The sequence below is a fragment of the Myxine glutinosa genome, chromosome 14 (genome assembly GCF_964187855.1).
Source record: "Myxine glutinosa chromosome 14, kmMyxGlut1.1, whole genome shotgun sequence".
Taxonomy (NCBI): Eukaryota; Metazoa; Chordata; class Myxini; order Myxiniformes; family Myxinidae; genus Myxine; species Myxine glutinosa.
In genome coordinates, this window is record NC_136274.1 from 25664704 (window position 1) to 25780203 (window position 115500).

The following is a 115500-nucleotide window of genomic DNA, read 5'->3' on the forward strand; positions in this document are numbered from 1 at the left end:
GCCGAGTCTGATCCACCTTCTCCATTCAGCATGTCTCCTAGGTAACAAAATGTTTTCACCTGAAGGGAGAGTTCATAGAACACCTTAAAAGTCTTGAGAACAAGCATTACGCCTAGGTCCCCCGTCATTGAAATGATGTGAGTTGACAAAATGGAAGACGCAAGGTGGCCATCTTGGATTTTGACGTGGCGACCCAATTTTCAATAGCTTTCTCCCTTATGCGTAGTGTTACGGATTTGTCACTTCCGTCGTTGTGGTTTTAATCTACTGTAAGCACTTTTGGTTCCATGTACTATTATTGTTATCGTTTAAGTGAAATGGAGATAACTGTTTTCAAAAGGTGAAAGAATTAGTGTTTTCAAAGAAACCGGAAACCGGATCGGGAGAAAACCGGAAGAAGAGAAGGAGGAAGAAGAAGCGGAGCAAGTGAGGTCGAGAAGAAGCCGAGCTGCTTTGAGGTCTTGAGCAAACGCTGGCGAACGGGGGTCACGAGCGAACTTTGGGTTTCCTGGGAAAGGGATTCCTGTGACAGAGTGGTTATCGCTGTGACAGATAAACCTGCATGACGACTTGATTCCGAAGAGAATCGTTGGAGTGCAGGTACGCCTTCAGTACGGGCCCGTCGGCCATTTTACCTCGCTCCCGATTTCGCATCGCTCCAGGCTTTTCACCTCGCTTCAGCCATTTCACTGCACCCAGTCGTTAACCCGGTTTGCGTGTGTAACGTGGATTTTGAGTGGGAATTTGCGGTTCGCCGTTTGGGAGCCGTTGAACATTCATACCCGAAGGTGTAATTTCCCAGTCGCCTCTTGAGGACACCTTTGCCCATCTTTGGCAGCGTGACTGTCAGCCGAACTGGATTCTGGTCTCGATACGACATCATTCTTACGATCACCGGAGCGTGGATCGACTTTGGCTTGATGCCGGGACAGAGACTTTGGGAATGTTCTTTTCGCTCACTTGGAGCACAGCGAGTTATATTGTACGAAACTGATGGTACCATCATAGGAATGATATATTTGTTGTACAATTGATTAATATTGTTCTTGTGCTGTTATTCTTGTGTGACCTTAATACAATACTTGTTTGTTGGTAACAATTGATGTGGTTTCACCATTGGTCTTTGACACACAGAATAACACATCTTTCTGCCGTGACTCCTTTCAGGGCTCGGAGGTACACCGTGACCAGGGTTTGGGGAGGAGCACGTAACAGTAGATACACCCACACACCAGATTAGAAGTTAGTAGTTCGTTTATTTTTCAAGATATTTCGCTCACAAGGTTCAGACATATATATGGTGGCGGCAATTTGGATTTTGACGTGGCGACCCAATTTTCAATAGCGTTCTTCCTTATGCCTGGATACACCCACACACCAGATTAGAAGTTGGTACTTCGCTTATTTTTCAAGACATTCCGCTCACAAGGTTCAGACATACATGGCATCAGACATACATGGTGGCGGCCATCTTGGATTTTGACGTGGGTTGCACCCACACACCAAATTAGAATTCGGTCCTTCACCCATGCATGCACACACCCTCGGACGCACGCACGGAGGGGAAAACCATAGTCCCCCTTTCACTCCGCGGTGCGACGGGGGACAAAAAGGACATGGGAAGGGTCTTTTAAACTCTACGTTTGTGCTTCTGAGCACGTTCTATAGCAGCTTTATCTCGTGAATTTTGAATAACAGGTGTGACGGTAACCATCCGAAGCCGAGGGGGCAAAAGGGAACTACAGAGCTGAACCTTTTGCACGCGTGACAAATTTGACTTGTGTCCTTCATTAGTCCATAAAAACAGTACGTTTCCTGTTTGGAACAATTTTCAATTTTGTTTCACTGCCGGACAGGTACACAGAGTAAAAGGAATTACCTTATTCCTCTCTGCGCATGCACGATCGGGACGAGATTCCTTACAATTTGCCAAATTCAGAGCCAAAGTACTGTTAAACTGCAGGTTTGTGTTCTGATTCATGTTCCCATTTGTGGTCTCGTGTTCAAAATATAACATTCAATTAAAATCAAGTAGTTCCTCCCAATCATTGATTGACAGAACAAACCAATTTCTTAAACAATTGCCCAATAGAGCTTTGGTCTACACACGCAGGGTAAGACAGTTGTCCATCGAAATAAATCCAAATCAGTTCCTACTTTTATCACTTCTATGGATTATCCTTTGGCTGTATCCATCAATCTTTTTCCTTTTATCCTTTTGTCAAAATTTTGGATCATTAAGTTGTACTATTCTCCCTAAATAAATAAATAAATAAATAAACTTGACAATCCGAGATGATGTTTTATTTATTTATTTTACATCCCTGTGTGCAAACTGTATGCACCATATATCAGCAATTCAAATCTCAGGGAATGTTAGATTTAGTATTTTTTGGACATGCCTTTTTGAAATCTTAAATAAGACATTTATAATTCCTTATGTTAGAAGATTAAACAGCACTCGGGTTGGAGGTGTAAATGTGGAACAGAAATATGGCATATTTTGGGGAAATAATAACCTCCCACAATCAGATGAGAGAAAGAGGGGAAAGGAGGAAGAGGGGGATGTATGAACCCACCATTTGCTGTGTAAACACAGACACCACGTAAACACAATCGGATCAATAAAAAAACATTTCTACTTTGACAATATCAATATATGTATCAATAAATGGTGTGGAATAAAACGAAGGAAAAGCAGAACATGAAAGGACATACAGGAAGTGCAGTGGTTGTGTTATGGAGGAAGTTTCATGCAAATCAGAACAAAAGACGAATAATTACAAGGCAATCACAATACCTGTCATTTAAAGGCTCAAACCGGAGCGTCTGTCCCATTCCATTGGGTAACGAGCATTGAAGATGGCGTTTTTCTGGGCCGTAGAGAGCAATGCAGCGCACACCTGTTGACCCTATCACAAGCACGAACAGAGTCATTACCGCTTTGTGGTTTTACAAGGTAGCTCATCTCCGCCATTACTATTACCCTCACACGACAATTGTTCCGTCCTTCTAACACTTCACTCCTTGAACACAACATCTGTTATACATTTTCATGACAATTTTTAAGTTCCAGGAGCTTATGCGATGGCGCGTCGTATGTCCGTCCGTCTGTCCGTCTGTCCGTCTGTCCGTCCGTCCGTCTGTCTGTCTGTAAACACTTGCAACTTTCTTCTCCGAAATTGCTGAAGGGATTGTGACCAAACTTGGCACAAATGATATTTGTTGTGTTGTGACTAAAGTTTGTTTCCAGCATAAAAAAATAAACTCGGAGTTTAAGGTGTCTACAGGGGGTCAAAGTTGGTTTCGCTCGAAACTAGCCCAGTACCACGAGGTAGGCCTACGAAGAGGGAGGAGCGCGAGGGTCAAGGTGTGGCCGCGTCAAGCAGCGCGTCAAAGGCGGTGACGGTAAGCCACCAGCCAACCAGGGCTCGGAAGGCATGGCATGATAGGGCGTGGCAAGACGCGTCTAGTAAGTTCCAGAGGGTTCGCTGGGCAAGGCTATATAAGCCAGCACACAAAGCCCTTAAAAAGGACTCGTGCGACAGGACTTGCAAGGAGGGCTTACGAAGGACTTGTTGGAGAGAACTGATTCAGAGCACTCGTGTGAGGAGTATTCGGAGGACTCAGAGGACCGGCGTGCACACGACAGTGTCGAGAGCCCTTGATTGAGAAGCGCATATTGAACTATTCGCTTATTACGTACGCGGCCGCAGCCGCCAGTGTAATCGCCAAAGCCAGCCCTACCGTTCGCCCTGTAATAACCCCGTGCGCGAAAACGACACGCGGAGAGCTCCTGCCGTCTGTTTCATCTGCTTCGCGGTGCGAGTTGGGGACCGGAGAGCGAGCTGCCTGGACGCCATCCCTGGACCATCGACCTGTTCGTCTGCAAGCCCCGTGTGAGTGTGTCCGAGTGTGAACGGGCCCGTTTGTCTTGGGATAAGTATAAGACTGTTTAAGGCTGCACTGTGTTTTCTTCTTCTGATTATTGTACAAAGTGTAAATAAATTCTGTTCTTCCTTTCTTCCAAATTCGACCGTTTCTGTGATTTCCTCCATTGGGTAAGCGTGGCACGATTAAGAACCGCTTGGATCGGGTTTAGTCATTGCTAACGGCTCGGGTCACGGGTTCGCTACTGCTCGGCGTATCCACCAACACCCGTGATTCGGGCAGGGCTTATTTTCTCGTTTCTGGGTGGCGCGAGTACTTCGGTATTAGTGATTAATCCTACGACCCTACTTCGCGCTGTCCAGGAAGGACGTCATAGGCTCCGGGTCCCATCGGTCAGTCAAAGACCAGGGGACTAATCCCCCCTTGGTAAGGGGAGAAGGCCGGCGCTGAGATCCGCAACAATTGGTAGTCAGGAGTGGGGATTTGGAACCTGGGACAAAAAAAAATTTTCGACCAAATTTTGGACACCAATTGTGCATATTGGCCGCAACAATTGGTGTCGGGGAGTGGGATTGGACCCGAGGTGCACCTAACGCACTCAAAATTGCGAGCGGCCGAAATTTAGTATAACATCTAAATTAAATTCGTGCCATGGATAACCAAGACGGTCGGATGCCGGTGGGGGTAAATTAGGAGGATGAGGAGTTAGAATCAACCCAGGACCCCCAGGAAGAATTGGGAGAAATGGAGGATGCAATTGATGAGGGTACAGCAGTAGAGGTAGTAGGGGAAGGACATGGCGGCGCCTCGCACATGGTGGCGAGGGCGGAGCCCGCGGTGCCAACGGTTTTGGACCTGTACGCACTCATGACGCAAATGAAAGAAATGATGGGCACCCAACAGAATGAAGTAAATAAAATAAATGGCAAATTGGATACCCAAAGTGATAAATCTACCCGGGCAATAAATAAATTGGACGCCCAAGGCGATAAATCCACCTGGGAAATAAAAGGGTTTGAAAACGAAATAGGTGGCCAAATAAAAAAGATGGGGAAGGACATAAGGCGCAGGTCGAGCGGGAAGGTCGCAAAGGTACGTGACGGGGTAGCGCGATGTGCGAGGCGCGTGGAAAGCGAGTCTGAGCAAGGCGCAGTTAAAATGACCGGGGTAGAAATCGCGACTGGGTATGGAAAAGCCGACGGCCGCCGAATTGGAAAATTTTATTTTATGTGCGCCAGCGGTCGTCGAGCTTAATAAAGAAAAAGATATTATAGTGGAAATTGGGGTTGAAGAGACGGCAGAGTTAGTACATGAATCGGAGATTGAGATGAAATGTACTCAAAGTCTGGATTCACATTGTGATGCCGTGATGCCTAACCAAAATGAAAGTTTGCAGGTGCGGTTGGAGGAGAAGAGAATCCCGAAGGTAAGTAGGAGCGTGTATGGCGCGAAAAGGTTTGGCGCGAAAGTGTGTGGCGGGAAAAGATTTTTCACGCGCTTGGGATCGAGACGCAACCCGGGCGCTCGTGGAAGGTCCGTGGTGCGCTGTGTGAAGGTGAATGGCGCGGGTGTGCGAACGGCGCCGGAGCACGAGTGTAAGATGGAGTGGATGTGGGAAGAGTGTGGTGAAGAAGAGTGTGGAACGGTGTGTGACAGTGTGCGATGGCCGAGGAGAGTGTGCGGGAGTGCACACCAGAGTGCGTGATTGGGTGTGCAGCAAAAGAGTGCACACCCGTGGTTGTTACGGAGTACGTAACGGGAGAGTGTACACGAGGGTGTGTGATAGCCAAGTGTGTAACGGAGTGTGCGAGTGGTATGAGTGCGCCAGGGTGTGCACGAGGATGTGTAATAATGGTGCGTGAGTGGCATGAGTGTGCCTGAGTGGTGTGCACCTGAGTGTGTAAGGGAAGAGAATGCACGGAGAGAAAGTGCGGTAATAGAGTGCAGGGGGTGTATGGGAGGCGCTGGAGTGCCTCGGTGTGAGAATGCGACTCGGGCATTGACGCAGACCGGGGCAGCGTTTAGGCCGACGTATAGCCGACGCGAGCGTCATAGGCTCCGGGTCCCGTGGGTCAGTCAAAGACAAGGGGACTAATCCCCCCCTTGGTAACGGGAGAAGGCCGGCGCTGAGATCCACAACAATATGTTTAAGGGTATGGGGGGGAAAAAAGCTGAAAACCCACAGGTGGGACGAACAGAGAGACGGAGAGCAAACCTATAGTCCCCTCTAGGTAGGGGAATAATAATAATAATCGAAATACTAAATTGTGATCTGCAGAATTTGAATAGGGCACATACCACAATAACCTCAAATGAAACTGCTTCAAAAAGTAAATAAATTCTTCAATAAAAACTAGAGCTTCCAGGGAAGCAGAAATCAACTGACTGGACAACTTTGATGGCAACCTACCTTGTGTGGTAAGAGTCTCACACACCAAGTTTGATCAAAATCCATAAATATTTGTGTATGTTAAAGTCTTAACGTCGTTTCGGAGCTGAAAACAATATGGCGGCCTATGGCGGCTATTTTGTGACGGATCGGGTTGGAATGCAATAGCAACCTACCTTGTGTGGTAAGGGTTAAACATTCTAAGTTTGATCAGAATCGGTTAATATTTGTGGACGCTAGAGTGTTAACGTCGTTTTCATGACCGAAAACAAAATGGTCGCCTAAGTCCGCCATTTTTCAACGGATCGGGCCGAAATGTAATAGCAACCTGGTCCTTGGGGTAAGGATGCTGCATGTCAAGTTTGAGCAGAATCGGTTGATATTTGTGGACGCTGGAGTGTTAACGTCGAAAAGTTAACAGTGTAGCGGTTACCGCTGGGTGTACACAATCACCTTGCACCTACCAGGACGCGACCAGGGCGCAATCGCCATGCCAGGCTCGTCCAGACGGGCCCAGACGCGCCTCTCCCGGGCATGCCCGGACTCGCTGTTCCCGGGCTCGCCCGAACCTCCCGGGCACGCCCGGTCTCATCTTTCCCGGGCATGCCTGCTCTCGCCTTTCCAGGGCTCGCCCAGAACGTCCGGGCATGCCCGCTCTCGCCTTTCCAGGGCTTGCCCAGAACGCCCGGGCACGCCCAGCCTCGCCTTTCCAAGGCTCGCCCAGGATGCCCGGGCAGATCCAGACTCGCCTTTCCAGGACTCGCCCTTGACACCCGGGCATGCCCGGTCTCGCTGTTCCCGGGCAAACGCTCCGGCATAAATGTGTATATATATTGCTGCCCGATAAACGGGCTTTTCAGAGTACCCGAGTTTGATACGTGCAATAAAGCAACTCGGACGAATTTCCGTCTTTGGTCGCGTCAATCCTTTCGACTCGCGTTGGAGCACAGCTCCTTCAACCGACGACAGACGACAGACGACAGACGCCGGAGGGTTCAGTATGTGATGAACTCAACTGGACGTTAGTCCAGTTGAGTTAACAAGAAAAACCACCTCACACACATATTCACCAGATTCTGCAGCATGTAAAGTGAGAAACATCCAAAAGCCCCACAACATGCAGTACGAACACCATGCTCCGAGCCTCTCCTCCTTCGACTCCATCTTCACCACCACCAGCCCCGTGTCTACCTGCCCAATCTGTGAGGGAGAGAACATTCCACCAAACAGAAAATTGTACTTATTAGGAAAACTATTCAGGCCTTTCCCTTCTATAAACACAGATGGTTAATCTGCTAAATATTGTTAAGGCAGAATGAGTGGATAATCACAAGGGAAACATTCCCACCAACTTATTGCTCCTTCATTCAGCACCAGGTGTACTTCACCATCAATCGGGATGCACTTACACATCCTACCGATGTTCTCACCTTTTCTTTAACTGCCCCAAATATTCCCGCATTATTGTGGGGTTGGACGAAGGACGTTTTTGGCCCAAGATTTACTGATATTCTCACTGCCGGGAATAATCACAGGTACCTTGCCTTTTGTGCGCCACATTGCGCTGATTTGCATACGAGTTTTAATGACAACACCTGGCGCATGCTTTCCATTGAAAAAAATAAAATAAAAATACATGAGCTAATAGTTATTGAGAATTTAAAACAACCACCATGACTGATTCACGTCGGGGTAGGGCGTCTCCAATTTCCAGGTTGATAGTGACGAGTTAGTGGGTTCCAATCGAGTCTGAGTCTTTCATTGTAGTTTTATGGCTTCACCTCATATTTATAAAACACAATGACCTTTTTTTGCATACAAAGTCAAGGCTCGTGCAAGAGGTAGAACACAGAACGGATCAGGACACAACAGAACACAAGGAAACTTCAGCAGGAATAGGGTGGGATGACCCACAGCAGGGCCAAGGGACAAAATAGACAGATGGACAAATGAGGGATGCAGGTAAGAATGAGGGGTGGGGGAGAATATGCAGGAAGTGGACAAAGAAACAAGGTCTTTGGAAGAAAAAATAATCCTGCAAATTCGGTGGTGAGAGTGTTATGGGGTTAGAAAAAAAAATCATGGTTTTGGATTGGGGGGAGGAGGGGGTGATCTGAGATGGTGGTGAACTGCTCACTTGAAAAGCTGCACCATGACAGTTGGTGTGTGTGGGCCATTCCTATTAGAGACCCAACATCAGTTTAGACTTTAGATATTCACTTCAAACACAATCAAACGTCATATTCACACATTAAGTGCCTCATATTTGTGAGATATTTACTGCGAGTCCAAACCGAGCTGAGCTAGCGAGTCCAAACCGAGACGAGCTTAGCCGAGCTTGCGAGCCCAAACCGAGACTAGCTTAGCCGAGCTAGCGAGTCCAAACCGAGATTAGCTTAGCCGAGCTAGCGAGTCCAAACCGAGACTAGCTGAGTTGAGCTAGCGAGCCCAAACCGAGACTAGCTTAGCTGAGCTAGCGAGCCCAAACTGAGACTAGCTTAGCCGAGCTAGCGAGTCCAAACCGAGACTAGCTTAGCCGAGCTAGCGAGTCCAAACCGAGACGAGCTGAGCTGAGCTAGCGAGCCCAAACTGAGACTAGCTTAGCCGAGCTTGCGAGCCCAAACCGAGACTAGCTTAGCCGAGCTAGCGAGTCCAAACCGAGACGAGCTGAGCTGAGCTAGCGAGCCCAAACCGAGACTAGCTTAGCCGAGCTAGCGAATCCAAACCGAGACGAGCTGAGCTGAGCTAGCGAGCCCAAACTGAGACTAGCTTAGCCGAGCTTGCGAGCCCAAACCGAGACTAGCTTAGCCGAGCTAGCGAGTCCAAACCGAGACTAGCTGAGTTGAGCTAGCGAGCCCAAACTGAGACTAGCTTCGCTGAGCTAGCGAGCCCAAACCGAGACCAGCTTAGCCGAGCTAGCGAGTCCAAACCGAGACTAGCTTAGCCGAGCTAGCGAGCCCAAACCGAGACTAGCTTAGCCGAGCTAGCGAGTCCAAACCGAGACTAGCTGAGCTGAGCTAGCGAGCCCAAACCGAGACTAGCTTAGCTGAGCTAGCGAGCCCAAACTGAGACTAGCTTAGCTGAGCTAGCGAGCCCAAACTGAGACTAGCTTAGCCGAGCTAGCGAGCCCAAACCGAGACTAGCTTAGCTGAGCTAGCGAGTCCAAACCGAGGCTAGTTGAGCTGAGCTAGCGAGCCCAAACTGAGACTAGCTTAGCTGAGCTAGCGAGCCCAAACCGAGACTAGCTTAGCTGAGCTAGCGAGCCCAAACCGAGACTAGCTTAGCCGAGCTAGCGAGTCCAAACCGAGACTACCTTAGCTGAGCTAGCGAGCCCAAACCGAGACTAGCTTAGCTGAGCTAGCGAGTCCAAACCGAGACGAGCTGAGCAAGCGAGCCCAAACAGAGACGAGCTGAGCTAGCGAGCCCAAACCGAGACGAGCTGAGCTAGCGAGCCCAAACTGGGACGAGCTGAGCTAGCGAGTCCAAACCGAGACGAGCTGAGCAAGCGACCCCAAACTGAGACTAGCTTATCTGAGCTAGCGAGCCCAAACTGAGACTAGCTTAGCTGAGCTAGCGAGCCCAAATTGAGACTAGCTTAGCTGAGCTAGCGAGTCCAAACCGAGACGAGCTGAGCCGAGCGAGCGATCCCAAACCGAGACGAGCTGAGCCGAGCTAGTGAGTCCAAACCGAGAATAGCTGAGCCGGGCTAGGGAGTCCAAACCGAGACGAGCTGAGCCGAGATAGCAAGCCCAAACTGAGACTAGCTGAGCCGGGCTAGGGAGTCCAAACCGAGACGAGCTGAGCCGAGATAGCGAGCCCAAACCGAGACTAGCTGAGCCGAGCTAGTGAGTCCAAACCGAGAATAGCTGAGCCGGGCTAGGGAGTCCAAACCGAGACGAGCTGAGCCGAGATAGCAAGCCCAAACCGAGACTAGCTGAGCCGGGCTAGGGAGTCCAAACAGAGACGAGCTGAGCCGAGCTAGCGAGCCCAAACTGAGACGAGCTTAGCTGAGCTAGCGAGCCCAAACCGAGACTAGCTGAGCCGGGCTAGGGAGTCAAAACCGAGACGAGCTGAGCCGAGCTAGCGAGCCCAAACTGAGACGAGCTTAGCTGAGCTAGCGAGTTCAAACCGAGACGAGCTGAGCCGAGATAGCGAGCCCAAACCGAGACTAGCTGAGCCGGGCTAGGGAGTCCAAACCGAGACGAGCTGAGCCGAGCTAGCGAGCCCAAACTGAGACGAGCTTAGCTGAGCTAGCGAGTCCAAACCGAGACGAGCTGAGCCGGGCTAGGGAGTCCAAACCGAGACGAGCTGAGCCGAGCTAGCGAGCCCAAACCGAGACTAGCTGAGCTGAGCTAGCGAGCCCAAACTGAGACTAGCTTAGCCGAGCTAGCGAGCCCAAACCGAGACTAGCTTAGCCGAGCTAGCGAGCCCAAACCGAGACTAGCTTAGCCGAGCTAGCGAGTCCAAACCGAGACTAGCTTAGCCGAGCTAGCGAGCCCAAACCGAGACTAGCTTAGCCGAGCTAGCGAGTCCAAACCGAGACTAGCTGAGCTGAGCCAGCGAGCCCAAACTGAGACTAGCTTAGCTGAGCTAGCGAGCCCAAACTGAGACTAGCTTAGCCGAGCTAGCGAGCCCAAACTGAGACTAGCTTAGCCGAGCTAGCGAGCCCAAACCGAGACTAGCTTAGCCGAGCTAGCGAGTCCAAACCGAGGCTAGCTGAGCTGTGCTAGCGAGCCCAAACTGAGACTAGCTTAGCTGAGCTAGCGAGCCCAAACCGAGACGAGCTGAGCCGGGCTAGGGAGTCCACACAGAGACTAGCTGAGCTGAGCTAGCGAGTCCAAACCGAGAATAGCTGAGCCGAGCTAGCGAGCCCAAACCGAGACGAGCTGAGCCGAGATAGGGAGCCCAAACCGAGACGAGCTGAGCCGAGCTAGCGAGCCCAAACCGAGACTAGCTGAGCCGGGCTAGGGAGTCCAAACCGAGACGAGCTGAGCCGAGCTAGCGAGCCCAAACTGAGACTAGCTTAGCTGAGCTAGCGAGCCCAAACTGAGACGAGCTTAGCTGAGCTAGTGAGTCCAAACCGAGACTAGCTTAGCTGAGCTAGCGAGCCCAAACCGAGACTAGCTGAGCCGGGCTAGGGAGTCCAAACCGAGACGAGCTGAGCCGAGCTAGCGAGCCCAAACCGAGACGAGCTGAGCTGGGCTAGGGAGTCCAAACCAAGACGAGCTGAGCCGGGCTAGCGAGCCCAAACTGACGAGCTTAGCTGAGCTAGCGAGTCCAAACCGAGACTAGCTGAGCCGTGGAGGCCTTTTTCGGGGCACCGTGGTCCCCTTTTTGAAGCAATGTTTTATGGCCGGGTGCCCTTCCTGCCGCCAACCATGTTAGTCACCTCTTGCGACACACACTTAATTACCAGTGAGCTGGTACTCAATTTGCCGACCTCAGAAGGATGACAGGCTGAGTCAACCCCCCTGGCGTTAATTGACCTTATGCATTGACGTCACAAAGCACCTAACAACCAATCGCGACGCCATCTTAGAGGGCAAACAAAGGCCCTGACGACACGTTCATGTGTGAGTCAACTGCGATCGCAACTAATTGCGTCAACTAATTGCGTCAACTAACTGCGTCAACTAACTGCGTCAACTAATTGCGTCAACTAATTGCGTCAACTAATTGCGTCAACTAATTGCGTAAACTAATTGCGTAAACTAATTCGACATGGTGAATAAATCATAAAAATTATTTGTTGGTGAAGTCACAATGGATATAGTAATGTTTGAAATGTTTCTGTAGAAAATGATACACATAATGTCTCTGAAAGACAGTTCCGTTTGGGTTTCACTCCCTCCAACAGGTGGAATCTGCACATGAATGGGGCACTGCTCAGGATTTGCATTGTGTAGTTCCAGCAGTATTGCTGCAGTAGCAGTATTGCTTGCCCTCTGAGAGGGGGCGCACTTCCATTTCTAAGGGTGTGTGACGTCATATGCATACCGTCCATTCAGCGATCGACCAGGATTCGAACCCAGGATCCTAGGATCCCAAGCCGCACCCTAACCGCTAAGCCAATACCAGGCTAAAAAGAATGATAACAAGTCAGTGAGAAAAATTATTGAGTGCAAAAATGTGGCTTCAAGTTTCTGGCACGTTCAAAATACATTCGTCTCTTTTGACAAGATGTCAAAATGTTCAGGATGTTCAATTTAAACACAGACACATTTGTTTTGGATCCTACACACAATAACTCATATATGGCCTGGTTACAGCTTGTCCATCACCACATTCTCTTCCTGTCAGGTCTAGTTTTACTAGCTCAGTAAATGGGACTGCTTTATCAAGTGAGTGTGTGTGTGTGTGTGTGTGTGTGTGTGTGTGTGTGTGTGTGTGTGTGTGTGTGTGTGTGTGTGTGTGTGTGTGTGTGTGTGTGTGTGTCTAAATCTCTAAGTGTCTATATCTCAAAGTGTCTATATCTCAAAGTGTCTATATCTCAAAGTGTCTATATCTCAAAGTGTCTATATCTCAAAGTGTCTATATCTCAAAGTGTCTATATCTCAAAGTGTCTATATCTCAAAGTGTCTATATCTCAAAGTGTCTATATCTCAAAGTGTCTATATCTCAAAGTGTCTATATCTCAAAGTGTCTATATCTCAAAGTGTCTATATCTCAAAGTGTCTATATCTCAAAGTGTCTATATCTCAAAGTGTCTATATCTCAAAGTGTCTATATCTCAAAGTGTCTATATCTCAAAGTGTCTATATCTCAAAGTGTCTATATCTCAAAGTGTCTATATCTCAAAGTGTCTATATCTCAAAGTGTCTATATCTCAAAGTGTCTATATCTCAAAGTGTCTATATCTCAAAGTGTCTATATCTCAAAGTGTCTATATCTCAAAGTGTCTATATCTCAAAGTGTCTACATCTCAAAGTGTCTACATCTCAAAGTGTCTACATCTCAAAGTGTCTACATCTCAAAGTGTCTACATCTCAAAGTGTCTACATCTCAAAGTGTCTGCATCTCAAAGTGTCTGCATCTCAAAGTGTCTGCATCTCAAAGTGTCTGCATCTCAAAGTGTCTGCATCTCAAAGTGTCTGCATCTCAAAGTGTCTGCATCTCAAAGTGTCTGCATCTCAAAGTGTCTGCATCTCAAAGTGTCTGCATCTCAAAGTGTCTGCATCTCAAAGTGACTGCATCTCAAAGTGTCTGCATCTCAAAGTGTCTGCATCTCAAAGTGTCTGCATCTCAAAGTGTCTGCATCTCAAAGTGTCTGCATCTCAAAGTGTCTGCATCTCAAAGTGTCTGCATCTCAAAGTGTCTGCATCTCAAAGTGTCTGCATCTCAAAGTGTCTGCATCTCAAAGTGTCTGCATCTCAAAGTGTCTGCATCTCAAAGTGTCTGCATCTCAAAGTGTCTGCATCTCAAAGTGTCTGCATCTCAAAGTGTCTACATCTCAAAGTGTCTACATCTCAAAGTGTCTACATCTCAAAGTGTCTACATCTCAAAGTGTCTACATCTCAAAGTGTCTACATCTCAAAGTGTCTACATCTCAAAGTGTCTACATCTCAAAGTGTCTACATCTCAAAGTGTCTACATCTCAAAGTGTCTACATCTCAAAGTGTCTATATCTCAAAGTGTCTATATCTCAAAGTGTCTATATCTCAAAGTGTCTATATCTCAAAGTGTCTATATCTCAAAGTGTCTATATCTCAAAGTGTCTATATCTCTAAGTGTCTATATCTCTAAGTGTCTTTATCTCTATGTGTCTATATCTCTATGTGTCTATATCTCTATGTGTCTATATCTCTATGTGTCTATATCTCTATGTGTCTATATCTCTATGTGTCTATATCTCTATGTGTCCATATGTGCCAGTGTCTATATCTCTAAGTGTCTATATCTCTATGTGTCTATATCTCTATGTGTCTATATCTCTAAGTGTCTATATCTCTAAGTGTCTATATCTCTAAGTGTCTATATCTCTAAGTGTCTATATATCCAAGTGTCTATATATCCAAGTGTCTATATATCCAAGTGTCTATATATCCAAGTGTCTATATATCCAAGTGTCTATATATCCAAGTGTCTATATATCCAAGTGTCTATATATCCAAGTGTCTATATCTCTATATCTCTATGTGTCTGTGTCTGTATCTCGATATCTCTATATCTCTGTGTCTCTATATCTCTGTATCTCTATATCTCTGTGTGTCTGTGTCTGTATCTCGATATCTCTATATGTCTATATCTCTATATCTCTATATCTCTGTGTCTCTGTGTGTGTGTCTGTATCTCCATATCTCTGTGTGTGTGTCTGTATCTCTATATCTCTGTGTGTGTGTCTGTATCTCTATATCTCTATGTGTGTGTCTGTATCTCTATATCTCTGTGTGTGTGTCTGTATCTCCATATCTCTATATCTCTATATCTCTGTGTGTGTGTCTGTATCTCCATATCTCTATATCTCTATATCTGTGTGTGTGTGTCTGTATCTCCATATCTCTATATCTCTATATCTCTATGTGTGTATGTGTGTGTCTGTATCTCTATATCTCTATATCTCTGTGTGTGTGTGTGTGTGTGTGTGTCTGTATCTCTCTATCTGTGTGTGTGTGTGTGTCTGTATCTCTATACCTCTATATCGCTATGTGTGTATGTGTGTGTCTGTATCTCTATATCTCTATATCTCTATGTGTGTGTCTGTATCTCTATATATCTATATCTCTATGTGTGTATGTGTGTGTCTGTATCTCTATATATCTGTATCTCTATGTGTGTATGTGTGTGTCTATATCTCTATATCTCTATATGTCTCTATCTCTATATGTGTGTGTCTGTATCTCTATAACTCTATATCTCTATGTGTGTGTGTGTGTGTCTATCTCTATAACTCTATATCTCTATGTGTGTATGTGTCTCTATCTCTATATCTCTATGTGTGTATGTGTGTGTCTATCTCTATAACTCTATATCTCTATGTGTGTGTCTGTATCTCTATATATCTATATCTCTATGTGTGTATGTGTGTGTCTGTATCTCTATATATCTATATCTCTATGTGTGCATGTGTGTGTCTATATCTCTATATCTCTATATGTCTCTATCTCTATATGTCTCTATCTCTATATGTGTGTGTCTGTATCTCTATAACTCTATATCTCTATGTGTGTGTGTGTCTCTATCTCTATATCTCTATGTGTGTATGTGTGTGTCTGTATCTCTATAACTCTATATCTCTATGTGTGTGTGTGTGTGTCTGTATCTCGATATCTCTATATCTCTATGTGTGTATGTGTGTGTCTGTATCTCTATAACTCTATATCTCTATGTGTGTGTGTGTGTGTCTGTATCTCTATAACTCTATATCTCTATGTGTGTATGTGTCTCTATCTCTATATCTCTATGTGTGTATGTGTGTGTCTGTATCTCTATAACTCTATATCTCTATGTGTGTGTGTGTGTGTCTGTATCTCGATATCTCTATATCTCTAAGTGTCTATATATCCAAGTGTCTATATATCCAAGTGTCTATATATCCAAGTGTCTATATATCCAAGTGTCTATATATCCAAGTGTCTATATATCCAAGTGTCTATATATCCAAGTGTCTATATATCCAAGTGTCTATATATCCAAGTGTCTATATATCCAAGTGTCTATATATCCAAGTGTCTATATATCCAAGTGTCTATATATCCAAGTGTCTATATATCCAAGTGTCTATATCTCTATATCTCTATGTGTCTGTGTCTGTATCTCGATATCTCTATATCTCTGTGTCTCTATATCTCTGTATGTCTGTGTCTGTATCTCGATATCTCTATATCTCTATATCTCTATCTCTATATCTCTGTGTGTCTGTGTCTGTATCTCGATATGTCTATATCTCTATATCTCTATGTGCGTATGTGTGTGTCTGTATCTCTATAACTCTATATCTCTATGTGTGTCTGTGTCTGTATCTCGATATCTCTATGTGTGTGTCTGTATCTCTATAACTCTATATCTCTGTGTGTCTGTGTCTGTATCTCGATATCTCTATATCTCTATATCTCGATATCTCTATATCTCTATATCTCTATATCTCTATCTCTATATCTCGATATGTCTATATCTCTATATCTCTATGTGCGTATGTGTGTGTCTGTATCTCTATAACTCTATATCTCTATGTGTGTGTGTGTGTGTGTCTGTATCTCTATAACTCTATATCTCTATGTGTGTCTGTGTCTGTGTCTGTATCTCGATATCTCTATGTGTGTATGTGTGTGTCTGTATCTCTATAACTCTATATCTCTATGTGTGTGTGTGTGTGTCTGTATCTCTATATCTCTATATCTCTATGTGTGTATGTGTCTCTATCTCTATATCTCTATGTGTGTATGTGTGTGTCTGTATCTCTATATCTCTATATCTCTATGTGTGTGTGTGTCTCTATCTCTATATCTCTGTGTGTGTGTGTGTCTGTATCTCTATATCTCTATGTGTGTGTGTGTCTATATCTCTATATCTCTATGTGTGTGTGTGTGTGTGTCTGCATCTTTATATCTCTATGTGTGTGTGTGTCTCTATCTCTATATCTGTGTGTGTGTGTGTGTGTCTGTATCTCTATATCTCTATGTGTGTGTGTGTCTCTATCTCTATATCTCTGTGTGTGTGTGTGTGTCTGTATCTCTATATCTCTATGTGTGTGTGTGTGTCTATATCTCTATATCTCTATGTGTGTATGTGTGTGTCTGTATCTCTATAACTCTATATCTCTATGTGTGTGTGTGTCTCTATCTCTATATCTCTGTGTGTGTGTGTGTCTGTATCTCTATATGTCTGTGTGTCTGTATCTCTATATGTCTGTGTGTCTGTATCTCTATATGTCTGTGTCTTCGGAGAAACTCGGTGGACAGGTTGGGTGTGTGACAAGGACGAGTTAATTCAATTGTGATGAAGATCCGAATCCGGATCCGAATCAGATATTTTTTATTGATTCTTCACCATGAAGCGATAGGAATAAAACCGAGACATTGCGGGGTATCTTCTCAAAGTTGCCAACGGATTTGGACGAAACTTGGTGGGCATGTTGGGTATGTGACAATGACGAATCTATTCGATTTTGGTTCAGGTCCGAATCCAGATTCGGTCTATCAGTGGGACACAAAACGTAAACTGTTCAGTATTGCGGAGGTATGCGCTGTACCGAGTGCCGGTCTTGTTGGTACCAAGATCATGATCATCCAGGCTCTCAGTACCTTTCACATTGAAGTTGACCTCTCATCATGACCTTTGACCGTGATAATGATCCCCATGCAGAGTGGTGAAAAACACCTCGGTGGAGTCTGTGATAACTTCCGATTCGCTGTTTGTTCCTTCATAAAAGATCTCATTTCCAGATAAGATGGAACCAACCAATTTAATTGGGAACAAAACCGATATTAATCAAAGTGGTTAAACCTTTAAAAGTGGTAAAGTAGGAAGTACATCAACAACAACAAGAGGAATTTTAAGGCCATTTTCCCCGCTAGAGCGGGGGTTGGCCCTGCGGGCCCCATGATTATAATCATGGTTCCCTTTTCGAGGCAATGTTTTTATGGCCGGATGTCCTTCCTTGACGCCAACCCTTCGGTCGCCTCTTCCGAGACGCAGGGATACGGTGTACCTATTCCTGGGTGGGGCACACACATCCCAGCAAGCTGGTACGCAATTTGCCGACCTCGGAAGGATGACAGGCTGAGTCAAGCCCCCTGGTGTTAATTCAGCGATCGACCAGGATTCGAACCCAGGATCCGAGGATCCCAAGCCGGCACCTTAACCGCTAAGCCAACACCAAACTACCAAACGGAGTAACGTGAAGGAAAGGTGAAATTAAAACACCCGATATAAGAAGTAAGGCACTGGCGAGCACGTAGACAAACGCAATGTGCATGGAGGTGAGGATGGTGGTGATATTTGAGGATGGTAAGCATGGTGGTGATGTTTGCGGATGGTGAGGGTGGTGGTGATGTTTGAGGAATGTGAGCGTGGTGTTGATATTTGAGGATGGTGAGCGTGGTGGTGAGGTTTGAGGATGGTGAGCGTGGTGGTGAGGGTGGTGGTAATTTTTGAGGATGGTGAGCGTGGTGGTGATGTTTGAGGATGGCGAGCATGATGGTGAGGTTTGAGGATGGTGAGCGTGGTGGTGAGCGTGGTGGTGGTAATGTTTGAGGATGGTAAGCGTGGTGGTGATGTTTGAGGATGGTGAGCGTAGTAGTGATGTTTGAGGATGGTGAGTGTGGTGGTGATGTTTAAGGATGGTGAGGGTGGTGGTGATGTTTGAGGATGGTGAGCGTGGTGGTGATGTTTGAGGATGGTGAGCGTGGTGGTGATGTTTGAGGATGGTGAGCGTGGTGGTGATGTTTGAGGATGGTGAGCGTGGTGGTGATGTTTGAGGATGGTGAGCGTGGTGGTGATGTTTGAGGATGGTGAGCGTGGTGGTGATGTTTGAGGATGGTGAGCGTGGTGGTGATGTTTGAGGATGGTGAGTGTGGTGGTGATGTTTAAGGATGGTGAGGGTGGTGGTGATGTTTGAGGATGGTGAGCGTGGTGGTGATGTTTGAGGATGGTGAGCGTGGTGGTGATGTTTGAGGATGGTGAGCGTGGTGGTGATGTTTGAGGATGGTGAGCGTGGTGGTGATGTTTGAGGATGGTGAGCGTGGTGGTGATGTTTGAGGATGGTGAGCGTGGTGGTGATGTTTGAGGATGGTGAGCGTGGTGGTGATGTTTGAGGATGGTGAGGGTGGTGGTGATGTTTGAGGGTGGGGAGCGGGGTGGGGAGCGTGGTGGGGAGCGTGGTGGGGAGCATGCAACTCAATAGAGAATGAAAGTGACTTTGACAGTGTTGAAACGAAAATACCTGGGAGATTATAAAGAACTTGTACCAACCATTAGTAGGGAGTGAGGGCCCGCCGGACCGATTTAAGCGAAACAACGACCCAGTTGCAGCCGCGACACGTTTTGCGTTCACGACTTACCGCAAGCCAGTCGGGCACGTCGATCGTGGATGGTGGATCGTCGATCGCAACTACGGAGTTTTAAAAAGGAAATCGATCGAGAGGGACTAGAACACTCATCGAATTCGCTGTCTCTCACTCACTTTGTACATTGAAGGGAATGCGCTGCTAGCGCCACGACTCACTAAACAGCGAGTGCGCATTACATTCTGAGCGACGCGTTTATCGATAAAAGACTTCAGCTTGACCCGCCTCCCGCATAGGCTCCGCCCCACGACTATCCCGCCCCTCCGGCGGCGCTCACTCATGCGTGAATTATTTGTTTTCCGCGAATTTTCACCAGATGATTCAAATTTCATCCCCAGCGCGTCACCTCGACGGTTTCTTCATCGCCCCAGGTGAGCGCCTTGTTTTGTTAATCACTTATATTTCCCGCTGTACTATGTTTACACTTCATTAAGTATTAGGTCATTGTAATTCCCGAAAATAATAATCGCTTGCGTGTGTCCGTCGTTAGGTTGTCTCCACAATCCATGATTCCATGTGCAGGTTTCAGCAAGTGGAGCGGAGTCTTCCCATGCCCCGAGGTATGCACCTTCGTTTCAGCAAAGGGATCGTGATTCGTGGACCAGTTTGGGAAGTTTTCTTGTTCTCAAAGTTTTGTTCCGAGCGCTTTTTTGAAAATCGTCACCGAGCATCGGACAGCTTCCATTTGCAGTTTGTTTGTTGTTATGTTCCCAGGGATGGTTTTTAAAATCTCACTGAGGTTCTTCTTTGTCATTCCCGTTGCTCCAATAAATCACTGGTACAATGTCTGCACTCTTCAGCTTCCAGGGTCTTTTCACTTCATTCTTGAGGACAATTTATAGTTCTCATTTTCTTGATTTCTGACTTGTTTAGACCAAAATCGCTTAGGAACTGAAACCACAATTAGCCTTCTTTTGTTTTCCTCGACCTCATTTTTACCTTCTTTTGAATTATTGCGTTTGGTTCATCTTTCCATGTGTTTTCTGTGACTGGGATAGTGAAATTTCCACAGATGTGGATTAGTCTACAAACCTTGTTGTGCCTTTGTGTGTACAGTTGTTCTAACATGAGTTATTTTACATCCCGATAGGAAACGGCTCCTGCTTTCTGTTTCTACCTTGCGGAACCGACTGAGTGTGTTTTCAGCACCCATTACATCAAAGGACAGTACAGTATTTGTTTTCCATGTTAAATATACACGTAGATATATTACAGTCTGTGTGTGTACATATATTGTTGCGGATCTCCCGAAGCCCGTTCCCATTACAAAGGGGGGATTAAACCCCTTTTTTCCCCCTGGGTCTTCGGGTCCGCGAGACCGAATCGCCACTTCCGGGCAAACGTGAAAAAGGGTATCGGGACAAATTCGCACGTACCTTTAACCCACGCTGTCACGAAAGCGGGGATCGAGCCTCGCACAAGCCACGCTTAATCGAGTACGCCCGGGCGGTATGCGTATCACGTGACTCGTGCTGTTACTTTTAATGGAACCCGATTCGAGCAGTTTTATTCGTACAATGCGAAGCCAATGGATAGAAGGAACAGGAACGGTCAAATCAAACGAATAACACGATTTATTTACAATGTACAATGATTCAGAATGAAGGAAAGGGCGACACAGAGCAGAAGCTTAACCAGTTTAACTAATACCCAGACACGGGCCCAATCACTCACACGGGGAAATGGAAGAAGAGCAGGTTCGCGCGCCAAACGCGCCTTGCTGCCGGTCGCTCCCGGACGCTCCCGGACAGTTCGCTTGTGGTGTAGCCCTCTGGCGGTCACGGCACGTATGTATGAGAAATGCAGGCAGGAGGAGATCGCGCGTCTGTGGCCTGGCATGGCTTCTCAAGCGCGAGATTAATACAGCGGCAGAGCACAGGGTACAGGGCACGGGGCAAGTTCGTGTACAACGAGGCTATTACAACAGTCAATTCAAGCACTTCGACTTGTTCAGGGCTGGGCGACGTTCACTCCTCGTCTCTCGTTCTTGCTCTCACCCGTTCTGCCGCGTTCTCTCTCGAACTCTAACTCCACAAACCCTGCCTGACGAGCTCTCACAGCTCTCTCCTCTCGTGCATTCTCGTGCATTCTGCTTAATGGGCTCGGGGCAGGGCCTTATATAGCACCTCCCCAATCTTACCCGAATGTTCCAAGCCCCGCCTCCTGCCGCAGTGGTAAGCCACTCCCCTCGAGCCCTGATTGGCGGCTCGTTGCTTACCGGCCACTCCCCCTGCAGTTCGTCCCTTCGGCCTTGCCAGACTTTTTGAAGGCCTACCGTGTGCCATTTCAGCGCCAAACCAAAAGCACCAAAGCAAAGCGCCAAAAGAACACCTAAGCTCACTGGCCTACTCAACGCAAAACTAAACACAGGAAATGACTACGCTTACATTCACTAAGAAATAACTGAACTAAGCGAGGCTACATGTTGTGGTGCAACTAATTAAGAGGGGGAATTAACCTTTATTCCAAAACCACAACACTACACCCCTCTCTCGTCAGACTCGTCCCGAGTCAAAACCACCAATGGAACGACCGGTAGCGCCGGACATGCAAAATTCACCTTACTTTTAAATGTGACACATAGGTGTGGTTCCCCCTAGCATTTACTCTGACCCGTGTGTGCGACAGTTTTAGCACTAGATATGTCCCTCCTATTGCGTTGAGCAGCTACCTAACAGTTTCACGCCCACAACTACCCGAGTATTTCCGGAATTTTCAAACTAAACACATAGCCGATGGGCAGCATTCTTATATTTACAAGCACGTATATTTACAATTCTATGACCCAGGACCTGTTCTTTGTGGAAGAGAAGATTGGAGGGGAGAGAAAACACAACAAAAACACACTCATAAATGGCACTTGGTGCTTGCTTCTTGCATCTTGCTTCTTGCTTCTTCTGTGTGCGTCTATCAAACCGGCTGGCCCCCTGACCGGCATACAGGCCATTTGAATCTTCAGGGCCATCTAAACTTGCACATCTTCTTATGCTTAGCACACAAGAATAAAAATGCACCAAAATGCTTTTATTTGGCCAGCAGGGCCGTTCTCACGTGGTCCAACTGCGTGGCATCAGCGCCACTCAAACAAGTGGTCCGAAGTTGCAAGATGATTTTGCAGCAAGATGCTGCAAGATTGCAGCAAGACAAGGCCACAAGGCTTGTGGTCCATGAGTGACAAGGTGCAGCAAAAGGTTTGGCAGCAAAGTGCTGCACATGTGCAGCAAAGGTGCAACAAGGGTGCAGCAAAATGCCTGGCAGCAAGGTGCTGCACAATTCGGCTGCACTGATGAAACAAGGACAGGGCAGCAAGGTGCAGAAGGGATGCTGCACAGGTCGATGGTGCTGCACAGTTCAGCCTCCAAAATGGTCCTGGGGCGGGGGAAGAGACGAGGCACAACAAGCAAGCGGAAAAGATGCAATGGCACATAGAAAACAAGGTGGTGCGGCGCGAGGGACGCGGAAGAGCGAGCAGAGCAGGCGCGTCCCTAACCGTCCGTACCCCCCACCGTTGGCTACTCTACCCTAGCCCCCCTTGTATTTACAATCCGTCTCTATGACTTGTCTCCCATATCCCCCTCCATCTCCAAATTCGTCTCCCAATCCCTCCCAGGAAGGAAGTGATGGAACAAACACAATGTCTCATTACGTCGTGATGCGTCTTACGTCCAAACAGTTCACAGAGCCTTGGTGTGGAGCTCCGTCCTCCTTGGTGATTGGCTGTGGATGGTGCGAAGGGATTTCTCATCCTAACTACACTACTGACATTTACTTTTGAACTACCCGGGGTCGTGCCCTTCCAATCGGCCTCTTTAAACTATGTGGTTCTAAGAACCCGAATTCCCATTGCCCATACTGTGGTGCCCTCCGAATTTGGGTCTCACCCCCACGAATTTTCACACTGTGCCCTTGCACAATTTCGGGGCTGGGTCGTGTGGCCTTACCAGCAGGTCTACTTACCTGCGCACATCTGCCACTGAAGCCGCCTCCCGAGCTTGCCTGCTCCTGCGACTACCTAACTGGGGAAGGCCCTTCCTGGCACTTACCCCCTCTATGCCCACCTTGGCATCGGGCAACCCGGGTCCTCTGCTGGGATCCTCGGGCCCCACTCACAACTAACCTAATCGGCTCCCAGAGTCTACCTGCGGCCTCACCTGGCCGACAAACTACCAGTGGCGGAGTGCCCCAATAACCATACGCACTAACTAAGCCAAACGCCCAGCCATTCCACATACTCATGCACCCAACCAAGCACTTCTTGCTACTTTCTGCACCACAGGTGTCAATATCCAACAATTTACCTAAGCCCTCTACCCGACTTTAAACTACCCACCCCGGGTATTCGTGAAGGGGTCCTTCTCCCCCCATTCACTCCTTCGCACCATGCATTCCACACCTTTTGTCTCCCACCAAGCATTCCACACCAAATATTCTACACACACCAAGTTCTCTTGCACACCTCTTGTGCTCACACACCTGTTCCCCACTTGCACACCATGCAAGTCAATTCACTTCAACACACTCCATTCGTCCTCAATACACCACCTCTGGTTATTCTCACCAATGCCTCATTTGCTCAAGCTCAACACACACAGTGATTCTCATTCAATTCCTCATTTGCTCAAGCTCCTCCACACACAGTGATTCTCATTCAATTCCTCATTTGCTCAAGCTCCTCCACACACACACAGCATCATCTAGCTGACTACTTCCCCTAAAGCTCGTGCTTCCCCGTCTTCCCTTACACTAAGCACAACCTCGTCATTAACATCCATCTAATCTCTCTACGTCCCCTCTACCTGTACAAATGTCCCTACTTAAATCTCATGTCTTCTACTGTCATTTACTAAATCCCTAACAATATCCTAGCCCGCCCTCGGCTAGTTTACACTGCCACCCCATAATCTATTGCTCAGGTGCCCAATAGATGCGTGTGAGGAATGGCGAAACCACCACTCCCCTACGCCGGGTACCATTCGCCAACACTATCGCTAATCGTCCACTCCATTTGAGCCTCTCGGTGCGGAAATACATTTTCGTCACAGCTCGTCTTCGAAAAGCCGAGCGATGCATGCGGGTGGTTGGTCTACTGTTGGTTGGGTCCGTCCGGCATTTTCGATTCAGGGGAGGAGGTTTTGTTGGGCCAAGGTTCAAGGTGCCATCCCTGCGCGATGCCTTGCGGTCCCATGCACGATGGCCCAACCATCCACGGTCGGAGCACCGCACCCGCCAGGGGGTGTCTCTCCTACCCCCCCCCACCCCCCCACACCCTCGAACCGTGCCGATCGCCTTTCCCGCCAAGGCGCAGCACTGACCATACAGGGCGGGGCCCGGCACGAATTGTGCACGCCGCCACGGCTACGATCCCCACCGGTCCCCTCAGCACACAAAACACACCACGCACCGAGGGCTCGCGTCGGCTATACGTCGCGCTAAACGCTGCCCCGGTCTGCGTCGATGCTCGAGCCACGTTTTCACCCCACGGGACCCACTCCACTCTCGCACACTGAGGTGCTCCAGCGCCTCCCATACATTCCATACATTTCGTTACTGCACTCTCCCGTGCATTCTCTTCCCTTACGCACTCAAGTGCACACCAACCAGGTGCACTCATACCTTCCACACACTCCGTTACACACTCCGTTACACACTCTGTAACACCATTGGCCATCGCACACCCTCGCGCACACTCTTTTGTTACACACTCAGTAACAACCACGGGTGTGCACTCTTCTGGTACACACCCAATCCACGCTCTGGTGTGCACTCCCGCACACTCTCTACAACACGCTCTGGTGTGCATTCTCTCTCACTCGTGGCCATCGCACACTCTGTTTCACACGTCTCCGACACACTCTTCCCACATACACTCCATTGTGCATTCTTCCTCGCACTCTGTAACACACTCTCCTGTTACACACTCGCGCTCCGGTGCCGTTCGCACACGCACGCCATTCACCGTTGTACACCTCACAAAGGACCTTCCATGAGCGCCCGGGTTGCGTCTCGATCCCAAGCGCGCCAAAAATGTTTTCCCGCCAAACACTTTCGCGCCATACACACCCCTACTCACCTTAAGGACCTTCCTCTCCGGCAACCGCACCTGCAAACTTTCATTTTTGTTAGGAAGCACGACATTACAATGGAAATCCAGACTTTGAGTGCATTCCATTTCTTCCTCCCGCAATAATTCCTCTATACCTGCCGTCTCTTCGGCCCCAATTTCAACTATGATCTCTTTTTCCTCAACGACCGCCGGCGCTGATAAAATTAATTTTTCCAATTCGGCGGCCGTCGGCTTTTCCACTCCCCGAGTTGCGGTTTCTATACCCTCGGTCCATGTAGCCACGCTCTGCTCTACCCTGCTCTCCACGCATCCCTCACATCGCGTTACCCCGTCGCGTCCCTTTGTGACCTTCCCGCTTGACCTGCGCCTCATGTCCTCCCCCATTTCTTTTATTAACTCCCCTCGGGTGTCCATTTTTGCATTCAGCCCCTTTTTCACCTCTTCCAATTCCCGGGTGGATTTGTCCCCCAATTCTCTCATTTCTGCCCTTGATTTGTCCCCCTTTACTTTCAATCGACCGCCCATTTTTTCTATGTCCCGGGTGGATTTGTCACTCATTTCTTTCATTTGATTAGCCATTTGCCCACTCATTGCATCCATTTTATGATCCGACCTTATCATATAGGCCCATATTTGTGCCATAAATAGGTCCCCATTCATTGGCGCCGCGGGCTCGGCTTCCGCTGCCTCGTGCGAGGCACCGCCATTTTCTACCCCTACTGCCGGCCCCTCATCAATGTCCTCCTCTTCTCCCAATTCTTCCCGGGGGTCCTGGGTCATCGATTCTAACTCCTCATTTATCTCCTCTTCTACCCCCACCGGCATCCGATCACTTTGGCTAGCCATGGCACGAATTAAAATTTTGGGATTTTAAAAACTAAATTTCGGTCGCTCGTAATTTTGGGCCAAATTTGTCCAAAAAAATTTGGTTGGGGTCCAAATCCCACTCCCCGACACCAAATGTTGCGGATCTGTCACCGGCCTTCTCCCCTTATCAAGGGGGGGGGGGGTGAATCCCCTTGTCTTTACTGACCTGGTGCGACCCGAGACCTATTACGTCCCTTCCGGACAGCGCCAAATAGGGTTTCGGGACCAGATTCGCTCGTACCTAAGTACTAGCGCTGCCCTGGAAGCGAGGAAATAAGCCTCACACGAACCACGTGTGATGGTAATACGCCGAGCAGTTTGCGTACTGTTATAACTAATGGACCCCGATTGGAGCGATCTTATTCGTGCCACGCTTAGTCAAGGGAGAAATCACGGGAACGATCGAATTCAGAAGAAAAGGAAGAACAAATAGATTTAATGAGTATTGCACGTATGTACAGTGGCCTTAAAATGGCCTTTAAAATGGCCTTAAATGGCCTTAAATGGCCTTAAAATGCCGGTTGTTGTTGTGTTGCACATATGTACAGTCAGGACGAAGAGACACAGAGCAGCTTAGACAGTCTTATGCTTAATACCCCAGGACAACGGGCCCGACTGACACACTCACATGGGGATTGCAGATGGGCAGGATGATGTTCAGGCCAAACGCGCCGGTTTGGTCATCCAGGAACGGCCCCGTCCGGCTCTCCACGGTCCCCGGCACATCCTGCGAAGATGGAGGTAGGCGAAGGCTGGAAATCGTATCGTGTCGCTCGAACAAACGGGTAATCTCGGGGCGAATGGTAGAGGGCGGACTTAGCGCGGCTGGTGGTTATTCACGTGTGTTTACTCGCTTTGGCTGAACGGCGCTAGTTATAACCGCCCTGGCTGCGCCCACGTATCTCTCGTAACCAAGTTCATACAGCGTGAGTGATGCAGATCCTCTTCAAGCGCGTCCTCCCTCTCCTCTGCCAGTCCTTGGTGGCTCAAATTGTTCTTATGGGCGGATAACTTGTTCAAGCACCTCTCCCCTCAAAACTCTGTTCAAGCGCCTCTCCCTTCTCATAATTGTTCAAGCGCCTCTCCCTTCTCATAACTCAACGAGCGCCTCTCCCTTCTCATAACTCTGTTCAAGCACCTCTCCCTTCTCATAACTTGACGAGCGCCTCTCCCTTCTCATAACTCTGTTCAAGCGCCTCTCCCTTCTCATAACTCTGTTCAAGCGCCTCTCCCTTCTCAAAACTGTTCAAGCGCCTCTCCCTTCTCATAACTCAACGAGCACCTCTCCCTTCTCATAACTTGACGAGCGCCTCTCCCTTCTCATAACTCTGTTCAAGCGCCTCTCCCTTCTCATAACTGAGGTGGGGGGCTTCGCGCAATCGGTTTTATTGCCAACCCTCTTAGCCCGATCGATGTTCCAACCACGCCCTGTGACGCAGTGCTGCAGCCACACGCTGTGAGCCCTGATTGGTAGCTCATGCTTACCGTCCCCACTGCTGCTGCGCCGACCTCAACCCTCCTCCACCTTCCGAGGCCCACCTCGTGTTAACTCGCGCCCAACACAACCAGGGCTTTTTAGCTGCAATGGATCGAGCCTATGGACGTGGAATGGTTTGTAGAATTAGGGCCTATCCTGTCTTTACACAACGCAGGATTAACACTGGAAGGGGCCTACTCTCACATATACTAAGACATAACTATACGACAAATGAGGCTACATGTTGGTTGTGTGACTATCTATGGGGGGGCAAACCTTTAACCTTTATTGACTTTACTGAACACATCTCAAAACCGCAGCAATATATACTGAAACGCAAAAGAAACTTACCACCTTTGAAACCTTTAAATATCAACGATAACACTGCGTGTAGTAAATGTGTGAACTTATTTGTGGACAATAGTGTCCTCACTGTCAGACAAAACGGTCACGGATGGTCACTTGAACCTTCAATGGTCACTTCATAGCACAGCTGTTGAACAGCCATTTTGACTGTCAGTGATTAGCCAAGGGGTAAGGGATGATTTTAATGAGCTGCACGTGATGTCTTGATATTGGCTTTAAAAAGGCCAGTGCAAAATGGGCATTTCAATCAACATGCCACGATTGTCAAGGGATCAACGGCAGCGTGCCCTGGGCATGCTGCAAGGCGGACTGAGCTACTGTGAGGTGGCACGTCGCCTTGGCTGTTCACACCAGACGATATCGGCCCTGGTGGACAGAGACACCCTCCACAACTCTGCAGATGACAGACCTCGATCAGGGAGGCCAAGAGTCACCACTGCAAGGCAGGACAGGCAGATGGTCCGAAGTCACCTGCGGGATCGATTCCGTCCAGCATCCCGCACTGCGGCAGAAACTCCGGGGCGTGCAAACCCACGGATCTCCAATGATACTGCACGAAGACGACTGCATGACTATGGTCTGACTGCCAGAAGACCATACAGAGGCCCCGTGATGACGGCTACCCATCGCCGCAACCGACAGAGATGGTGCCAGCAGCATCAGCGGTGGACCTTGGCGCAGTGGAACGAGGAACTTTGAGTCAAGGTTCTGTGTGGACAGTCCTGATGGGCGTGAGCGTGTCTGGAGAAGAACTGGCGAGCGATATGCCGATTGTTGCATGCGTCAAGCCAACAGGTGGGGTGGCCCAAGTGTGATGGGTGTGGGCCGCCATATCAGCCGTCATCACGGGGCCTCTGTATGGTCTTCTGGCAGTCAGACCATAGTCATGCAGTCGTCTTCGTGCAGTATCATTGGAGATCCGTGGGTTTGCACGCCCCGGAGTTTCTGCCGCAGTGCGGGATGCTGGACGGAATCGATCCCGCAGGTGACTTCGGACCATCTGCCTGTCCTGCCTTGCAGTGGTGACTCTTGGCCTCCCTGATCGAGGTCTGTCACCCTGCAGAGTTGTGGAGGGTGTCTCTGTCCACCAGGGCCGATATCATCTGGTGTGAACAGCCAAGGCGACGTGCCACCTCACGGTAGCTCAGTCCGCCTTGCAGCATGCCCAGGGCACGCTGCCGTTGATCCCTTGACAATCGTGGCATGTTGATTGAAATGCCCATTTTGCACTGGCCTTTTTAAAGCCAATATCAAGACATCACGTGCAGCTCATTAAAATCATCCCGTAGCCCTTGGCTAATCACTGACAGTCAAAATGGCTGTTCAACAGCTGTGCTATGAAGTGACCATTGAAGGTTCAAGTGACCATCCGTGACCGTTTTGTCTGACAGTGAGGACACTATTGTCCACAAATAAGTTCACAAATTTACTACACGCAGTGTTATTGTTGATATTTAAAGGTTTCAAAGGTGGTAAGTTTCTTTTGCGTTTCAGTGTATATATATATATATATATATTATATATATATATATATATATATATATATATTATATATACATATACATATATATATATATATATATTATATATTGTTACGGACACGACTTTGATGTTAGGGTGGGCCGAGCGGAATGGCCGCCGTGTCCGCACAAGTTACCCGATTATACTCGAACGTTGCCGAGTCGCGCTACGCTGAATCAATGAAGGAAAAGGACACAACGGCTGGGACTAAAATGACACGACACCAAGGGTTCAGTTCTCAAGACCTCCGGAGGAGGTTATATTAGGGCGGAAGGTTAGATTACAGGAATGAGAGGGACAGCATAGAAAGACAGGCACTTAGACACACTTATCTTATTCCCTGACAGACGACAGATAAACAGGACAAAACTGACTCACACGGGGATTGATGGCAAGGAAAGGCAGAATCGATGGCTCCAGGTGCACCTGGGCTCAGGGCAGGATCGACCCGGTCCGGTCTAGAGATGCGGGGAGGTCGCAGCGCTCGGATGTGGTGATTGTCTTCTCCAGCTGGGGGCGCATCTGACGTCACGTCCGGTAAGTGGCTGCGTATATCCGGCGGGGAGTGACACGCCCTCGGCTCGTTAGCTCCGCCCCAGATGGAATCGGCCCGTTGCTTCTCATTGGGTGCGTGCGGGGGGGGTTACCTGCTCCGCCCTTGACAAGGGGCTGACAGGGAGCCCCTTCGTGGTAACCCCGTCGGAGCGCATGGTCAATGGCGGCTAACCGAGCCGGTGTGAGGACGCACACTCCCCCCGCGCCGCGCCGTTGTTGTAGTTGTTGTTGTAGTTGTTGTTGTAGTTGTTGTTGTAGTTGTTGTTTGGGGAAGAAGATGGGAGGAGGTATGGGAAGGTCCTAAACTCACTACTGGTGCCATATAATCACATTCTGGTGCAACGAAGAGTCAGAATTAATGGAAACGAGTCCTTAACTGACATAGACTAAGAATAACTAGCAAGAGGTCCTAAAGTTGTCTACGTGAGATGCGGTGGACCTGGGCACGACATTTAATGGGGGAAAAAGGGGAAGGTCGGTTCTACAGAGTGTTGTTTACAGACAATAGGACTAGGGAATGGGGGATTGGGGATAGTTGGGGAGTATTGGGGAAATAGGGGAATATTTACAAGCGGATATGGAGGCCAAATGCCATATTCGCAACAATATATATATATATATATATATATATATATATATATTGTTGCGGTTCTGAGAAAGTGTACATATTTGATTAATAAAGGTTATGCCCCCATAGTTAGTCCACATGCAACACGTAGGTCACCGTAGAACGTTAGTTATTTCATAGTATATGTGAGATAAGGCCATTTCCAATAGTGATACCTGCGTTGTGTAAAGGAAGAAATAAGAGTAGGCCCAGTTCATTTTGCAGCCCACCCTCCAATCGACCTCATTGCGCACCATCCAGTCTGCACCCTATTGCCCCTCGCATTAGGATGCTGAAACCAGGCAAATGCCACGAGGTAAGGCCTAGAAAAGGGGCGGAGCGTGAGGTCAGGGGTGTGGCCACGTCAAGCAGACATCAAGGCCGGAGCCGGTAAGACCCCAACAACCAACCAGGGCTCCGTGGGCATGGCCTAAGGGGCGTGGTGAGAGCGTGTCGGGCAGATTTGAGAGGGTTCGCTGGGCAGCGCTAGATAAGCGGTATTTCTATTACGTACGGGGCCGTGAGCCGTGAAGTAACCGCTAGCCCAGCTTACCGATCCCCCCATATAATTGTCCGATCCGCGCCAACAACATGCGGAGAGCTTGCCTGCCGTCTATCATCTTCTTCGTGGTACGAGTCGGGGACCGGAGCGAGCTGTGGACGCCATCTTTGGACCCTCAACCCGACCATCTACAACCCCCATGTGAGTCTGAGTCTGCGTGCGAACGGGCCCGTGTCCAGGGATAAGTTAAGACCGTATAAGGCTGCCCTGTGTATCTGCTTCTTCTTCTTCTTCACTCTACATTGTCTCTTCCTCTTCACTGTACATTGCTTCTTCTTCTTCATTGTACAAAGTGTAATAAATTGCTTGTTCTTCCTGTTTTCTCTTAATTCGACCGTCTTAGTGATTTCTCCATTGGGTAAACGTGGCACGATTAGAAACCGCTCCAATCGGGTTAGTTCCTGTTAACGGCCCGACTCGCGGATCGCTACCGCTAGGCATTTCCATCTGTATCCGTGATTCGGGCGGGAGTTGTTTCCTTGCTTCCTGGGCGGCGTTAGTAACTAGGTAATAAGAATTCGGCTTACAACCCTAGTTAATGCCGTACGGAAGGAACGTCATAGCCCCGGATCGCGTCGGCTAGATAACAGACAAGGGGATTAATCCCCCCTTGGTAAGGGGAAGGCCGACGTTAGGAGATCCGCAACTATATATATATATATATATATATATATATATATATATATATATATATGTATATATATATATGTATATATATATATATATATATATATGTATATATATATATATATATATATATATATATATATATATATATATATATATATATATATATATGTATATATGTGTATGTGTATATACTGTATATATATACTGTATGGTCACGTGAATAAGTAAGTACACCCCATGTAAAGTTTTGACTTTTTCAACATATTTCAACATACAGCTATTTGATCTTCATTTCAACAATATTGATAGATAAAGGTGATATAATATAACAAATATCATGAAACATTTACATTTTGTAGTCCATTGTATAATTTAAATAAACATAAATGCAAATTTCGTATGTTGAAAAAGTAAGTACACCCCTACATTTATCACTACTTCAAATACCTAAAATTAGAATCAGGTGCACCAGCTCAGGTGCAAATGATTAGAACATCGTTAGAGAGGATTTTGGAGGAACCTGTCTTATTTAAACCTCGGACATTTAGTTTGGTTTGCTCTTTGTTGTTGAAGTGTGCGGCGTCACCATGCCTAGATCAAAAGAGCTCTCCGAGGCCTTCAGAAACAAGGTTATAGATGCCTACGAGTCTGGGAAGGGATTTAAAAAGATCTCCAAACAATTTGAAATCAATAATTCGACTGTCCGGAAGATCATCTACAAGTGGAGAAGATTCCAAGCAACTGCCAACATGTTCAGGCCAGGCCGCCACAGCAAGTTCAGCCCGAGAGCAGACCGCAAGATGCTGAAAGAAGCCTATAAGAACCCCAGAATGTCATCGTGGGACCTACAGGTAGCTCTTGCCACTGTTGATGTCAAAGTGCACGATTCTACCATTAGAAAGAGGCTGCACAAATTTGATCTACATGGGAGGTGTGCCAGGAGGAAACCTTTGCTGTCCAGAAAGAACATCAGCGCAAGACTAAAGTTTGCCAATGTACACCTCGGCAAAGACCGGCACTGCTGGAACAATGTTCTCTGGACAGATGAGTCAAAGGTAGAGCTATTTGGCCACAGTACCAGAAGACATGTTTGGCGAAAACCAAAGACAGCATTTGACAACAAGAACCTGATACCAACTGTAAAGCATGGTGGTGGAAATATTATGGTTTGGGGCAGCTTTGCTGCATCAGGGCCTGGGCAGCTCACCATCATAGAATCCCCTATGAATTCTTCATTGTACCAGAGGGTGCTTGAGGATAATGTGAGGCCATCTGTCGGAGTGTTGAAGCTCAACCGAAGGTGGACCTTGCAACATGACAATGACCCTAAACATACCAGTAAATCCACCAAGGAATGGCTGAAAAGAAAGAAATGGAGGATTCTGGAATGGCCAAGTCAAAGCCCGGATCTAAATCCCATCGAGATGTTGTGGGGGGATTTGAAACGAGCTGTGCATGCAAGAAACCCCTCAAACATCGCACAGCTGAAATAATTCTGCATGGAGGAGTGGGCATAAATTTATCCCAGTCGATGTCAGAGACTGGTAGACAGTTGTAAGAAATGCCTACTTGAGGTTGTTTCTGCCAAAGGGGGCAATACCACCTATTGGAGCCAAGGGTGTACTTACTTTTTCCACATGCGAAATTTGCATTTATGTTTATTTAAATTATACAATGGACTACAAAATGTAAATGTTTCATGATATTTGTTATATTATATCATCTTTATCTGTCAATATTGTTGAAATGAAGATCAAATAGCTGTATGTTGAAATATGTTGAAAAAGTCAAAACTTTACATGGGGTGTACTTACTTTTTCACGTGACTGTTTATGTATATATCTATATGTGTATATAAATATATATATATATATATATATATATATATATATATATATATATATATATATATATATATATATATATGTATGTGGTTTTGGAATAAAGGTTAATTCCACCTCGTAGGTAGACGCACCACAACATGAAGCTTCGCGATAGTTCAGTTATTTCTTAGTGAATGTAAGCGTAGTCCTTTCCTGTGTTTAGTTTTGCGTTGAGCAGGACCGTGCGTAGGGCGGTTCTTTTGGCTATAGCATGCCACGTGGCAGGCCTGAACAAGTCTACCGAGGCCGAAGGGAGGCGCTGCAGGAGGAGTGGCCAGTAAGGAACAAGCCGCCAATTCGGGCTCGAGGGGAGTGGCTAACCACGACGACCAGAGGCGGAGTTTGGAACATTCGAGTGAGACTTTGGGGCGGGACCATAAAACCCATCTCCGAACCCCCCCCCCCCCTCCCCCCACCTCAGAAGAGGTGAGAAGAGTTCTGAGTGAGAGTCGTGTGCATGTCAGTCAGAGCCAGAGAGTATCGTGAGTTCAAGTGCTGAGTTACAGTTCCCTGTGAGAGTGAGTTGAGTTGAGCTTGAGCACGCACGAGAACCACGCCACAGAACGAGTGCGTTGAATTGTGGTGATTGAGATTGTACACGAACTTTCCCCGTGCCCTGCGCTCTGCGCTGTATTAATCGCGCGCTCGAGAGGACGACCCGTGCCGGGCCACAGACGCGTGATCTCCTCCTGCCTGCCTTCACCTGCATACGTGCCGTGAACACCAGAGAGCCACGCCGGGCGAGCTGTTCCGGAGCGACCGACGGCAAAGCGCGTTTGGCGCGCAAACATTCTTCCTCCATCTCCCCGTGTGCGTGAGTGGGCCCTGTTTCTGGGGATAAGTTAAGATCGATTAAGCTTCTGCTCTGTGTCACCTTTCCTTCATCCTGATCATTGTAAATAATAATAAATTGTGTTCTTCCTTTGATTTGACCGTTCTCATCCCTTCCATCCATTGGCTTCGCATGGTACGAATAGAACCGCTCGAATCGGGTTCCATAATACGTAACAGCACGAGTCACGTGATACGCATACCGCTCGGGTGTACTCGATTAAGCGTGGCTTGTGCGAGGTTCGGTCCCCGTTTTCGTGGCAGCATGGGTTAAAGGTACGTGCGAAGTTGTCCCGATACCCTTTTTCACGTTTGCTCCGGAAGTGGCGATTCGGCCACGTGGACCCGAAGACCCAGGGGGAAAAAGGGGTTTAATCCCCCCTTTGGAACGGGCTTCGGGAGATCCGCAACAATATATATATGTGTGTGTGTGTGTATGTATGTATATATATATATATATATATATATATATATACACATACATATATATATACATGTATATGTGTGTTTGGATTCTCTTCTTTAGATTTGGGTCAGTGCTTTGCTTTGCTAATTTTGATGTACATACATTATTTGTACATACCTGTGTTTTACCTCTCTGCACTCCTGAAGTCCTGACTGGTGGTTGTACTCGATGTGTGCACTGGAAGCTTTTCGTGGGTTAAAAAGAAAAAAAAAGTCCATGCTAGCAAGGGTGGAGGGGGGATGGGATGAACACAATTCTCTCTCTGTAAATATGTATGGCATAGCGCTGCTCCTGGTTGGAGAGGGGATTACACGTCATGCTACAAATACGTCCACCAGGGAGAGTTTTACTAAAACTGATAAAATAGGCAAAAAGGACAGACTCTTTGTGTGTTCGCAAAGCATGCTGCAAGCTGAAGATGGATCCCAAGTACGAGAGTACATGACTCGTCATTCCGCCTATTCCCGATCAATGCGGTTCAATGTTCCCAAAGAAAGTCCAAACCAGGTTTCGAGTTACTGAGTGTAACACAAAAGTAAATGTGTTCGGCTTCCATCGTGCTTAGTCACCCATTGTTGAAGTCGAGTACGTGAGAGGCAGTAGCGTACCACCTCATGTCCTGATCACACACACGTACTGATGTACACTCGCACACACACTCTCTCTCTCCTCTACTCACATCTTGATCCCTCTATCTGCTATACCTTCTGTTTCCTCCAGAAGCAATTGCAACATTCTTTTAAAAGCAAATCACACGGAAGTATGCTTGGCTTCACACGGAATCACACGGAAGGAAACAATATCTCTCCACTCTCAAGACCGAACTCTCAAACCTGTCTCCCTCTTCCAAATCATGGTGGCGTCTGGTCAAATCCGTTTCTGGTGTTTGTTCCCCCTCCATCCCATCCCTTACCTCAAAGGGCTACACAGCTGACTCCGCACGTGAAAAAGCTGAATGCCTCAACTCTGTGTTTGCCTCTAAATCTTGTGTCCCAAACCCATCCCTCTCTGTACCCACCGTACCCAGTCATACCCAGCTGCTCCTGGACTCTGTGTCCTTTCCTCCTGACAAGGTGGAAAAGTTTCTGTCAACCCTCAACTCTGATTCTGCAACTGGACCTGACAGCATCAGCCCACAGGTCCTAAAATCCTGTTCTGTCGCTCTCTCACTCCCTCTCTCTGTTCTCTTCACCCTCTCTTTTGCTGAAGGTCATCTGCCATCAGTTTGGAAATCAGCCACATCACCGCTTCACACAAAAAGGTGCAAAAACAGATCCTTGCAACTACAGACCAATCAGCCTTCTCCCAATTATCACCAAAGTCATGGAATCCATCATTGTTTCGGATATCAAATCTTTCCTCTTCTCAAATGGCTTGATCTCTGATCATCAATTTGGTTTCAGATCTGGTCACTCTACTCTGGACATGCTGCTTCTGCTTTCTCAACAATGGATGGAGGTCCTCAATGCCAAACAGGAAATTAGAGCTGTCTCCCTTGACATATCACGTGCCTTCGATACGGTCTGGCACCCCGTTCTGCTCACCAAACTCTCATCCTATGGTATCCATGGAAATCTCCATGCATGGCTTGCGGACTTCCTCTCTATTCGTAGTTAACGTGTGGCTCTGAATGGGTTTCTCTCATCTCCCCTTCCTGTTCAGGCTGGAGTTCCCCAAGGCAGTGTTCTGGGCCCTGTGCTTTTTCTGGTCTTCATCAATGATCTCTCTGACTCTCTTGAAAATCCTCTCTATCTCTTTGCTGATGACTCCACTCTCTGCCGCTCCATTCCTCATCCCTCAGATCGGCAGTCTGCAGCCTCCTCGCTCTCTGCAGACCTGGACAAAATCACAGACTGGGCAAACAAGTGGAACATGTCTTTCAATCCTGACATATCTCACACTCTTACGATGTCTCTCCGAAAAGACCGACTGGACAACCCTCGCATCCACTTTCTGAATAATCCTCTCCAAGAAGTTCTGTCACTCAAGCTTTTGGGTCTCACCATCTGCCATGATCTTTCTTGGGAAAACCACATTTCAAATCTGGCCTCCAAAGCCAGTCGCTGACTAGGCATCCTCCGTCGGGCGAAGTCCTTCCTTGGCACACCTGAGCTCCTCACCACATACAAGGCTTTCATCCGCAGCTCAATGGAATACTATTCTCCCCTCTGGGCAGGTGCTCCTGCTTCACACCTAGCTCGGCTTCACACTGTTGAAACCAAAGCTTTCAGAATCATTGGAATCTCCCACGATGAAGCTAACTCTGAGGGCCTTTCCCTTCCTCACCGCAGGCAGGTTGGTGGTCTTTCTGTCTTCTACCGACTCCTCTCAGGCCTTGCTCCCCCAGCTCTCTCTGGGCTCTGTCCCCCAAATATTCCTAAAGGTCGCACAAGATCTGCCTGCAACCCTCTTATGGTTAAACTGCCAAAATCAAGACTCTCTGTTCACCTTCACTCTTTCGTTCCTCTTTTCTCCCACCTCTGGAATAAACTCCCTCACTCTCTTCAATCCCACTCCTCCCTCCAGGTCTTTAAAACAGCTGCTCACCACCATCTCTTATCTTTCTCCATCCAAAACCTTGATTATTTCTACCCCTGCTAATTTCACCCCAGATTCACTTTTTTGAAATACCAACGTCCTTCCTGGAAGTCCTTGCAGTGTCCTTGTGTTTTATACTTCTCCCACCCCTCCCCCCCCCCTTCCCACACCTCCTCCCCCTTCCCACACCTCCTCCCCCCAAGCCCTCTCCCTCCCACAGATCTCCCGTTGTCCCTGCTCTCAAATGTTGTGTTTGTGTGCTTCCTCTTCTCTCCCCATCTTGTCTACTGCTCCCCTTATTATATACTTTGTGTGTCTGTTTGATTTTTTTTGTGTGATAAATGTTAGCTCTTTCACGTGCCTTGATCCTGCATACAAGAAAGAAAAAAAAAAAAAAAAGTGCAAAACTTAATCCAATCAAGATGCAATTTCTTGAGCACCATGTCGGCATAAACTGGTGGAGAAAAAAAATAATGATGACGTCATCGGTCACATGGTTCGGCCGCCATCTTGGAAAAACGGAAAAACTTTGCACCTCTATATCTCCGAAAGTGCTGAACAGAAAAAATTGAGACATGGCTCATTGTAAAGAACGCTCCATGGGGAATAAAATATGTTAATGATGATGTCATAGGTGCATCCATTATGATGTCATAATTCGACAAGTACAAAACTTCATCTGATTAAGATGAAATTTCTTGAGCATAATCTAGGAATAAATTAGTTTGGAAAACAAATAATGATGACGTCATCGGCCACGTGGTTCGGCCGCCATCTTTGAAAAAACGAAAAACTTGATCCAAAATGGCCGATAAAGTACATTCCGGCAAGTCCTCGGTCTCTGACAGATTTTTCATCTGTTTGCCTGTTTGTCTGTCCGTCTGTGCGCAGTACTACGTCTATCTACATCGTTGCACATAGAATCGCCATATTTTACACACATATTTGTCTTGCCTGGGAATAGACTGTGCCCAATTTTTAACTCTCCAGACCCAAGGCCTCCATTATGACGTCATAATTCGATAATTCGACAAGTACATAACTTCATCCAATCAAGATGAAATTTCTTGAGCATAATCTTGTTGCTCTGGCATAGACTGTGCCCAATTTTTAACTCTCTCGGTCCAAGGCCTCCATTATGACGTCATAATTCGACAAGTACAAAACTTCATCCGATCAAGATGAAATTTCTTGAGCATAATCTTGTTGCCCTGAAAGACTGTGCCCAATTTTTAACTCTCTCGGTCCAAGGCCTCCATTATGACGTCATAATTCGACAAGCACAAAACTTAATCCAATCAAGATGCAATTTCTTGAGTGCCATGTCGGCATAAACTGGTGGAGAAAAAAAAAATGATGACGTCATCGGTCACGTGGTTCGGCCGCCATCTTGGAAAAACCGAAAAACTTTGCACCTCCATATCTCCGAAAGTGCTGAATAGAAAAAATTGAGACATGGCTCATTGTAAAGAACGCTCCATGGGGAATAAAATATGTTAATTATGATGTCATAGGTGCCTCCATTATGGCGTCATAATTTGACAAGTTCAAAATTTCATCCGATCAAGATGAAATTTATTGAGCATAATCTAGGAATAAATTAGTTTAGAAAACAAATAATGATGACGTCATCGGTCACGTGGTTCGGCCGCCATCTTGGAAAAACCGAAAAAAATTGCACCTCTATATCTCTGAAAGTGCTGAATAGAAAAAATTGAGACATGGCTCATTGTAAAGAAATCTCCATTGGGAATAAAATATGTTAATGATGAGGTCATAGGTGCCTCCATTATGACGTCATAATTCGACAAGTACAAAACTTCATCTGATCAAGATGAAATTTCTTGAGCATAATCTAGGAATAAATTTGTTTAGAAAAAAAAATTATGACTATCGGTCAGGTGGTTCGGTCACCATATTTGCTTTAACACAAAAGCCTTAAAAACCACTGAAAATACATCCTGGCGAGGGTTTGCAATCTCTGTTTGCTCTTTTTCTTGTCATATTTGTAACGGGGTAGGAATGGAGGTGGCAAAAGTGCTTAAAAGTCAAAAGTGCAGATGGCGTCTTCTGTCATCGACATGGCAAGCTGGGAGCACCAATTCACATTTATTGCCACATCTGATGCAATCTAAATTCTGTAATGGTGGCGAGGTGCTGCATTTGAAACTGTTCATATTCATCTTTCGATCTCAAATCCACATTTCTTGAGTATAGAGTAATAATAACAAATTTGACTTCACTGTTCCAATACTTATGGAGGGCACTGTATGTAGCTTTTTGATACCTGGGTCCGAAATAAAAAATTGTATCGACGTCAAAGCCAGTGATCAATGGCAAATTCATAGTAGGATTATGTCCGGAATAAAAAATATCCAATATCTTGTTTTTTGTATGCAAAATCGAAGCTCATGGAAGACAGAGGAAACAGTGGGTTAAATAGGAATTACAGTGAGGGAAGTGAGGCCATAGTTGGACACAAGCAAGGAGATGAACAAATGGGAAAGGGGAAGAAAGAGGAGCGGAGGAAATACAGTAACCTGTAAGTAAGAGCGTTGGGTGAAGTAGGGCCAATGGGGTTAAAAAAAAAAGATCAAGGTGTGATTGGCAGATGGCAGGAGGCGATGAAGCACCCCCCTATGTGAAGATCTAGACTCGAGAGAGAAGGGTGGGATTGAACAGGCTCAGGAAGGCAGTTGCATGAATGGACGAAAAGAGGAATAAAAGAGTGCAGATGTGAAGAAACCTTGGATTTTAGAAGTTTAACCAGGACAGATTATTCGAAGAAGGTATGCGTCTTGGACTTTCCAGGCATTGAGTGTCGGAGGACTGAAAGGAGATAGAAAGAACAAACCAAAAAAAAAACCCCACAGAAACTACCAACCTACCTTTGATGCAAGAGCAACAAGCATTGTACTTTGGCCTCATCATGAGAGATCTCAACAATGTTGTGAGGCAAAATATTATGTGGTCTAAAGAGATGAAAAGTGAACTCTTTGGCCTGAATGCAAAACGCTACGTCTGGCAGAAACAGAGCACAATTCATCACCCATTTAACACCATCCCTACCATGGAGTATAATGGTGGCAGCATCATGCTATGGAGATGCTTTTCAGCAGCAGGGACTGGGAGACTTGTAAGGATAGAGGAAACAATGAATGGAGCCAAATACAGCCAAATCCTTGAGGAGAACCTACTTCAGAGTGCAAAAGACCACAGACTGCGGTAAAGATTTACATTCCAAGAGGACAATGACCCCAAGCATACAGCCAAAGAAACACTGGAATGGCTTCAGAACGTGGAAGTCCTTGAGTGGCCCAACCACAGCCCAGGCTTGAATCCCACTGAGAATTTGTGGAAAGATTTTAAGATTGCTGTTCACCGACGCTTCCCATCAAACTTTACTGAGCTTGAGTAAATCTGCAAAGAAGAATGGGAGAAACTCCCCAAAACCAGACATGCAAAGCTGATACAGCACCACTCGTCTCAGGCTCACCTAGCCAAATTGGTTACCGAGACAGTGGTGGTAATTGGCAAGAAGACTTGAAGCTGTAATCGCTGCCAAATGTGCTTTTACGAAGTATTGACTCAGAGAGTTGACTACTCATGTAAATGAGATATTTCAGTATTTCAGTTTTTAAACATTTTGTTAAAATTTCACTTTGACATTTTGGGGTATTATGTGTCGATCAGTGCCCAAAAAATTCAATTTATTCCATTTTAAATTCAAGCTGTAACATAACAAAATATCAGAGTCAAGGCTGGTGAATACTTTCTGAAGGCACTGTAGTTAATTATAATTGTGGGCACTATAAAAGATGAAACGAAAAAAGAAGATCTGCAAAAGCTTTGGAACCTTCGAAAAACTCCAAACCGTCAGACATCGACCGAAAGCACGTCCGGTGTCTGCAGGTGTGAAACAGGCACAGTGACGTCACTGAATCATCTTACTAGAATTCACCAAATGTCTGTCTGTCTGTCTGTTCCCAGGTACCGCAAAAACGGCTGAAGCGATCGCAACTAAATTTTGGGTGGGTAATCCTGGGACCCCCTGGAGTAAAATAGGCTATATTGTTTTTCCAATTTTCCAAACACGATGGAATAATATTTACCGATATGAACAGTGATGTGGCTTTTATTGAAATTCTACAAATACTGTTTAGATTTTGATGATTTGCGTGTGATATGATTCAACGGATGTTTATATAAATCGTTTAAAATAAAATAAAAAGTCTTCAATTTCTGATATTTTGCCTTTTCATTTGGCCCTCCCAATTGAAGTCCCGCCCATAGGGCAGGTACCGTTGCTAGTGTAGGTAATTTCAATTTGGACAAGCGTTTATAATACAGTATGTAGTGAGGTGTGAACGCAACATTGGTTGTCTTATAATTGTCTCTTCATTGTGGGTACTTTTTGCCTTTCAGGTATTAAATGTGGGACGAGAATGTAATCTTTCCAACGGTGCAGGTGTGTTTAGTTCCCAAGCAGGTATAGGTATAGCGTATCGGTATAGCGCTTGCCAAGCCAGCCGTTCCTTATCACCGGTTTCCAACGGTCCAGGTATGTTTATTTTCCAAGCAGGTACAGGTAGCGCTTGCCAAGCCAGCCGTTCCTTATCACCGGTTTCCAACGGTCCAGGTATGTTTATTTTCCAAGCAGGTACAGGTAGCGCTTGCCAAGCCAGCCGTTCCTTATCACCGGTTTCCAACGGTCCAGGTATTTTTTATTTTTCAAGCAGGTACAGGTAGCGCTTGCCAAGCCAGCTGTTCCTTATCACCGGTTTCTGACGAGGTGCTTGCTTGCTCGAGTGCTTGTGCGAACTTGGTAAAAACTGAACACGTGACCCCCCTGGTCACGGCGAGCTCTGCTTCATGGTGATATGAACCGAAATTTCCAGGCAAGATAATTGTAGAAAACAGCATTTCTAGTGGGAGAGGTGGGGGGGACTTTTCCCAAGATTTTATCGCCATTCGTCGAAGCTCAATTCCGAGAGTCTTAGCGTTTTTCTATTAATTAATTATTATTATATCTGTTTTCTCTGTATTATTCGAGTTTCAGGGTTGTTAGTCCAGGTTTCGTGCACAGGTAGGTGTAACGGTAACGGTCACATTTATGGAAAACCCGGGTTAACTGCGCGATCTGCTCATGACGTCAGCACTGTCCCTCGCGCGGCCCACTGAAAGCTCCTGCGCGAGCGTAGTGGGGTACTCCGGTGTGCTGCACCACCCCCCATCGTGCATGGTAGCAATGGCGGTTGAACTTCCTGCCCAGAAGTTGAACGACGGATGATCCAGGGAGTAGTAAGCGCCTAATCAATGGCGGAGGAAATGCAGGTTTCACAATCAATGTAATGTTCATGTTTATGAATGCTGAATAAATAAATAAAGAGGTGCTCTCGATTCGATTGATTTTGGTGACGTCAATGAGGATTGAGGCCGGAGGCCAATGCTTCCGGTGGCCAATGCACGTGACGTCACGCGTTCCGGTGGCCAATGCACGTGACGTCACGCGTTCCGGTGGCCAATTGGTGCAGCGCGTGAGTCGGGAAGCGCCGAGCGGTGTTCGGCGAGAGAGTTGACGACTTGACGTTAAGGGGGAGAAAGTGGGGGAGACGAAGAACTCGAGGTCACGGGTAAAACGAGGTTCAGGTAAAGGTAACGGATGTAAGAGACGAGTATAACTACAATATATAAGGGAATGAGGGATTCGGGTGAAAGGCAGAATCGGTTGGGATTGCATCGAGAAGCGGATGAAACGTTAATTGGTTCCGTCAGGACGAGTAAGGGAAACGGGAGTAATGACTAATGAAGTGGGACCTGCAGGAGCTCGGGATAAATCGTCACGGATTCTGGAAGAATATTTGCGGGAACATTACTATTAGTCGGAGAGCACGGGAGGGCGACGGGGTGTCAGGCTTGGAAGGTGTGTGTGTGTGTGTGTGTGTGTGTGTGTGTGTGTGTGTGTGTGTGTGTGTGTGTGTGTGTGTGTGTGTGTGTGTGTGTGAAAGAGAGGGATAGAATTGTGAGGAACAGAAATGAAAAAACGAGATGTGTGTGTGTGAAAGAGAGGGATAGAATTGTGAGGAACAGAAATGAAAAAACGAGATTGTGTGTGTGTGTGTGTGTGTGTGTGTGTGTGTGTGTGTGTGTGTGTGTGTGTGTGTGTGTGTGTGTGTGTGTCTCTGTCTGTCTGTGAATGAAAGAGAGGGATAGAATTGTGAGGAACAGAAATGAAAAAACGAGGTGTGTGTGTGTGTGTGTGTGTGTGTGTGTGTGTGTGTGTGTGTGTGTGTGTGTGTGTGTGTGTGTGTGTGAAAGAGAGGGATAGAATTGTGAGGAACAGAAATGAAAAAACGAGGTGTGTGTGTGTGTGTGTGTGTGTGTGTGTGTGTGTGTGTGTGTGTGTGTGTGTGTGTGTGTGTGTGTGTGTGTGTGTGTGTGTGTGTGTGTGTGTGTGTATGAAAGAGAGGGATAGAATTGTGAGGAACAGAAATGAAAAAACGAGATTGTGTGTGTGTGTGTGTGTGTGTGTGTGTGTGTGTGTGTGTGTGTGTGTGTGTGTGTGTGTGTGTGTGTGTGTGTGTCTGTGAATGAAAGAGAGGGATAGAATTGTGAAGAACAGAAATGAAAAAACGAGATGTGTGTGTGTGTGTGTGTGTGAAACTGAAAGGTTGGTGTGTGTGTGTGTGTGTGTGTGTGTGTGTGTGTGTGTGTGTGTGTGTGTGTGTGTGTGTGTGTGTGTGTGTGTGTGTGTGTGTACGGTCAGTGTGTGTGGTTGGTGTGGTGTGTGTAGTTGGTGTGTGTGTGTGTGAGGTTGGTGTGTGTGTGTGTGTAAGGTTGGTGTGTGTGTGTGTGTAAGGTTGGTGTGTGTGTGTGTGTGAAAGGTTGGTGTGTGTGAAAGGTTTGTGTGTGTGTGTATGTGTGTGAGAAAGGTTGGTGTGTGTGTGTGTGTGAGTGAGGTTGGTGTGTGTGTGTGTGTGTGAAAGGTTGGTGTGTGTGAAAGGTTGGTGTGTGTATGTGTGTGAGAAAGGTTGGTGTGTGTGTGTGTGTGAGTGTGAAAGGTTGGTGTGTGTGTGTGCGTGCGCGCGTGTGTGTGTGCATGTGTGTTAAAGATTGTGTGTGTGTGTGTGTGTGTGTGTGTGTGTGTGTGTGTGTGTGTGTGTGTGTGTGTGTGTGTGTGTGTGTGTGTGTGTGAAAGGTCTGTTTGGGTGTGTGTATGAAAGGTCAGTGTGGTTGGTGTGTGTGTGTGTGGGGGGGGGGTGTGGTTGGTGTGTGTGTGTGTGTGGGGGGGGGGGGGAGGGTGTGGGGGTGTGGTTGGTGTGTGTGTGTAAGGTCAGTGTGTGTGTGTAAGGTCAGTGTGTGTATGAGGTTGGCGTTGTGTTTGACTATGGTCAGTGTTTGTGTTATTTTAATTGTGTGCTCGTGTCTGTAGCGATGGGCACTCAAACAGATGAACCATTGTACGCAAGAGTGATGCGACGACCGAGGACCTGCAGTGCACTGGAAACTCTGCTCGCGATGGGCTTTCCTCACTCTCGAGCGTGAGATACAGATATTGTCTTCGTCATTATATCTCTGCCATTTTGCCCTTTAAAAAAAAAATTATATTCCCCCCCCCCCCCCCCGCACCCCCCCCCCCCTTTCAGTTTCATTGCCATTCACGCATTCTTTCAATTCAACAAGACTGGCTCCTTTTATCTGCACACTATAATGTAATTATTCATTCAATGAACACGTGGTGTACGTGTGTCTGTGTGTATAAAGTTTGGATGAGTCAGTTTCCATCAGCTGTGATTATTTGCTCATGAGCCAATGGTAGACACAGTTGTCTTTGGCTTGAATGTTCTGACTGTGTGTGTAGAAGGATCCCGTGTTCTGTTGATCCCACATGTTTCAGGTTGAAGGCCTTGGTATCCACGGCCGAGAAGGGGGTGGAAGAGGCATGCGAATGGTACGTCCACTTGTCTGCATTCCCATCATAATTTGACACCATTGTGTGTACATTTGTAATTATTATGATTATCATAGTTACAAAAGCCTAAACTTTTTTATTGCATCTGTTCTAGGCTGTTCTCGCACTTGTCCGACCCCTCCTTGGATGCCCCTCTGCCTCGGGAATTTGTCCTTTACCTGTGTCCGTCCGGACCTTTGGAGGAGAACCTGATGGATTTCTGGAGATCCTGTCCTTCGAATCCCGCTCTTGCAATTCCTCCTCACATCACACTCTGTCAGTTCTTTCCTGTAAGTCACTCGAGTCGAATCTAACTCCAAGCATTACCACAAGTCTTATCGCACCCACTCTGATTATCTCGAAAATGTCCCCACCAAGTGGATCGTCAGCCTAAATAAGCGGTCGTATCTCTCCCATTTTCTTCACCCCAGTGCCCAGATGAAGCAGTCAGTCCTCTACTGTCCAGCTTAGGCAATCTGGCGGAGCGTCTGCAACCGAGCTTCCCACAGGCACTTTCCCTTCACCTGGTGACTGCTGCCGCATTCCTTGGCCTGTTCGTGCGGGATGACCAGGCGGATGTCCTCCGATCCCTCGCCGGAGAGTTCAGCACGACGGCCACTGGAATTGCAGGTTCTTGGCCACTCGTGCATCGATACATTTTTTTATCACCATTTCTCAGTTTCCTGATTACTTATCATCGATTCTCTTTTTAGACGTGCAGGTGGAACCGCACAGGAAACAACTGCACCTCACTCTGGCGTACCAGTTGCAGAGTACGGAGAGGGCACAGGCGGAACGTTTGGCTCGATGTCTCGACCTGTTTCTGCCGGCTGCATGGCACCTACGGTTGTACTCACGTGACCTCAGATACGCCGGGCAGGAGGTCAGGCTCCTGGGGTACATCCGAGCAGGAACACCCCGACGCAAGCACAAAACACAAACCGAGGAACATTCAGCAACCAAACACAAACACCCGGTTGTGAGTGCTTGGCATACACTTGTGAGCACCGTACCCAGCCTTTTGTGTGTCTCTTGCAGACCCTACGGGTACTCTATTCTTACTACCCGCAAAACGATGACGAGTTAGAACTCATACCCGGAGACTTCATCTTCATCTCACCTGGAAACTCCACTGAGGTACGATTGCAACTCTTCACCAGATTTGCACTGACATTATAAAAGGCTTTCGGGCCCAAGGCCAAAATCAATGCTTCATGTGGTCAATGTCAATTTGTATTATTTCTTTATTTTCTCCTTTACTTGGCTCTCAAAGATGCACTAATGCTCGATAAAGTGGAATCATAATTTCTCTTTCTCTCTTTCTCTCTTTCTCTCTTTAGCCTAGTGTTGGCTTAGCGGCTAGGGTGCCAGCTTAGGATCCTAGGATCCTGGGTTTGAATCCCGGTCGATCGCTGAATTAACGCTAGGGGGGTTGACTCAGCCTGTCATCCTTCCGAGGTCGGCTAATTGAGTACCAGTTCACTGGTAATTCCCTGGTTGTCGTAAAAAGGCGACAAACAGGGTTGGCGGCAGGAAGGGCATCCGGCCGTAAAACATTGCTTCAAAAAAAGGGGACCAACAAAAACAACAACAACCACGGTGCCCGAAAAAGGCCAACCCCCACTTTGCGGGGAAAAATGGCCTCTAAAGGTGGTTTCTCTTTCTCTCTTTCTCTCTCGGGATAAATTGGTGGAGGAGGAATGTGGTGTGTGTGTTTGTTCAAACCAAACACACACATTCAGCCACATAAAAGCATTGCCTCAAACAGGGAACCATGATTGTCATGGGGCCCGCAAGGCTAACCCCCGCTATAGCGGGGAAAATGGCCTTTAAAACGATCATTCATTCTCTTTCTCTCTCGCTCTCGCTCTCTCTTCATTAATCTTTACAAACCTCTTGATAATCTCCCTGCCCAGCTGTTTGACCTCCGACCCTCCTGGTATCCTTCTCTTCTTCGAAAGTCTGACACCTCATTTTCATTGGCTTATCTTTTTCACGTTACCATACTCTTCTTTAGCTCACATTATCCTTTTTACCCTGCACTTGCGAAACGAAAAGCAGGGTTGGCATTCGGGTGCGTACATGTCATGTATGTACTTGCACGCGCGTCTGCTTTGAATGAATGAATGAATGATCGTTTTAAGGCCATTTTCCCCGCTAGAGCGGGGGTTAGCCTTGCGGGCCCCATGAGCTCATGGTTCCCTGTTTGAAGAAAAAAAAATTTTTATGGCCGGATGCCCTTCCTGACGCCAACCCTTGGTCGCTTCTTACGATGCGCAAGGATACGGTGTACCTATTCTAAATTGGGGTACACACCGGGATCATTCATCCCAGCAAGCTGGTACTCAATTTGCCGACCTCTGAAGGATGACAGGCTGAGTCAACCCCCCTGGCGTTAATTCAGCGATCGACCGGGATTCAAACCCAGGATCCTAGGATCCCAAGCCGGCACCCTAACCGCTAAGCCAACACCAGGCTAAAAAAGCTTTAAAAAAAAAAAGAAATCATTTTCTTGGCAACCGTTGGTCCGATTGACACAAAATTTTACCATAGGAGCGCCTCTGCCTGTAGAATTTTTTATTTTATGATGACGTCATAGGTCACGTGGTACGGACGCCATCTTGCAAAAACGTTACACCTCTATATCTCCGAAACCGCTCAAAATGGAAAAAAAACGAAATGGAAAAAATGTAAACAAGGCTCATTTTCAAGTACTCCCCATGGGGAATAAGATACACTACATGTCAAAAAGTATGTGGACACCCGATCATCACACCCGTATGTGCTCATCTCATTCTAAAATCATGAGCAATACTATGGAGTTAGTCCCCCCTTTGCTGCTATAACAGCCTCCACTCTTCTGGGAAGGTTTCCACTCGATGTTGGAACATTGCTGCGGGGATTTGCTTCCATTCAGCCACAAGAGCATTATATTATAGTCAGGTTCACTATGTCAATAAATTATATTTCGTTCAAAATCATGGTAGATTAGCAAACCTATACATTTTTGGAAAGGTTATAGCATAAGGAAACTAAAAATCAATGTTTACATTTAGACAGATACCTGTATGGCGGCCATTTTGGATTTTCAAAATGGCCACTGTAAAATACATATTTTGTTCTATTTCTGCCTCTAATTACCCTAAAAACTTTTTAAAATATACTAAACCTATATTTTCAGGGACAAGGAATCCAATGAAAGTATCAAATTAGTGCTATGGGGAATGGTAAGACACGAATCAAAGGTTTTGAATTGCAAAATACTGTCTTTATATTCGCGATAAGTTGCATAATCAAATACATGTTATCATTTTGTACAGGCAGTTAATAACATCAAAATGTGTCACAATAATTCATATCACCAAACATACACAGGCAGTCAGCAAAATCATATATACACATGCAGTCAGTATAACTTCACATCTACACAGGCAGTCAATGACAAAATATACACAGGCAGTCAATGGCATCAAACATACACGATTACAGAATATGCCATTTAGAGTTCGTCATCACTGTCCTGTGTGTCGTATCCGACAATATAGTCCGCATCGTTTTCACAGTCCGTTCCACACAAGCAAAGGTCGGTCAAATTGATTGGCAAATCGAATTGGTCGAAAGGTCGATCGAATCGAATTCGATGAATCGAATCGAATCGAATCGATCGAATTGGTCAAATGGTCGATCGAATCGATTGGTCGAATGGTCGAATTGTTCGAATGGAATTGGTCAATTGGTCGAATTGGTCGAATCGAATTGGTCGGAATTGGCAAATGTAAACATTGATTTTCAGATTTTCCATGTAATAACGTTTCCAAAAATGTATAGGTTTGCTAATCTACCATGATTTTGAACGAAACAACATAGTGAACCTGACTATTAGTGAGGTCGGCCACTGATGTTGGGCGATTAGGCCTGGCCTGCAGTCGGCGTTCCAATTCATCCCAAAGGTGTTCGATGGGGTTGAGGTCAGGGCTCTGTGTAGGCCAGTCAAGTTCTTCCACACCAATCTCGACAAACCATTTCTGTATAGACCTCACTTTGTGCACGGGGGCATTGTCATGCTGAAGCAGGAAAGGGCCTTCGCCAAACTGTTGCCACAAAGTTGGAAGCACACAATCGTCTAGAATGTCATTGTATGCTATAGCGTTAAGATTTCCCTTCACTGGAACTAAGTGGCCGGGCGCTAGACATGAAAAACAGCCCCAGACCATTATTCCTCCTCCACCAAACTTTACAGTTGGCTCTATGCATTCAGGCAGGTAGCGTTCTCTTGGCATCCGCGAAACCCAGATTCGTCCGCCGGACTGCCAGATGGTGAAGTGTGATTCATCACTCCAGAGAACGTGTTTCCACTGCTCCAGAGTCCAATGGCGGCAAGCTTTACGTCATTCCAGCCGACGCTTGGCATTGCGCATGGTGATCTTAGGCTTGTGCGCGGCTGTTCGGCCATGGAAACCCATTTCATGAAGCTCCCGACGAACAGTTGTTGTGCTGCCGTTGCTTCCAGAGGCAGTTTGGAACTCGGTAGTGAGTGTTTCAACCGAGGACAGACGATTTTTACGCACTTCAGCACTCGGCGGTCCCGTTCTGTGAGCTTGTGTGGCCTACCACTTCGCGGCTGAGCTGGTGTTGCTCCAAGACGTTTCCACTTCACAATAGCAGCACTTGCAGTTGACCGGGGCAGCTCTGGCAGGGCAGAAATTTGATGAACTGACTTGTTGGAAAGATGGCACGTGGTATCCTATGACGGTGCCACATTGAAAGTCACCGAGCTCTTCAGTACGGCCCATTCAACTGCCAATGTTTGTCTATGGAGATTGCATGGTTGTGTGCTTGATTATATATACCTGTCAGAAATGGGTGTGGCTGAAACAGCCGGATCCACAAAATAGGAGTGTCTGCATACTTTGGGCCATGTAGTGTATGTTAATGATGATGTCATCGGTGCCTTCATTATTACGTTATATTTCGACAAGTACAGCGAGCACTTGATCTGATCAGAATGAAAAAAAAAACATTTCTCTGCAACTGTAGGATCTACACAACAAAATTTTGACCAAAGGAGCGCCTCATCCGGTAGAATTTTAATGATATTGTCGCGTGACTACCCTTGGTGAACACCGTAGGGTAACACGGATGACCGATTGCGAGACTTTACACTCCCGAGGCGAAAACTCAATGGCGGATTCAAGCTCAACACAAAGTTAAACGCGCGGGAGGCCAGACGCAACGAGCTCCACAGCCTTATCTATTAAAATGAAACACCCAGGAAACTGCGTTCAAATATGTACAGAAAATAATATAAGGATTTATTATTGAAAAGTAATAACAGTGAAAAAAAACACGCGCCGGTAATACTAATAACTAAATCGGGACGTCCCCACACGACTGATATCAAACACAAAACGAGGGAGATTAATTACGAAAAGAACACGTCACGTCGTTCAAAATGTACGCGGATTCGGGCTTATCTGGTCTTTCGTCGTCTTTGTGGCTGCCGTCCAACACCGCTCCTTTCGGCCCGATCGCACACCTCGCTCCAAGTTCCACGGCCCTCTGCGTCCGCCTCCAAGCGCCACCAGGCCTCGTCGGTCCAACGGCCCACACACACCACGAGCTCCTTTGCTCCAACGGTCCACCGCAGGGCTGCACGAAGCAACCAAAACCAAGTGCCAACTGCCAACTGCAACGAGCTGTGGTCACGAATGTTCAACGAACCGTGTCCTGTGCCAACTCCGACGAACTGTGCAACGAACCGTGTCCTGTGCCAACTGCCACGAACTCTGGTACGGAACTGTAACAACGAACTCTGCGACTCAACTCTCTCAACTCTGGACTCCACTCGAACTGCCGAAATGGCGTCCGACCGTCGCCTATATTGGTGGCCGATGACGTCACATTGGCGCGCTCCTCAGCCAATCATAGCCTCCCAACTCGCCCAGGTCACGCCCTCTGCGGCATGCGACTCCTGACATCTCCCGTCCGTGACCCCGCGGTCCTGGTGTAACACGTGCCAGCGAGGTTGGTAGGCCTTTGAGGTGCGCAGGCGAGGTTTGTAGGCCTTGGAGGTGTAAACGGTGGCGGTGTATTGTGGCGGTGTTCTTGGCCTGGTGGTGCCCATTTATTACGAAGTCAATGTCAGGGAAAGGGAATTATTTAATGTTGCACTAAGGACCTAACTAATGTTTATGTGGTTTGCAGTGCCATAAAGGACAAAGGTTTGATTACTAGGTGATACTCACAGGGGCGTTACCTTTAATCCCTCACTATTTAACACTCGAATCTTCAGGTAGATCCACACTCATACATCTTACCCCGACAACCGCCTGAACATCAATAACTTATTACATGTAGAGTCCCTGTCACGACAGCCGAATACCTACCTATTCAGATCTACCTAGCTCTAGATGTTGCATTACCAAATTCATAACACAGCCCCCCCCCTGGAACCGTAGCTCCTGCAAGGTTCACCGCAGGGCTACCATTCCAGCCTTAACACTTACTGTCACACACTTAATTAACCTATGAAATAAATCAGGAAGGGCTGTGGGAAGTGAGTCGGACTACCTACCTACACTTCCTTAACATGCTGAACCCCTTAACCATCATGCAAGTATGTACATCTTCTTCGTTGTTCCTGTGGAGGGAGGAAACAACAACACACAACACTAACTTAACCACAAAACTTAACCATCTTTCCAAAACTCAAAACTCTAACCTTTGTACATACCCCGGTCTACAGACCGCGTCCCCCGGTGGATGCCACAAGACTCAACCTTACCTGCGGGGCCATCCCCAATGCATCCCCCTAAATTTCCTCGGGCCCTGTCCAGATGTTACAGGTGAGTGACACGGCTCGGTGGATTTCGCCCACATTCATGCTACACAGACCCCTTAACCACTCATTCTCATTCCATAGGTCATCAAGGCATTGCAAAAATCAACAAAGCACTTATTCCCAATACACCCCCTGCAGGACCATGGCATTGATGTCATTCACGTGTGTGTGCATTCCTCAACTAGGCAGCGGGGAGGTACCGCACAAAAGATGGTGGGGGCGCATCAGGCTGTGGTGCCCGCAGTCCCAAAAACAAGTCAACCGACTTACAAATTCATTGCCCCCCCCCCCCCCTTTACCTCTTGGCCCCGTGACAGCCCAACAGCCCCTTTCCGCCGTTACCTCGCCGGTGAGGGTCTCCACACACACCAGGCTCCTTTGCCTCCTGCTTTCGCGCAGCAACACGGGTCACCGGGGGACTTCCTCACCCCGCGGCGCCCAACCAGACCCTCCACCGACGAGCTCCAATTTCCAGTTACCACCGGCTGCCAGGGGTAATTGCCGCAGAGGGGGGCCCGCAGGCATCGCTCCTCAGAGCTTGCTCTGTACCTGCGGACACACACACCTTCCCCACCCATGGTCCCCAAAACACACTTCCTCCCCCGCTGCCATTCAATTCTCCACACAACTCAGCACAATTCAGTACAATTCATAGATGGTGTAAAAGGTGTTACAAGGCTTGCCATGGCCTGCCAATGTGAAATCCCATTCACAGTTCGAATCATTAAATCCTTACACCTTTCCATTAGCACATTTCCAAAAAGCACAATTTATCGCCCCTCATTATCTCCAATAATCATCACTCACTCTCCAGGTTCCACTCTCACGACCACATCAAAACACCTAACCACAATACAAAAACATACGCCACCCACAAGACACTGTGGCTCCCATTCCATCCCCTCACCGGCCATGTCATCACTCTCACCCGCCTCCCAACTCCAAATTACATGTCCCCAATTTCCCAAAGCAAATCCTGAAGCCTGGGACAGTACTCCTCAAAACACTCACCTCAAGTGCAGGTAGTTGCAGGTTGGTCAGGTTCAAGAGTGCCATCCACCACACCTAATTTCCCCCTCACCCTTCCAATCCACTCCGGAGCCTCCCGACCCATGTAGGAGCTCAATCTATCCCCGTGAACTATCTGTGGAAGGGCATGCGGGCCCATCTGAATTTTGAACACCACATCAGTCACCTGCCGAAGCACCACCCCAGGGCCCTTCCAAGGTGAAGTGAGTTTTGGGCACACCCCCTTCCTTCTCCGGGGCCAGTAGAGCCAAACAAGGTCTCCAGGAAGGAAACGAGGTGTGTGAGCCCGAGCGTCATACCGCGTTTTCATCTGCGAAGAAGCCAAGCCAATTTGCTTCCTCGCAAACTCATGAGCCTTTTCCATGCTCGCTTTCAAATTGGTTGCATAGCTCTCCACAGTTGGCTCACCCGGTTCCCCTGGTGACGGTCCCATCAACAAATCTGTGGGGACTCGCATCTCCCTACCGAACATCAACAAGGCGGGGGTGCACCGAGTGGTCGCATGCTGGGCGGTCCGGTATGCCATCAATATAAAGGGAAGGTGCTCGTCCCAATCCTGTTGGTTTTCAGATGTAAAGAGGGCCAATTGTGTCAACAGTGTCCGGTTGAACCTCTCTACCATCCCATCCGATTGAGGCCTCAGGGGAGTCGTCCGGGTCTTATGAATTTGGAGGAGCTCGCACACCGACCGCAGGAGGGCAGATTCAAAGTTCCGGCCCTGGTCAGTGTGTAGCTCCCTTGGGACGCCAAATCGGGAGAAGAATCCCTCAACTAGAACTTGAGCTACCAGCCGGGCTTCCTGGTTGGGCAATGGGTAGGCCTCTGGCCACTTGGTGAAGTAATCCATTGCCACCATAATGTACCGATTCCCTCGGCGGGTGGCTGGCAGGGGCCCCACCACATCTACTGCCACCCGCTCGAGCGGTGCCCCGACATTGTACACCTGGAGCGGGGCCTTGCGCGCCCGTGGGGGTCCCTTCTTACCGCGGCAGAGGTCGCAGGATCTCACCCAATTTTGAATGTCTCTACCCGAATTCACCCAGTAGAACCTCTGTCGTAATTTGGACAAAGTCTTGGCCACGCCCAAATGTCCCATTGTCCTAGTCCCATGCACGTGCCCCATAACCACTTCCTTCAATTTGTTAGGTACAATTATCAACCAGGAAGCTACATCACCCATTGGTGTCACCCACTTTCTGAACAAATAGCCCTCTTTCAACCCCAACATCTGCCACTGTGCCCAATAGGCCTTTACCTGGGCTCCGTGTGGAGCAATCTCCTCCCAAGAGGGTCTTTTGTCCTCCTCTAGCCAATGAAAAAGGGGCCCCAAAACGGGATCCTCCCTTTGACTCTCTTGCCAATTCACATCGCCCAATTCCTGTGGGGGTTGTGGCAAAGTTCGCCTGGTCACTCTCGCTGCATATAGGCATGCATCAATTTGGCCCTGCCCAATTGGATCCTTGGCTTCTTGTCTATCACAAAATTTACACTGTGCCTCCCAACAGGGGCGCCGAGAGAGAGCGTCTGCATTGGCATGTGCTTTGCCAGGCCGATGTTGCACAGTGAAATTATACTGCTGCAGCCTCTCAAGCCACCTTGCAATTTGTCCCTCCGGCTCTTTGAACCGAAGGAGCCATTGCAAGGAGGCATGATCCACTCGGATCACAAACTCCCTCCCATAAAGGTAAGGGTGAAAGTGTCCAACTGCAGACAGCAAGGCCAATAGTTCTTTGCGGGTAACGCAATAATTTCGTTCGGGCCTCGAAAGTGCCCGACTGTAATACGCAATAGCCCTCTCGACTCCCTGTTGCATTTGTGACAACACAGCTCCCAATCCCTCCTGGCTCGCATCTGTGTCCAGGATGTAATTGCCATCATCCGTTGGGTATGCCAAAACTGGGGCCTCCACCAGACGTTGTTTTAAGTGACTGAATGCCTCGATGCAGCTCTCTGACCATACAAATTTGGCTCCTTTCTCTGTCAATTTGTGCAAAGGTCTTGCAATTTCCGCGAAATTTGCCACAAATCTCCTGTAGTACGAGCAGAGGCCCAAAAATCCTCGGACCTCCCTTACATTTTTAGGGGCGGGCCACTCTTGTACAGATTTTACCTTTCCTGGGTCCGTGGCCACGCCGCTCTCACTGATCACGTGACCCAGGTAAGTCACTTCCCTCCTGAAAATTTCACACTTGCTCGGATTTAATTTCAACCCGGCACCCCTTAATCTCCCAAATACGTCTGACAAATTCTCGACAGCCTGTTCAAATGTGGGAGCGTGGACCAATACATCATCCAAATAGACGAGGCAAGTCTGCCACGGTAAGCCAATTAAAACACGTTCCATCAGACGCTCAAACGTGGCAGGGGCATTGCACAATCCAAAGGGCATGACGACAAACTGCCAGAGACCCTTTCCTTGTGGTGAACGCCGTTTTCTCCCTCGCCTCTTTATCCATTTCCACCTGCCAATAACCGCTCTTTAAATCCAACGTGGAGAACCACGTTGAGCCTGAAACGGCATCGAGGGTGTCATCGATCCTTGGCAGGGAATACGAGTCCTTGAGTGTCACATGATTGAGCTGGCGGTAGTCCACACAGAACCGAGTGGTCCCGTCCTTCTTCTTCACCAGCACAATGGGTGACACCCAAGGACTCACCGAGGGCTCGATAAATCCGGCTCTTTCCATTTTGCTCACCTGTTCCTCTGCCTCCTCCTTCTTAGCGAAAGGGAGCCGCCTCGGCGGTTGGCGAACAGGCCGAGCCTCGCCAGTGCTAATTTTGTGCCTGACGAGACTCGTACGTCCAACATCCTCGGGGGAGAGAGAAAAAACACCCAAGTTCTTACCAACCAAATTGTGCAACGTCTCTACCTGCTCCGATGTTAGGCCCTCTTCAGAGCGTGCCATCATGTCCCGCACTCCCTCTGACCAATCACATTTCCCCAAATTTTGCCCTCCTTCCGGCTGTACTGGCAAGCATGTGGATCCACCTCCTCCGGTGACCTCTACTACACTACTGCATTTGGCTACGATGGCTCCGCCCCTTATAGTGCGGGGGCTGTCGGACAAGTTGAGCAGCCTGACTGCCAGCATAGGCCCACGGGTGTCTATGAGGGTGCGACCCACCATTAATTCCTCCGTCCCCTGCGAGGACCACGACTCCACTAGCCCCAGCTGGCCAATGGGTTGAGCACCTGCTGCTAACTCTGCCATCACGACTCTCTCGGACCTGGGAGGCACGGTCACAGTGCGCGGCACCTCCAGCCACGTCCCCTGCACCTCCTCGTCATCCCCCAGTCCCATTAACTGCAGCCTCTCGGTGCCCAACCACATATGACCACGCCCAAGGTCTAATTGGCAGTCATGTTCCACCAGGAAACTCAGTCCCAACAGACACTGATCGCACACCCCCGCCACCCACACAACCACGCTGACCTCCAGGCCACCCAACTCCATCCTCACCACTCCGCGTCCCAATATTGGTGCCGTTGCCCCCGTAGCCAGTTGAAGGCTGTGTCCTTCTACCCTATCAATTTTGTCCCAGCCTCCAACACTCTGGTCTAGCACACCCGGATTGATAATGGTGTCACTGGCTCCAGTGTCCACCACAGCCTCACAAAATTCTCCCTCAATTTTGCATCTAACCCTTAGATTACCCGTGCCAATTTGTCCGCAATTCACTACTTCCACCAAAGGAGGGCGCTTCTCCACACACTTGCCAGCCGAGCATGGCCCCGTATGCTCGGCTCGTTCTAGTTTCCCGCACACTCTACCTCTATTGGCCCAGGCGGAGGTGGTGGTCCTCTGTCTGGCATCTGTGGACCTACTGGGGGCCCCCTCCTTTCTGGACTGCGAAGCCTGTCAGGAGGTGGGGGCCCATATGGTTGCCGACAATTCCTCTGACTGTGCCCTCTTCTCCCACATCTAAAACAAGTCCCCAAGAACGGACCCCTCTGGTAGCCAGGTGGAGCCCCCCTTTCTCCCGGCCCAGCCCGATAAAAATCAGGCCGTCCTGATGGCCAACCTGGACCACCCTGTCGTGACTCGCTCCCTGCAATTTGTCCCCCCATCAAATTTGTCAGCTGGCGGCTGATTCCCCTTAACATTCGCCCGATGTCATCCTCTGGCTTTTCCCGATCCCGCACCTCGGTCTGCCGTACCGTCACAGGTGCCCTCTCTGATGCGCGGTTCGACCTTCTCAAAAAGGTCAGTCTCGCCGCGCATTCCGCTGCCCGGTGCACCGTGGGTGGGTCCTGTAACTCCACCAACGTCCGGACCTCAGGATCAGGGAGAGCCGCCATAAATTTTTCTATCGCCAGCTTGTCCCACGCCTGTGCTGGTAGGTCCCTGTATGCTATCCTCACAGACTGGTATATATCCTGGGCCAGCTCCTGCAACGTCTCATTAGGCTTTTGCCTGCGATGCAGCAGCTGTGCCCTGACCAGGTCGCACCTTGCGCCTGTCCCGTACCTGTTATTCAAGGCCTCACAAATGGCCTTGCTGGTCAATATTCCCTCTGGGACTACGTTCAACACGTCGGCGGCTGACCCACGCAGTGTCGCCACCAGATTCCCCATGCGCTCCCGCTCTCCCCAACCATTGAGCTGAGACACGCACTCAAATTGTGTCAGGAAAGCCTCGAGGCTCCCTGATCCGTCAAAATGTACGAGGGGGATTGTTTTTCCAGAGACTCTATTCCCCGATTCCTCTCTGTCCAAATCCAGTCCGGGGCCAAAACACCCCCCCAACTGGGTATTCCGTTTCGGAGCCTCTGGTGTCCAAATGTGGCTCGTGGTGAGGGTCTCCTGGGTCACCTTAATCTGGTCCTGAAAATGTTTAACCGACCTACTCACCTCTTCCTTCAGGCTCTCTTGAACCCGACCAACCTCCTTCTTGATGGTATTGTCCCAGATCTCCAGTCGCTCCTGCATAAAATCACTCACCCTTTCATTATCCATTAGTGGCCCCCACAGGCCTTTCTCAATTAACCCTTGCTCCTGCTCTTTTATGCGGGTTTCCAACCCCCTCACCTCCTCGGCCAATTTGCCCCCCTGCCGGTTGAGCAGTCCCCATTCCTCACTCTGCTGTAGCATTCTGGCATCCACCCGGCCCCGATAGCCTTCCAGGTCCCCATTTGCTTTAGCAATTCGAGCATTTGTGGCACCAATCTGACCCTCCAACTTTTCCCCCATTTGGACAGCCTGCGTCACGCCCTCCTCTATTTTTGACATTAATTCTTCCCGTTTCAATTCAATTTCCACCCCTATGGCTTTTTCCATCTCCCCCATTTGAGTTTCTACTTTACCCTCAAATTTCCCCAGTCTGTCCGTAATTTGGTTTTGCACTCTCCCTTCTATGCCATCAATTCGTTCCCCCAGCTGCTGTGCCATTTCCCCAATTTTTCCTTCCAATTGTTCATTCCTTTCCTTTATTTCATTCCCTTGTTCATTCATTTGTTCATTCATCACCTCCATTTTTCCCTCCAATCCATCGATTTTGCTGTCCATCCCTTCGATTTGTTCTTTCAATCCCTCCTTTAATCCTTCAATTTTATCACTCTGGGCATTCAGTTCCCCTTTTAACCCATCAATTTTATTTCCCATTCCTTCAATGTGTCCCTCCAATCGATCACTCATTCCCTTCATTCCTTCCCTCCATTCCTTCCCCTGTGACTTCATTTGTTCATTCAATTCCCGACTGGCTCGCTCTCTCTGTGCGTACATGTCTCCCATCTGCTTTCCCAATCGCTCACTGTTCTTTTCCATCCCTTCAATTTGTTCCTCCAATCGATCACTCATTCCCTTCATTCCTTCCCTACATTCCTTCCCCTGGGACTCCATTTTTCGAAGCAATTGACCCAACATCTGGTCGGTTGTCGGGGCCGTTCCTACTACTCCCGACTCCCCGGTGGGGGAGGGGGATAAGTTGGTGCTCGGGACGAGGGAGGTTCCAAGGCTCACCTCTGTATCTAATTCCCCTATTTCCGGCTCACTCCCGACGCTGATGGAGGCCTCGCTGCGTACTTCCATCTCATCAATTTCCGACATCCGCTTTCCGGAAGATTGTTTCCCGCGCGCGTATTTATTTTAATAATTCCTGAAACAATTTAAATTTGACGAAGACACGATATCGCGCTCCGTTTGCCCGATTGATTATTAAATTTCTCCGCCTCGACTATAAAAATTTTGCGTTCGAACGTCGGGCGCAATGTACGCCCGACCGTGTCGATGTCTCCCCGCGGACAAAAAAATTTGTCCGACCGTGTCGATGTCTCGCCGCGGACAAAAAAATTTGTCCGACGGGTTCAAATCCCACTCCTGACACCACTTGTCGCGTGACTACCCTTGGTGAACACCGTAGGGTAACACGGATGACCGATTGCGAGACTTTACACTCCCGAGGCGAAAACTCAATGGCGGATTCAAGCTCAACACAAAGTTAAACGCGCGGGAGGCCAGACGCAACGAGCTCCACAGCCTTATCTATTAAAATGAAACACCCAGGAAACTGCGTTCAAATATGTACAGAAAATAATATAAGGATTTATTATTGAAAAGTAATAACAGTGAAAAAAAACACGCGCCGGTAATACTAATAACTAAATCGGGACGTCCCCACACGACTGATATCAAACACAAAACGAGGGAGATTAATTACGAAAAGAACACGTCACATCGTTCAAAATGTACGCGGATTCGGGCTTATCTGGTCTTTCGTCGTCTTTGTGGCTGCCGTCCAACACCGCTCCTTTCGGCCCGATCGCACACCTCGCTCCAAGTTCCACGGCCCTCTGCGTCCGCCTCCAAGCGCCACCAGGCCTCGTCGGTCCAACGGCCCACACACACCACGAGCTCCTTTGCTCCAACGGTCCACCGCAGGGCTGCACGAAGCAACCAAAACCAAGTGCCAACTGCCAACTGCAACGAGCTGTGGTCACGAATGTTCAACGAACCGTGTCCTGTGCCAACTCCGACGAACTGTGCAACGAACCGTGTCCTGTGCCAACTGCCACGAACTCTGGTACGGAACTGTAACAACGAACTCTGCGACTCAACTCTCTCAACTCTGGACTCCACTCGAACTGCCGAAATGGCGTCCGACCGTCGCCTATATTGGTGGCCGATGACGTCACATTGGCGCGCTCCTCAGCCAATCATAGCCTCCCAACTCGCCCAGGTCACGCCCTCTGCGGCATGCGACTCCTGACATCTCCCGTCCGTGACCCCGCGGTCCTGGTGTAACACGTGCCAGCGAGGTTGGTAGGCCTTTGAGGTGCGCAGGCGAGGTTTGTAGGCCTTGGAGGTGTAAACGGTGGCGGTGTATTGTGGCGGTGTTCTTGGCCTGGTGGTGCCCATTTATTACGAAGTCAATGTCAGGGAAAGGGAATTATTTAATGTTGCACTAAGGACCTAACTAATGTTTATGTGGTTTGCAGTGCCATAAAGGACAAAGGTTTGATTACTAGGTGATACTCACAGGGGCGTTACCTTTAATCCCTCACTATTTAACACTCGAATCTTCAGGTAGATCCACACTCATACATCTTACCCCGACAACCGCCTGAACATCAATAACTTATTACATGTAGAGTCCCTGTCACGACAGCCGAATACCTACCTATTCAGATCTACCTAGCTCTAGATGTTGCATTACCAAATTCATAACAATATTTATGATGTCATAGGTCATGTGGTACAGGCACATCTTGGAAAAATCAAACCCTGGCACTTTTATATCTCCAGAATCGCTCCACGGCAAAAATTGAATCGTGGCTCATTGTAAAGAACTCCATATGGGGGAATAAATGTTAATAATTATGTCATTGGTGCCTTAATTATGACGTCATAATTTGACAGGGACAACACTTGGTCTGATCAGTTTGAAATTTCTTGAGCGTGATCTACACAACAATTATATTGGATAATATAAATTTATGACGTCATCACTCACGTGGGCTGGCAGCCATATTGGATCAAAGAAAAAACCCTTCAAAAACTGAAGAGTTGGCTGGCACCAAGTTGACTGCGCAGGGTAAGTATTCTATGAATACCATCTAATTTTCCATAGCCACCCACCACAACCCCATTCTCTTCCTACCCTTCTCTATTGCCGTACCCTCTCGTTTCGGTTGCCCTTCCCCTGCCCTTTTGGTTGCACTTTTTTCCACTGTAGTCAAGAGCTCTGTACACCAAACAAATCTATTAATCAGGAACTCTTAAACCACAGGGTAATGTACACTGTTCATGAAGCAGTGTGAGAATGTGTTCTTTGCGCTGCACAGCCCTTTTGCAATATACGAGGAACCTCAGACACAGGAAAAGGTTGTTTGGCCTATCACACCCGTATTATATTTGCTTGGCTTAAATTATTTAACTTTCCTTAATAGGCTGGGTGTTTTTCCATGTTATTCCAACCAGAAGCTTCATTCTTATGAAGCATATAATCAGACCCATTACGCTCAGAAGGAAATACAGAAAAGACAGCCGTGGTGGTCTTTTCAAAATGATGTCCCTTCTACGATGCAGTGCACTTCCTTACAGGTTGGACATATTTCTACTGCGCAGCCATGGCAATTAAATCCACACCAGTGAGAGCAATATGAGGCCTTGCGCACTCCACCACCAAGCTGCTCATTTAAATTAAGACTGAACAATAGATGACATTAGCAGGACATTGATTAAGGACTTCTAGCCGCCGTGGGAAATAATAAGCCGACTTTTCAGGTGGTCAACACTTTGTCAGAGCAAATGTTGCAAAAAATTCCTGTGGTTTCTCTTGAAAGACAAGATCTCATGTGAAATATTTGTGTAGGTTGAATATGAATGAATGATCGTTTTTAAGGCCATTTTCCCCGCTAGAGCGGGGGTTGGCCTTGCGGGTCCCATGACAATCATGGTTCCCTGCTTGAGGCAATGTTTTTATGGCTGGATGGCCTTCCTGGCGCCAACCCTTGGTCGCCTCTTACAATGCGCAGGGATACGGTGTACCTATTCTAAATCGGGGTACACACCGTGATCATTCATCCCAGCAAGCTGGTACTCAATTTGCCGACCTCGGAAGGATGACAGGCTGAGTCAACCCCCCTGGCGTTAATTTAGCGATCGACCGGGATTCGAACCCAGGATCCTAGGATCCCAAGCCGGCACCCTAACCGCTAAGCCAACACCAGGCAACACCAACAACTGTAGGTTGATGCAACGTTTTCCCTTCGTTTAGGACAGGTTACATTAAGAGCGTGGATTATATAGTTATCAAAAGTATTGGGGCAGTAAGGTGGCAGAAAGTAATCTGTTCATTCAATTCCTCATAGAATGTTGATGGCAGAAAGCACAGCAGCACAGCGTGGGCCCTGTGACAAGCACTGTACCATTCCACATTTTCGTGTGTGTGTGTGTGTGTGTGTGTGTGTGTGTGTGTGTGTGTGTGTGTGTGTGTGTGTGTGTGTGTGTGTGTGTGTGTGTGTGTGTGTGTGTGTGTGTGTGTGTGTGTGTGTGTGTGTGTGTGTGTGTGTGATATATTATACGAGCAAAATATATATTATACTAGCAAAGGCACTTGAAGTGGAGGGGGAGATGGAGGAGTGGGGGAAAACAGAGAGAGAGAGAGACAGAGAGGTGGGAATTGGGGGTAGAATGGGGGGGGGGGGGTGAAGGGGAGGGTGGAAGGGAGGAGGAAAACAAAAAGAGGGAAAGGAGAGGGGGGGGGGTGGGTTAGCAAAGAGAATGATACGTGATGCTTAATGGCCATGCATATACACACACACATTGACGAGTGACGAGCACACACTTAACAGAGCCACTGAGTTTGGGGGAAGTACCGTCACTTCCCAGGATACTCTGGGTACCAGCGATGCCATTGTTAATCACGCCGCTTTTCTCACCGTACTCAGCGGGGCATTTCTTCAAGAGGAATTTCCCCCTCTTCATGGATGCCAACCGATGGGGATTCTCCATGCGCTATCCTTTTCAAGCAAGGAAGCAGCATGTACCATTTTTAAAGTCTTTGGTATGACTTGAACTGGTCCAAAAGGGATGGGTGTATTTTAGGAGACACCATCTCCTTACTGGATGGCCTTTGGCTTCCTATGGGAGCTTATCCGCCCTTTGCCAGGTGTTGTTTTTGGTCCTGGCAGGGTGTCATAGTTACCCTCCCCACTAGCAAAGCCAGTGAGGGGTGTCGGTTTAGTCGCCGACAACCCGACCATGCGGTAGGTAGCACTGGGTTACATGGTACCAGTGACGGTCCCAAAAAGCAATGCAAAGTCTCTCTCCCCCACCCCAAAGCAAATGAATGCAAATGAAAACCTGTTTTAAATGCAAAGAATGATTTACGAAATAAGTTTGCAACTGTAGGATACCATAAGTTATTACTGCAAAGATGGTTAGGCAGGGGGGTGGGGAGGAATAAGTAATTTTTGACCTATCTTTCCTTTGTTGCACCTCCAACCAAAGTTCATTCCAAACGAGACATAATTAATCTATTACAAAATTGGCTTCAAAAAGATGCCTTATGCTCGCTCCACCATATCCCCTCGCTAACGAGCAAAAATAATAATTACAGAACTTGTGCACCATATTCAACCTCAACAATTGTTTCTCGTTGAGGCGCATCTTGTGATAGAATACAATCTTATTATTAATTTGTGTTTTTTTCAAGTTATCATTTGTGTTTTAATGGTCAGAGTGACTGCTCTGAGTCTGTGACGTCGGTGGTTCTAAGTTGAACCCATCTGAGTCATACCAAAGACTTCGGAAATGGTACATGTTGCTTCCTTGCTTGATGCTCAACATTTGAAAGGACAGAGAACGGACAAACAACCATAGGTTGGCAACAGTTGCACAGGCTTTGATGGGCCTTTCATGTTGAAGTTCCTAAGATAACAACTCATTACCATTATTATTATCATTATTATCACCATTATTATTATTATTATCATTATTATCATTATTATTATCATTATTATTGTCATTATTATTATCATTATCTTTATCATTATTATCATTATCATTGTTATTATCATTATTAGTATCATTATTATTATTATTGTCATTATTATTATCATTATCTTTATTATTATCATTATCATTATTATTATTATTATTCATTGTCATTATTATCATTATTATTATTATCATTATTATCATTGTCATTATTATCATTATCATTATTATAATTATTATCATTATTATTGTCATTATTATTATTATCGTTATTATTATCATTATGATCATTATTATTATTATCATTATTATTATTGTCATTATTGTTATTATTCATTATTATTATTATTATCATGATTATCATTATTATCATTATCATTATTATCATTATTATTATTATCATTATTATCATTATTATCATTATCATTATTATAATTATTATTATTATTGTCATTATTATTACTAGGGCATGCCCGTACTATATATATATCTAAAATTATATCCCCCCCCCTCTATTTACATGAAATGGTTTGGTCCATTCGCAAAGCCAAAGCGAACGGCTTGCGAGTACGGTGACAATCCCCCCCCTCTATTTACATGAAATGGTTTGGTCCAAAGCGAACGGCTTGCGAGTACGGTGACAATCCCCCCCCTCTATTTACATGAAATGGTTTGGTCCAAAGCGAACGGCTTGCGAGTACGGTGACAATGCCCCCCCTCTATTTACATGAAATGGTTTGGTCCAAAGCGAACGGCTTGCGGAGTTTGGTAAAGAAATCGCCATAGCGTGCACAAACGCGCAGGAAAGCGAAAGAATCGCAAATTAGTTTTAATTAGTTTTAAAACATAGTTTAACGCCAACATAGCGGCAACATAGTTTGCCAACGTGAAATAAATGAATACGCTCTCAAATGTGCCGTCCGAGGCAGAGTCTGTTCGGCACGTTCGGCACACGTGATAACTCGCTGCTCTCTGATTGGTTGAATCGTTTTTTGGACATAGCTCGGTAACTACTTGTCCGATTAATATGAAACCTTGAAAAGGCACATCCTCGGGTCCCCAGCAATATACCTGGCAAGTTTCAAGTATATCGGACCCGTGGTTGTCGAGAAACAGCGGTCACAGACAAACACACAGACATACACACATACACACACACACACACACACACAGAGATTACTGGAATTATAGATAGATTATTATTATTATCGTTATTATTATCATTATGATCATTATTATTATTATCATTATTATTATTATTATCATTACTAGGGCATGCCCGTACTATATATATATCTAAAATTATATCCCCCCCCTCTATTTACATGAAATGGTTTGGTCCAAAGCGAACGGCTTGCGAGTACGGTGACAATCCCCCCCCTCTATTTACATGGAATGGTTTGGTCCAAAGCGAACGGCTTGCGAGTACGGTGACAATCCCCCCCCCCCCCCTCTATTTACATGAAATGGTTTGGTCCAAAGCGAACGGCTTGCGAGTACGGTGACAATCCCCCCCCCCTCTATTTACATGAAATGGTTTGGTCCAAAGCGAACGGCTTGCGGAGTTTGGTAAAGAAATCGCCATAGCGTGCACAAACGCGCAGGAAAGCGAAAGAATCGCAAATTAGTTTTAATTAGTTTTAAAACATAGTTTAACGCCAACATAGTTTGCCAACGTGAAATAAATGAATACGCTCTCAAATGTGCCGTCCGAGGCAGAGTCTGTTCGCCACGTTCGGCACACGTGATAACTCGCTGCTCTCTGATTGGTTGAATCGTTTTTTGGACATAGCTCGGTAACTACTTGTCCGATTAATATGAAACCTTGAAAAGGCACATCCTCGGGTCCCCAGCAATATACCTGGCAAGTTTCAAGTATATCGGACCCGTGGTTGTCGAGAAACAGCGGTCACAGACAAACACACAGACATACACACATACACACACACACACACACACACAGAGATTACTGGAATTATAGATAGATTATTATTATTATCGTTATTATTATCATTATGATCATTATTATTATTATCATTATTATTATTATTATCATTACTAGGGCATGCCCGTACTATATATATATCTAAAATTATATCCCCCCCCCTCTATTTACATGAAATGGTTTGGTCCAAAGCGAACGGCTTGCGAGTACGGTGACAATCCCCCCCCTCTATTTACATGGAATGGTTTGGTCCAAAGCGAACGGCTTGCGAGTACGGTGACAATCCCCCCCCCCCCCCTCTATTTACATGAAATGGTTTGGTCCAAAGCGAACGGCTTGCGAGTACGGTGACAATCCCCCCCCCCTCTATTTACATGAAATGGTTTGGTCCAAAGCGAACGGCTTGCGGAGTTTGGTAAAGAAATCGCCATAGCGTGCACAAACGCGCAGGAAAGCGAAAGAATCGCAAATTAGTTTTAATTAGTTTTAAAACATAGTTTAACGCCAACATAGTTTGCCAACGTGAAATAAATGAATACGCTCTCAAATGTGCCGTCCGAGGCAGAGTCTGTTCGCCACGTTCGGCACACGTGATAACTCGCTGCTCTCTGATTGGTTGAATCGTTTTTTGGACATAGCTCGGTAACTACTTGTCCGATTAATATGAAACCTTGAAAAGGCACATCCTCGGGTCCCCAGCAATATACCTGGCAAGTTTCAAGTATATCGGACCCGTGGTTGTCGAGAAACAGCGGTCACAGACAAACACACAGACATACACACACACACACACACACACACAGAGATTACTGGAATTATAGATAGATTATCATTATGATCATTATTATTATTCATTATTATTATTATTATTATCATTATGATCATTATTATTATTATCATGATTATCATTATTATCATTATCATTACTAGGGCATGCCCGTACTATATCTATATCTAAAATTATATCCCCCCCCCCTCTATTTACATGAAATGGTTTGGTCCAAAGCGAACGGCTTGCGAGTACGGTGACAATCCCCCCCCTCTATTTACATGAAATGGTTTGGTCCAAAGCGAACGGCTTGCGAGTACGGTGACAATCCCCCCCCTCTATTTACATGAAATGGTTTGGTCCAAAGCGAACGGCTTGCGGAGTTTGGTAAAGAAATCGCCATAGCATGCACAAACGCGCAGGAAAGCGAAAGAATCGCAAATTAGTTTTAATTAGTTTTAAAACATCGTTTAACGCCAACATAGCGGCAACATAGTTTGCCAACGTGAAATAAATGAATACGCTCTCAAATGTGCCGTCCGAGGCAGAGTCTGTTCGCCACGTTCGGCACACGTGATAGCTCGCTGCTCTCTGATTGGTTGAATCGTTTTTTGGACATAGCTCGGTAACTACTTGTCCGATTAATATGAAACGTTGAAAAGGCACATCCTCGGGTCCCCAGCAATATACCTGGCAAGTTTCAAGTATATCGGACCCGTGGTTGTCGAGAAACAGCGGTCACAGACAAACACACAGACACACACACAGACACACAGACACACAGAGATTACTGGAATTATAGATAGATTATCATTATTATTATTCATTATTATTATTATTATTATCATTATCATTACTAGGGCATGCCCGTACTATATATAAGCTAGGACGTGCCCGTACGTGGGTGCCCGTTCCTTGCCAAAAAAAAAAAAAAAATTTGTGTAGGGGTGTGTGTGTGTAAACATCCTAGGGCGTGCCCGTACGTGGGTGCAAAAAAACATGCGTGCAAACAACAACAAAAAAAAACTTTGAAACCACGTGGCAGTAACGACCACAGAACCCCCCCCCCCCTCTATTTACATGAATGGTTTGGTCCATTCGCAACGACCACAGAACCCCCCCCCTCTATTTACATGCAATGGTTTGGTCCATTCGCAACGCCAAAGCGAACGGCGAACGGCTAAATCGCCATAGCTCGGTAAGTACTTGTCCGATTAATTTCAAACCTTGAAAAGGCACATCCTCGGGTCCCCAGCAATATACCTGGCAAGTTTAAAGTATATCGGACCCGTGGTTGTCGAGAAACAGCGGTCACAGACAAACAAACAAACGTACAAACGTACAAACAAACAAACACACAGAGATTACTGGAATTATAGATAGATTATAATTATAATTATTATCATTATTATTGTCATTATTATTATTATTATTATTATCGTTATTATTATCATTATGATCATTATTATTATTATCATTATTATTATTGTCATTATTGTTATTATTCATTATTATTATTATCATTATTATTATTATTATTATGATCATTATTATTATTATCATTATTATTATTATTATCATTATTATCATTATGATCATTATTATTATTATCATGATTATCATTATCATTATTATCATTATTATTATTCATTATTATTATTATCATTATTATTATTATTATTATCATTATTATTATCATTATGATCATTATTATTGTTATTATTATTATCATTATTATTATCATTATTATCTATATTTTTGCACAATTTGACATTGTTCGGTTTGTGTATAATGGTTGGATCCACCGAACGAACACTCTAAAGTTTGATATTGTGCTGAGGTGGGATGCATTTGATAGCTTTTGTTAACAGAAGGCCTGGTTGTTTCGAACAAATGCAGCTGCGTGTTTGTGGAAAGCTGGGCAGACAGGAAACGGAAGCATTTGGCGATTGCATTCTCAGCAGAACTGAAACCAAAATGCCAGCTCGAATGGCCGAGTTGGTATTGTGAGCATGCGGAGGGTAAGAGAAAGACTGTGCAGGCCTCACGCACGGTTGGTTAGACCATTTTCACTCGCAATGGTGCTGTCCCATCAGCTGATATCCGCTCCTGTTAACAGTTCCCAGTGTGTAAGTTGGGCCTTGAATTACCCGACAAGGTGTGACCGTGTGTCTTGTGACTGACTCTCCCAAAATCATTATGACGTTTAACATCTTAAGGCTTAATTATGCTCCAAAGACAAAAAGCAAGTTCTTATGAAACGTCCGCTTTCCCAACTCTACATGCGTATTCTCACACAAGTCATTGCTGTTACTCATAGTTTGTGCAATTGTGTGTGACGTGTATCATCTGACGACAGGATAGCTTTGTTTGCTCCATTTCTTGTTCCGATTTATTCAGGACCGTCATGTGAGTGTTTGCTCACTGTAGATTCCGGAGGAAACCGCCAGCGTTATCAGAATGTCCTTGAAAATCATGTTTGCTGACATTGTGCTTTACGTCATTTTGCACTGTGCCAGATACGCTGCTTTTGACACCAGACTCGTTGGCACGATGGTTAGAGCGTACACTCGAACCATAGACCAAGGATTCCAACCTCGCAGACCTAGCGCACTCCGGCAGACAAACAGCTCGGCACCCAATCCTCCAGATGTGGCTAAACTTCATGAAAGCTCTCTGTATACCTGTCCCATATGTTTCGATCAGTTGGCTTCGTATTATCACAGGTGATTCATGTCTTCGGTTCCTTAAAAACACACGTTCGTTAGCATTTGTTTTTTTGTTTTTTCTTTTTAATCACAGGCTTACCAAAAATGGCCTCGAAAGGTGGTTTTTTAATCACAGGCTTACCAAACGACAGGTGTGGTTTTGTCAGCATTTCGGAGCATTTGGTATGATATTGATAAGATCATTTCGGATGGTAGTTATTGGCTTTGAATTCGGTACTTTTCATGATTATCACATTTGACAAGCACCAAATGTTTAATACTTGCTTGTCCAGTATTTGTCACTATGCTCAGTTATACGGAACATCGTTTTGAAAGGGACAATTTTTTCGACTAGCAACGGTACCAGCCCTACGGGCGGGGCTTCAATTGGGAGGCCCAAATGAAAAGGTAAAATATCAGAAATTGAAGGCTTTTTAAAATTTTTAACGATTCATATAAACACCCGTTGAATCATATCACACGCAAATCATCAAAATCTAAACAGTATCTTACTATAATTCAGCAAATGTCCCACAGTGATCGATACACTATGATTGTGATGATCGTGATTGATAAATCGTGTTCACAAACGCTATGTCGTATGAATGAATGAATGAATGATCGTTTTAAAGCCATTTTCCCCGTTAGAGCGGGGGTTAGCCTTGCGGGCCCCATGGCAATCATGGTTCCCTTTTTGAGGCAATGTTTTTATGGCCGGATGCCCTTCCTGACGCCAACCCTTGGTCACGCTCTTACGATGCGCAGGGATAGCGCAGGGTGTACCTATTCTAAATCGGGGTACACACCGGGATCATTCATCCCAGCAAGCTGGTACTCAAATTTGCCGACCTCGGAAGGATGACCGGCTAAGTCAACCCCCCTGGAGTTAATTCAGTGATCGACTGTGATTCGAACCCAGGATCCTAGGATCACAAGCCGGCACCCTAACCGCTAAGCCAACACCAGGCTATACCAGGCCAACACCAGGCTAGGCCAACACCAGAGTATGTACTCCCAATACGTGTTTCCTTCAGTTGAAATGGGTTAGAATTCTCTCAAGCAGGGATTCAACCCGTGTCCTTGTAAAAGGTCTTTGTCCGAGATCATCGAGTCTGTGCAGCGATCGGTGCAGCAGTGCAGCGATCGGTGCAGCCATTTGTGCGGCACCCGGGAAAACATCGTCACAATGAGAACAATGAACGTTATGCGAACGCGAATGTTATGCGGGAGTCCAACCCTGAGAATGCTGGAGACTAAAGCTGAAATTGGGAAAACGAAATGGCCTATTTTACTCCTGGAGATCCCAGGATTATCCACCCAAAATATCTTTGTGATCGGTTCAGCAGTTTTTACGGTACCTTCAAACAGACAGACGGATGGGAATTTGATCAATTATAGTAAGATAGTTTTGAAAGGGACGACTGTTAAGATAGTTTTGAAAGGGACAATTTTTTAGATAGTTTTGAAAGGGACCACCGAAGGTGCATGGAGGTTACATTTTCACCCTTCTTTGTTGATCTGCTTGTGGAATACAACAGGCATTTTCAGGCCATTTTCCCTGCTAGAGCGGGGGTTAGCCTTGCGGGCCCCATGACAATCGTCTCCATTTGCCCTATTTTCTGCATCTCTCCTTGTTAACCCCCTTGCGCGCATTTCTTCTTCCACCACCTTTAGCCAAGTCTTTCTCAGTCCTCCCCGTCCTCTACTTCCTTCTACATTCATTTCCGTCATTTTTCTCAACCAGTCACTTTCATCCTTCCTCAACACATGACCAAACCATCTCAACCTGTTTCTCTTCACAGCATCCATCACAGGCTCGATTCCCATCATCTTTCACAATTCATCATTTGTCTTCCTCTCTCTCTCAACGATACTCCGCACATCCACCGAACCATTCGCATTTCCACCCTTTCCAACCTTCGTTGCTGCTCTACGTTCATTACCCATGTTATGTTATGCGGGAGTCCAACCCTGAGAATGCTGGAGACTAAAGCTGAAATTGGGAAAACGATGCAATTGGGAAACTTCCATAAATCATAACACTTCTCACACATGCAGCATACACCTTTCCCTTCAGCTTCAACGACACTCCCCTCCTCATCAGCACGCCACTCAGTTCCCGAAACTTCTTCCATGCACATCTCATTTTAGCAACCGTTGCCGAGTCTGATCCACCTTCTCCATTCAGCATGTCTCCTTGGTAGCAAAATATTTTCACACCTTCCAGCTTCATGCCGTCTCCAAGATCCAACTCAACATTTCCTCCATCTGCAGCTCCCTCTGTGCACACCTTACACTTGAATGAAGCTGCCACACTGGTTAATGACCCTCTCAAACCACTACATTTTTGATGAACCCACTCAGCGCACATTGTACATTGAATGGAGTTCACTCTGACCCTTCCTGCACACAGCACACGGCCACTTCCCAGTTCTTTCCACCTCACCACATGCTTTAACACTTGCCATCACCTTCGTTTTTCCGATATTCACCTTCAGACCTTTTGTCTCCATACATTCCTTCCACTTATTCATCTTCTCCTTCAGTCCATCCATACTTTCCGCAATCAACACCAGATCATCTGCATACAACAACCCCCACGGTAAACCCTCCTTTACATTCCGAGCCAGCACCTCCATCACAGCTACAAATCGTAGTGGACTTAGTACCGACTCCCTGATGCACTCCCACCTTCACCTCAAACTCACCACTGTTACCGTCCTTCGTCCTTACAGCTGTGCGAGCTCTCTCGTAGATTGCCATCACTACTCTGATCAACCATTCCTCCACTCCTAACTTCCTCAATGCCCATGTCACTACTTCGCGTGGAACCCGATTGAATGCTTTCTCCAGATCAACAAACCCAAGAAACAACTTCTTCCTCTTCTCTATGTACTTCTCCTGCAACTGCCTTACAATAAAAAGCGCGTCTGTCGTTCCTCTTCCTGGCATAAATCAAACTGCATTTCGTCAATCTTCACTTTCTTCCTTGTCCTCCTCTCCAACACCCTTTCCAATACCTTTATTCCATGCTCCAATAACTTTATCGCTCGACACGAGCCACAGTCCAGAGGGTCACCTTTCCCCTTGTATAGAGGGACGAGGGTACTCAGTTCCCAAGCCACTGGAATGCGGCCTTCTTTCACCACCAGATTACAGATCTCTGTCATTCTCTTCACACCCCAACTTCCTGCTGCCTTCAACATGTCTCCCACAACTCCCGCCGGCCCTCCCGCTTTTCTACTCTTCATTGCTTTTATCGCTTCCTCAACTTCCTTCTCAGTTATCTTCTCTGCCGGTCCTAAAACTGGGTTACTCTCGATGTTGCTGTCCCATTCATTCTCTGCATTCAACAGCATTTCCATATATATCTTCCATCTTATTTTAATTCCATCTGGGTCCACAAAGATTTGTCCCACTTCATGCTTCAAGCAACTCGCCCCACATCACACCTCTTTCGCTATCTGCTTTGCAATCCTGAATACCGCTCTCTGACCCTCTTCCGAATCCAAGCGTTCTCCGAACATTTTCCTACATGCCTCCTGCGCCTTTGCTACCTCTTTCTTTGCAGCCTTCTTGGCTGCCTTATAACTTTCATGCTCTGCCTTTTCTGCCCCCATACCCTTCGCCTTCTGCAATTTTCTGAACTTCTTCCTCTTCTCGTCAATCCTCTTTCCAACTTCATCATCCCACCACCATGTTTCCGAGTGCCTCGGTGGTCCTTTTGTCCATCCACATACCTCACCAACGGCTCCCAACAGACTATCTTTCATTGACTTCCAACCACTTTCAAGCTCAACCACATCATCGTCTACCCGACTCAGCCTCTCTTTTAATGCCTCCCTCACCGTCACCTCTTTCAACCTCCACAACTTCATTCTCGGATGGTACTTCACCCGCCGAGCTTTCCTCGCACCTTTCACTCTTATGTCGCAGACAACCAAGTGATGCTGTGAAACAGCCTCCTCCCCCGGGATCACCTTTGTGTCCCGGAGGTGCCCCCTATCTCGCCTCCGCACCATCAGGTAGTCAACGGTTGTCGTCGACCCATCTGACGTGTATGTAACAAGATTATTATCCTCTTTCTGGAACTGAGTATTACAAATCAACAAATCAGCTCCATCAGCAAACTCCAAAATCCTTTCACCTTCTCCATTTCTCACACAATATCTGTAACCCCTATGAACTCCTTCAAAACCGTCCATACTCCTTCCCACATGTCCATTTAGGTCTCCTCCTACCACAACAACTTCCTCATCTTTCACGTTTTCCGTCAGCTTCTCTATTGCACACCAAAACATTGTGGAATGAATATCTCTAAGTTGTTCTCTAATATCTCTAATTATCTTCTAGGTTGAATCTGGGAATGAAAGCATCCTACTATGCCACAGTCAGTGAACTTGGGAGGCAGAGTAGGATGTCAGACTGTCCATTGCCTGATATATGTCCAGGGAGATGCCCTAACTTCTTGTTTAAGGTTTAGGGTCTCCAACCATCGCCGAGAGAGGAGCAGAAGCATGTGTGACTGGGATGGAATCTAAACTGATGATCAAAGACCAAGCTGTTTGAAAATAGGAAAGCCTTTACATGTTTATAAATGTGGAACAAATAAGTTGTAAAAATTTATTCCATTATTTGGAGTAAGTGCTTACAGGTGTGTAGTTCACACAATCATTTTTTCTTTTTTTTTCACCTATCTCGTGAAAAGCAATGATATTTGCCAACTTCCAGGCAGATAGGAAGTTGCCAAAGGAAGACAGGTTTAAAAGTGTAGACAGAGTAGAAGAAGCAGAACAGATTCGTTCAACATAGCAGGATTTGAGAATGTGGGCACTGATGCCATCTGGGCCTGATGACAATGTAGGTTAGAGAAGAGATGGAACTTTTTTTATTTTTTACCTTATGAGATGAGAACACAAAGTTCAGTTGACCGTGGGTACGAGGTGATGAGATGATGACAAGTAGGGTGGGTTTTGTTTGGTACATGAGATTTTGAGGCAAACATTGGGTTAAGACATTCTCTCTTATCTCGAGCATATTCGGAGATGGAGAGGGAGCATACACTAGATGGATCACAACGTTGAGGAAGGACATGGGTTGCAGAGTTCAGCCTTTTGAATATTAATAAGATGTTTTTATAGCTTGCCTCAGGGTGGACAAACATTTGTTGTGAGCTTTATGGAGTGACCTAAAGTTTTCTCAGTCAGGTTAGGGTTCCATGTTGAGAAACCAAACTATTTGACCGCAACTGCCTCACAGCAAGATTCAATGCACCAGGGCCAAGCGGATGGGCAGAATAGCCTTTTTTTTTATTTTCTTTTTTTTTGTATACAAGATCGAGACTCATGTAAGAGCTAACATTGATCACAAAAAGACAAACTGACACATAAAATATATGATAAAGGGAGCGGGAGAACAAGATGGAAAGCAGGGACATCGGGAGATCTGTGGGAGGGAGAGGGCTTGGGGGGAGTAAGGGAGGGGGTGGGAGAGGTAAAAAAAAACACATGGACACAGCTAGGACTTCCAGGAAAGAAGTCGGTATTTCAAAAAAGTGGATCTGGGGTGAATTAACGGGGGTAGAAAATATCAAGGTTTTGGATGGGGGAAGACCAAGAGATGGTGGTGGACAGCCGTTTTGAAGGATGATAGGATAGGATGAGTCGGTGCATGATAAAGAAAGTGTGCCTTTCTGAAAGTATTCCCAGGTGGGATCAACATCAGATGTTGTGGATATGGCAACCCAGCCCGATACATGTCTATCGCTGATGTAAAATGACGACGTGTTCATCACCCATAGTGCAGCGAGTTATTGTCAATCATTATGGAACATTGGGTACTTGATCATCATTGTAGTGCGATGACTTATCCATTGCTGCGGTATAATGAGTACTTCTCCCTTGTTGTCGTGCAGTGGATAATTGTTGATGACTGTGGTACTTGGTTAACACTTTTTTGGCCTCTCCTTCTCCCTTAGCCAATCAGTTGCAGTGAGGGCTGGTTGGCCGGCATCTCCCACCTCTCCGGTTTGTCCGGATTTTTCCCAGAAAACTACACAGAACGAGCTCATGAAGCGGCGACGTGGCTGCTGCACCGGTCTCTGCACCCCACGCTTAGCTGCACCTTCTCACAAAGCACTTCACTACACTTCAATGTCACAGAATGCATCTTCCAACATCATGGTGTGTTGCGCAGATTGTACAGCAGTCTGCCCGGGTTGGAATTGCAACAATAATAATAATAATAATAATACATTTATTTTATATAGCGCTTTTCAAGAAGCCCAAAGACGCTTTGACAGAGTACAAAAAAACAAGTGCAAAAAGACAAAAATCAACAGGTAAATAATCAAAGCAAAAGGAAGGAGAAGGAGAAGAGATAGTCAGGGGTTAAATGCTGTGGGTTAAATGTTGAATGCAGTGTTGAACAGATGGGTCTTGAGTGATGTTTTGAATGTGGTGAGTGAGGAGGAGTCTCTGATGGTGTGAGGTAGTGAGTTCCAGAGGGTGGGAGCAGCGATGGAGAAGGCCCTGTCCCCCCAGGATCTGAATTTGGTCCGCATGGGGGGGGGGGGGGGGGTCAGGAGGTTGGTACCAGCAGAGCGGAGGTTGCGGGTGGGAGTGTGTCTGGAGAGGAGGTCAGTTAGGTAGGATGGGGCCAGGCTATGGAGGGCTTTGTAGGTCAAGAGGAGGATTTTGTACTGGATTCTCTGGGGGATGGGGAGCCAGTGAAGCTTGTAAAGGACGGGGGTAATGTGGTCACGGGTCCGGGAATGGGTGAGTAGACGGGCAGTTTCATTAACAATTAACTTCATTTTAATCGGATTCAGGAAGATTGAGTAACAGACACAAATAACTTTGCACCCTTATTTTAGAAACCAAATGATCTGAACACAAATCATTGAAAAGATAAATTTCCCAAGTGTCCTTCAAAATCTCTTACAAGTCTTAAAATCCATAAACTACTCCTAACTTTAACATGATTTCATAAACAACAAAATGTCCGCTGTATGACTGCCACGCAGAAATTCCACCTCAGAGGAAACGTTAGAACTAAGATGGCACCCAGTACCTACCGCAAGTGGCTTTGGGAGATGGCGAGAATTTTCAGTTTTTGGCTAAGTGAGGGATTTGCACACCTCATTCGTAAGCAACGTCGAAGGAACGGCAGTGTGGACGATGACCAACATTCTGGTGCTGACCCATACGGGGTTATGGGCACATTTTCAGCAATCGAAGTGGAAACATACCACGTGTTTCCACTTCCACACCACCACCACCTTCAGAGGCCATTTTTCCCGGCAGAGCAGGGGTTGGCCTTTTTGGGGCACATTGGTCCCCTTTTTGAAGCAATGTCGATGGCTGAAAATGAAAGTGGCAGCAAGTGATATCGCAAAGGGGGTGGAATGGCAATGAATTCCGAAATTACTGTGAAACGAAACCATACCTGTTCAAATTTACACATTATTGGATGTGGTGCTGGTGGGGTTCGTGGTTGCCTGTAAAGGTTTCTAAAAAAAACAAAAAACAAAACACCTTTAGATGCCATTTTTCCCCGCAGAGCAGGGGTTGGCCTTTTTTGGGCACCATGGCCCCCTTTTTGAAGCAATGTTTGATGGCCGGATGCCCTTCCTGCCACCAACACTTTTAGACGCCTCTTGCAACACACAGGGAATTACCAGTGAACTGGTACTCAATTTGCTGACATCGGAAGGATAACAGGCTGAGTCAACCCCCTAGGGTGTTAATTCAGCGATCGACCGGGATTCTAACCCAGGATCCGAGGATCCCAAGCCGGCACCCTAACCGCTAAGCCAACACCAGGCTTAGCCTGTAAAGGTTTATACAGGGTTGTAATAAACAAAACCCCAGGCGAAATACTAACTGCCCTTCTTATTTTCTCTTCATTTGTAGCACATGGCTGCGGGTAGCATTATTTGTTGGGTTCCAGCTTTGCCACTGATGTAGTGCCTCCTGTTGGTTAAAGCAGGAACTTGTAATTTGTTCAATATAATTAGTATACTCTTCGTGAAGAACACCGTGAGATCTTTAATGTCAACAAACTAATTCTAGCAGACTGGACACCCGGCTTAATCTCGATCCGAAGGATGGCGTACACATTGATTCCTTGCTCTGCCTATGAAACACCAGGATAACAATTTATAGCCGGGTCGAGAATCAAACCCAGGACCCGGTGTGTACCCCGGTTTAGAATAGGTACACCGTATCCCTGCGACTAAAACTAAGAGGCGACTAAAAGGGTTGGCGTCAGGAAAGGCATCCGGCCATAAAAACATTGCCTCAAAAATCGAACCATGACAATTACGACTACATATGGGCAGGGTACAGCCCGAAGTGGAGATCGGTTTCTGAGGTTTGGGACTTGGAATGTAGGGACAATGACAGGGAGATCAGGAGAAGTGGTGGAAGTATTGATCAGAAGAAGAGTGGACATATGTTGTGTGCAGGAGACAAGATGGAAGGGAAGTGGTGTGAGAATGGTGAAGGGTAGGCACTAGGCAGGGACAGAAATACAAGTTTGTGTGGCAAGGGTGCCCGGAGGGCGTGAATGGTGTTGGTGTCCTGTTTTCTGAAGACTTTGTAGACAGTGTGGTGAGTGTGACGAGAGTGAGTGAAAGGTTGATGATGGTGAAAATGATGATTGGAAAGCTCTTGGTGAACATCATCTCGGGATATGCTCCGCAGGTTGGTCGGAGCGATGAAGAGAAGGACAAGTTCTGGTGTGCTATAGAGAAGCTGATGGAAAACGTGAAAGATGAGGAAGTTGTTGTGGTAGGAGGAGACCTAAATGGACATGTGGGAAGGAGTATGGACGGTTTTGAGGGAGTTCATGGGGGTTACGGACATGGTGTGAGAAATGGAGAAGGTGAAAGGATTTTGGAGTTTGCTGATGAAGCTGATTTGTTGATTTATAATACTCAGTTCCAGAAAGAGGATAATAAGCTTGTTACATACACGTCAGGTGGGTCGACGACAACCGTTGACTACCTGCTGGTGCATAGGCGAGATAGGGGGCACCTCCGGGACACAAAGGTGATCCCGGGGGAGGGGGGAGGAGGCTGTTTTACAGCAGCACTTGGTTGTCTGCGACATGAGTGAAAGGTGCGAGGAGAGCTCGGCGGGTGAAGTACCAACCGAGAATGAAGGTGTGGAGGTTGAAAGAGGTGACGGTGAGGGAGGCATTAAAAGAGAGGCTGAGTAGGGTAGAGGATGATGTGGTTGACCTTGAAAGTGGTTGGAAGTCAATGAAAGATAGTCTGTTGGGAGCCGTTGGTGAGGTATGTGGATGGACCAAAGGACCACCGAGGCACTTGGAAACATGGTGGTGGGATGATTAAGTTGGAAAGAGGATTGACGAGAAGAGGAAGAAGTTCAGAAAGCTGCAGAAGTCGAAGGGTATGGGGGCAGAAAAGGCAGAGCATGAAAGTTATAAGACAGCCAAGAAGGCTGCAAAGAAAGATGTAGCAAAGGCGCAGGAGGCATGGAGGAAAATGTTCGGAGAACGCTTGGATTCGGAAGAGGGTCAGAGAGCGGTATTCAGGATTGCAAAGCAGATAGCGAAAGAGGTGTGATGTGATGGGGGTGAGTTGCTTGAAGCATGAAGTGGGACAAATCGTTGTGGACCCAGATGGAATTAAAGGAAGATGGAAGAGATATATGGAAATGCTGTTGAATACAGAGAATGAATGGGACAGCAACATCGAGAGTAACCCAGTTTTAGGACCGGCAGACAAGATAACCGAGAAGGAAGTTGAGGAAGCGATAAAAGCAATGAAGAGTAGAAAAGCGGGAGGGCCGACGGAAGTTGTGGGAGATATGTTGAGGTCAGCGGGAAATTGGGGTGTGAAGAGAATGACAGAGATCTGCAATCTGGTGGTGAAAGAAGGCCGCATTCCAGTGGATTAGGAACTGAGTACCCTTGTCCCTCTATACAAGGGGAAAGGTGACCCTCTGGACTGTGGCTCGTATCGAGCGATAAAGTTATTGGAGCATGGAATGAAGGTATTGGAGAGGAGGATAAGGAAGAAAGTGAAGATTGACGAAATGCAGTTTGGATTTATGCCAGGAAGAAGAACGACAGACACGCTTTTTATTGTGAGGCAGTTGCAGGAGAAGTATATGGAGAAGAGGAAGAAGTTGTTTCTTGGGTTTGTTGATCTGGAGAAAGCATTCAATAGGGTTCCACGTGAAGTAGTGACATGGGCATTGAGGAAGTTAGGAGTGGAGGAATGGTTGATCAGAGTAGTGATGGCAATGGACAAAAGAGCGCGCACAGCTGGAAGGATGAAGCACGGGAACTGGTGAGTTTGAGGTGAAGGTGGGAGTGCATCAGGGGCCAGTACTAAGTCCACTACTATTTGTAGCTGTGAAGGAGGTGCTGGCTCAGAACGTAAAGGAGGGTTTACCGTGGGAGTTGTTGCATGCAGATGATCTGGTGTTGATTGCAGAAAGTATGGATGGACTGAAGGAGAAGATGAACAAGTGGAAGGAATGTATGGAGACTAAAGGTCTGAAGGTGAATATCGGAAAAACGAAGGTGATGGCAAGTGGTAAAGCATGTGGTGAGGTGGAAAGAACTGGGAAGTGGCCGTGTGCTGTGTGCAGGAAGGGTGTCGGAGTGAACCCCATTCAATGTACAATGTGCGCTGAGTGGGTTCATCAAAAATGTAGTGGTTTGAGAGGGTCATTAACCAGTGTGGCAGCTACATTCAAGTGTAAGGTGTGCACAGAGGGAGCTGCAGATGGAGGAAATGTTGAGTTGGATCTTGGAGATGGCGTGAAGCTGGAAGGTGTGAAAACATTTTGTTGCCTGGGAGACATGCTGAATGGAGAAGCTGGATCAGACTCAGCAACGGTTGCTTGAGTGAGATGTGCATGGAATAAGTTTCGGGAACTGAGTGGCGTGCTGACGAGGAGGGGAGTGTCATTGAATCTGAAGGGAAAGGTGTATGCTGCATGTGTGAGAAGTGTTATGATTTATGGGAGTGAGACATGGGTAATGAACGTAGAGCAGCAACGAAGGCTGGAAAGGGTGGAAATGCGAATGGTTCGGTGGATGTGTGGAGTATCGTTGAGAGAGAGGAAGACAAATGATGAATTGCGAAAGATGATGGGAATAGAGCCTGTAATGGATGCTGTGAAGAGAAACAGGTTGAGATGGTTTGGTCATGTGTTGAGGAAGGATGAAAGTGACTGGTTGAAAAGAGTGATGGAAATGAATGTAGAAGGAAGTAGAGGATGGGGAAGACCGAGAAAGACTTGGTTAAAGATGGTTGAAGAAGAAATGCGGGCAAGGGGGTTAACAAAGGGAGATGCAGAAAATAGGGCAAAATGGAGAACATTGTCATGGGGACCGCAAGGCTAACCCCCACTCTTGCAGGGAAAATGGCCTTAAAATGCCTGTTGTTGTTGTTGTTGTTCAGAATCAAACCTAGGCTAGGCCGTTAAGAGGCGAGTGTGCGTACCTCTAGGACATCCTGCTTATCCTATAACCACCCTTTAAATAGATTAAAGGGTCATATTATTTTCTCTATGGTATATAGATTACAGTAGATCTAGGGCCTCAAGAACGTCATGGGTGTGTTCAGTTACCAACTTCCTTGTACATCCAAGTGGCTTAAGAAAAATCCTATACAAAAACCTCTGCTTAGCCCTCACTCACCCGACAATTGCATTTCATCCCACAGTTCCTACCCGATGTGTGAGGAGATTGAGGGTCGAGAGATGGAAAAGAGAAAGGGAGACATGGCCATCCCACCACCAATTCCACCTCATTCATTCAACGGACAGGTGAGAGAAGGTCCTTCTCTCTCTTTCCCTTTGCATTCTTCCTGTCATTCATTCCTCATTTCTTTAATTGTATTTCATCACTCAATTCCTTCCACACTTCCTGTTCTATTTATTCATGGTAAAGAGTGTTTTGTCGATTGAGAGAGAGGGGGCGAAAATTCCTGTTTTTTGTTTTGTTTTGTTTTTGTATACAAGATCGAGGCTCGTGAAAGAGCTAACATTAATCACACAAAAAGTCAAACCGACACAAACCAACACATAAAACACAAAATAAGGAGAGCGGTAGACAAGATGGGGAGAGAGGGGGAAGGACACAAACACAACATTTGAGAGCAGGGACATCGAGAGAACTGTGGGAGGGAGAGGGATTGGGGGGAGGTAGGAGAGGTATAAAACATATGGACACTGCAAGGACTTCCAGGAAAGAAGTTGGAATTTCAAAAAAGTGGATCTGGGTGAATTAGCGGGGGAAGAAAAGATCAAGGTTTTGGATAGGGGAAGATAAGAGATGGTGGTGAACAGCTGTTTAAAGACCTGGAGGGAGGAGTGGGATTTTTTTTTTTTTTTTTTTTTGTATACTGAATCGAGGCTCGTGAAAGAGCTAACATTTACTTCACATGCCTGTTGTTGTTGTTGCATGCCTTCACATGCCATGCCTTCACATGCCTCCCACCTACCAACCACAAACAAATCAACCAGACAAACAAAATATATAAAAAGAGGGAGCGGAAAACAAGATGGGGAGAGAAGGGGAGGCACATAAACACAACATTTGAGAGCAGGGAGATGTGTGGAAGGGAGAGGGCTTGGGGGGAGGAGGCGTGGGAAGGGGGGGGGGGGGGATAGAGAAGTATAAAACACAAGGACACCAAGGACTTCCAGGACAGAAGTTGGTATTTCAAAAAAGTGGAATTGGGGTGAAATTAGCGGGGGTAGAAAAGATCAAGGCTTTGGATGGGGGAAGATAAGAGATGGTGGTGAACAGCTGTTTTAAAGACCTGGAGGGTGGAGTGGGATTGAAGAGAGTGAGGGAGTTTGTTCCAGAGGTGGGAGAAAAGAGGAATGAATGAGTGAAGGTGAGCAGAGAGTCTTGATTTTGGCAGTTTGACCATAAGAGGGTTGCAGGCAGATCTTGTGCGACCTGTAGGAATATTTGGGGGACAGAGCACAGAGAGAGCTGGGGGAGCAAGGCCGGAGAGGAGTCGGTAGATTTTATTTTTTAGAGATTTTATTCTTCTTCCTCTTTTTAAATTATCCTTAAATGCAAGTTTAATAAAATCTCTTTTGGTGCTGATTGTTTTATTTGACATCATTTTCATCTTGGTCATGTGCATATCTCATTTACTTTTTATTTCTCCATTAAGACATACTGTACAGATCATTAAATTGTAATTGATAGAGTGGATTTAAGGGGATGATACCTCAAAAGTAATTATATCCGCTGCTTATCTATTCACAATGATCGATACGTGGATTTGATGGAGGTCTATCCAAGATGTGGCTGCACACATCAACTGTATATCGGAAGTATTAACAGCATTGGAGTAGAAGGGGAAGTAAATGGTACACTCCTCCCACCTACCAACCCCTTAGACTGGTGATCTACAGCTGCACCTCACCGTCATTCGTCATGGAGAAAGAGTCGATGTGACCTTTGGACGTCACTGGCTGGCTCGCAACCTCGATTCAAATGGTAAGTGCGTGTGTGGGTTCCATTTCCCTGGCTGCTCTGAAATACCACAGACTGAAATACCAGGGATGTGTTCGGCAGGACACAGCCAGTCCCAAGTGGAGATACAGTCACGTGAAAAAGTAAGTACACCCCATGTAACGTTTTGACTTTTTCAACATATTTCAACATACAGCTATTTGATCTTCATTTCAACAATATTGATAGACAAAGGTGATATAATATAACAAATATCATGAAACATTTACATTTTGTAGTCCATTGTATAATTTAAATAAACATAAATGCAAATTTTGCATGTGGAAAAAGTAAGTACACCCCTACATTTATCACTACTTCAAATACCTAAAATTAGAATCAGGTGCACCAGCTCAGGTGCAAATGATTAGAACAACGTTAGAGAGGATCTTGGAGGAACCTGTCTTATTTAAACCTCAGACATTTAGTTTGGTTTGCTCTTTGTTGTTGAAGTGTGCGGCGTCACCATGCCTAGATCAAAAGAGCTCTCTGAGGCCTTCAGAAAAAAGGTTATAGATGCCTACGAGTCTGGGAAGGGATTTAAAAAGATCTCCAAACAATTTGAAATTAATCATTCGACTGTCCGGAAGATCATCTACAAGTGGAGAAGATTCCAAACAACTGCCAACTTGTTCAGGCCAGGCCGCCCCAGCAAGTTCAGCCCAAGAGCAGACCGCAAGATGCTGAAAGAAGTCTCTAAGAACCCCAGAATGTCATCACGTGACCTACAGGCAGCTCTTGCCACTGTTGATGTCAAAGTGCACGAGCCTACCATTAGAAAGAGGCTGCACAAATTTGATCTACATGGGAGGTGTGCCAGGAGGAAACCTTTGCTGTCCAGAAAGAACATCAGGGCAAGACTAAAGTTTGCCAATGAACACTGAGGCAAAGACCAGCACTTCTGGAACAATGTGCTCTGGACAGATAAGTCAACGGTAGAGCTATTTGGCCACAGTACCAGAAGACATGTTTGGCGAAAACCAAAGACAGCATTTGACCACAAGAACCTGATACCAACTGTAAAGCATGGTGGTGGAAATATTATGGTTTGGGGCAGCTTTGCTGCATCAGGGCCTGGGCAGCTCACCATCATGGAATCCACTCTGAATTCTTCATTGTACCAGAGGGTGCTTGAGGATAATGTGAGGCCATCTGTCGGAAAGTTGAAGCTCAACTGAAGGTGGACCTTGTAACATGACAATGACCCTAAACATACCAGTAAATCCACCAAGGAATGGCTGAAAAGACAGAAATGGAGGGGTCTGGAATGACCAAGTCAAAGCCCGGATCTAAATCCCATCGAGATGTTGTGGGGGGATTTGAAACGAGCTGTGCATGCAAGAAACCCCTCAAGCATTGCACAGCTGAAAGAATTCTGCATGGAGGTGTGAGCAAAAATTTCTCCCAGTCGATCTCAGAGACTGGTAGACAGTTATAAGAAATGCCTACTCGAGGTTGTTTCTGCCAAAGGGGGCAATACCACCTATTAGAGCCAAGGGTGTACTTACTTTTTCCACATGCGAAATTTGCATTTATGTTTATTTAAATTATACAATGGACTACAAAATGTAAATCTTTCATGATATTTGTTATATTATATCACCTTTATCTATCAATATTGTTGAAATGAAGATCAAATAGCTGCATGTTGAAATATGTTGAAAAAGTCAAAACTTTACATGGGGTGTACTTACTTTTTCACGTGACTGTATGGCCACATTTTGTGCCACGAGAAGAAACTGGCATAGAGGGGGACGTAGACACGGCTTGCGGTCAAGGCGTGTCCTTAGGTTTAAGAACGATGTGTGCCATACCGCAGAGAGTCTCTGCCCCCACTCTCAGCCGTGACACCACGAGCCCACCTTCTCAGCTGCCATTGGCTGGTGTCCTAATCCATGGGTAGGATAACCAGCCCTGACGTTTTACCCACTTTGATGATGCGCTTTCTGCTGTGATGTCGGGGTTTTCCCATGCAAACTAGTGCTGACGGCCTGTCAGGTCATTTAAGGAACATAAGACAGATTACAAAGGGATGAAATATAAAAGGTGTGAGGGGAAAGCAGTTTTAGACACATACGTGGGGAGGGAAGACGACAGCTCTCTGTACATACAACGACACGTATCCTCTCTCTCAATTAAATTACCTCATGCCTATGCTAATACATGCACGATTGGAAATAATTATCGCTATACTATGCAAATTTGTACCGTAGGAGGCATATTCCACAATAACATCTCTCCTGCTACTATCGAGGACATCACGAATGGACATTATCCTGAAGAATCTCAGGAAATCAAATGATTCTTGACTTTCATCCCACGGTTATAATTTCAGGGTCCACAAATGTCGACTGGTTAGTAATAAAAACATTATAATTGGTTCTAATAATATCTTATTTGCCAGGTACTTACATCCCCACGGATTTGAACCTGCCACCTTCCCTACCTGTGCGGCCAGCCGGTCACCGGGCTCAGCAGTTGGATCCTCCCCTCACACGGATTGGCCAATTACAGGCCCAGCTCACAGGTCAGTACCCAGTGGCATTTTTAATGTGATGATAAAAGCCAAACATTGTCATTTTTACACGAGTTTGGACTTGACTGAGATTGTGATTTCTGTGTGTTCCAGGAGAGGCGATGAGGGATAAAAGAGTACCTGTTGATGCTGTTTTTTGTTCTCCTGCTCTACGCTGTGTGCAGACTGCTCATTACATCATCAAAGGTCTGACATTTTGTCAAATACTTTACCTCATACGTTAAAGCCTTTGAAAGGCCAAACCCTCCACCTTTTAAAAACTCCTATTAAAAAACAACCACATTTTTCTTCTTCTTCCATATGCAGCACAGGGCTGTGGGTAGCATCATTGGCCGAATTGGCCATCATGCCGCTGTAGCAATGCCCTCTGTAGGTTAGGGCAAGAATTTGTAATTTGTTCAGGGTGCCAGCCATAACTCGCCAAATCTTAGCGAAGGACACCGTGGGATCTTTAACTTCCACCAACAAATGCTGGCAGACGGGTCGTGTGTTTAACGTCCATCCGAGGGACACATCCATGAATCACCCTGCCTGTGAAACACTGGGATGATAGTTTATAGCTGGTTCGGGATTCAATCCCAGGCTAGACAGCTTGGAGAAAAGTGTGCATAGCTCTAGTCTAGGCCATTGTGCCAGCCCATGACCATATTAACAACTCTGAATAAAATATTCAAGCAGAGTACAACCACACCATCATAATGTACACAAATTGCCTGAAGCAAGACTGGAAGATATTGTACTTTTTCCAAACATTAACTTCGCTCGTTAGACTTCACCCATTATACTTCACCCTATTGGCCGTTTCTATGCTCATGAAAAGCCTCCGCAACAAAGGAAATATTTCCATTGAAGCAGTTGTGAACAGGTGAATTTTAAATACAAGGATGCCTCGATTTACGTCTAGGATGTGTTCTAGAAAAAGTGTGACTTAAATCGAAATGATTAAATGCTCATCTTACTATAATTATAGTGAATTATAATTCACCAAATGTCCGTCCATCTGTCTGTCTGTCTGTTCGAAGGTACCGTAAAAACTGCTGAACCGATCGCAAAGATATTTTGGGTGGATAATCCTGGGATCTCCAGGAGTAAAATAGGCTATTTAGTTTTCCCAATTTCCTGCTTTAGTCTCCAGCATTCTCAGGTTTGGACTCCCGCATAACATTCGCGTTCGCATAACGTTCATTGTTCTCATTGTGACGATGTTGCTTTCCCGGGTGCCGCACAAACGGCTGCACCGATCGCTGCACAGCTGCACCGATCAGACTCGGTGACCTCGGACAAAGACCTTTTATACGGACACGAGTTGAAATCCCTGCTTGAGAGAATTCCAAACCACTCCCCGCCATCACGGCCATCTCTCCAACTTACAATCCCACGAGATATGCGGAAAGGACGACCCAAAACCAATATGAGCATCATTAAACATCATTCGTATATAAACATCATTAAAAGTAAATAATAACCTCGGCCAAAGTTCAAACGACGTTTAATCTCTACCTGGGAGAATCCCACATAGCTATTTGGGCGGTGAATACGCTAACAGATCGCTGTCTCCATCGATCTTGCCAAGGCCGTAACAACTATCGGCTCAAAATCCTTTTAACAGTTGATTTGGAAGTTTTTACAATGAAGGAAACTAACAATGTTGTTGAAAGTTTATTTTGTGATTAATTTGAGTTATGTTGTTTGGAATTTAAAAAAGAGATATCGAGTTCAAGTGAATGACGACATGCCGTGATGGTTTCTACTTTCTGAACGTGAACTTCGCGGATCGCCATATGCAGATTCGCCACGGACCCACGATCGATGTTTCTATACGTGAACGTACCCGTTTGTTTGCGAACTGGTACGTTTTTCATGGAAGTCCTTCACGAACTTGCTGTCCATGTCTTACGTGCAACTGAAGGTGCTACAGGAATGTGGAATTTATTGGTTTCATGCTTTAGCATTCGCCGTATCTGCATTGCCTGTTTGCTTCTGGCCTCCCATCCGTGCGTAGCGCAAGTATCTCCATAGTTATCCCAAATACCTTGGGGTTACATTTGACCAGGCCCTGACTCACAAAGAATACCTGCAAAGATGCAAGGAGATGGTCATGGCATGGGTAAACCTTGTCTGGAAACTGGCCGGAACATCGTGGGGAGCCTGTGCTAACATCATACACACATCAACTCTCACCTTCATATACTCGATGGCAGAGTATTGTGCGCCAGTTTGGTCAGCGAGTGTCCATTTGAAGACCATCGGTGTTCAGTTAAATGCTGCAATAAGAACAGTGTTTGGAACCCTCAAGTCAACAAAGACCGAGTGGCTTCCTATTCTCTGTAACATTGCTCTGCCAGACATCCGAAGGGATGTGCTGTCATTCCAATACTTCAGTCGCATTTTGGCTACCAAAATTCCAGCCCAATGCCTTCTTGTTGAACATCCGCGCTGTCGCCTCAAATCCCAAAAACCACCATGGAACCACGCCGAGCTTCTTAAAAGGCGAAGCCAACTTGGAGGGCCATCTGGGAGGGTGCCTTACTTCCTAATAAACATATTATACATGATCCAACCACTGCTGCACCTGGTTTCACACTCCCACGCAGGCCCTCAACAGGCTCTGCACTGGACAGGGCCATTGCGGTAGAATCCTCCATCGATGTAGGATGAGGACGGATGTGCTCTGTGACTGTGAAGGAGTCCATACGATGGAGCACATCACGTCACTCTGTCCTTTTATCGGGAGTACTTTTAGCCCTCCACCAACTCACCCCTTGAAGCAGCCACATGGTTGCATGCCACATGGTTGCTACAGTTTTGAGATTGGCACATTGAAGTCATTAAAGGTTAAAGGTTTGCCCCCCATAGTTAGTCACACGAACAACATAAAGGCCCATTTGTAATACAGTTATGTCTTAGTATGTGTAAGAATAGGCCATTTCCCCTCTTAGTGCCTGCGTTGTGTAAATACAGGAAAATAGGCTTTACTTGCCACCGATTTCCCAGCCACCCTAGCCTCGATCCAGTTTGTTAAGCATTGGCTGCCCACTAGTCGAGTAACACGAGGTAGGCCTGAGAAGGAGGAGCGCGGGGTCGGGGTGGGGGCGGCGTTGAGATCGGAGCGGCAGAGGTGATGACGGTAAGAGCCACCAGCCAATCAGGGCTCTAGCGGCATGGCGTGAGGGGGCGTGGTGAGGCGCGTCTGGTGAGTTTGAGAAGGTTCGCGGGGCGTGCCTATATAACGCGCTGCGCAAAGCCCTCAAAAGGACTCGCAGAGGAGAGAGAGAGATAAAAGGACTTGAGGGGGTTTGCTCGTTGTGAAAGGACTTACAGAGAGGGAGCTTGAGAGAAAGGAACTTACCAGCAGGACGAGGACTTGGACGGCGGTGGTGAAAGGATTCGGACTCACAAGATACGCGCGTTGTTTAAGGACTTGTTGGGAGGGGGCTTGATGCGAGGACTAGCGCGGGAACATTTGTTTGAGAACTTGCGGAGCATACGCGCGTTGTTTAAGGACTTGCGCAGAGAGAAGAAGAGGCGTTGAACTGTGCCAAGTACGCGGGCGCAGCCAGACGCGCCGGTAACGCTTACTGCGCTTTTCACCCACGCGAGTAAGCGCGGCCATAGCCGCAAGTGAATAACCGCCAGCCACGTCGAAGTCCGCTCCCTACCAAATCGCCCCTTGATAACTCGCTCCATTCAGACGACACGCGGAGAGCTCCTGCCTTCACCTACTTCCATCCCCAAAGGACGTGCCGGGGACCGGAGAGAACTGCACGAGAGCCATCCCTGGGCGAGCTGGTGAACACCGTCCTGCCATCTGCAATCCCCGTGTCAGTGTGTGTGTGAGACGGGCCCGTGTCCTTGGGTATTAAGTAAGACTTTTAAGGATTTGCTCTGTGTCTCTGCTCTTGAACCATTGTACATTGTAAATAATAATAATTAAACCTGTTATTCCTTTGCTTCCCAATTCGATCGCCTTTGTGATTTCTCCATTGACTAAGCGTGGTACGAATAAGAACCGCTTGAATCGGGGTCTAGTAAGTGATAACGGCGCGGATCGCTTGTACGCAACCACTCTGCGTATCAACACACGTGGTTCGTGTGGGGCTTATCTCCTCGCTTCAGGGCAGCGCGAGTATTTAGGTAATAGCGAATTTGGTCCTAATACCCTATTTCGCGCTGTCCGGAAGGGACGTTATAGGTCCCGGGTCGCGCTGGTCAGTCAAAGACAACGGGACTAATCCCCCCTTGGTAAGGGGAGAAGGCTGGCGGCAGATCCACAACAATATTATACATGATCCAACCACTGCTCCACCCGGTTTCACACTCCCACGCAGGCCCTCAACAGGCTCTGCACTGGACAGGGCCATTGTGGTAGAATCCTCCATCGATGGAGGATGAGGACGGATGTGCTCTGTGACTGTGAAGGAGTCCATACGATGGACCACATCACGTCGCTCTGTCTTTTTATCGGGAGTGCTTTTAGCCCTCCACCAACTCACCCCCCACATGGTTGCAGAACCTGGGCATTAAACTTTAGTGCACCCCATATTGGCCATATGCAAGAGGAAGAAGAATCAAAAAGACTTCAATCGAATCAATTTTTCCCATAAGAAATACACTAATGGAATAAGGCTGGGTTGGGGTGGGGAAGATGTCATAATTTTCACCTACAATATTACCTTTCTGGCTCAACCAGATAATTTCAACACTCATTCTAACACATTTTGACAGTAAAATTTTTGAATGAAATAATTTTATTAAAGTACAGGGTGGCCGCTATATCTTGTCACCCCTTGTAAAAACTGTGAGGGTTATACCACATACATTGTGTTACGGGGTCCTCCCCTATCCCCTGGTCTCGGTAAACCTCCGAACCCCGAGAGGGTCCCCGGCAGAAAGATGTTATCCTTGGTTGAAATCAATCAAATCAATAATAAGACCACACCAAGGGTTATGAACAAACAATAATATATTATAAATCACACCGGAATCACGACACAAATAATAATAGCAATTCGCCCTGCAATCACTATTTTAAAGATGGTACCACCTTATCTATTCCTTTAACCCCAACTCACAGCACTCCCCCAATGTCTCTGTACCCCTCCAAGGCGAAGTCGATTCGCTCCAGCGATCGTTGGATCAATGTCCAATCACAATCAATTGAGGCGTGGACGATCGAAGCAACCCATAGGTCACGTGGTCCAACACCCAGCACAATAGCGGTGGAATGGGAAACCTCCCCAAAGATGCGCTCCGACGTACACGTTTGCGGTTCAATCAGCGAGTCTCCTTATAATCCTCAAAATCCACTTTCTTGCACAGCCGTCCCCGGCAACCCACCGGGGAATAATGCCCGGCCGACGCGACAAAAACCTTTTCACTGAAGGTAGCGCACGTGGCGAAATGGCGGACGGCTTTCACTCGAGCTGGGGCTTTGAGGCAAGGATACTCCGGAACCTCAATGCAGATACCCGACTACCCAGGCTCCACAGCACTCCGGCGATATCACCTATCGCACGAACTTCCTTTCAAGGGCGCAAAGTTCACTCGCACTGTACGCTCGACCGCTCGGTCCGGAGCTTCCACAAGAATGTCTTTTAACGATCTCCTGCCGCCTCTTCTTCCTCACTCCACCTCTTCCGGTGTGCTATCCCATTTCCGGCATCATTTTCATCATGAGCGCTTTTAAACCTTTTCACCACAATAACCCTTACTGAGAACTAACAATACTAACAATAATTAGTGCCAAATCCGTAACACTTCCCCCCCTCAAGAAAGAAAGTTTGAACACAGCGAAAACTTTCTTTGTAGGGAAATTCTTGAAACCAACACAAGCAATCAATGTTTCTCCAAAAATAAAGCAGCAAAACTTCAAACAACTTACAGAGATTTCCAAAGTTAATTCACTCTGGACAAAGCATCAACAACGACATTGTCCCTGCCCTTTACATGTTCAATTTCCAAGTTACCCCTGCAAAGCCAAACTCCATCTCATCAACCTCTGATTTTTTTACTTTTAGTTTCTTTTGAATGAAGGTTTAGGGGTTGATCAAAAATCCAAAGTCAAGCAAATCGATAGCACTTTTCCTGGGAGGCCGAGCTGAGGGCCAGGTTCCATGGTGGTTGGGTGGTGAGGTCTGGACATATTCACTACCTGGACGCCTTTAGGAACGTGGAGTTCACGGTTAATCCGTGTAGGAAAGTTCACTACATGGACGCCTTTAGGAACGTGGAGTTCACGGTTAATCCGTGTAGGAAAGTTCACTACATGGACGCCTTTAGGAACGTGGTGTTCACGGTTAATCCGTGTAGGAATCTTGGCTCGGCTGCTCCGCAGCATTCAGTGCTTCAACTCTTTCTAACTTTCCTAACAATCACGGTTGGACCACTTGTCACTGTAGTCACATGAATGGCAGTCTCCTTCTCGGCCACTGCTCTGATAATCCTTCCTTCGGGAGCTGCCATAACTCTGGAAGCCTCCATAATAATATCGATTGCAGCCACCACCACTACTACTCCGTGGTCCTCCTCTGTAGCCCCCTCGACCCCTAGGAAATGCCTTCCCTACTGTGATGGTCCGACCCTCCAACTCCTTGCTATTCAGATCCTTTTCTGCAACTCTGGTGTCCTTTGAGTTTTCAAACGTGACAAAGCCAAACCCTCTTGACTTTTGTGTCTCCCTGTCTTTTATCAGCAGCACTTCCAAAAGCGGTCCATATTTGCTGAAGGCAGACTCCAGAACCTCTTCCTTTGTCTTGAAGTTCAGTCCCCCTACAAAGAGCTTGCCAATATTGCCTCCCTCCCTGACGTGCGTGTGCTGACACTTAGTTTCAGGGTATTTCCTCTTCTCTTCAGGGCGCTTCCTACTAGGCTTTTCCACAAACATCGGGTTACCAGAAACATGGCCACCGACCAAATCATTCCCGGTAACAAAAGATACTCCTTCTACAGGAAGAGTGGCTTGTAAACCGACGGTGACCGGTCCTGACACCAAATCGGACTCCAAATGGATGACATGAAGTGTAGCACTAACACAACCACCAATCCCCTGTAAACGAACACTATCCCCAGTTGCCGTCTCCTCGGACCATGGCAAGATGCCTTCAAGCATTAAAGATTGATGTGCTCCTGTGTCCCTCAATATCCTAACAGGTCTCCGGTTAGTCAAGGCTCCATCCAGTGACACAAACCCGTCTGAAATAAATGGTTGGTAACCCTTTTGAGGGCGATTTCTCACAATGGCCATTGCATTTGGAGTCGTACTAGTCGAACTCCGCTCCTGATTTTCCTTTCCCAGAGCATAACAGGTGGACATCAAGTGTCCAGGTTTATGGCAAAAAGTGCAAGTAGGCCCGGAGGAGAACCTCGTGGTCTGCCAAGGCATGGGGGTGGCGGTCTGCCTCGAGCCCCCCGGACGATAGGTCTGTCTTGAAACCGCAGTCTTCTGATTTCTAGAAGTCGTGGTGTCAGAGTGGTCCTCATTTTCATCTCGAGGCCGCCCCCATGGATTTTCATTCTCCGCCCCTGATGTACCATAGCTCCCCTGGCTAGGTCTAGGCGAGAAGTTAGGTTTGTGGAACCTCATCCTGTGTGCTAAGGCATAGTCATCTGCCATGGTTGCTGCCTCATACAACTTTGGTACTTTCCTTTCCTCCAGATGTACTTTAATGTCCTCGTGGACACACTGTTGGAATTCCTCCACCAGGATCAATTGTCGCAATAGTTCGAAGTCTTTCCCCACTCCTTTTGAATCACACCACCTATCAAGCATGGTTTCTTTCAATCTGGCAAACTCCACATGGGTCTCACTCTCCCTCCTCCTGGCATTCCGGAATTTTTGCCGGTAAGCGTCCGGGACCAATTCATAGGCTTTGAGAATGTGTTTCTTCAATACCTCGTAATCTGCACATTGGTCAATCGGTAAAGCTGAATAAAACTCTTGAGCTTTACCCACCAGAACACTTTGCACTAATATGGACCAGTACTCCTCAGGTCAGTTTAACAGTCGAGCCACTTTCTCAAAGTGTGGAAAAAACTTGGCTACCTCCTTTTCATTGAAGGGTGGAACCAGCCTCACATGTCTGCCAACATCCCAGGTGTTTTGACTAGGTGTCGAACCAGTCGGCATGGATGGTAGCTCTCCCCGTTCTTTCATTACATCCAGCTCCTTGAGTCTAATTTCCTGCTGAAGCGCCATTTCACGATCCCTTAACTCCCTTTCGGCTTTTCTCTCCTCTGTTTTTTTTCTCCTCAAACCTTTCCTGGAGTTCTCCTTCAACTCTCCTTTCCTCTGCTTGTTTCTCTTCTCTTCTCTCTTCTGCTTTTCTTTCCTCTGCTTTTAATCTTTCCTGGAGTTCTCGTTCCACTCTCCTTTCCTCTGCTTGTTTCACTTCTCTTCTCTCTTCTGCTTTCCTTTCCTCTGCTTTTAACCTTTCCTGGAGTTCTCGTTCCTGTTCTGCTCTTCGTTCCTCTCTCTGCAATTGCAACTCCAGTTTCCGGAGCTCCACCTCTTCTGGTTCCTCGGGTAACCAATCCCGGGCTACCTCTTCCCATGTTCCTAATCCCACCATAGATTGTATCACCACTGTCTGCATCTATGCCTTCCTCATATTAGTTCGGACCTCCAAGCTAAAATGTTTGGCCAATTTCCCGAGGTCCAATTTTACTAATGCTCTGAACTGTGCTTCACTAGGGGTCACTGCAAACTTCTCTGCGTCAAACTCCATGGTGACTATTGTTAACACCTGTTAACCTTCACACAATAAATGTTTTTTTTTAAACTTTTTTTGTTTTTGTTTGTTTTTTGGAAAAATTTAGGAATGTTGGAACAAGTTCCAAATTTGGCAATGTTAGGGAATTCTTTCCCGGACTAAATCTAGGAAATTTTATATCCCGGACGCAGACCCAATTTCGAGCCCACGAATATCAATTGGACGAGCCCCCAATTTCTGTTACGGGGTCCTCCCCTATCCCCTGGTCTCGGTAAACCTCCGAACCCCAAGAGGGTCCCCGGCAGAAAGACATGTTATCCTTGGTTGAAATCTATCAAATCAATAATGAGACCACACCAAGGGTTATGAACAAACAATAATATATTATAAATCACACCGGAATCACGACACAAATACTAACAATAATAATTGACTGTAATACAAAGATGTTGGGTTCAAAAGGTCAAAGGTCGAAGATCACGTGAGATTGAATTGAAAATCTTAGTTACTGTGATAACTTGTGAACCACTGCAGGCAAACCTAACACATGTGGATTGTAATACAAAATGTCGATGGTCATGTGACCTTTCAAACTCATTTTGTAAACCATAACTTGAGTTAGATGCAGCTGTCTTCTACTTGTCTCTTTTCTCTCCCGTGACCTTTAATTGAAAGCAAACGTTGGTGGATTGACGGAGTTGTATCCAGACACGTTCATGTCAAATTCTGTTTTTGAGTTTTGCTTGAAGCATGTTGAATTACGGAACTAAGATTTTTCTTTCTGACGTAACACCATTTACATATGTATATTGCCATAGCAAATTCTATTGTATGTTATCATGCATATAGCAATAAACTATAATCTATTCTATTAAACTCATTTCTTAACCTACTCATTACTTTCATTTATTCAGTCCCAGTCCTCCCTCCAGGTCTTTAAAACAGCTGTTCACCACCATCTCTTATCTTCCCCCATCCAAAAACCATGATCTTTTCTACCCCCGCTAATTCACCCCAGATACACTTTTTTGAAATTCCAACTTCTTTCCTGGAAGTCCTTGCAGTGTCCATATGTTTTATATGTCTCCCACCTCCCCCCAAGCCCTCTCCCTCCCACAGTTCTCTCGATGTCCCTGCTCTCAAATGTTGTGTTTGTGTCCTTCCCCCTCTCTCCCCATCTTGTCTACCGCTCCCCTTATTTTGTGTTTTATGTGTCGGTTTGACTTTTTGTGTGATTAATGTTATCTCTTTCACGAGCCTCGATCTTGTATACAAAAAAAGAAAAAAAAGAAAAAGCAATTCGCCCTACAATCACTATTTTTAAGATGGTACCACCTTATCTATTCCTTTAACCCCAACTCACAGCACTCCCCCAATGTCTCTGCACCCCTCCAAGGCGAAGTCGATTCGCTCCAGCGATTGTTGGATCAATGTCCGATCACAATCAATTGAGGCGTGGACGATCGAAGCAACCCATAGGTCACGTGGTCCAACACCCAGTACAATAGCGGTGGAATGGGAAACCTCCCAAAGACACGCTCCGACGTACACGTTTGCGGTTCAATCAGTGAGTTTCCTTATAATCCTCAAAAGCCACTTTCTTGCACAGCCGTCCCCGGCAACCCACCGGGGAATAATGTCCGGCCGACGCGACAAAAACCTTTTCACTGAAGGTAGCGCACGTGGCGAAATGGCGGACGGCTTTCACTCGAGCCGGGGCTTTGAGGCAAGGATACTCCGGAACCTCAATGCAGATACCCGACTACCCAGGCTCCACAGCATGCCGGCGATATCACCTATCGCACAAACTTCCTTTCAAGGGCGCAAAGTTCACTCGCACTGTACGCTCGACCGCTCGGTCCGGAGCTTCCACAAGAACGTCTTTTCACGATCTCATCCCGCCTCTTCTTCCTCGCTCCACCTCTTCCGGCGCGCTATCCCATTTCCGGCATCATTTTCATCATGAGCGCTTTTAAACCTTTTAACCACAATAACCCTTACTGAGAACCAACAATAATAACAATACCAACAATAATTAGTGCCGAATCCGTAACAATTGGTAGTACACTTTTAATTTAATACTCATTTTACAGTGCATGACACAAGCCTTAATCGAGTGTCCATTGGATTAGTTTTTGCTCCATCACTGTCGTTACAGAGATTAATCTTGCGCCATGTTCTGTGTGATACTTTGCGGACCATTTGTGGGGTGATATGATTAAAAGGAAGTCTCTCTGCTTGTTTAAGGTCATCAGAAGATTTGTAGTGCTGCTGTGCAACAATCTCTTTTATCAAGCCCCAAAGGCAATGTTCCAATTTTTACAAAGGGTGACAAGACATTGTGGCCACTCTGTACAGTAAAACTATGTAAACTATGCTGTGGATGAGAGAGAGAGAGGGCGAGAGAGAGAGAGAGGCACAGAGAGTTATGATCAGATGGAGGAGGATAGCGGGCAGGAGGAAGTTCGTTACGTATCCACATCGCCAGCATATGTTCCATCTTTTCCATGCAAGAGCTCCTTTGCTTTGTAATCAACTTGGATGTTAATGGCTTAGCATGTTTAGCACTTTCGCGAATTTGTTCTGCATTTTTTATAAAAATTGCACATAGGGTTGTTGGAGACAAACCTAAGTGCCGAACAACATCGACAGCACGATCGCCATTCTGTGTTTAACATTTTTGTCTAACATTTTTATCAACCCTCGACTCTGATTCTGCAACTGGACCAGACGGCATCAGCCCACGGGTCCTAAAATCCTGCTCTGCCACTCTATCTCACCCTCTCTCTGTTCTTTTCACCCTATCTTTTGCTCAAGGTCATCTGCCAGCATCCTGGAAATCAGCAAACATTACCGCTTTACACAAAAAAGGTGCAAAAACAGATCCTTGCAACTACAGACCAATCAGCCTGCTCCCAATTATCAGCAAAGTCATGGAATCCATCATTGCTTCGGATATGAAATCTTTCCTCTTCTCCAATGGCTTGATCTCTGATCATCAATTTGGTTTCAGACCAGGTCACTCTACTCTGGACATGCTGCTTCTGCTGTCTCAACAATGGATGGAGGTCCTCAATGCCAAACAGGAAATCAGAGGTCTCCCTTGACATATCACGTGCCTTCGATACGGTCTGTCACCTAGCTCTGCTCACCAAACTCTCCTCCTATGGTATCCATGGAAATCTCCATGCATGGCTTGCGGACTTCCTCTCTGGTCGTAGTCGACATGTGGCCCTGAATGGATTTCTCTCATCTCCCCTTCCTGTTCAGGCTGGAGTTCCCCAAGGCAGTGTTCTGGGCCCTGTGCTTTTTCTGGTCTTTATCAATGATCTCTCCGACTCTCTGGAAAATCCTCTCTATCTCTTTGCTGATGACTCCACTCTGCCACTCCACTCCTCTTCCCTCAGATCGGCAGTCTGCAGCCTCCTCACTCTCTGAAGACCTGGACAAAATCACAGACTGGTCAAACAAGTGGAACATGTCTTTCAATCCTGACAAATCTCACACTCTTACTATGTCTCTCCGAAAAGATCAACTGGACAACCCTCCCATCTACTTTCTCAACAATCTTCTCCAAGAAGTTCTGTCGCTCAAGCTTTTGGGTCTCACTATCTGCCATGATCTTTCTTGGGAAAACCACATTTCCAAGCTGGCCTCCAAAGCCAGTCGCCGACTGGGCATCCTCCGTCGTGCGAAGTCCTTCCTAGGCACACCTGAGCTCCTCACCACATACAAGGCTTTCATCCGCAGCTCAATGGAATACTGTTCTCCCCTATGGGCCGGTGCTCCTGCCTCACACCTATCTCGGCTTCACGCTGTTGAAACCAAAGCTTTCAGAATCATTGGAATCTCCCGCGATGAAGCTATCTCTGAGGGCCTTTCACTCACTCACCGCAGGCAGGTTGGTGGTCTTTCCGTCTTCTACCGACTCCTCTCCGGCCTTGCTCCAGCTTTCTCTGTGCTCTGTCCCCCAAATATTCCTACAGGTCGCACAAGATCTGCCAGCAACCCTCTGATGGTTAAACTGCCGAAATCTCGGCTCTCTGCTCACCTTCACTCTTTCATTCCTCTTTTCTCCCGCCTCTGGAACAAACTCCCACACTCCCTTCAATCCCACTCCTCCCTCCAGGTCTTTAAAACAGCTGTTCACCACCATCTCTTATCTTCCCCCATCCAAAACCTTGATCTTTTCTACCCCCACTAATTCACCCCAGATCCACCTTGTTTGAAATTCCAACTTCTTTCCTGGAAGTCCTGGCAGTGTCCATATGTTTTATACCTCTCCCACCCCCCCCCCCCCCCACCCCCTTCCCATGCCTCCCCGCCCAAAGCCCTCTCCCTCCCACAGATCTCTCGATGTCTCCATGTCTCTCGGTCCCTGCTCTCAAATGTTGTGTTTGTGTCCTTCCCCCTCTCTCCCCATCTTGTCTACCACTCCCGATGTTATATGTTTTATGTGTCGGTTTGTCTTTCTGTGTGATTAATGTTCGCTCTTTCACGAGCCTCGATCTTGTATGCAAAAAACAAACAAAAAAAAACATCCAATTGCACCTCCAAATTTACAGTCTTACGCACTTTCTTCACCACAGGCACACTCTTATCACCACTAGCATGCTTAGAACTCATGATGACATTTAACGACACCTAGAACCTCTAACAACGCCTGATAAAAGACCAAAGCACGCAGCATGAACGACATAACTTCGATGTAAAGAGACGTAATTCAAAGCCTGGGTACCTATTGATCGACGACGCAACTTCAAATCAACGTAAATGGTGGCTATCCCTGTACATAATAATCAAGCTTGCTTTCCTCCATACCTCTCTCCCCATTAGGCCTGGGGTCAGTGGGTTTAACTCCATGTGTAGAGCCAGGTCTCTTTGAGTGGATGCACTGGCTGAGAGGTGGAGGATCTGGAGGAACATCATCTGCGAGTGCACCTGGAGAAGCTGGAGGCTCAGGGGGAGCTGAAGGATCTTCAGGAGTCTTGCTGTCACACCCTTGGATGGGAGCCGCAGACCTGGCAGCAGCTGGCCTTCCTGTGGATGAGAATTACAGGTGAACAACAAAGATGGGACACCAAGAGACTAAGAGCAAGAAAGACTTTAAAACTGCAATTATTGTTACATAGAATGTACTTGAACTGTGCCGGACTTCCGGGAGACTCAAAACGAATTGGAATAGTCTTGGTTTGGATACGTGCTGCGTTTCTTCCTCGTTGTTGTCGATCTCCGTAATCATCATGTTTCAAGCAAATCTTGTATCTCTCTAAACATTCTCAGATCTATTTAATACTCTTCCTCCCTTTCCGTGACCTCAGACCCCTCATTTCTCCACCGTCTCTTTCTCCGTGTGAATCCTACGAGGACTTCATCAAACGCATCGACTGCACAGCTCGAGAGCTTATGGCCTTATGTCGTGCGCGAGGTAACACATCCCTCAACTTTAAAAGACTCCCCTCATCCGTTTATTTTTGCCTCGTCCATTTTGTCAAAGGCAGACATGATTGTGTCCAGGGTGCCACTCGGTGTTGTTCATCGGACATGCTGCTTCCTTGGAGGCGTGTACGCGTCCGTTGCGCCGACTACCTCCTCGACCACAGAGGGAGTTTGTGATGAACGTTCGGAAGGTTCGGAGCCATTTACTCATTCAATGACCGTCCTTTTGAATGCCGACTCACACATTAACATGCACCCTTTTTGTCTCCTCCACCCCGAAGGTTCCTTACTTGGGATTGTGCTCCATTCGCGAACTTTCTTCAGGGTCTTCCAGATCCTGGGCACTGGTGTCCCCCCCTATTCCTCCTTTATCCCATGGGCCAAATCCAACGTTCAGCTGGAGCCAAGTTCTCTGCGACCCTTGACTTCTTGCTTCTTCTTCTTCTTTTTTTAAACTTGTATTATGCCCTCTGTTTCTCTTTTGATGAAATTACTTTACGTACTACCCAGCCGAGCTTAATCTCCCTTGTGCAGCTTGATGAAGCCACTGCAGCACATTAAGCGTTACAGGATTCGATTTGGTCAATGGGATTCGAGTCCCGATCAGTTTGCACAAAATGGCCGCCGAGGGCTGATAAAATCGATAAAAAGCAGGTGCTTCGGTAACCTGGCAAATGACTAGTTGGGGGTGGAAAATGAAGTGTGACCGCCGTTTATACTCTGTGCGAAGCTACGGTTGCATAGTCTCGAACGTTCCGATTTAGACAAGTTTGCACAATCGAATCTGCAACGAGTGGAGAGGTATTTTTTAACAGTTGTATTGTACTTGAATTATTTAAACCTGTCCCAGAGGTACAATGCAAAATGCTTTGACCACTTACCTTGTTTATTGAGGTATACACACACACACACACACACACACACACACACACACACACACACACACACACACACACACACACACACACACACACACACACACACAGTCACATGAAAAAGTAAGTACACCCCATGTAAAGTTTTGACTTTTTCAACATATTTCAACATACAGCTATTTGATCTTCATTTCAACAATATTGATAGATAAAGGTGATATAATATAACAAATATCATGAAACATTTACATTTTGTAGTCCATTGTATAACTTAAATAAACATAAATGCAAATTTCGCATGTGGAAAAAGTAAGTACACCCCGACATTTATCACTACTTCAAATACCTAAAATTAGAATCAGGTGCACCAGCTCAGGTGCAAATGATTAGAACATCGTTAGAGAGGATCTTGGAGGAACCTGTCTTATTTAAACCTCAGATATTTAGTTTGGTTTGTTCTTTGTTGTTGAAGTGTGCGGCGTCACCATGCCCAGATCAAAAAAAACTCTCTGAGGCCTTCAGAAAGAAGGTTATAGATGCCTACGCGTCTGGGAAAGGATTTAAAAAGATATCCAAACAGTTTGAAATCAATCATTTGACTGTCCGGAAGATCATCTACAAGTGGAGAAGATTCCAAACAACTGCCAACTTGTTCAGGCCAGGCCGCCCCAGCAAGTTCAGCCCAAGAGCAGACCGCAAGATGTTGAAAGAAGTCTCTAAGAACCCCAGAATGTCATCACGGGACCTACAGGTAGCTCTTGCCACTGTTGATGTCAAAGTGCACGAGTCATTAGAAAGAGGCTGCACAATTTTGATCTACATGGGAGGTGTGCCAGGAGGAAACCGTTGTTGTCCAGAAAGGACATCAGGGCAAGACTAAAGTTTGCCAATGAGCACCTCGGCAAAGACCAGCACTTCTTTCTGGAACAATGTGCTCTGGACAGATGAGTCAAAGGTAGAGCTATTTGGCCACAGTAGCAGAAGACATGTTTGGCGAAAACCAAAGACAGCATTTGACAACAAGAACCTGATACCAACTGTAAAGCATGGTGGTGGAAATATTATGGTTTGGGGCAGCTTTGCTGCATCAGGGCCTGGGCAGCTCACCATCATAGAATCCATTATGAATTCTTCATTGTACCAGAGGGTGCTTGAGGATAATGTGAGGCCATCTGTGGGAAAGTTGAAGCTCAACCGAAGGTGGACCTTGCAACATGACAATGACCCTAAACATACCAGTAAATCCAGCAAGGAATGGCTGAAAAGAAAGAAATGGAGGGTTCTGCAATGGCCAAGTCAAAGCCCAGATCTAAATCCCATCGAGATGTTGTGGGGGGATTTGAAACGAGCTGTGCATGCTGTGCAACAATTTTTTGTTGAATAAATTATTGCAAAGTAAATTTTAAATTGTTTTTTTGTTCAATTAGATCGCCTTTATCTATAGATACTGTTTGAATGAAGATCAAATATTGATCTATCCACATATGTTAAAACGATTAAAAAAACATTTCATGGGGTGTACTTACTTTTTCCACATGCGACATTTGCATTTATGTTTATTTAAATTATACAATGGACTACAAAATGTAAATGTTTCATGATATTTGTTATTTTATATCACCTTTATCTATCAATATTGTTGAAATGAAGATCAAATAGCTGTATGTTGAAATATGTTGAAAAAGTCAAAACTTTACATGGGGTGTACTTACTTTTTCACGTGACTATGTATGTATGTGTATATATATATATCTATATATATACAGTATATACACATATACATCGGTCAACATATATATATGTGCACATACATATACATATACATACACATACATATATATATAAATATATATATATATATGATTATATATACATATATACATACACACACACCCATCATGAAGTGTGAATTGTGTTTTCTGTGATTATTTGCACACCCACCTCAAGGTATATATGATGATTTTGAGGTATACAGTTCAGTATTTTATTTTCTATGTTATTTTATTTGAATCGGCTTTCTGGTGCCGAGTCGCAACTTGAGGGTTCTGTTCATGGAAGCACAGGTTCAAATCCGGTCCGTTCCTGTTGTTTTCGGACTTGTGATTTTTCCCGCGAGGTCGCAGACCCCAAGTTCACAATGTGGCGAAAGCTTGGTTTACAGTTGCCGTCTTGTTTCTCCATTTACATTCTTTTCTTACACTTTTAATGAATGGCGAGCATGACGCAATGAGGTATAATGAGGAGTTGTGAAGCAGTAAAAAAACAAATATATAAGGACATCAATCATGGTACTTTCAGTTCGACGTTTAGTATTTTGTGGCATCAAGTTGACTGAGAAAGCATAACCTTTGGGTTTATATCCGGCCCACAGCACAGGAGACCCTGGGGGTACCCAGGTAACCTGTTGATAAGGATAGAGTACTTCGGTTAGTCCTTTGCTGCATTATATCACGTTTTAGAAACATTCCTTGTGGTTGTAACACTGCAATAAAAGGTCAATCGAATAGCTCTGTTGTTTCAATCATTGTTACCTTCGCCACCGGAGGTGGACAGAGATGATGTTTTCACTTATGTCTGTCCGTCTATCTGGGAGAGAAGGACATCTCAAAAACGTTGTTGACGAATTCGGACGAAATTTGGTCGACGAGTTGCTTACGTGATCAGGCATCCTAACTCATTCTCACCAACTTGTACTTGCAGCCAGACTATATTGCAATGTAGCCCGTCCCCCTTCAACCGGTGCTTTTATAAGCTGCGGTGGATAAAGAACGAACTGCATCCTTAATCAGCGCGCGGGAGGAGCGAGTCCTGCACGAAGTTATTATCCATAGCTTCACATCATATATAATAACAACAAAGGCAGAAGTGATGGATCCGGGCCGATCCATTACGCATGCGTGAGTGGAGGGATCTGATTGGCTGGTGGTGGGATCATCGATCGTTGGCGCCGGAAAACGCGGCGACGAGGCGGTTTTCAGGCCGGAGGGTTGTGTTTTGACACGGCGAGTTAGTGGAAGGTTACACGTTGAGTGGAGACCGATCGTCTAGTCAGTAGTTCAGTGGGTTGGACCCTATCCCCTCGGGAGGTGCGTGGGGGGCTGATATGGGTAGTAGGTCTGGGGACGAGGAAGATGAGGCTCAGCCATCAGCAAACAGGGCCCCACATGGTTCTGGCGTGAAGAGGTTAAGGTCCCGGCAGGATAGCAGTGACGAGTCCGACGCTCCTGCTGCGGGCAATGCCGTAGTTTGTCAGGACGATCCGAATGGGGGGATTTCCTATGATCATTTTGATTCTAGAGGGGTCCAAACCCCTGTGCTCCAATAATCCAATCCAAATGGCTTCCCTGATCAAGAGTAAATTAGGCGACGTCATCAGTGCTAAAAAAAACCTCAGATCTGGGGATATGCTAATTCTTTGTACATCCGCTTCCCAGCGCAACAAGGCCTTGAGAGCCTCTCTTTTTGGTGGCAGTCGAGTCTCCTGCCTCACCCCTAGATCGCTGCAGGAAAGTCGTGGTGTCATTTATGGTATTACCCCATTGGTCGAGATAGATGACATTAAGACCCACTTAGCTGATATGGGAGTTGTGGATGCCCGCCGGGTCACTACAATAAGGGAAGGGGTGAAGGTGGAAACATCATCGGTGGTTTCCTTCACCAGCCCAGCTCTTCCCCCCAAAGTGTTCTTGGGGTATCAGGCTTTTCCGTCCAGGAATATGTTCCCCCTCCACTAAGATGCTACAAGTGTCAGAAGTTTGGCCACACTGCTCTGGCTTGTAGGGGTAAGCAGCATTGCAGCAGGTGCTATGGAGACCACGAGCTTGGGGATTGTATCGTTTCCAAGATGTTCTGTGCCAACTGTGGTGGGGAGCATAGCACAGCCTATAGAGGGTGCCCTGAATTCCAGAGGGCCATCCAGATCCAACAAATAAAAACATCAGTGAAGCTGTCCTACGCGGAGGCCGTCCGCAAGGTCGCCAATGTCAAGGCCCCTGCCGAAGGCATCATCCAGGCCTCCAGAATTGCAGCCAAGGCCCCAACTCTAACAAGATTGGTGGGAGTCCAGACCGAGACGAGGGATCAAGGATGCTAAACCGAGGGGTCAATAACCAGTATGGGCATGAACCTTTCAAGACTGTGGTTTATTGGCTTCATCACGGAAGTTGTTAATTGTGCAGCCCAAGCCAAACGAAGAACAGACAAAATAGGCATAATCTCTGTCGCAGCCCAGAAGCATCTGGGTTGAGAGGGGATTTCCTCCAAGGAGATCAATAAGTTATTCAAGTCCGGCGATATAAGAAGCAACTCTAGGCAGTCGCAGGATTCATCCATGGAGTAATGAGAATAATTCAGCAGAATGCAAGAAGTTTAGCAGCCCATGGTGACTAATTAAAAAAAATTGTTATTGACCTAACACCCTGACCTGGCATCATATGGATTCAGGAAATCTGTCTCAAAAGTCCCAAGCAATTCAGGATCCCTGGTTATACCTTCGTCCACGAGGATAGAGTGAGGGGGAGTGGAGGAGGTTGTGGGGTTTTTGTGAAGCTTGGTATTTTCTTCGAGGAAATGGATTGCGATGCTGACCTGGAATCGATTGTCATCATGGTTTCCGGCTCGAGGGAAGGTCTATCGATCATAAACCTATACAACCCCTGCAAACCATTGAATCTCGGACTGCTCCAGGAGGTGCTCAGGAAGTGTGAAGTGGTCGTAATCTGGTGTGGAGACTTCAATAGCCATAACTCTCTTTGGGGCTCCAATATCACGGATAAAAATGGTGAGTGCATTGAAAGTATCATTGAGGAGTTCAACTTGGTGCTGTTAAATGATGGAAGTGGGACCTGCTTAAATCCATCCTTGGGGAAAACTTCACCCCTTGATCTCACCTTCATCTCTTCGTCTGCAGCAGCAAGATGCAAGTAGTGGGTGCACGGGGATAATCTGGGGAGCGACCACTTTCCGGTGTTTACAAATCTTTTATTTGAAAGGGACATCGAGGCTGCTGGTGGCCCTCCCTCCTGGAATTTCTCCAAGGCCGAATGGGCTTCCTTTTCTGGTCAGTGCTCCGAGGGAGTGCGGGAAGATTTCGCGAGTGGGAACATTGGGGACTTCAACAGCTCTTTAGTTCAGACTGTGAAGGTCATCACCCAAGGAACAATCCCTACCTGCAGAAGCTCATTAGGCAGGAAAATCAAAGTGCCTTGGTGGAATGTCGAGTGGGGGAAGGCCATCCGGGAAAGGAGGGAGGCTCTGAAGAATGACAAAATCCTTAAGGATGGATGATGTAATAGCGTACAAGAGGAAAAGAGCCCAGGCCCAACGGGTCATAAAACGGGCCAAGACTGCTTCTTGGCGATGCTTCTGTTCAGCCATTAGCCCGGACTCCTCTCTCCAATCCGTTTGGAGGAAGGTGAAATCCATGAGCGGTATTAAAGATGGGTGAAGGGTTATCCCGGTACTCATTTTCCCTGATGGAACCTCCTCCACAAATAAGGACAAGGATGAGGCCTTGGGCAAACATTTCTCTGACTTGATTAGAGAAAACAACACCGACAGGGAGTCCAAAGTGTCCAGGTTCCAGTTCCAGACCCAGCGCAGAGAAATCCTCAATGGTGTCCCGAAAATTCCCCTCTAAATCTGGACCTCTCCCTCTGGGAACTTAGGCAAGCGGGTCCGTAAATCTAGGAACAGTGCCCCTGGCCCCGACCTTTTGACGTTTCATATGTTCAAGAATATGGAAGACAAGGTGTTGGGTGTGTTTCTCGGCCTATTTAATAGAGTTTGGTCTTTAGGAGAACTTCCTCAATAGTGGAAACACTCAATAGTCGTCCCGATCCTTAAAGCGGAGAAAAATCCTCAAAACCTGTCATCATACCGCCCTATCTCCCTCATCTCGGTGGTAAGCAAGTTAATGGAGAAGATGGTGAACAGTCGCCTGGTTTTCTTCCTCGAACGGAACAACCTGTTGAATGAATCCCAGAGTGGATGCCGAAGGGGGCGTTCAGCTATCGACAACATTGTGTTATTGGCTAACGAGGTGAGAAAATCCCTCAATAGACAGGGGGTGCTTCTCTGTGTTTTCCTGGACATCCACAAAGCCTACGATACATTCTGGCAGAAAGGCCTGCTCTTCAAGCTGCACCATCTCGGCGTCAGAGGCAAAATGTTTTGGTGGATCCGGGATTTTCTGGCCACTAGATCTTTTCAAGTGAGAGTGGGGCAAACCCTCTCTTCCAACTTTGATCTGAAAGAAGGAGTCCTCAGAGCATCTTCTGAAGTGTCGTTCCTGGGGGTTGTTTTCAACAAGGGGCTTACGTGGAGCTCCCACATTAAGGTCACAGTTAAATGCGCCAAGGGCCTAAATCGAATTTGATGCCTCACTGGCACTTCATGGGGAGCCCACCAGGGAAGTCTTTTTCTCCTGTAGAAAGCCCTTATCCACCCTCATCTGGATTATGGTAGCCAGGTTTTTTCAGACATGTCAATGACCAACCGCAGCAATCTTGAAGCCGTTCAGGCTAAAGCCCTGCGTGTCTGTCTGGACGCTTTCATGAGTTCACCTATCTCTGCCCTTTTGGTGGAGGCCGGGGAGATGCCTCGATCCCTCTGCTGGGAGGTGTCCCGGTTAAAATTCTGGGCCAAATCTATATGCTCTGGGACCAATCACCCAGTCCGAGCGTTTTTTGCAGACTGTTGGGAGTATGAAGCATGGGGCAAAAATCTAAATTCCGCTCCCTCCGGGATGGCCTGTAGGCGGGTAGTGGATGAAATGGGTCTGGACTCCTTGCCCATTGAGTCCGTCAATAAAGTTCCAATCTGCCCCCTCTGGACTCTTACTATGCCTCAAATCCACCTGGATATATGGGGGAGAGTTGACAAGGATAACCCCTCTGCTTCCTGCATCCAAGCGATCGAGTTCATTCATTCGGTTTAGAGTCAATCTCTCCACGTTTACATGGATGGTTCCGAAGTCCCTTCCCTTGGGAGAACTACGGCAGCAATATGTATCCCTGAAGTTAAGGTGACAAAGGCCAAGAGGTTATCTGATCATCTCTCCGTCTTCGCAGCGGAACTCTTGCTGTCGTATTGGCACTGGAATGGATAATGGAGTTCAACCCTCTCAGTGCCGTGATCTTTTCTGATTCCCTCTCTGCACTTGAGGCACTAGAGTCTCTACAGGAGGGATGCAGATTTGACCTGGTGCTCGAAATACTGCACCTGATCAATATTGCTCGTTGGAAAGGATCTGTGGTCAATCTCTGCTGGATCCCCGCTCATGTGGTGCTGGATCCCCGCTCATGTGGTGCTGGATCCCCGCTCATGTGGTGCTGGATCCCCGCTCATGTGGTGCTGGATCCCCGCTCATGTGGTGCTGGATCCCCGCTCATGTGGTGCTGGATCCCCGCTCATGTGGGTATCGGACGGAACGAGGCCTGCGATCTTGCAGCCAAGTGTGCGATTACATCCGAATGTGTGGACAGTCTGAAATTGTGAATGTGGTCAGGGACATGATCGTCAAAAATGGCAATCCCATTGGGACACCACCACGAAGGGCAGGTTTTGTTCCAGGGTGAATCCTGACGTGACCCCCCCCCCCCCCCTATTCGGCTACCCCAGTTGTCCCGCAGAGACCAGGTGGCTCTCTCCAGGCTTAGACTTGGGCACTGTCGCCTTAATGCATATCTTCACATGATAGGGTGTCACCCTTCCGGGACTTGCGACGCCTGGAGGGAACCCGAAGATTTATCCCACTTATTTATGGTATGCCGCCAATACGACAGACCGAGGTTGCTCCTATTTAAAATTGTGAGAGAGGAGGGGGTCGGTGGGTCTGACCTGCCCCTCATTTTTGGGCATTTACACCAGAAGCATCCTCGTTTGTGCAAGGCGGTCCGAAACTTTTTGAAAGTGTGTGGGAGACCCATATAGTTCTATGGATGTCCCGTAGGCACCCTTTTCAATATATATATATATATATATATATATACATATATATATATATATATATACATATATATACATATATATATATATATATATATACATATATATATATATATATATACATATACATATATATATATATACATATATATATATATATATACATATATATATATATATACATATATATATATATACATATATACATATATATATACATATACATATACATATATATATATATATATATACATATATACATATATATATACATATATATTGTTACAGATCGCGGTTTGGATGTTATAGACCGAGCGGTGGTGTAAGACCGCGACCTAACAAAACTCACCCGATTCACCCAGAACTTTGGCCGTATCGCACCGTAGCTGCTCAATGAGGGAAAAGACAAAAGCGACGCAATGTAAGAGGAAAAGGAATTAAAACGAGAAGACGTACAGACGAGTAATGGGGTTTATTATTTACACACACAAGCAAAAAGGAGCAATCAAGTTTATTTACAACACATAAGACGCAGGTGACACAGTGCAAATACTAGCTTATCTACAGGCTTAACTTATCCCAGGACAGAACAAACAAAAGACTGACTCACGCGGGGAATTGCAGGAATCGCAGGATGTGGATGGCTGGAGGGAGAGGGAAGTCCAAGGGGGGTCATGCAGCACGATCGGCGCGTTTAGCAGCCGCCGTTCCTTTTCGGCCCTGCTCCAAACCGCCGCCCAGGCCCCAAGCGGCTGCCGGGTGTCGCTGCTGCTCCCGCCTCCACTTGCCTTGCCAGGCCTTGTCCCACTCGTCTGGTCCAAACCCTCCACTCTTTCTTGGTCCCTCACTCTGACCACCGACTCCTCACCGCAACCAACTCTGTGCAACCAACTCTGACCAACGGTGCAACCAACCCTGACCAACGGTGCAACCAACTCTCTGCGCAACCAACTCTGTGCAACCAACCAACTGTCCAACCACCTCTCCTTTTACTTCCGTGCGCGCCTTTTTATAGCGCCTCCAGCGATCACGCCCCCGGCGCTTTGGACACGCCCATCGGGGCGCTCACCTCGGCCCTGGCTGGTCGCACGACCCTCGGGCTCCGCCCCGGGCGACGACGGGCGGGCGCGCCCCTCCCCTCCTCTGACGAGGTGGAGACACGCCTTTCTTCCCTGACTCGAGCCTCGTGGTCAATGGCGGTTATTGGAGGGGAGGGAAAGGGAGATTTTTGGGGATGGGAAGGAAAGGGGGTCTATTCTCTTTCACTGGTGCAATGGAGTATTTCAATTAATGGAAGACACAGCCTTACGCTAATACACATAATAAGGATATAACTGTCAAAAGAAAGGATATATCGTGTCCTGCATGTATGTTTTATGGACTAACTACAGAAACGCCCTTTGACCTTTATACAACCACAAACGGAGGGAGGAGGGGTGATATTTTACAACAACCTTTTACAACAACATTTTACCACAACAACAAAATAAAAAAAACATTCTCATATCCACAACACTGCACCCTCCTCCCCTTAGGCACGTCCCGGGCCTATTACTTTTACCTTAGTGTGGCACGTAGGTGTAGTTCCCTCTACTTTTAACCTGACCCTGAGTGCGACAGTTTTAAAACATAAATAAATGTGTCCCGCTGCTCCATTGCACCCTGCCTAACAGACTTACGCCCACAGTTAACCGAATTGCGGAATGGTCTTCAAACTATACACTGACGGTGGGAAGCATTATTTACACTGACGCTATTTTTATTTACAAAACTAACCCAGGACCTGTAATTGTTCTTTCTTGGGGGGGGAGACAGTCTGTTCTGCATCAATGCACCATTAAAGCACCCAAAAACGCACCAAAGCACCCTCAAGCACCAATCGGTGCACAGTCATCACTGTTCATGAATAAAAATAACCAAACAACCCCTAACCCTGCAGGTGTCTCTTGCTCTTCGGCTCCCTCTGCTGGTTATTATTATTTGTCTTCCAGATGTTGTCATTCTCTTTTGCTTTGCTTACTGGCGGCCTATTTGCAATAAAGTGTGCCCAATGTGTCCTTCTTATTTATTTTATTTATGGCCCACAGGGCCGACTATGTGTGGTTCACCTGTGGGGCATCGGTGCCCTGTGGCCAAGGTCCGCCAGCAAGATTTCGGGCCCTCTTGGCCGGTTCCAGCAGAGGGGCCATGCCCCAACCCATGGGGTCCATAAGTGGTGCTCGGCCACAGGCATGTGGTCCATAATGTGGTGCATCGATGCAGACAGCTGGTTCTGGGAATTTCGGGCGCACAATGGCCGACCCACGCACGCTCCCCTCGGCGCCCAACGGCGCTCAGGTCCTCATGTGGGAGACAAAAAGGGGGGACAAGACAGATGAGCGAGGGGTAAGGTCTCAAGGGTACACATCAAAAAGGCAATGCAAGGCGAAATGCGTACGGAGGGCGAAGTGAGAAAGCTCGTCCCTACCGTACGTCACCCCCCTGTTACCTAGCCCACCCTTGCCCTTACCCCATATGTACAAAACCTACACATTACCAATTCGTCACTACTGTCACGTCTTCCCCATATTTCCCCTATATCAAATTCGTCTCCACAATCCCTCTACTTCAAAAATTTGCCATTATCAATTCATCATCAATCCTCATAAGGAGGCAGAGATGGAACATCAAAGCACAATGTCACACCCACGTCATGATGCGTCTCACAATCCAAACATTTGCATCATAAAAAATAATCAAACATGGCATGGTGTGGAGTACCTGTCACCTCAGGTGAGTGGATGCAGATGGTGCGAGGAGATCCTTCATCCTAACTATTTTCTAAATGACTTTAACACACTTTACACTACCCGGGGTCTTTCTCCGGCCAAACCATTGGCCCTCTTACACTATGGGTTCTAAAAACCAATTCCCATTGGCCAAACTGTGGTGCTTTTCAATTTGGGGTCTCACTCCCCCGATTCATCTCCCGGTGCCCTCGCACAATTTCTGGGCTGTGGCGTGTACCTATCCCAGTGGGTCTACCCACCTGCACACCTCCACCACTGCGGTTGCCTCCGAGCTTACCTGCTCCTTACCCTAACCTAACTACCTGGGGAAGGCCCTCTGGCACTCTCCCCACTCGGTGCCCTCTCTGGCACTGGGCTACCCGGGTCCATCCTCCGGATCCTCGGGCCCCATCCACAACTCTACCGGCTCCCAGAGCCCACCTGCGGCCTCACCTGGCCGACATCCTTACAGTGGTGGAGTGCCCAAACCAACTACACACACTAACAGGCTACACGCCCAGCCATTTCCACAACACTAATGCACCCATTCACACCACCATTCTGCAACCGCACCACAAATGCCAATATCCAACCACAATTTACCTGCACCCTCTACCTAACACTTACACTACCCGCCCCGGGTACTCGTGAAAGGGGTCCACTCTTCCCCCATCCACACCTTCGCACCATGCACACCACTCCGTACCACTCACTCCAACTCTCTCCACACACCTGTACCTGCACACCTGTGCTCTCACACCTGGTGCCACCTGCACCCTTCTCTCCCCAAGCGCATTCGCGCTGATCCACACACTCACTACTCATACACTGCTCCACACACCTGTCCAGTTGCACACCTGTGCAATCACACCTGTTCAATTCTCACAAACACGGCATCATCTCAGCTAACTACTCCCTTCTGAAACTTGCGCTTCCCAGTCGTCCCTTTAAACTATTGCGCTCCCACGTCATTATCATCCACACTAATCTACCTGCGTCCCCACTACAGGTATCAGTCACTAACTAAACTTAACGTTACCTAATGTCAATCTCTTCTAGATCCCTACACACAATATCCTAACCCACCCGGGCTAGTTTTCACCGCCATACACCCCATAAGCTATTGCTCCTTTGCCCCCCCTGTGAGGGATGGTGGATTTGCCATCCCACCACATCGGGGGTCTCTCTATCAATTTGGCACACCAAATTCCAACCAATTCAAAAATTTTCCATTTACTGCCAATTCTACCCACTATTATTAATTTCGTATCAAATCACTACCATCATCATCCGTCTACTTATTACATCCTCTCGGTGCGCCATGACATCATTAAACTCGGCTTCGCAAAGCCGAGCAATGAATTCGGGTGGTTTGGTTGCCTGCAGGTTGAATCCGTCCGGCTTTCGGTTCAAGGGAGGTGGTTTGGTTGGACCGAGATTCCACGCACCATCTCGGCGCGGCACCTTGCGGTCCCGGGCCCGATGGCTCCATCTCCCCCGGTCGGAACCCCGTCCCCACGAGGGGGCACCGTTCCGCTTCCTCCCACTCGCCCTCGAACCGGACCGGTCGCCTCGCCCGACAAAGCCCGGACTCGACCGTGCGGGGCGGGGCCAAGCCCGAATCGGCAACGACGCTTCGAAGAGAAACGACGCAGCTTCGATCGACGCCGGGCCTCGCACCCAACCAAGCACCCCTCGCACCGAGTGCTCGCATCGGCTATCCGTCGCTCTAACCACTAAACCGGTTACCATCGACGCTTCACTTGCATGCTTACAAGCATACGCTACCCCTTTCACCCTCACAAAACCTGGCGTTCCAACGCCGTCCGTACATTCCACCAACGCTCTCTCTGTTACACACCACACCTCTTGCGCACACTTCGATCCACACCTCTCCTCCGTTACGTCCTCCGTAACACTCACCATGGGCGTGCACTCCGTATTGCTCTCACTCCCTGTGTCACACCCCGTACACACCGACGTGCATTCTCGCTCGCACTCGGTTTCACTCCCACACTTTATAACACACCCACTCGCCGACGCACACTTTTTTCTCCCACGCGTGCCATTTCCACTCACACGGGACCCTTCACCAACGCCCGGGTGCTTCCTCGATCCCAAGCGCGCGAAAATTCTTTTGTCGCTAAACATCCTCCTGCAAAATCTACCCGCACAATATACAGCACGACTCACCTGGGGGATCCTTTTCTCCACGCGAACCTGCAAACTTCCATTCGGGTTAGCGAGTACAGCATCAGGATGTGCATTTAGACTTTGAGCAATTTCCATTCCTTCCTCCGATTGTTGCTCTTTTAACTTTAAGTCCCCGGTCTCTCCAATTTCAACTATACCCATAATTTCTTTGTTCACCTCGACGACCGTTGGCTTTAATAAAATTCCCTCTACCTCATCGGTCGCCGGCTTTTTCAAACCCCGTGTCGCAATTTCTACCCCCGTCATTGTACCCGTGCTTTTCTCCGCTTCGCTCAACCAGCGCTTTTCGACCCGCTTTACCTCGTCGTGCACCCCTGGGACCCTTTCGCCCAACTTGCGGTCTCTGTCCCTCTGCTCCTCCCTTGCCTCTGATATCCGTTTTTCCACTTCACACCTGGATTCCTCCCTCAATTTTTTTAGATCACACCCGGATTCGTCTGACATGGCATCCCTCTTCCAATTATACACTGACTCTTCCATAGAGGCCCTCATTTGTGCCATAAATTGCTCCATGAGGGCCTGCATTTGGGCCATCCCTCCCACTTGTGCAGCGGGTGCGGCCGCCGTAGCAATGTGCGAGGCGCCATTTTGTGCGTCTGATACTCCCTCAACCACACCTTCTTTCCTCTCCTCCACCATTTTTTTTCCTAAGTCCTGGGTCGATTCTACCCCGTCTATCTCTCCCACCGGCATCCCGTCGCCTTGAACAGCCATGGCGCGATTTCAAAATTCGGGTTTTGCTTAAAAAAAACAAAGTTCGGCAGCTCGTAATTTTGACCAAAATTTTTTTTCTAGATGTTTTAAAAATTTGGTTCGGGCCCCGAATCTCACTCCCAGACACCAATTGTTACAGATCGCGGTTTGGATGTTATAGACCGAGCGGTGGTGTAAGACCGCGACCTAACAAAACTCACCCGATTCACCCAGAACTTTGGCCGTATCGCACCGTAGCTGCTCAATGAGGGAAAAGACAAAAGCGACGCAATGTAAGAGGAAAAGGAATTAAAACGAGAAGACGTACAGACGAGTAATGGGGTTTATTATTTACACACACAAGCAAAAAGGAGCAATCAAGTTTATTTACAACACATAAGACGCAGGTGACACAGTGCAAATACTAGCTTATCTACAGGCTTAACTTATCCCAGGACAGAACAAACAAAAGACTGACTCACGCGGGGAATTGCAGGAATCGCAGGATGTGGATGGCTGGAGGGAGAGGGAAGTCCAAGGGGGGTCATGCAGCACGATCGGCGCGTTTAGCAGCCGCCGTTCCTTTTCGGCCCTGCTCCAAACCGCCGCCCAGGGCCCCAAGCGGCTGCCGGGTGACGCTGCTGCTCCGCCTCCACTTGCCTTGCCAGCCTTGTCCCACTCGTCTGGTCCAAACCCTCCACTCTTTCTTGGTCCCTCACTCTGACCACCGACTCCTCACCGCAACCAACTCTGTGCAACCAACTCTGACCAACGGTGCAACCAACCCTGACCAACGGTGCAACCAACTCTCTGCGCAACCAACTCTGTGCAACCAACCAACTGTCCAACCACCTCTCCTTTTACTTCCGTGCGCGCCTTTTTATAGCGCCTCCAGCGATCACGCCCCCGGCGCTTTGGACACGCCCATCGGGGCGCTCACCTCGGCCTGGCTGGTCGCACGACCCTCGG

The 115500-nt window shown here is 46.9% G+C and overlaps 2 protein-coding genes across 7 annotated transcripts in view; one reads left to right on the forward strand and one right to left on the reverse strand.

The window, feature by feature from the left end:
- LOC137439512 (uncharacterized) overlaps nucleotides 1-19539 on the reverse strand; it is a 43658-nt gene extending 24119 nt beyond the window's left edge. For 3 of the 5 annotated variants that reach the window (XM_078768049.1, XM_068135331.2, XM_078768048.1), the window contains exons 1-3: nucleotides 19279-19539; nucleotides 7351-7480; nucleotides 2801-2912 (exon numbers count right to left, since the gene is read on the reverse strand). In XM_078768049.1, coding sequence (XP_078624175.1) covers nucleotides 2801-2912; nucleotides 7351-7444 — 206 coding nt within the window. In that variant the 5' untranslated portion in view covers nucleotides 7445-7480; nucleotides 19279-19539. The remainder of the gene's footprint in view (nucleotides 1-2800; nucleotides 2913-7350; nucleotides 7481-19278) is intronic. The other 2 variants (XM_078768047.1, XM_068135333.2) reach the window with 2 other exon arrangements.
- A 23698-nt stretch (nucleotides 19540-43237) lies between these two features.
- Nucleotides 43238-103413, forward strand: UBASH3B (ubiquitin associated and SH3 domain containing B). Of its 2 annotated transcripts, none has more exons than XM_068135339.2 (16): nucleotides 43238-43315; nucleotides 45084-45192; nucleotides 45549-45602; nucleotides 45718-45892; nucleotides 46034-46232; nucleotides 46316-46485; nucleotides 46641-46739; nucleotides 75811-75929; nucleotides 81541-81643; nucleotides 83237-83336; nucleotides 85756-85878; nucleotides 85981-86073; nucleotides 99432-99654; nucleotides 99917-100023; nucleotides 100113-100225; nucleotides 100316-103413. In XM_068135339.2, the coding sequence occupies exons 2-16, from the start codon at nucleotides 45086-45088 to the stop codon at nucleotides 100457-100459; spliced, it is 1929 nt and encodes a 642-aa protein (XP_067991440.1). In that variant the 5' UTR covers nucleotides 43238-43315; nucleotides 45084-45085; the 3' UTR covers nucleotides 100460-103413. The 2 variants fall into 2 exon arrangements, with proteins under 2 accessions (XP_067991440.1, XP_067991438.1); XM_068135337.2 differs by having other exon boundaries at nucleotides 43238-43300.
- Nucleotides 103414-115500: the final 12087 nt, after the last annotated feature.

Excerpts from the sequence above, each read along its gene's own strand:
- UBASH3B (XM_068135339.2), top strand. The coding sequence starts at position 45,086 with ATGGGCACTCAAACAGATGAACCATTGTACGCAAGAGTGATGCGACGA. Across the intron at positions 46,233-46,315 it reads GACGGCCACTGGAATTGCAG|ACGTGCAGGTGGAACCGCAC; the intron begins GTTCTTGGCCAC and ends TTCTCTTTTTAG. Across the intron at positions 85,879-85,980 it reads ATTACAGGCCCAGCTCACAG|GAGAGGCGATGAGGGATAAA; the intron begins GTCAGTACCCAG and ends TGTGTGTTCCAG.